The sequence below is a fragment of the Marmota monax genome, unplaced genomic scaffold (genome assembly GCF_021218885.2).
Source record: "Marmota monax isolate L192 unplaced genomic scaffold, Marmota_monax_Labrador192_F-V1.1 WCK01_AAM20220418_F8-fsc00338, whole genome shotgun sequence".
In the NCBI taxonomy this organism is placed as follows: Eukaryota; Metazoa; Chordata; class Mammalia; order Rodentia; family Sciuridae; genus Marmota; species Marmota monax.
The window spans coordinates 282555-426733 of NW_026693035.1; the positions used below are offsets into that span (position 1 = coordinate 282555).

General features: G+C 42.0%; 4 protein-coding genes and 2 pseudogenes across 7 annotated transcripts; 2 read left to right on the plus strand and 4 right to left on the minus strand.

Annotated features, from left to right (window-relative positions):
- Window positions 1–296: 296 nt before the first annotated feature.
- On the minus strand, window positions 297–1161 carry LOC124098860 (enolase-phosphatase E1-like; annotated as a pseudogene).
- A 6712-nt stretch (window positions 1162–7873) lies between these two features.
- On the minus strand, window positions 7874–27019 carry Rbak (RB associated KRAB zinc finger). Its single transcript, XM_046453798.1, has 5 exons — window positions 26738–27019; window positions 24184–24242; window positions 15143–15269; window positions 14794–14889; window positions 7874–13986 (listed from the first exon to the last, which is right to left on the minus strand). The coding sequence occupies exons 2-5, from the start codon at window positions 24196–24198 to the stop codon at window positions 12098–12100; spliced, it is 2127 nt and encodes a 708-aa protein (XP_046309754.1). The 5' UTR covers window positions 24199–24242; window positions 26738–27019; the 3' UTR covers window positions 7874–12097.
- A 42-nt stretch (window positions 27020–27061) lies between these two features.
- On the plus strand, window positions 27062–51797 carry LOC124098861 (E3 ubiquitin-protein ligase RNF4-like; annotated as a pseudogene).
- Window positions 51798–81450: 29653 nt separating this feature from the next.
- Window positions 81451–98691, minus strand: LOC124098862 (speedy protein E4-like). The gene is made up of 8 exons (XM_058582475.1): window positions 98667–98691; window positions 97849–98325; window positions 87228–87560; window positions 86337–86395; window positions 85645–85730; window positions 83671–83839; window positions 83404–83508; window positions 81451–81889 (listed from the first exon to the last, which is right to left on the minus strand). The coding sequence occupies exons 1-7, from the start codon at window positions 98689–98691 to the stop codon at window positions 83449–83451; spliced, it is 1209 nt and encodes a 402-aa protein (XP_058438458.1). The 3' UTR covers window positions 81451–81889; window positions 83404–83448.
- Window positions 97988–115327, plus strand: Znf12 (zinc finger protein 12). 3 transcript variants are annotated; one of them, XM_046453800.2, is made up of 5 exons: window positions 97988–98249; window positions 99210–99274; window positions 106954–107080; window positions 107342–107437; window positions 110917–115327. In XM_046453800.2, the coding sequence occupies exons 2-5, from the start codon at window positions 99260–99262 to the stop codon at window positions 112749–112751; spliced, it is 2073 nt and encodes a 690-aa protein (XP_046309756.1). In that variant the 5' UTR covers window positions 97988–98249; window positions 99210–99259; the 3' UTR covers window positions 112752–115327. The 3 variants fall into 3 exon arrangements, with proteins under 3 accessions (XP_046309756.1, XP_058438449.1, XP_058438450.1); XM_058582466.1 differs by lacking the exon at window positions 107342–107437; XM_058582467.1 differs by lacking the exon at window positions 97988–98249 and having other exon boundaries at window positions 99259–99274; window positions 106954–107028.
- A 6044-nt stretch (window positions 115328–121371) lies between these two features.
- On the minus strand, window positions 121372–143891 carry LOC124098833 (zinc finger protein 260). Of its 2 annotated transcripts, XM_046453792.2 has the most exons (5): window positions 143797–143891; window positions 141686–141750; window positions 134493–134643; window positions 134119–134214; window positions 121372–126776 (listed from the first exon to the last, which is right to left on the minus strand). In XM_046453792.2, exons 2-5 carry the CDS (start codon window positions 141698–141700, stop codon window positions 124042–124044), a joined length of 2997 nt encoding a protein of 998 aa, XP_046309748.1. In that variant the 5' UTR covers window positions 141701–141750; window positions 143797–143891; the 3' UTR covers window positions 121372–124041. The 2 variants fall into 2 exon arrangements, with proteins under 2 accessions (XP_046309748.1, XP_046309749.1); XM_046453793.2 differs by lacking the exon at window positions 141686–141750 and having other exon boundaries at window positions 121373–126776; window positions 143797–143845.
- Between the last annotated feature and the right edge of the window lie 288 nt (window positions 143892–144179).

A 144179-nucleotide genomic window follows, 5' to 3' on the forward strand; every position in this document is an offset into this window, starting at 1 on the left:
GGACTCTGAATAATTTTCAAAACTAAGTTCCCATTTTGGTATAGGATTTGATAGTCATAACACATTTGATCCGTATTCTTCTATCAACTACACTTTGTCCTCATTGTGGGTTAGTGTTAGGGTCTCAATCTATTTCTACATATAGAGCATCTTTAAATAAGTCTCTTCACTGAACTTAAGACTTTTTTCCCCTCACTTATGTGCCCATGAAAATTCATGAGCATACACATACATATACTTGCATACATATGTACATATAGAAGTAAGTTACTTTGCCATTAGAATAAAACTAGACATTAGGGGGACAACTCTGAGAAACAGTTTGGTCTTCTATGGAAGTCTTCCTCTATGCTGAGGTAGAGTTCGCTGAAGGATGTGATGAGGCTGTAGGAAGTTTTCTCATCATCTGTCAATCCTGCATTGCCAGGTCTAGCCACCACAGCTACATGCACACCTGCTTCCTCAGCAGCACTGGCCTCTAGAGGAACATCTGTTAGAAACAAGACGTTGTTGGTTGAGCATCCAATGCTGTTTGCAATCTCTCTGTAACTCTCACTCTCCACTGTGTCCAATTTTGGTATCAAAGTGACCATCAAAAAGCTCAAGAATATTTCTCTCTGTAGAATGCCCAAATAATAGTTTCTGAGCCTTTACACTTCCAGAAGAATAGATATACACCTTCCTTCCATCTTCTCTCCACTTCCTGACAGCTGGAACTGCATCTTCAAAGAACTCTGCTTTCATGTGTCCAGCTGTGAATGCTGCCCTCCACACGTGGCCCTGCAGTTATCTGAGTGCTGTGGTTTCTTGGTCCAGAGACATCTGCCAGCACACATTATCTATGATGGCCTGGATTACCTGTTGCAGTTCATCGACCCCATTTCCAGATGCTGCAGGGATTGGAAGAGCCCCATCCAGGTGGGCATCTTCTTCAGCCTCAAAAGATTGACATCATGCAGACATTCCTCTTCTTCCCCATGTGTCTGCAGATACTCTTTAACATTTTCTTTGATGTAAGGAAATAAAATGTCCTTCACGAAAGCAATCGGGGTTGTGGTACCTTCGATATCTAACAAGATCACAGTGATTTCAGTGGGCACCGAAAACACGACCATTTCCCTCCCAGATGTTACCATGGAACTCGGAATGCTGGTAGGGAGGGTGGAGGGCTTCCGATAGCCCCGCAGCAATCTCGGAGGTGGCCACAGTGTGGGGCCTGAAGCACGCAGGAAAGGATACCTCCGTGGACTAGTTGACAGGACTGGTGTCCAGGGGCCAGAACTCTACGAGGCAGAGAAGCAGGCCCAGACCTGCCATGTTGGTTTTTAAAATCTCAGTGTAATCAGAGTTATCCACATTTCCTTTTATGTCTTCTAGGTTCTGTGTCATTTTTTTTTGTATTTTTATTTTATTTTATTTTTGCATTAAGAAGAGTCTTGTTTTTTTATTGATTTTTTTAAAAATAAATGACAGCAGAATGTATTACAATTCTTATTACAAGTATACAGCACAATTTTTTCATATCTCTGGTTGTATATAAAGTATGTTGACATCAATTCGTGTCTTCATACATGTATTTTGGATAATGATGTCCATCACATTCCACCATCCTTGCTACCCCCCCCCCCCGCCCCGCGCCCTCCCACCCCTCTGCCCTATCTAGAATTCATCTATTCCTCCCATGCTCCCCATCCCTACCCCACTATGAGTCAGCCTCCTTATCAGAGAAAACATATAGCATTTGTTTTTTGGGATTGGCTAATTTCACTTAGCATTATCTTCTCCAATGCCATCCATTTACCTGCAAATGCCATGATTTTGTTCTTTTTCAATGCTGAGTAAAATTCCATTGTGTATATATGCCACATTTTTTTTATCCATTCACCCACTGAAGGGCATCTAGGTTGGCTCCACAGTTTAGCTATTGTGAATTGTGCTGCTATAAACATTGATGTGGCTGTGTCCCTGAAGTATGTTGTTTTTAAGTCTTTGGGGTATAGACCGACGAGAAGGTTAGCTGGGTCAAATGGTGGCTCCATTGCCAGATTTCCAAGGAATCTCCATACTGTTTTCTACATTGGATGCACCAATTTGCAGTCCCACCAGTAATGTATGAGTGTACATTTTTTCCCCACATCCTCGCCAACACTTATTGTTGTTTGTCTTCATAATAGCTGCCATTCTGACTGGAGTGAGATGATGTCTTAGAGTAGTTTTGATTTGCATTTCTCTAATTGCTAGAGATGATGAACATTTTTTCATATATTTGTTGATTGAGTATATCTCCTCTTCTGAGAAATGTCTGTTCAGGTCCTTGGCCCATTGGTTGATTGGGTTATTTGTTTTTTGTTGTTGTTGCTTAGCTTGTTGAGTTCTTTATATACCCTAGAGATTAGTGCTCTATCTGATGTGTGAGAAGTAAAAATTTACTCCCAGGATGTGGGCTCTCTGTTCACCTCACAGATTGTTTTTTTTTTCCGCTGAGAAGAACTAAATGAACATTTGCAATGAATCTCAAATTCAAACCTACCTGCAATGTGATGGCATTAAGAGGGGGTCTTTTGAGAAGATGGGGTCCTGATGAATGAGATCAGCACCTTTATAAGCACAACCCTAGAGAGCTCCCTCACCATATACTTCAATGTGAGGACACATTGGAAAGTTGGCAAAGGGCAACCTGAAGAGGGTCCTCATCAGAGTGCTGACCTCAGCCTCCCAGCCTCCGGAGTTGTGAAAAATAAATGTTTATAAAGTCAACAAGCTGATGGTACTTTGCTATAGCAGCCAGAGGGACATAGCTCTAGATGCACTGTCTCACTTCCCATCTGTGAGTATTCTCCAGCGTCCTTGGACTCCCAGTCCCCCTCCAGGCTTCCCAAAGCCTTGTCTGCATAGAGTAGGGGGCACCAGCCAACCCCACTCCCTGTCCCAGTCCATCTCTTCCAGGGGCTCTGGACCTCTCTCCAGGACAGCCCCATGTAGGGATGGCACATGAATCTCCTTGACATAGGTCCCATATCTAAAAATAATTGTCTTCAACTCTATTTGGGGGCTTGTTCATGGCATCAGTGAGCAGGGGGAGCGGGGGGGGTCTTCTTTCCCCAAGACCTTCACCTCATCTTCTGCTTTCCCCAGGCTTCCAGCTCCTAAGGGGCAGGTACTGAGGAACAGCCCTCATGGATCCTCCCCATGTGGCCTCAGGGAACCCTCTGTCCTCACTAACCACGGACTCTGCAGATGTAGGCCAGCACATTGGTGGGAGGTTGACCTAATTATGGACAGGGTTGCTGCCCTAGCCATCCCAGCATCTCCTATGGTTTTGTCCCCAAGCTTCTATCTTATTCCCATCCCTGCCTGCCAGGGAACTCATCTCTGAGCCTAACTTCAGAATCAGAGTCAAAGAGCACAGATCCCAAGACCCCTGCACCCAAGGAGAGGCAAACCTAGGCTACAGAGCACTGCCAGCCCAGAGCTCTGGGAACACACAGAGAAGCACACAGCCTGCCACTCAGCCTAGAATGAGGATCCAGGACCTCAGGAGCCCAGCTCTACAGCCTGGAGAGCCACCAAGGACAAAACCCAGCTATGTGAGCTTGGTCCCTCCAGCCAAGAAGCCACCCTTCGAATCTGTCAAATGTCTCATAGGGACTGTCCTGATTTGGGTCTTCAGGTAGTCCCTCATCATTACCTACTGCATCCCTTTGTTCTCCTCTCAGAAGTAATTGCCTTTAATAAAATGTGTGCCTGTCCTCCTTTGATTGCAAACCCACAGAGCTCTTAAATGGACTGGTTGGAGTCCTAGCCAGCTCAGAGGATGTTTCTGCAAGGAATGAACAGGTGTCAATAGTGCAGTTCTGCATGCTGCCACCAGAGGGCAGGATCACCCCACATTCATGGGACCATGGTGGGCACCCACAGGTGAAGGGAAGTCTTCTTTCCCCCTGGGTTGGTCACTTTTCTGTCCAGAGAAACTCCATTATCTGCTGAGGGTAATGTGTGAGGATATCCTTATCTCTGGCAGCTCAGCAGTGGGAGGGGCTGTTGTGGTTTCACCTTAGGATGGAACCCAGTGCCTCACATGTGCTAGGCAAGTGCTCTACCACCAAGCCACAACCCCAGCCCAGGGAAGCTACTTTCTAATGAAGTCTCTGTTTATTTTGATCCTTCAGCTGTGCTGACCCCTGCAAGTTCAGGGATTTTCCTGTAATGGGGGTAGGGAGCATCACAGGAGACAGCACCTAGACATGACGGAGTCGGGGAGGTCAGAATCTGGGGCTGGTGGGGTCAGGCCAGGAATTGGGAGGAGACAGTCTGGTTGGCCAGGCCCTGGAAGGTGATCCTAAAAGAAAACAACACTGTTAGATGGAAGAAAGAAATTTATTTCTAAATGGTGCTGGTAGTGTTCTGGTGAGGGCACATGTCTGTCCCCTGCCAGGGCATGTGTGTCCACCTCTATACCCTACAACAGCTTATGCACCCAGGAAGGGACAAGAAGTGGGTCTTGGGAGTGGATGGGGGCGCCCCAGGACCACTGCCTGGCAGGCCTTCTTAAGTAGCCTGTCCTAATGGCCTGTGGCTCTCAATACCTTTCACCCAACCACGGGTCTTCTCAGCTTCTAGGAGGCATCGTCGCATTAGCACAGAGGACAGCCAAAGTCCACGAGCAGGTTTGGGTCCACTGACATGCCTCTGTCTCCTCCAGCTTGGGCTCCTGGTGGAGAGAGGGACAAGCTGGGTTTCCTGTTGCTGACCACAAGAGATGCAGTTCTCCAGCCAGGACTCTGCATGCTCCGTGTTGTGACAGTCGGAGAGGTACCAAAGTCCAGGAAGAGAGAAATCTGTCCCTGCCCACAGCAGGTCTTCTGCCTCTATTCGTTGAGCCCACCCTGGAGACTCATCTGGAAACTCACCATGTCCTTACCCTACCCTGACCCTATTGCAACAGCTTAAATTAAACCTCCCCCAGCATTGGGCCGGCATCCCCAGTAGTCCTCTGAGTCCCTCACTCCAGTCCATTCTCCATTCTTTTTGCGTGTATGGAGTATATTTATACTAGCTGTTTGAATGTACTTGTCTTTAAAAAAACATTTTTAGTTGTAGATGAACACAATACCTCTATTTTATTTATTTTTTTTTGTGGTGCTGGAAATCGAACCCAGTGCTTCACACATGCTAGGCAAGTGCTCTACCACTAAGCCACCACCCCAGGCCCTAATGTTCTTGTCTTCTGATATCATTTTGTCATTGTTGGGTCTCTATTAATTTTTCTCCTCATTACAGGTGGTATTTTGCCTGCCTGGCAGAAATGCTTTTTTTTTTTAATTGAAAACTAGGTATTTTGAATTTTATGCTTTTAGGAGCCAGAATTTTTTTTTTTGGTATTAATTTAAATATTTTGAATTTGGAATGCATTTAGTTTTCCTTGGAAACAGTTTAATCTGGCTTGCCTTTAACTTTTTTTTTTTTTGGTAGTTGTAGATGAACGTATGCCTTTATTTTATTTATTTTTTTGTGGTGCTAAGGATCAAACCCAGTGCCTCACATGTGCTAGGTAAGCGCTCTGCTGCTGGGCTCCAGCCCAGCCTACCTTTAACTTTTTAGGCAGGGCCAGAATAGTTTTCAGAACTAATGGAACCCAATCAACATCCTTCTGAGTCTTAAAAGCTGTAACTGATGAGATTGTGTGTTCCTGATATTGGAAGATGAAGGGTTTCTAGCCTTGTGTGAGCTCCAGAGATTTCTTTCTGCCCTTTCTGGGAAGTTTCTCCATATCAGGTAAGTTATGGAATCCAGAGCAAATCTCTGAGGCTCAATGCAGCTGTCTGGTTGCATACCCTGCCCACTTCCTGAGTTCCCAACTGGAACTGAACTCGGGGAGACCACCTAGCTGTTTGGTCAGGGATCACTATTCTGTTCCTATTGTTTAATGTCTGAAAGCCAAGATTTTTGTCCAGTTTTATAGTTGCATACAGCAGGAGTATACAACTGGTTCCTGTTATTCCATAATGGCTTGAATTGAAAGACAAAATGTCCAATTTTTATCTTTTAGGCAGACTATATCTTTATAGTGGATTATACCTTAGGTATTTTAAAATTTCACTATATGATTAGGTGCGGACATGTCTCCCATTTGGAGCACCAACTCCTTTCAATCTGAGGCCTCCCCAACCCCTCCTATGAAATTACCACTATTTCCTTCACTTTACTTTTGAATTTGGAGACTTCTCCCTCTAGAGATTTCTTCGTTGAAATCATTACCTTTAACCTTTTCATGTCACATTTATTTCCGAAGCCCTCTGATAAAACTCTGATATCTACAGTATTTCCAGCTCATTAACCATAGGCTGATCTACTGAGTTTTTATTGGTTAGACATTTTACTTTTTAACCACTTATTTCTACACCACATTACCAATGTTTTTTTTTTTTTTTTTTTTTTTTGAGAATGTTTAGCCTAGGAGGTTCAGTTTGTTCTTTTATGACTAAATTCCTCAGAATTTTGGTTATTCTTGCCAGAACACATTCTTTATTGGGAGCTCTGCAATCTTGACTGGAAGAGCCCAGCCCTTTTCTTTTGCCTAGGGTGGGAGAAGGCCAATCGTGTTTCTGCCTCTTAGAATGAGTTTATGCAGGACACATATGGCTCCAAACAGCATCAGTCTGATTACCTGTTCACTGCTTCTGACAACCATCCTGCCAGAGGAAACCCCAGCCCTTCCTTCTGTTGCCTGAAAGCTTAGCTCCTGCAGTGCAGGGAAGCTGCTTCAGGCTGACCACTCTACCTGTATTTGCTTTATCCGATTCTTACTCCTGCCAGGCTCGGGTCATCCTGGAAGCCAAGCCAAGTGCTTGGATTTCTTTTCCACTGTTCATCAGGTTGGGCAACATGTGACCTAGAGGCCACATCTTCCTCTACAGAGACCATCAATGTCCCATCTGCCTCCCAGAGGACTTGTGACATTATTTTCACTCCATGCTCTTTGTTCACAAATTGGCAGTTCTAAGGGAGATTGCCAAATTGACAGAAATCACAGGAGTTTAATTTCCATAATATGAAAGGGAAATCTTTTTTGTTATGATTGCTTCTTGACCAAGAATGTGGCTACATTTGTTTTTTTTGGTGGCCTCCACAGGATTGAATTCGGGGAATATTGCAACACCATTGGGCTGCCATATACTTCCCCTTTCTGAAGAGCTTGTTTTCCCCATATATCAACATAATTTGAGATGGAATAAGGAAGAGTGGGTGAGTTTTTGGTCTCAGACATGTCATCTTCCATTCATGTCATTTGCATATTTGTAGAGACAAAACTGACTTCAACTGACCCCAAGTTAAGTGGCTGTAAAGATGGGAATGGATGGGGACAATCTCACAATGAAATGAGCAGGATTTTCGTGGTGGGGAAGGGGGAGAGCCTGGCTTGACCAGATGCTTAGTGGTTACGACCCATGGAATGAGAACAAAGTTAGCCACTGTGGGGAAGTCATACCCCCAAGATCTACTCGACCCCTTTTCTCTTCCTCTAGCAAGTAATGCATTATAATCTCACACTTCAAACTTGATCCACTATGAAAGATGCAAAATAAAAACTACATCAAATGTCATTTTGCTCGTGCTCTTCATAAGCTTAGGCAAGTGATTTTTTTAAAATGGGCACAAACTCTTAAAAATTGCTCGTTTCTTTCACTTCTGTTTGTGCTGTTAATAATATCTATTTACCAAAAAGGTTAACTGAAAACCTTTTAAACATTTCATCAAATCAAACTGACCATTATTTATATTTACCCCCCCACCCACCAAAAGCTCAACTTTTTTTGGTAATGGTTAAGATATATCTCAAATTCAGAAATTTGAAAAACAATTTGACAAAATATGAAATGGTACACATTAGCTTCTTTATTGAAGAGGCAGCTCAGACTCATATTATATATGCAAAAGTGTGGAATGACAAAATATGTAATGACCCTTTAACCTTTTCCTTAAAATATACATCAAGGTAAGCTTTAAGGACACCGTGTAGGAAATCTTAGTAGACACCTTTAAAACTACTATAGAGTATTTCCTACACAGAATTATGCAAAATCTACCATTTAATTCCTGTTATGTAGCATATTCACATACATTTAGAAAAATATCTTGAAAGAGTGTACTAGCCATTTGGTTTACAAAAAAACTTTTTATCAAAGTGTAATATACATGCAGAAAAATACACATCTTAAGTAAATAGCTCAGAACAGACATTCAGCACCCAGATTTAGAAACAATTATCAGCACCAGATAAACACCCCTATTAAACACTGGCTGAGGCTATGGATTTCTAACTGCATAGACAAATTTTGCCTGTCCTCATACTTTATGTAGCATCATGTAGTCTACTTGCATGTCTGGACTCTTTATTCAGAATTGTGAAATTCAGCAACATTGCTCTGTGGACTTAAAAGTTCACTCATTCTCAATGCTCTACAGTATCTTGCTGTGAAAAAATACCACTTTATTCAACTTAATTATGTCTTAAGATAATTCTGGGGTTTCTTGCAGTTTCATAGTATGCATATTCAAGCATATGTCCTTTGGTGGACACACATGTGCACGTCTGCCTGACCTGGGTAAGGGCTATACCCATGTTTAGCTGTTAAGTGCCAACTTTCCAAAACAGTTTTTATCAGAGAGCAATTTCACTAGTACAGTAGAGTTCCTGTTGCTTACGTGCTTACTAAACCTCGTGCTTTCTCATGCCTTCAATTTTAACCATCTCAGAGGGTGGTAGTAGTAATATTATTTAAAATTTCCATTTCCCTGATTACTAACAAAGCTAAAATCTTTTCACGGTTACTGGTCATCTCTGGATGTTGTCTTTTGAGAAGCAGACAACCAGATCTTTTGCCCATGTTCCCCTTTGTTCCTTTATATTCCAGAGAAAACACCAGAAAGCCACAGGATGCAGGGCAAATCCTGTCCCCTGTGCTTGTGAATAAAGCTTTACTGGGAAACAGCTGTGCACGTTTAATTATGAAGTATATTTGGCTGCTTTCACACTAAATAGCAACTAGCAAATAGTTGGGCAGGTATGACAAAGCCCAAAATATTTACTGATTCCTCATTTTTAAAAAAGTACCCATGCTTTTTCTACTCAATTATCACATATATGAAGACACATATATCTTGTACATTTTAGTTTCCTATTCACCTTCGTAATGGTGTCTGATAACAAGTTCTTAAAGTTAGTATATTCAAATTAACAAAACTTTTATAGTTTAATGCTTTTGGATCTTAAGAAAACTTTGCTTAATCTAAGGCTTTAAGATTCTGAGGTCTTCTTAATAAAACACACATTTCATATTTAGATCTGTAAACTATCCAAAACTGATTTCTCCGTTTTGTTAAAATTATGCAACTTGATGGGGAAAAAACCATTTATTGGAAAGAATAACCTTTTCCCCACTGCACTTCTCCATCATTTTTGCACAACTGTGTATGTATGAGTCTATTTCTAGAACCCCTATATTCTGTTCAGTTGGTTTTTCTTTGTGCCAGTATCACACTATCATAATTCAATGGCTTTATAGCAGGCATTGGTACAAGGGAATAAAAATTCTCCAGTTCTGTTTTCCAAGACAGCCTTGACTACTTGGCCCTCTTGACTGTTCATACAAACTTTCAAATTAGCTTGTTAATTTCCATTAAAGAACTTTCTAGGATTTTAAGATTGCACTGAATATGATTTAGGGAAAACTTTATCCTGAAATCCGCAAACAAAATATATCCCTCTCACTGTGCTACGATTTTTTTCCTAGATAAAAGTTCTTGAAAATGTTAAATTTTCCCTTAGGCACTTGAGGATTTTTTTAAAGTGGTATTGCTTTTAAATTTATTTTATTTTATTTGCTGGTATAGTGAAAGAGAATTTTTGCAATATGACCTCAGGTTCAGGGACCTTGCTCGTTCTTTTTTTTCCAGAGCTGGGGATCAAACTCGGGGCCTCATGCATGCTAGGCATGCAATCTGCCACTGAGCTACTTCCCCAGCCCTCAATTTATTAATTCTATCTCTCAGAATATTCTATGTGCAAAATCCCATTATCTGAAGAGGTTTTACTTCCCTTCCAATCCTTATGCCTTTGCTGTACTTGCCTTACTTTCCTGGCTAGGTAGTCCTACATAATGTTGAATAAAAATTGGTGATAGTGAATATCCTCATCTATATTTTCATCTTGGGAGAAAATTTCATTTTATCACTAAGTATGCTGTTTGTTGTATTTTAAGTTACCCTTTACCCAATTAAGGAAGTTCTAGCCAAGATCATAGTGGATATTAATTTTATCACATTAATTTCCTACATACTAGACCACTTTTCTTCATGTGATCACAGGTTTTTAAAATTTCTTCTTCTTTATTTTTTTGGTGGTGCTGGGGTTTTGAAACCAGGTCCTTATGCTTGCTAGGCAAGCAAACTACTAGTCATCTACTAGTAGATCCTCACTTTTGAATATTTAGCTACCTTGCATTCTTGGAGTATGACATTGCTAGGAATAAATTCATTTTCCAGAACAAATCCATCTCCATTTTGTTTGTCCAGGTGTGGGTCATGTGATCACTATAAACAAGTTACAGAAATTCCTCCACACCTGAGGTTTTTGGGATCAATTACAGTTCAAAAACATTAAATGAAAAATTTTAGAAACAATTCCTAAGCTTTAAGCTGTGTAACACTCAGTGATTAACTTGCTCGATCATGCCTGGGAAGTGAATCACTGCTTTGTCCAGTGAACCACACTGCATATGCTACCTGCAGCCATCATGGTAATCACATAGACTGTTAGCAGTATCAAAGTACCTATAAGGGTTTGGTAGTATTCACTGTCTCAGGCATCTGTTCAGGATCTTGGAACATGTCCCCTACTATTATACTGGCAATTAGAGTGGAATTGTCACTATTGGCTTAGAATAATCAGGATTTACTATCTATGCCATATAAAAAAAAATAGTGGGTAGCCAAACACTTCTAGCAGGAATGAGGAAAGAACACTAAGTTAATGAACCAAAAATTGACTGCTAGAAACTCAGAGATTTGTTCTGAAATACTGGGAATAAGAGTAAAAACACAAAATGATGCCATATTTTGATGAGATAAAAATGTGGACAAAATTTCTGAATTACATAATACTGGCACTTGACATACCTCAAAATCTGTGGATTAGAAAACAAGAGTGGTATATGGGAGTTGGGATACTTTGTATATACGAACAGTGCAGTTTCTCTTTCACTGAAACTTCAACTCCAAATAATGAATGCATAGTTTATCAAGTGTTTTTAAATTTTCTTTTCTTTTTTTTTTGCTCAAGTACAGTTGAAAACTACAAAAATCACTCTCCCCTGTACTGATGAGGCAGGCATTCACTAAAATCCCACTTGCAAATTCCTCTAAAGAATAGAAAATTATGTACTTTCTTATTTTGTAACTATCAAATATTATCTCACTGACAATATGTCTTAATAGTACATTTTGCCATTCTAATACTCAAGAAACACTGACTTTTCATAAAATCACGCAAATCCAAACTTGCATAAAATTGCATAGAACTACCATTAAACTGCATTTTAAAACATGATAATAAATGCCATATATTTATTTAATGCTATTGTCCTCATGATCAATTAACTCTTAATGATTTTTAAACTTCATTTTATGCAATGAATTCAAAGCTGAGAGCTTCTGGTATCTTTCCTATAAACACCTGTTTCTACATTAGAAATATGGCTTTTGGCATTACAACTTCCAAGATAATGTTTTACACATTCATCATATTGACATATTTCTCCTTAGTATGATTCCCTGATATGTAAATACACTTTAAATCCAAAATAAATATTAAATATTTGTAAAATTCCTCCTCTGTATAAATTATCTGGTGTCCCATGAGCTGTATGGTCTTGCTGAAGGATTTGCTTTTGTTGCACTTTTAGGGATTCTTCTTTGAAAATTCAGATTAAAATGGATCTAGCAACTCAGTGCATTTCCCCATTCAGGAGCATGAACACTCAGATGAACAATACTGGATTTCCCATATTTATTTTTCTAAAAATTGAGAGATTTTACTTCAGAGGTTTTCCACATCGAGTACATTCATATTCCCTCTTTTATGAATTCTCTGATGGCTATTGAAGGCTGATCTGTGGTGGAATTTTTTCCCACATTCATTACATTCATAAGGTTTCTCTCCTGAATGAGTTCTGTAATGTACAGTGAGGTATGACTTCTGAGAAAAGACTTTCCCACACTCATTACATTCATAGGGTTTCTCTCCTGAATGGCTTCTGTAGTGTACAGTGAGGTTCGACATCCGAGAGAAGACTTTCCCACATTTACTACATTCATAGGGTTTCTCTCCCGAATGAATCCGATGATGAATAGTCAGGTATGACTTCTGAGAGAAGAATTTTCCACATTCGTAACATTCGTAGGGCTTCTCGCCTGTGTGTACTCTTTGATGTCTAAAAAGGGATGAGTTATGGGAGAAGGTTTTCCCACATTCATTGCATCCAAAGGGTTTCTCTTCTGCATGACCTCTGTAATGTATGGTGTAGTATGACAAATCAGAGAATGATTTCCCACATATATTACATTCATAGGTTTTCTCCCCTTTTGGAAGTGACTGGAGCTCACTGAAGGCTGAATTTTCAAGGAAGGTTTTCCCACATTCATTACATTCATAGGGTTTCTCTTCTAAATGGGTTGTATGATGATCAGTGAGACATGGCAGTTGAGAGAACTTTCCACATTCACTACACTCGTGGAGTTTCTCTTCTGTGTGTACTTTCCGGTGCCTAATGAAGGCTGAATTTAAATTGAAAGTTTTGCCACATTCAGTGCACTCATAAGGTTTCTCTTCTAAATGACTCCTATAATGTATGGTGAGGTATGATACCCGAGAAAAGAATTTCCCACATTCACTACACTGATAGGGTTTCTCTCCTGTGTGTGTTCTCTGATGTGTAATAAGAGTAGACTTTCGGTAGTAGGATTTCCCACACTCATTACATTTATAAAGTTTTTCTCCTGTGTGCGTTCTCTGATGGTCACTGAGGGCTGACTTACGGGAAAAGGACTTCCCACATTCGTTACATGGATATGGCCTCTCCCCTGAATGGTTTCTCTGGTGTAGGGTGAGATGTGTCTTTTGACAGAAGGTTTTCCCACACTCATTACATTCATAGGGCTTCTCGCCTGAATGGGTTCTCAGATGCTGTGTGAGATGCAACTTCTGACAGAAGGTTTTCCCACATTCAGTACACTTATAGGGCTTCTCCTCTAAGTGTGATCTCCTATGTACAGTGAGGGTTCCCTTTTGACTAAAGGACTTCCCGCATACATTACATTCGTAGGGCTTCTCTCCTGTATGAGCCCTCTGATGAATGATAAATTTTGACTTTTTGCAGAAGGACTTTCCACATTCTGTGCATTCAAAGGGCTTCATTTCTATCTGTGACCTCTGATAGGCATTAAAATTTGACATCTGGATGAAATCTGGTCCAGAATCATCCCATTCATAGGGCTTCTCCCCCATATAAGCTCTCTCGTGAGCAATGAAAACAGCTTCCCTGTCTAAGGCTTCCATGCACTCGTATTCAAAGGGTTTCTGCAGAATGCTTTCTTCACTTTGAGAACAGGTGTCCCCATTTTGACTGAACTCATAGGATTTTTCTCCATGACAACTTTTCCCACATTCATTACACTCATCAATTTTCTTTCTGGCATAGCTTCCATCACTACTAATTAATTCTGAAATAGATTCTAAATTCTCCCCACAGGAAACACAACTGTGAGCATTTATGTCTGAAAGAACACAATGTGTATCCACATAAGTTTCATCAAATGCATCTCTTCTGTCATCCATCAGGGTTTGGCTGTGCACATCACCAGCTTGCCTTGAATGTTGGTCTTCATCTTCTTGGATTCTCTCTACTATGTCATCAACTTCCCAGACTTCTGAAAAGGAACAAGATTAAACAAACCATGTGAATCTGAACAAACAACCAACAAAATGGGAGCTGATTCTGGTTTTAGGGTCAATCTCCACAAATAAAAATAACCGAGTGTATATGTCTCTTTTTCTTTGATTTGTGATAGAAAATGCACATACACATAGGGGTGGGGTAGAAGGACATGGGGAAGGAAAAGGACAGGATAGGACTCAGTGCATTTAAAAATAAAAGGAATTAATTCACATTAAATACAAGTACTTTATTACTATGTAGTATAATGTTTAAAACTTCAGTAATAAAGATGAAAGAAACTCAAGACATGATGAGCGAGAACAAAATCATTGAAAAAGTGCTAGAGTTAGGCAGAAATGAAAGGCCTTAGAGCAAAAGAGGTCAATGGAAGACAAGAACAATGCGAAGAATATATTCAAGTCTGGATTATGTTAAGAAGAAACAGATTATAATTTATGTTAAATTGCAAGCTGTCACTTCATTCCAATACTACAACTTACCTAGACCCTTCCCAAATCTTTGTCTTTCTACACTGCACATAAATCCATACAAACACTCTAAAAGCACCAGTTTCCTCATGTTTGGAGATAGTCCCATAACCAGGGATTAGAACAGTCTATGACACAAAACAAATGCTCATTAAGTTTAACCATTAACATTATTTGAATTTACTGGCATAAACTCCTCAAACCAATCATGTCCCTACCATAATACTTCCTTAATTATCAAATTCCTAAGCTGCACCTAGGACATTAACAGGGATGACCGTTTTAAAAAACTGGATACTCTATTTACTGACCTGAATGACTTTGAGAGGGGAAGTCATCTTCTATTGTCCATGGCTCTTCTCCCTGCTCCAATTTAATGATCACATTTGGTTTGGTTACATCATACCCTGTTAATAAGAAGTGAAGAAGGACTCAGACTAGCTGGCTGTCTTTAGAATCTATGCAGTGTATGATGACTTGCCTCACAAGCTGCATAACAAAATGCCCCATCTTTTTTACCTTATAAAAATTCTTTACCTCTCAATGGAGAAATAAAGTTACAAACATTCAATTTAGGCCCAAAAGGAATTAAAAGATCTTATTCAAATTCAAAGACAAAATCCTTAAATTGAAAGTGTTGAGAACATAAGCTGTCCTCACCCACAGAGACAAGGTTGCTGTAGTTCTCCAACATCACATCCCTGTATGTCATCTTCTCTTCAGGATCCAGCTGCTGCCACTCCTCTTGAGTGAAGTCCACAGCCACATCTTTGAATGACACTGGCCCCTGCAGCAGCACCAAATCAAAACTGGGTGATGTGGAACAGAAACACAGAGACAAGATCTTCCCAAGCTCACTGGTAAAGTTAACTACAAACACTGTATACCTTATTTTATATTTTGAACTGTGAAAGAAATACAAACTTACTGGAAACACATTGCCTTTGAGTTCTTTAATATATAAGAAACAAAAAAAGCAAAATTAAAAACCAAGGTACAACCGAGTTCCCATTTTACCACTGAACTATCTGAGTTTTCAACAATACCATTCCTGCTCTCAAAAGGATGACAGCCTAATGAGGAGATGACGTGTACACAAACATGCATTTTGCTCCTTCTCACTTCCTTCTGTTTCCTTTGCTGGCTTGTCCTTCCCTTCTCCTGGACCCCTTCACGGAATAGCAACCGTGACACAGGCCCTGTCTCTTTCCTTCCCATCACTATTCTGCTGCTCTTGCCCAGTTCCACTCTTTGATCTTTTGCCTCTTTCATCTGCACAGCCAGCTACTTTTGGCCATCTGCAAAATGAAGTTGTTTACCTCTTTCACCTTATTTCAAAATCTCATTCTTGCAGCAATATGTACTTTTTGTTTGAATGAATAACCAAAGGTATTATAGAGTGATGTGTGCAAGTGGTGTAACAAAAGGAAATCAAACTATTTTAAGTTTATGCTCTCAGATTAGGCTTTACAGATTTGGTTAATTTGAAGCCCCTAAGTATGAACCATGTACCTAAATTGAGATGAAAAGATGACGATGAAGTCTTAAATACCAATGGCAAAAACTGAAGCAGCATCACTGTTTAAAAGGTTGGTGTAGAACAGGCCAAAAGACACCAAGAAGGTCCTTTCCTAAGGACAGCTTTTGAGACAATAAGGGTCGACTGTAATTCAAGAGGGTAAAGTGAATGTACACAATTACTTTCCTGCCTCAAAAAGAAACAAAAAAGCCCAAGTCAAACAGAAAAAGAGATTCATTCTCCTAAATGCAGTGGAACACAGAGGCTAGGAAATTAGGAATTTCTCCGAGGACATCTTTGAGGTCCAGAGAAAAGTAAAAGACAAAAAGAGCCTGGAGCCATGAGACACAACTTTATACAGAGGCTAATGGGCTGCAGCCAAAGCAAACAGCAGGTTCTCCAGTAGAGCCCTTGAGAATCTCCAAATCCATGGCAGGCCTAGGGCTCCTGTGGGTAGCATAGTGATTGGCTGAGTAGTTCACATGGTGATCTGATTTAAGCACACTTAACAGCTAGATGAATGGTAGATCTGATAAGAACCCTCTGGATATGGCAGTACAGAGACATGGCAGGGTATATAATAACAGACGTCTATCACTAGGACAACCATAAATGCACTGTCCAAAGAGAAAACTTCTGTCTGGGACAAATGATAAACATAGGACACTTGGAATATAAGTGCAATCCAAGATTGTTCCAGGTAAACCAGTACATACATATTCAACTCTATCCATATTGGATATGGATTCTTTTTCCCTAAAGGCAGACTCTAAAAATATATTCTCAAAGCAACAAGGCTCAAAGTTCTCAAAGCAACTTGAGCAAATTACTTAGTACATAAAGACTGGATTGTTGAATTGCTTTAAAAACTATCTTGTAAGAAACTTGATTAACAAATGGGACACAAAATATATAATTTACAACACAAAACTGAGATCCAACAGGTTCAACATTTTCATAAATAAAGAACAAAGAGGATAAACAAAAGAAAAAGACAAAATTGAAAATGACACCCAGGCTGAGGAAACATGTAAGCCTTCTCATCAAAAGGGACCTCTAATTTACAAACAAGAATACTGGGGAGGAAAATACAGAGATCCAGAAATTTCCTGATAAAATATCTTAAAATAGAGGTCTGGGGATGTAGCTCAGTGGAAGAGCACTTGCCTTACATGGGTAAAGTCCTGAATTTGATCACTAGCACTTCTAAAACAAAATGAAAAACCTAAAGTTTAAAAGTCCTAAAAGCCAAGTATGGTGGTGCACACTTGAAATCCTAGTGACTTGGGAGGTTGAGGCAAGAGAACTGCAAGTTCAAAGCTAGCCTCAGCAACTTAGTGAGACCCTGTCTCAAATAAAACATAAAAGGGGCTGAGGTAAAGCATCCTGGGTTCAAATCCTAGTATGAAAAAATTCCTAAAATGTTATCAGGAAAAAAATACACTATTAATTCTGGTAACTGACATTCTACTTCTCATCTGATAGAATACAATGAAGAACTGCCCACAAATTTAAAAGAAAAATGTAAGATTTGGAACCTAGAACTGTACAGCAAGCCAAACTATTATTTAAGCCTGTGGGCACTTTAAAAGATACTTTCAGAAAAGCAAGACAATTTATTACCTAAGAACATAATTTCTTTAAAACACTCAAACCTTAGTGAAACATCAGCAAGCAAGGGTTTTCAGTGTTGTTGTAAGAAGCAGATCTGGGGGGCTGGGGATGTGGCTCAAGCAGTAGCGTGCTCGCCTGGCATGCATGCGGCCCGGGTTCGATCCTCAGCACCACATACAAACAAAGATGTTGTGTCCACTGAAAAAACTAAAAAATAAATATTGAAATTCTCTCTCTCTCTAAAAAAAAAAAAAAAAAAAAAAGCAGCAGATCTGGGGACTGCAAACATATAAAAAGGCAAGTACTCAGTGAATATGTTACATTCTATTATAAAAGATGCATTAACCCCAAGTGGATGTCCACCAGTGCAGCCACAACTATACAGGACCCCAGAATGACCCCCTAAGACAGCAAAGGTAGAGCTGCTACCTCAAGCAGAACATCCAAGTTATCCACAGGTAAGAAATTAGCTGACAAATTCCCTCATAGAGAATAGATTCTTATGGAGTAAGTTATTCCAGAAGGCAGTGGTGCTGTGGGGGTTACAATAGACATCAACAGATAACATAAAATTATATACCAGTATCATTTGTTAATATAGCTAAAATAAAATGCTAACAAACAAAAATCCAATACCAGGTTTAAAAAATATTATAATTACCAAAGAGGACTTATTTTAAGACTATAGGTTAGATAAGCATATAAAAAAACTATGAATATGGATTATAATACAACTAAGAAAACTTTTATATCTCCTGAAAAAGCCTGATAATACTTAAAATGCACACCTGATTTAAAAACTCAAGAAAATAGAAATCAATGGATACTTCACTAAAATCAACATTTATACACATACATTAAAGCCAAGCATACTCTTACACCCTAATATGCACAGTATATACACATACACACATGTATCAAACACAAGCACATGTATATACTACTAAGTTCACGCACATATATATAAATACACATACACATTTATGCTTCAGAGTCCTATCAGTACCAAAGTAAGGCTCATTTAATGGGAAAATATATACACACTCCCAGTAAAACCAGGAACAAGGTTAAATGCTCATTATCTCTAATTAGAGAAGAGAAAATAATTAGAGGAATACAACTGATTAAAACAAAAACTAATTCTATTTGCAGATGACATAAAAACTCAGAGAATCACTGATGAAAACTTTAAAATACTCCTGAAAGACAGTGAAGTAGACATGAACAAATGAAATGTTTCTTGCTTTGGTGTAAGTAAATTTAATAATACAAAATTTCAGTTACCCTGTTATTTTATAAATATGAGATCTCAACAAAAATATCAAAAAGCCTTTTCTTAAAAAGAAATAGCTTATGAATAAAAAAAATATGGATATCTAAAAAAAAAAAGCCTTTTCTTGGAACTAGACAAGCAGATACTAAGGTTCACATAAAGAAGGAAAAAAACTGAGAATAACTATGAAAATATTTTAAAAAGTTACAAAGGGGGCCTAACACTACTGGATTTCTGGATTTAAAACAATGCCTCTATGATTAAAATAGTTTGGTAGGGCTGGGGTGTAGCACAGTGGCAGAGTGTGTGCTCAACACATGTGAGGCCCTGGGTTCAATCACCAGCACCAAAAAAAGTATGGTACTGGTATATGAGATAGATCAATAAAAAAAAAATAAAAATAAAAAAATCATGGTTACGTGATAATGAGAACATCTCAAACCACTGAAGCAGAACTGATTTATAATAAATGATGCTATGGCTGGGTGTGGCCTGGGTCCCCCAAAAGTCCATTTTGATTATAATCTTGGTCCTATTATTGTGACACTATTGGGAAGTAGTTGAATTTTGGGAGGTGGGACCTAGTGAGTTCTTAGGTCACTGGAGATCAGAAGACACAGTGGGACTCCAGTCTCTCACATTTCCCATTTGGTGGCATAAGCTCTTACACACAAGCACCTATACCATGATGTGATGTAGCCAAAAACGAGCTAGTGTCAGCATCACACCTTGGTCCTGCAAAACTGTGAGCTAAATAATAAATGACTTTTCTCTTTATAAGTTGGTTACCTCCAGTATTTCTAAGGTTGACAATAAAATGAAAGACAAGTGATAACCATTTTGACATGGATTAAACTGCACTCATACCTTATACCAACCAGGCGAGTGATCTAAGTGTTAAAAAAAAAAAAATCAAACCATACAAAAAAAAAAGTGAATTTACTAAAGGAGAAAAATGGAAGTATCCTATTGTAAGCTTCTTATATTTTTAAGTAAAATGGTGTATTTCTATAAGATAAACTATTGATAAAGTTGCACACCATAAATTCTAAAGCACTTACTAAAGTAACAAAGCAGTATTATAGTTAGTACCCAACAAAAGAAATAAAATGGAATCGTAAAATATAATCAAGGGGCTGGGAGTGTAACTCAGTTGCATATCACTTGCCCAGCACCCATAAGGCCTTGGGTTCAACCCCTCGCACTGCAAACAAAACAAAACCCCAGTCAAAAGGAAGATTAAGAAGAAAAAGGAAACAATACACGGCAAATAGAAAACAGACAATAGACTATAACTTAACCAGACACAGCAATAATCATATTACATGTAAATGGTCTAAACGCCCCCAATTAAGAATTGTCAAATTGGATAAAAAGAAATAAGGTCCAACTCTAGGTTACCTATAAGAAATACATTTTAAATATAAAGACAAACAGGTTAAAAGTAAAACAATAGATAAGATATACCATGCCAACATTACTATAAAGAAAGCCGAAGTGGAGCTGGGGCTCGGGCTCAGTGGCAGAGAACTTGCCTTGCAAATGTGAGGCACTGGGTTTGATCCTCAGCACCACATAAAAATAAATGAATAAAGATATTGTGTCCATCTACAACTACAAAAATATTTTAAAAAAGAAAGAAAGCCAGCCAAAGTGGCTTTATAAATAACAGATAACGAACATTTCACAGCACAAAACATTGCCAGAGGTAAGGAAGGCCATTTCACAATATCAAAGAGGTTAATTAATCAAGGACATAAAAATCTTGAAGGTGTATATATCTAATAAAATACATTAAGTGAAAACTGATAGAACTGCAAAGAGAAATAGACAAACCACAGTTGCAGGAGGAGATATCATGTCCCCTTGCACAATCAGTTAGGATAAAAATGCCCCATTCAAAATAGCCTCAAAAAACATAAAATACCTGGGAATCAATCTAACAAAAGAGGTGAAAGACCTCTACAGTGAAAACTACAGAACACTACAGAAAGAAATTGAAGAAAACCTCAGAAGATGGAAAGATCTCCCATGCTCCTGGATAGGCAGAATTAATATTGTCAAAATGGCTATATTACCAAAAGCGTTATACAGATTTAGTGCAATTCCTATTAAAATCCCAATGACATTCTTCATAGAAACAGAAAAAAACAATCATAAAATTTATTTGGAAAAAGAAGAGACCCAGAATAGCCAAAGCATTTCTTAGCAAGAAAAGTGAAGCAGGAGGCAGTCACAATACCAGACTTTAAACTATACTACAGAGCTATAGTAAAAATAATGGCATGGTATTGGCACCAAAATAGACATGTAGATCAATGGTACAGATTAGAGGACCAGAAATAAACCCACATAAATACGGTTCTGTTATACTAGACAAAGGTACCTAAAACATTCACTGGAGAAAAGATAGCCTATTCAACAAATGGTGCTGGCAAAGCTGGAAATATATATATAGCAAAATGAAATTAAACCTCTCTCTCTCTCACCCTGCACAAAAATCAACTCAAAGTGGATCAAAGACTTAGGCACTAGAACACAGACTCTGCACCTAACAGAAGACAAAGTAGACCCAAATCTTCACCATGTCAGCCTAGGATCTGACTTCCTTAATAAGACTTCTAAAGCGCAAGAAGTAAAATCAAAAACCAATAAATGGGATGGATTCAAATTAAAAAGCTTCTTCTCAGCAAAGGAAATAATAATATGAGAAGAGAGCCTACAGAAAATCTTTACCACATGCACCAACTGATAAAGCATTAATCTCTAGGATATATAAAGATCTCAAAAAACTTAACATCAAAACCCCCCAAATAACCCAATCAATAAATGGGCTAAGGAACTGAACAAACACTTCACAGAAGAATAAATACAATTGATCAACAAATACATAAAAGTGTTCACTATGTCTAGCAATTAGAGAAATGCAAATCAAAACTACACTAAGATTTCATCTCATTCCTGTCAGAAGGGCAATCATCAAGAATATAGGCAACAATAAATGTTGGCAATGCTGTGGGGAAAAAAGTATACTCATACATTGCTGGTGGGACTGCAAGTTGGTACAAACACTATAGAAAGCAGTATGGAGATTCCTCAGAAAACTTGGAATGGAACCACCATTTGACCCAGCTACCCTACTCCTCGGTTTATACCCAAAGGACTTAAAAATCAGCATACTACAGTAATGCAGCCACATCAATGTTTATAGCAGCTCAATTCACAATAGATAGACTATGGAACCAACCTAGGTGTCCTTCAATAGATGAATGGATAAAGAAAATGTGGTATATAGAGTCAATGGAATATTACTCAGCTTTAAAGGAAAAATAAAACTATGGCATTTGCCAGAAAATGGATGGAATTGAAGAATATCATGCTAAGTGAAATAAGTTAATCCCCAAAAATCCAAGGCCGAATATTTTCTCTAATATTTCTTTTCTAGTGCACCCTGCTAATTCACAATAAGGCAGAGCACATTAGAAAAGAATAGCATTACCTTAGATTAGGTGGAGGAAATTGAAGGGACGCAAGGGGAGGGGATGTGGGGATAGGAAGGATAGAAGAACGAAACAGACATTGTTATTTTATATATATATATATATATATATATATATATATATATATATATATATATATATATATATATCTGCATGACCAATGTGATTCTACAACATGTACACTCGGAAAAATGAGGAATTATATCCCATCTATGTTTGATATATCAAAGTGCATAAATGCATTCTACTGTCATGTATAACTAATTAAAACAAATAAAAAATTTTAAAAAAAAGAACACACTGGTTCATGATAACCAAACAAAAAAGCATGCTGCTCAGGAGCCTACCCAATATACTGAAAACGTTTTTTTCTATATCAACCACTTAACTAAAATGGAGAAACGTTTACTTTCAGAAAATTATTCTAGTGGATAAATGAAGAAATGGTAGAATTAATGGAATACCATCCTGCCTTCTCTAGTGAATTACTGGATCATGACAATCAACATCAATCAGTAGATGCTAAACTTACAAAAAGGATAGAAGGACAGGATGTGCCTCTAGAGGGACACAAATGCTGAAAGAACTAAACATAAATCTGATTGAACTTCCAGATCAAACCAACACTTTTACAAGGCATACAAAGAATTTTAAAAATGTGTTAAAGGTAAAATGATGGCAACACATTCCCAACTGGGAAACTGAGGATAAACAACCCACTTTCTAAGAAAAACAAATGGCAAACGATAACACAAGAAACATATTAAGGAAGCTACTATTGAGAGACTTAAAAGACTTATCAATCAATCAGCATGGAATCTACCTATATTCTGAAAAGAACGAGCAAATCAAAAATATTGTTGGGAAAACTGAAATTCTGAACACTGGATATTATATACTAAAAAAGAATGGCATTGTAGGTAGTCTCTAACCCTTGTTAAAAAGACTCCTTATAATTTAAAGAAATACTTACAGATGATTTTTTCAAGCCCAAAGAAGGGAAACACCATTAAAAAAGTATCAATCAGTTTGGAAGTAACAAATATCAAAGCAGATTAAGAGTCATAGTGGATAAGAACTGGAAAGGCTGCTGGATTTGACCATAATTAAATCTTCAGCATTCCTTTCTCACAGATTCAGGAAAGTGGTGAGGATGCAACCAAAACACTCAAAAGGGAAATGTGAATGGGAAGTGAAAAAAAATCTTTATAAGATAATTATTTTTATATTGTTTGCTATGCAACCCAAATGGACTTACAGAAATATTTCAAGAATGATCAGCTCATTCCCCATGATTTAGGTTCATCTGTAGTTTAAAGGAGTAAAAGCAGAAATGTGTCTACTTAGTTCAATACGTTGGTCCCTGGGAAGTTATATGAACCAAGTTCTCCGTGGGCAGCTGGCCATCTGCTGACACAGCCAACAAGTAAGTCAGCATTGCAATGATTTAATGGTTGTTATTAGGAAAGCTATCCACAATCATATCAACTTTAGCAATGAAATTTTTTTCTGAGCCATAAGAAATCGTTAAAAGCCACAAGTAACAAAAATGGATTCTTATACTGATGCAAATGCTGCAATGGATATTGTCCCTATGGCTGTCAAGAACATCTGAGCCACGTTTGTGGCTTCATTACCTTCATTAAAGTATCACATTACTTACACATTAAGTCCCTGACAGAAGAGTCTCAGTGCTGATCTGCCGACTTTTATTGATTTCTATATTTCCATTTAAAGTACAAACCTAAGATGCATTACAAAGGAAAGTGAAAGAAAATATACACAGAAAACTCACCTGCAATTTGTTCATTTTCTGCTGCTCTTGGAAAAGTGTAGAGATTGTTGATGGTGGACCTAAGGGAGGAGAAGCAGGTCATTGAAGACAGCAGTTACCTGGCCTGCACAGGTAGGAATTACCTGTATGAGAACCTTGAAATTAAGCTCAATGAAATCCGATCCTTCAACTCTCAGAAGAGAAAAAATGGGTGAGAGGGAGGAAGCATACACTTGTACCTTTCGAATTCCAATGTGATCCAGTGGTAATTAGACGACCTAAGATTCTCAATGATGACGGGGCTGGGGTTGTGGCTTGGTGGTAGAGTGTTTGCTTAGTACATGCAAGGCCCTGGGTTCGATCCTTAGCACCACACATAAATAAAAAAAAATAAAGGTATTGTGTACAACTAAAAAATAAATATTTAAAACAAAGATTCTCGGACTGGGGATGTGGCTCAAGCAGTAGCGTGCTCGCCTGGCATGCGTGCGGCCCGGGTTCGATCCTCAGCATCACATACAAACAAAGATGTTGTGTCCGCCGAGAACTAAAAAATAAATATTAAAAAAAAAATTCTCTCTCTCTCCCCTCTCTCTTTAAAAAATAAAAATAAAAAAATAAAAAAAAAGATTCTCAATGGTGAACATAAACATTGACTCCTTTGTCAGCCTGACACAGGTGGGGAAAAAAAAATTCCCCTTAGAGTACTCATGTGTCTTATTGTCTCTTTAATTTTTTAAAAAGCAAACAAGCCACAGGTATTGAGAATCTGACCTTTCCTCATAAATGGAAGCTACAGAGAAATAAGGAATCTTAAATAATAATAAAAAAAGGTGGGGGGGAATCTCATGAAAACAGAAGGGAGAACACTGGAGTAAAGGAAGGGAATCAAGTGGGAGGGAGGAAGGAGAGGAGAGGGAAGGAATTGTAGAATGAAACAAACTACATTATTTCACGTGGCCAGGGAGAAGACATGTCTTGCAAAAAGGGTGCAAGGGATTCCCAGAATGAAGGGAGAATTTGACTCAGGACCAATGGGATTCTTCGCATACAGCATGCAGTCATAGGAATAAACAGAAGTTCATTTAGGAAAGTGGATACATATTTAAGGGAGAATGGGGGCAAAATCAAGAGTCGCCTTTGGGATAAAGCAAGGAATATACATGCAAGGGAGGATGCAGGTTATCTCCAGAGAAGGAGACAGCAACTTGTTGATACGGGCTGTTATATTTATAAAGGAATAGTTGCTAGAGTCTGGACTAGAAGTAAGATCGAGCTACATAATTTCATGAAGGTTTTCCCTGCATTAGTAGCATGGGCTAAGAGGATGTTGTTCAGGAGTTGCAATTATTTATGGATGCTTTCTGCATTTCGATGGTTTACCGGCACTTCCTTTGAGACTCAGTATCTCTCCCTTTATTCATGAATTCCTATCTCATGAGTATGCACATAACACAATGAATTCCACTTTTATGTACATCTCTAATGCACCAATTAAAAAAAAAAAGCAGAAGGAAGACCAATAGAGTAGAGGAAGTGGGGGAGGATGGGGGAGTGGGAATAGAGTAGTACTTGGGATTGAAATGGAGCAAACTATGTTATATTCATTTACTTATAGGTCAGAGTAAACTCCGCAATGATATATATGATGCACTATTTCTTTTGGGGGGGGGTACCAGGGATTGAACTCAGGGGCACTTGACCACTGAGCCACATCCCCAGCCCTATTTTGTATTTTATTCAGAGACAGGATCTCACTGAGTTGCTTAGCGCCTTGCTATTGCTGAGCCTGGCTTTGAACTTGCAATCCTCCTGCCTCAGCCTCCCAAGGCCTTGGGATCACAGGCATGTGCCACCATGCCTGGCTTCGTGCACTAACTTAAAAAAAAAAAAAGAAAGAAAAGAAAACTAGGATACAGTAGACAGAACGTTGGCTTGAAAGTTTGACTACTATTAAATGCAATCCTATCAACAAACCCCATGACCTTGATCAAGTCATCCACCATGTCAGGCACAAAGCCTTCCTCTACCAACCAAGGAAGTAAGAGATTTTTCCTTTGCTGCATTATGATTCTACAAGGGCGAGGGGGAACTCAACACAGAACTGAGGTGCCCATGGAGGTTTACTGACACACTGAGACAGAAGCGTTGAGAGGAGGAAGGGGAAAATGGGGTGCAGATATAAATCGCAGTTGAGGCCGGTGTCCATGTGTCCTTCTAGATCTTCCCACCGAGCGCTGAAGACCGTGCAACCCGCCTTGGCCCCAAACTGAGAAACCGCTAAACCCTTCCGTGCCCCCGGCGCTAATGTCCACCACGTAGTGGCTGCACCTAAGGTCCGCTCATGGTGGCGAGCAAAACCACGACTGCCTCTTCTGAGGTTGTACAGCTTCGGTCCCGCGACTCCCCGAGGGCAACAGAGAGCCGGGAGGTTCCAGCTGGCCGCTGCTACGCCCCGCCCGTCGCGCTGCCCCTTGCCAGGCCCTTCGGTTTCTGAAAGGCCAGAGCTGGGCCTACAGCACAAGTTGAGGCCGCGCCTCCCTGCGGGGCCCAGACCCGCCCCCTCAGGACTCACCGTCCCGCGAGCACCGGCCTGGCTGCCAAGGAAGCCACCGCCCGCCCGGGTTCCGCTGCCCCTTCGCCGCTGCCCGCCCAACAATCGGGCCCCGCACCGCGGGCTCGACAGTCGCGCTCAAGCCTCGGCCCGGACACTAGATCACACAGGCACGCACACTTGACGCCAGCCCGTCCGGTCGACGTGCACCCCACAGGTTCCCAAATCCTCGCCCACCCGAGGGCACAGCCTGGGAACCCGGGCGGCGGTCACCTGGACGGACAGGAAGCCAGGCGAGGCCGCGGCGAGGCGCATGCGTGAGCACGCACACAGGGAGAAGCGCACATGCGCAGGACGCCGCCCGAAGCCCGCGGGACCCCTACTCGGACTCTATTTCCCAAAAGTCTGCGCGCCGCCGGACTTAGGGAACGATGCAAAGGTCTCTGCCTCGTCCTGCGGTTAAGAGTTGCTGTGCTAAGAGCCCTGGCCGCCGCGAACCTCAAGCTCGGTTTCGCATTTGTCTCCGGTCCCTTTCTGCTTCTAGCAGCGGGTTGAGTGGTTGGTCCCAGGAGCCCAGGTTCTCTCCTTCCTCAGAGCCTTAGGTAGGGACCCAAGTTCTGACAAACCGAAGAAGGGTGTGTCCTGCAGAAGTTTCTCAAAGGCTAGGCTACAGCAGATGTCCAGCGATGCTGTCCACGGAAGGGAAAGAAGACAGAAACCGTAGCTTTTCCAGATCGCACAAGTAATGTGCCCAAACTGCAAAAAGACAGCGCACACCAACTGAAAGGAACCACCTGTGACTGTGCCTGTCCGAGAAGATCACGTTTAGAGTTAGGGACAAATGTCCATCCTCGAAAAGGAGACCATAAGCACAATGGGTTCTCACTATTTTGGGCTGAAATAATGCAACAGTTCTCTGGCCCAATTAGTTTTTAAAAGCTGGTGGGGGAAATAGTAAAAATAAAATATGCCAACCCAGAAACTCCTCTGCACAAATGCAGAAAGTGAAGACAACCGTTTTTATCCCGAGGAAGCACTGAGCCAGACTGTGATGCGCATCCTAGGCGAACCACTAAGGAGACTGCAGGAGGACGCCTCGCCTTTCTAATACCAAGCAGGGACCCTCCAGCCCGCGCACCCGGGCTCAGGATAAACTGCAGCACTTGACGCACCGTGGGCTCGCCATTCTCACAGGACTCATCCTGAGTTCATCTGGTAATCGAGGTGGTCGTCGGAGCTCTTGCCTTTATCCCAACGAAAAGCAAAACTTCTCACATCTTTGTGACAAGCAGGTAGATACAGCTCAGAGTAGGGTGCCTGCACCAAACTCCCAAGGTGACAGGGACATAGGGACGCTGTCTTCCTCAAGGTTTACATCTTAGAGAGATGACTCAGGCCTAGAAATGCATTCCTGGCTGGAATGCTGGCAAGCAGTTTATACCACTTTTTAAAAGATTTAGATGTGAATCAAAGGGAGACAGGAAATATTTCTAGGACCAGTTCTCTAAAGGAGAACCTCTGCAAAAGGGAGAAGAGAGACAGTCTCTACCTTTTGTCAACAAGCAAAATGTAATCTTTTATTTAATATTTATTAAGTTCTCAATTTACAATGCTGAGGATGGAACCCAGCTCAGCCAGCACTCTTCCACTGAGCCACACACCCAGTCCCATCTTAAAAACAAAACAAAAACCTATAAGATGCAAATAACAATGTCCAAGAATATGGTAAAAGTAAAGGCTAAAAATAATATATTCAGGATAATGAACACAATGTATTTTAACATAAAGATGCACTTTCACAAGAATATTTTAAATAATAAATCCATGTGTGTGATAATTACAAAGTACTCCAGAATTCTTTTAACCTTTAAAAAAAATTTTTTAAGTTGGAGTTGGATACACAATATCTTTATTTATTTGTATGGTACTGAGGATCGAACTCAGTGCCTTATACATGCTTGGAAGGGGTGCGCTACCCCTGAGCTAGCCCCGCCCCCTTTAAAAACTTTTATTTATTTTCATGCAGTGCTGGCCTAACACGTGTTAGGCAAGCGCTCTACCTTTGAGCTACACTCCCAGCCCCATCCAAAAAGTTTTTTTAAAGGAAAATTACAATATAAAAAATATGATGTGCACTTAAGATAGGGCAAAAATCAAATCCCACATTCTCCAGCAGGTTTTTGTCTCTGTGGTGTTGGGTAAGTCAGGTAAGCTTTCCTTCTTGACCTGTAGTTGTAGGTCATTAAGTAGGTGATGACTGGTGTCAACCACTTCAGTCTCAGCACCTGCCACCAGCCACCTGGATGAATAAGGCAAACATTTGACCCCACTCCAGTGCCTCCTTGAGCCCACAAAGCACCCCTGCACTCTGCACACCAATGCAGGTGTGTCAGATGGTTGTAGAAACATAGGTCCTTGTCCAGGAGCTAGATAGAATAAGGATCCACATGGGATGAGGCAGCTGGGAACCAAGATGGGGAAGCAGGTCAGAGTGAGCAATGGGAATGAAACCCAAGCTCTGGAATGAGGGTTTCCAGATGTTTGCTTGCAGCAGAGAGGAGATGGAGAGGGGCCACCTTTGTAAAAAAGCTTCAGAGCAGGTGAATTTGGGGGCCCCAGCAAGCAGACCCAAGCTTCAGCTCCAGCTGTCACTTATGCTATGTGACTAGGGCAACTTTCTGAGCCCAGTTCTCTTATCTAACAAAAGAGGGACAAAGAATGAATCAAACAACTTATCTCTCCCAGCATTCTTTCCAGACAGGGTTTAACATTATTGTGGCTGACAAAGAGAGATTTGCGAGGACCAGCTCCATGATCACAGAATAATCAAAAGGGTGAATTTACAACTAAGGGACAATGAAAGCATAATGGATGTATATTTACGTCTATACGTCAGCACATCCAGCCCTTCATTTTGTCTTTAGAATGAAAATATTCTTTCATATGGATGAAACACGTTTTTTTTACCCATTCATCCACTGGAGGACATTGGTGTGGTTTTCCTTCTTTGGCTTCCATGAATCATACCGCTGTGAACATATGTGTACAGATCCTTTGGGTACCTGTCTTCATTTCTTTGGGGATATATATGCAGGAGTAGAATTGCTGGATCACAGTGGGAGTCTATGTTTAACTTGTAGGGGAGCCACCAAACTGTTTCCACCATTTATAATTCCATGGGAAATGTTAAAGGAGTTTTAGTTTCTCTCTTTGCCAACATTTGTTATTTTCCATTTTGGTTATCATAGCCATCCTTACAGCTGTGAAGTGGTTTCTCTTGGTGGTTTTGGTTTGTATTCCTAAATCAATCTTGGTTATTGCTTGCAAAGGATTTGCCCCATCAGAGATAGCAACTTAATTCATTATTTTTAGTGAAATAGTGAATTAACTTCTATTAAATTTTAAGTTTTTCTAGTATATAATCTATTTTACAAACAAATTAGCAAATAGTCTCTTTTATTCATAGACTTGTGACACAACATATATCCCCACATGCAGTTTTGTTGGTAAGATATTAATGGAATTGTACCTATGATTATAATTCTTCATGATACTTGGTTTTATTTAATTTGTTACCTGGCATTAAATATCACCAAAAATCTCTGACAATTTCTCTATTTTTTAGGGTTAGCATTTGTATTTCAGATAACCTTTGCCAAATTGTATACAAAGGAACCCACTGGTAAGACCATAAAGCTATAGTTAGTATCTGTTGAACAATGTTTGTTTAGCTGATTTTGCATGGAGTTGTGAAATGGATCCAAATTTCGAAGCTTCTGTTATTCAGCCTCCTAAACTCAGATTCAAACCTTCCCTGGACTTGCCTCATGGAGCAAAGATGATGGATTTAACCAGGTTCAATTAAAGATCAAACAATTGGGAATTAGACTGTCTATAATCTATTACTTCTGGAGAAACTCTTATTTCCTATAGTCATCTGCTTTGCAACCAACCTCACCACTTTGCAGAGAAGCAGCCGAGGTAAGTCCAACACTCTACCTATATGCTTTGCAAAGCAGGAATCAAGAAAAATGACATACGCTTATTGGACAGAAAAATGTTTCAATAGCTAGAAAAAAACATTCTGAAGGAGACTGCACACACTCACAGCTGCAGATGTAGTTCCAGCAGCTCACACCACTAGTAATACCAGATGGAATTGAACCACTGCTGATACACCTCATTTTGGCTACTTGCATTATACAGTACTGTTTTGCAGGTATTTGACCTGGAGAGCAGATATCTTTAGCCAATCTTAATAAGACAATTTAGGCTGATTGACAGGTAACACTTCTAAAATTAGCAACTTTTAATCTAAAAATCTTCAGTTAATTTTGGGTAAAGATTTTAAATGAGGATGCACTAGGTGTAGTAGTATGGATCAGGAGTGTCCCTAAAGGCCCATGCATTGAATGTTTTGTCTACATCCTGGGGTGCTATTAGGAGTTGGTAAAGCTGAGAGTAGTGATGCACACCTGTAATCCCAGTGGCTTGGGAGGCTGAGGCAGGAGAATCGTGATTTCAAAGCTGGCCTCAGCAAAAAGCAAGGTTCTAAGCAACTCAGGGAGACCCTGTCTCCAAATAAAATACAAAATGGTGCTGGGGATGTGGCTCAGTGGCTGAATGCCCCTGAGTTCAATCCCTGCTATAAAAAAAAGATGGTGGAAGTTTTAGGGTGGGCCTAGCTTTCAGGGCATGTCCTTGAGGGGATATGGAACCTTGGCCCCTTTCTGTTTCTCTCTTTGCTTCCTGTCTGCCATGAGATGAACAGACTTCCTGTGCCATATGCTTTACCATGATATACTGGGTACTGAGAAGCCCAAAATAAAAGAGCCAACTGACCTGGGGCTGAAACCTGTAAGCATGAGTCAAAATAACCTTTCCTCCTTTTAAGTTGGTTATCTCAGGTATTTTGCCACATTTAACAGAAAACAGACCAATATACTAGTCAGTTTGCTATAGAAACAACTCAGAAATCTCAGTGGCTTTGAACAACAAAGGTATAGTCTTGCACCACTGTATGTCTTCAGTGGCTGTTCAGGCTGTGCCTGTCTTTGGGTCCTTGAGAAACACAGGTCTTTGAAATGGCTGCATCTCCAACCCTGGTGGTGGCTATGCCGGACAGGGAGGCTTTCCCCAACTTGGTACTGGAAATACATCACTCTACCCTAAAAGCTAAACTCATGATTTGTATTACCAACACATTGGCAGGAATTATTCACTTAGTTTCACCAAACCACAAAGGATTCATGCAATGAAGACCTTCCCAAGGAAGTGGATTAAAAATTTTTGGTAAAACCCACCACAAATAAGAAAATTGCCGGCAGGGATCTAATTGTCTCTAGGTAGTTTTCTTATGCTTTAAATGCAGTAACCCACTTGCTACTTACAGAAGTTCTTTTTTTTCATAAGAATCTTTGAAAATCATGTTTTAATATAAGGAAAATGCTTAAAATAGTACATGTCACATGGTAAAATTTTTTTTTTAATTTTTATTGTTGGTTGTTCAAAGCATTACATAGTTCTTAACATATCATATTTCACACTTTGATTCAAGTGGGTTATGAACTCCCATTTTTACCCCGTATACAGATTGTAGAATCACATCGGTTACACATCCACTGATTTACATATTGCCATACTAGTGTCTGTTGTATTCTGCTGCCTTTTCTATCCTCTACTATCCCCCCTCCCCTCCCATCTTCTCTCTCTACCCCATCTACTGTAATTCATTTCTCCCCCTTTTTTTCCCTTTCCCCTCACTTCCTCTTGTATGTAATTTTGTATAACCATGAGGGTCTCCTTCCATTTCCATGCAATTTTCCTTCTCTCTCCCACCTCTCGTCCCTGTTTAATGTTAGTTTTCTTCTCATGCTCTTCCTCCCTACTCTGTTCTTAGTTACTCTCCTTATATCAAAGAAGACATTTGGCATTTGTTTTTTAGGGATTGGCTAGCTTCACTTAGCATAATCTGCTCTAGTGCCATCCATTTCCCTGCAAATTCCATGATTTTGTTATTTTTTAATGCAGAGTAATACTCCATTGTGTATAAATGCCACATTTTTTAATCCATTCATCTATTGAAGGGCATCTAGGTTGGTTCCACAGTCTTGCTATTGTGAATTGTGCTGCTATGAACATCGATGTAGCAGTGTCCCTGTAGTATACTCTTTTTAGGTCTTTAGGGAATAGACTGAGAAGGGGAATAGCTGGGTCAAATGGTGGTTCCATTCTCAGCTTTCCAAGAAATCTCCATACTGCTTTCCAAATTGGCCGCACCAATTTGCAGTCCCACCAGCAATGTACAAGTGTACCCTTTTCCCCACATCCTCACCAGCACTTGTTGTTGTTTGACTTCATAATGGCTGCCAATCTTACTGGAGTGAGATGGTATCTTAGGGTGGTTTTGATTTGCATTTCTCTAACTGCTGGAGATGGTGAGCATTTTTTCATGTACTTGTTGATTGATTGTATGTCCTCCTCTGAGAAGTGTCTGTTCAGGTCCTTGGCCCATTTGTTGATTGGGTTATTTGTTTTCTTATTGTTTAATTTTTTGAGTTCTTTGTATACTCTGGATATTAGGGCTCTATCTGAAGTGTGAGGAGTAAAGATTTGTTCCCAGGATTTGGGCTCCCTATTTACCTCTCTTATTGTTTCTCTTGCTGAGAAAAAACTTTTTAGTTTGAGTAAGGCCCATTTGTTGATTCTAGTTATTAACTCTTGTGCTATGGGTGTCCTATTGAGGAATTTGGAGCCTGACCCCACAGTATGTAGATCGTAGCCAACTTTTTCTTCTATCAGACGCAGTGTCTCTGATTTGATATCAAGCTCCTTGATCCATTTTGAGTTAACTTTTGTGCATGGCGAGAGAAAGGGATTCAGTTTCATTTTGTTGCATATGGATTTCCAGTTTTCCCAGCACCATTTGTTGAAGATGCTATCCTTCCTCCATTGCATGCTTTTAGCCCCTTTATCAAATATAAGATAGTTGTAATTTTGTGGATTGGTCTCTGTGTCCTCTATTCTGTACCATTGGTCCACCCGCCTGTTTTGGTACCAGTACCATGCTGTTTTTGTTACTATTGCTCTGTAGTATAGTTTGAAGTCTGGTATCGCTTTACCGCCTGATTCACACTTCCTGCTTAGAGTTGTTTTTGCTATTCTGGGTCTTTTATTTTTCCATATGAATTTCATGATTGCTTTATCTATTTCTACAAGAAATGCCGTTGGGATTTTTATTGGCATTGCATTAAACCTATAGAGAACTTTTGGTAATATAGCCATTTTGATGATGTTAGTTCTGCCTATCCATGAACAGGGTATATTTTTCCATCTTCTAAGATCTTCTTCTATTTCTCTCTTTAGGGTTCTGTAGTTTTCATTGTGTAAGTCTTTCACCTCTTTTGTTAGGTTGATTCCTAAGTATTTTATTTTTTTTGAGGATATTGTGAATGGAGTGGTTGTCCTCATTTCCATTTCAGAAGATTTGTCGCTGATATACAGGAATGCCTTGGATTTATGTGTGTTGATTTTATATCCTGCCACTTTGCTGAATTTATTTATTAGCTTTAATAGTTTCTTTGTAGATCCTTTTGGGTCTGCTAGGTATAGAATCATGTCAACTGCAAATACTGATAATTTAAGTTCTTCTTTTCCTATTTTTATGCCTTTAATTTCTTTCATCTGTCTAATTGCTCTGGCCAGTGTTTCGAGAACTATGTTGAACAGAAGTGGTGAGAGAGGGCATCCCTGTCTTGTTCCAGATTTTAGAGGGAATGCCTTCAATTTTTCTCTGTTCAGAATGATGCTAGCCTGAGGCTTATCATAGATGGCTTTTACAATATTGAGGTATGTTCCTGTTATCCCTAGTTTTTCTAGAGTTTTGAACATAAAGGGATGCTGTACTTTGTCGAATGCTTTTTCTGCATCTATCGAGATGATCATATGGTTCTTATCTTTAAGTCTATTGATGTGGTGAATAACATTTATTGATTTCCGTATATTGAACCAGCCTTGCATCCCAGGGATGAAACCTACTTGATCATGGTGCACAATTTTTTTGATATGTTTTTGTATCCGAGTCGCCAGAATTTTATTGAGGATTTTTGCATCTAGGTTCATTAGAGATATTGGTCTGTAGTTTTCTTTCTTTGAAGTGTCTTTGTCTGGTTTAGGAATCAGGGTGATGTTGGCCTCGTAGAATGAATTTGGAAGTTCTCCCTCTTTTTCTATTTCCTGAAATAGCTTGAAAAGTATTGGTATTAGTTCTTCTTTAAAGGTTTTGTAAAACTGTGCTGTATACCCATCAGGTCCTGGGCTTTTCTTAGTTGGTAGTCTTTTGATGGCTTCTTCTATTTCCTCAATTGATATTGGTCTGTTTAGGTTGTCTATATCCTCCTGACTCAATCTGGGCAGATCATATGACTTAAGAAATTTATCGATGCCTTCACTATCTTCTATTTTATTGGAGTATAAGGATTCAAGATAATTTCTAATTATCATCTGTATTTCTGAAGTGTCTGTTGTGATATTGCCTTTTTCATCCCGTATGCTAGTAATTTGAGTTCTCGCTCTTCTTCTCTTCGTTAGCATGGCTAAGGGTCTGTCGATCTTATTTATTTTTTCAAAGAACCAACTTTTAGTTTTTTCAATTGTTTCTTTTGTTTCGATTTCATTAATTTCAGCTCTGATTTTAATTATTTCTTGCCTTCTACTTCTTTTGCTGTTGTTTTGCTCTTCTTTTTCTAGGATTTTGAGATGAAGTGTGAGATCATTTATTTGTTGGTTTTTTCTTTTTTTAAGGAATGAACTCCAAGCAATGAATTTTCCTCTTAGAACTGCTTTCATTGTGTCCCATAGATTCCGATATATTGTGTCTGTGTTTTCATTTATCTCTAAGAATTTTTTAATTTCCTCCTTGATGTCTTCTATAACCCATTGATCATTCAGTAACCTATTGTTCATTCTCCAAGTGATGCATGATTTTTCCTTCCTTCTTTTATCGTTGATTTCCAGTTTCATTCCATTATGATCAGATAAGATGCATGGTATTATCTCTACTCCTTTATAATGTCTAAGAGTTGCCCTGTGACATAATATATGATCTATTTTTGAGAAGGATCCATGTGCTGCTGAGAAAAAAAGTGTAACTGCTTGATGTTGGGTGGTATATTCTATATATGTCAATTAAGTCTAGGTTATTAATTGTATTATTGAGTTCTATAGTTTCGTTATTCAACTTTTGTTTGGAAGATCTGTCCAGTGGTGAGAGAGGTGTGTTGAAGTCTCCCATAATTATTGTATGGTGGTCTATTAGACTCTTGAACTTGAGAAGAGTTTGTTTGATGAACATAGCTGCACCATTGTTTGGGGCATATATATTTATGATTGTTATGTCTTGTTGGTGTATTGTACCCTTGAGCAGTATGTAGTGTCCCTCTTTATCCCTTTTGATTAACTTTGGCTTGAAATCTATTTTATTTGATATGAGTATGGACACTCCTGCTTGTTTCCGAAGTCCATATGAGTGATATGATTTTTCCCAAACTTTCACCTTCAGTCTATGTATGTCTTTTCCTATCAAATGCGTCTCCTGTAGGCAGCATATTGTTGGATCTTTTTTTTTTTTTTGATCCATTCTACTAGCCTGTGTCTCTTAATTGGTGAGTTTAATCCATTAACATTTAGGGTTATTATTGAGATATGGATTGTTCTTCCAGCCATATTTGTTTATTTATGTTACTTAACATGGTTTGTTTTTCCTCTTTGATTATTTTTTCCCTTTACTGTACTACCTCCCACTGTTGGTTTTCATTGTTATTTTCCATTTCCTCTTCCTGTAATGTTTTGCCAAGGATGTTTTGAAGAGATGGTTTTCTAGCTGCAAATTCTTTTAACTTTTGTTTATCGTGGAAGGTTTTAATTTCATCTTCCATCCTGAAACTTAATTTCGCTGGATACACAATTCTTGGTTGGAACCCATTTTCTTTCAGCATTTGAAATATGTTGTTCCAGGATCTTCTAGCTTTCAGAGTCTGTGTTGAAAGATCAGCTGTTATCCTGATTGGTTTACCCCTAAATGTAATCTGCTTCCTTTCTCTTGTAGCTTTTAAAATTCTCTCCTTATTCTGTATGTTGGGCATCTTCATTATAATGTGTCTAGGTGTGGATCTCTTATAATTTTGCACATTCGGCATCCTGTAGGCTTCTAGGATTTGGGATTCTGTCTCATTCTTCAAGTCTGGGAAGTTTTCTCGTATTATTTCGTTGAACAGATTGCTCATTCCTTTGGTTTGGACCTCTATACCTTCCTGTATCCCAATGACTCTTAAGTTTGGTCTCTTTATGTTATCCCATATTTCTTGGATGTTCTGCTCATGATTTCTTAACAGTCTCGCTGAGCTGTCTATGTTCTTTTCAAGTTGAAATACTTTGTCTTCATTGTCTGATATTCTATCTTCTAAGTGTTCTACTCTGCTGGTAGTATTCTCATTTGAGTTTTTAATTTGGTTTAGTGCTTCCTGCATTTCTAGGATTTCTGTTTGTTTGTTTTTTATAACCTCTATCTCCCTGTATAGTTGATCTTTTGCTTCTTGGATTTGTTTATGTAATTCCTTGTCGAAGTGATCTTTCATTGTCTGATTTTGCTGTCTAATGTCTTCCTTGAGACTCCAGATCATCTGAAGCATGTATATCCTGAATTCTTTATCTGACATTCCATCTGCTGCAGATATTACCTCTTCTAAAGTTGATTTGACCTGCATTGCTTGTGGTCCTTTCTTTCCTTGTCTTTTCATACTGCTCGCGTTTCTTTCTGCTTGGTGAAACTGTTGTGTTATTGAATTTTCCCCCTATATATTTATATTGCTCTTGTATAGTTGCAACGTCTCCCTTTTGTGGAGAAAGACAATGTTAACAGTTCTCAGTATCAACAGTACATCATCTAAGCACACGTTTTCCTTATTACTACATTTATAGCTAGATTCTATGTCTACAAATGTTGGTTACAATTATCGTTTACAAATATAGTCATTAGTTTCATGAAAGGCATACCATTTCTGGTAACTTGAAGAAAACTGGATTTCAGGTGTAGGATGTTATGTTTATGGGGATAGGAGTCAGGGTATGGGGTTAATCTAACTTAGTAACTTTGGAGAGCTCTAACCAATAGATGGGTAATTTATGGAAGAATGTATAGATTCAAATTCCTATCTGTATTTATAAGATTACCCTACTTATGAATAGTAGAATTTAGGGGGTTGTAAGTGGGATAGAGGGAGTAGGAGGGAGGAAAACAGATAGCAAGGCAAGGGAGAGAAAAAAGAGAGCGGGAAAAGGAAAATATGAGAAAAAAGAAAAGGAATAAAAAGGGGGAAGGGAGGTGGGGCATATGCAATTCCTCTATAGTATATTATTCTGGTGATTCAGTTGTTAAAGACCTTTTTCATGTACAATTTTTGGTTTCACATATGTTGAGGTTGCGAAGACCCGAGGGGGAAGGGTAGAGGAGACTGGGTGAATGGCTGGAAAGAGAGAGAGAAGAGAGAAAAAGAAAGAAAAAAAGAAAAAAATGTCTCTCAGAACTCTGTTTTCATTTCTTCCAGTTGGTGGCGTTGTCTATTCCTATAACCCATCATCTGGGTTCAGGATGGTGGTGGTAGTCAGTGTGAGAGGACTTGAGCTTCCACCTGTGGCCTCTCTACTCTTATTCTCTGAGATGTAAACCAGGTGCCTGAGCTGCTGCAGAACCACACTGGTAGCCACGCCAGTCAACCGGTTGGTGGGTTTTAAGGGTTGGTGGGATTTTCCAAGATGAGTTCCATCAGTTTTCTCATAAGGTGTTTGATGAGGTGGGGGTGTTGGGGAAACCTTATGTTTGTCAAGAGCTTGGTCAGGTGACCGCATGGGCGGGCGGCAGGGCCCCTCCTCCAGTTGGAGTGGTCTGTCTACCTCACCGGTGGGAGGCTGGGCTCCTCTAACTGGGGAGGTCTGTCTACCGCTCAGGCAAGTCGCTGGGCCTGTTCTCCAGGTCGCAGGTCTGCCTACCGTGCAGGTGCAGGCGGCGGCTGTGCCCCTCCTCCAATTGGGGTGCTCTGTCTACCACGCCGGTGGGCCGCTGGGCCCCTTCTCCTGGACACACAGCCTGCCTACCTTGCAGGCAGCCACTGGGACCCTCCTCTAATAGGGGTGATCTGTCTACCATGCCAGCGGGCCGCTGGGCCTGTCCTCCAGTTCGCAGGTCTGCCTACCGAGCAGGCACGGGCGGTGGCTGGGCCCTTCCTCCAATTGGGGTGATGTGTCTACCATGCTGGCGGGCCGCTGGGCCTGTTCTCCCAGTCGGTCGCAGGTCTGCCTACCTTGCAGGCGCGGGCGGCGGCTCTGCCCCTCCTCCAATTGGGGTGATGTGTCTCCAGAAGTTCTTGAAGTAGAATACACTGTCACATTTTTTTTTTTTATTTCGATGGAAGCATCCTGTGCCCTATTTATTTTTTATTTTTTTTTTTATTTTATTTTTTTTTATTGTTGGTTGTTCAAAACATTACATAGTTCTTGATATATCATCTTTCACACTTTGCTTCAAGTGAGTTATGAACTCCCATTTTTAGCCCATATACAGATTGCAGAATCACATCAATTACACATCCATTGATTTACATATTGCCATACTTGTGACTGTCATGTTCTGCTACCTTTCCTATCCTCTACTATCCCCCCTCCCCTCCCCTCCCCACCCTTCTTCTCTCTCTACCCCCCCTATTGACCTTCATTTCTCCCCCTTGTATTATTTTTCCCTTTCCCCTCATTTCCTCTTGTATGTTCTTTTGTATAACCCTGAGGGTCTCCTTCCATTTCCATGCAATTTCCCTTTTCTCTCCCTTTCCCTCCCACCTCTCATCTCTGTTTAATGTTAATCTTCTTCTCATGCTCTTCGTCCCTACTCTGTTCTTAGTTACTCTCCTTATATCAAAGGAGACATTTGGCATTTGCTTTTTAGGGATTGGCTAGCTTCACTTAGCATAATCTGCTCTAGTGCCATCCATTTCCCTGCAAATTCTATGATTTTGTCATTTTTTAATGCAGAGTAATACTCCATTGTGTATAAATGCCACATTTTTTTAATCCATTCGTCTATTGAAGGGCATCTGGGTTGGTTCCAAAGTCTTGCTATTGTGAATTGAGCTGCTATGAACATCGATGCAGCAGTGTCCCTGTAGCATGCTCTTTTTAGGTCTTTAGGGAATAGACCAAGAAGGGGAATAGCTGGGTCAAATGGTGGCTCCATTCCCAGCTTTCCAAGAAATCTCCATACTGCTTTCCAAATTGGCTGCACCAATTTGCAGTCCCACCAGCAATGTACAAGTGTACCCTTTTCCCCACATCCTCGCCAGCACTTGTTGTTGTTTGACTTCATGATGGCTGCCAATCTTACTGGAGTGAGATGGTATCTTAGGGTGGTTTTGATTTGCATTTCTCTGACTGCTAGAGATGGTGAGCATTTTTTCATGTACTTGTTGATTGATTGTATGTCCTCCTCTGAGAAGTGTCTGTTCAGGTCCTTGGCCCATTTGTTGATTGGGTTGTTAGTTATCTTATTGTCTAATTTTTGGAGTTCTTTGTATACTCTGGATATTAGGGCTCTGTCTGAAGTGTGAGGAGTAAAGATTTGTTCCCAGGATGTAGGCTCTCTATTTACCTCTCTTATTGTTTCTTTAGCTGAGAAAAAACTTTTTAGTTTGAGTAAGTCCCATTTGTTGATTCTAGTTATTAACTTTTGTGCTATGGGTGTCCTATTGAGGAATTTGGAGCCCGACCCCACAGTATGTAGATCGTAGCCAACTTTTTCTTCTATCAGACGGCGTGTCTCTGATTTGATATCAAGCTCCTTGATCCATTTTGAATTAACTTTTGTGCATGGCGAGAGAAAGGGATTCAGTTTCATTTGGTTGCATATGGATTTCCAGTTTTCCCAGCACCATTTGTTGAAGATGCTATCCTTCCTCCATTGCATGCTTTTAGCCCCTTTATCAAATATAAGATAGTTGTAGTTTTGTGGATTGGTTTCTGTGTCCTCTATTCTGTACCATTGGTCCACCCGCCTGTTTTGGTACCAGTACCATGCTGTTTTTGTTACTATTGCTCTGTAGTATAGTTTGAAGTCTGGTATCGCTATACCGCCTGATTCACACTTCCTGCTTAGCATTGTTTTTGCTATTCTAGGTCTTTTATTTTTCCATATGAATTTCATGATTGCTTTCTCTATTTCTACAAGAAATGCCTTTGGGATTTTGATTGGCATTGCATTAAACCTATAGAGAACTTTTGGTAATATCGCCATTTTGATGATGTTAGTTCTGCCTATCCATGAACAGGGTATATTTTTCCATCTTCTAAGATCTTCTTCTATTTCTCTCTTTAGGGTTCTGTAGTTTTCATTGTATAAGTCTTTCACCTCTTTTGTTAGGTTGATTCCCAAGTATTTTATTTTTTTTGAAGATATTTTGAATGGAGTGGTTGTCCTCATTTCCATTTCAGAGGATTTGTCGCTGATATACAGGAATGCCTTTGATTTATGCGTGTTGATTTTATATCCTGCCACTTTGCTGAATTCATTTATTAGCTCTAATAGTTTCTTTGTAGAGCCTTTTGGGTCTGCTAGGTATAGAATCATATCATCTGCAAATAGTGATAATTTAAGTTCTTCTTTTCCTATTTTTATGCCTTTAATTTCTTTCTTCTGTCTAATTGCTCTGGCCAGTGTTTCGAGAACTATGTTGAACAGAAGTGGTGAGAGAGGGCATCCCTGTCTTGTTCCAGATTTTAGAGGGAATGCCTTCAATTTTTCTCCATTCAGAATGATGCTAGCCTGAGGCTTAGCATAGATTGCTTTTACAATATTGAGGTATGTTCCTGTTATCCCTAGTTTTTCTAGAGTTTTGAACATAAAGGGATGCTGTACTTTGTCGAATGCTTTTTCCGCATCTATCGAGATGATCATATGGTTCTTATTCTTAAGTCTATTGATGTGGTGAATAACATTTATTGATTTCCGTATATTGAACCAGCCTTGCATCCCAGGGATGAATCCTACTTGATCATGGTGCACAATTTTTTTGATATGTTTTTGTATCCGATTCGCCAGAATTTTATTGAGGATTTTTGCATCTAGGTTCATTAGAGATATTGGTCTGAAGTTTTCTTTCTTTGAAGTGTCTTTGTCTGGTTTAGGTATCAGGGTGATGTTGGCCTCGTAGAATGAATTTGGAAGTTCTCCCTCTTTTTCTATTTCCTGAAGTAGCTTGAAAAGTATTGGTATTAGTTCCTCTTTAAAGGTTTTGTAAAATTCTGCTGTATACCCATCGGGTCCTGGGCTTTTCTTAGTTGGTAGTCTTTTGATGGTTTCTTCTATTTCCTCAATTGATATTGGTCTGTTTAGGTTGTCTATATCCTCCTGACTCAATCTGGGCAGACCATATGACTTCAGAAATTTATCTATGCCTTCACTATCTTCTAATTTATTGGAGTATAAGGATTCAAAATAATTTTTGATTATCTTCTGTATTTCTGAAGTGTCTGTTGTGATATTGCCTTTTTCATCCCGTATGCTAGTAATTTGAGTTCTCTCTCTTCTTCTCTTCGCTAGCATCGCTAAGGGTCTGTCGATTTTGTTTATTTTTTCAAAGAACCAACTTTTAGTTTTGTCAATTTTTTCAATTGTTTCTTTTGTTTCGATTTCATTAATTTCAGCTCTGATTTTAATTATTTCTTGCCTTCTACTTCTTTTGCTGTTGTTTTGCTCTTCTTTTTCTAGGATTTTGAGATGAAGCATGAGATCATTTATTTGTTGGTTTTTTCTTTTTTTAAGGAATGAACTCCAAGCAATGAATTTTCCTCTTAGAACTGCTTTCAATGTGTCCCACAGATTCCGATATGTTGTGTCTGTGTTTTCATTAATCTCTAAGAATTTTTTAATTTCCTCCTTGATGTCTTCTATAACCCATTGATCATTCAGTAACCTATTGTTCATTCTCCAAGTGATGTATGCTTTTTCCTTCCTTCTTTTATCGTTGATTTTCAGTTTCATTCCATTATGGTCAGATAAGATGCATGGTATTATCTCTACTCCTTTATATTGTCTAAGCGTTGCCCTGTGACATAATATATGATCTATTTTTGAGAAGGATCCATGTGCTGCTGAGAAAAAAGTGTAACTGCTTGATGTTGGGTGGTATATTCTATATATGTCAATTAAGTCTAGGTTATTAATAGTGTTATTGAGTTCTATAGTTTCCTTATTCAACTTTTGTTTGGAAGATCTGTCCAGTGGCGAGAGAGGTGTGTTGAAGTCTCCCATGATTATTGTATGGTGGTCTATTAGACTCTTGAACTTGAGAAGAGTTTGTTTGATGAACATAGCTGCGCCATTGTTTGGGGCATATATATTTATGATTGTTATGTCTAGTTGGTGTATGGTTCCCTTAAGCAGTATGTAGTGTCCCTCTTTATCCCTTTTGATTAACTTTGGCTTGAAATCTATTTTATTTGATATGAGTATGGACACTCCTGCTTTTTTCCGAAGTCCATATGAGTGATATGATTTTTCCCAACCTTTCACCTTCAGCCTATGTATGTCTTTTCCTATCAAATGCGTCTCCTGTAGGCAGCATATTGTTGGGTCTTGTTTTGAGATCCATTCTACTAGCCTGTGTCTCTTAATTGGTGAGTTTAAGCCATTAACATTTAGGGTTATTATTGAGATATGGGTTGTTGTTCCAGCCATATTTGTTTATTTATGTTACTAAACATGGTTTGTTTTCCTCTTTGATTATTCCCCCCCCTTTACTGTCCTACCTCCCACTGTTGGTTTTCATTGTTATTTTCCATTTCCTCTTCCTGTAATGTTTTGCTGAGGATGTTTTGAAGAGATGGTTTTCTAGCTGCATATTCTTTTAACTTTTGTTTGTCGTGGAAGGTTTTAATTTCATCTTCCATCCTGAAGCTTAATTTCGCTGGATACACAATTCTTGGTTGGAACCCATTTTCTTTCAGTGTTTGAAATATGTTATTCCAGGATCTTCTAGCTTTCAGAGTCTGTGTTGAAAGATCAGCTGTTATCCTGATTGGCTTGCCCCTAAATGTAATCTGCTTCCTTTCTCTTGTAGCTTTTAAAATTCTCTCCTTATTCTGTATGTTGGGCATCTTCATTATAATGTGTCTAGGTGTGGATCTCTTATAATTTTGCACATTCGGCGTCCTGTAGGCTTCTAGAATTTGGGATTCTGTCTCATTCTTCAAGTCTGGGAAGTTTTCTCGTATTATTTCATTAAATAAATTGCCCATTCCTTTGGTATGGAGTTCTATACCTTCCTGTATCCCAATGACTCTTAAGTTTGGTCTCTTAATGTTATCCCATATTTCTTGGATGTTCTGCTCATGGTTTCTTAACAGTCTTGCTGAGCTGTCTATGTTCTTTTCAAGTTGAAATACTTTGTCTTCATTGTCTGATGTTCTATCTTCTAAGTGTTCTACTCTGCTGGTAGTACTCTCAATTGAGTTTTTAAGTTGGTTTATTGCTTCCTGCATTTCTAGGATTTCTGTTTGTTTGTTTTTTATAACCTCTATCTCCCTGTATAGTTGATCCTTTGCTTCCTGGATTTGTTTGTGTAATTCCTTGTCGAAGTGATCTTTCATTGTCTGATTTTGCTGTCTAATTTCTTCCTTGATACTCCAGATCATCTGAAGCATATATATCCTGAATTCTTTATCTGACATTCCATCTGCTGCAGCTGTTACCTCTTCTAAAGTTGAGCTGACCTGCATTGCTTGTAGTCCTTTCTTTCCTTGTCTTTTCATACTGCTTGCGTTTCTTTCTTCTTGGTGAAACTGTTGTGTTTTTGAAATTTTTCCCCCCCCTATATATTTATGTTGCTCTTGTATAGTTGAAAATTCTCCCTTGCAGGTGTGGGCAGGGGCTCTGCTCTGCCCCTCCTCCAATTGGTGTGAGGTGTCTACCACGCCCGCGGACCCCTGGGCCTGATCCGCTGTTCTGTCGCAGGTCTGCCTACCTTGCAGGTGGGGGCGAAGGCTCTGCCCTGCCCCTCCTACCACGCCCGGGGACCGCTAGGCCTGATCTGCAGGTTGGTCGCAGGTCTGCCCACCTTGTGGGCAAGGGTGTCAGTTCCGCTCCGCCCCCACTCCAATTGGGGTCACTTGACCACCACACAGGCGAGCCACTGGGCCTGATCTGGGCGCGGGCTAAGGCTCTGCTCTGCCCCTACTCCAGTTGGGGTGAAGTGTGTACCACGCTGGCAGGCCGCTGGGCCTGATCCACAGGTCTGTCGCAGGTCTGCTTACCTTGCCAGCGCGGGCGGTGGCTCTGCCCTGCCCCTCTTACCACGCCTGCAGACCGCTGGGCCTGATCTGCAGGTTGGTCGCAGGTCTTCCTACCTTGCGGGCGTGGGCGGCGGCCCCTCTCCTCGCCTCTGGCTCGACGACAAAGCGAGAGAGACTCGGGTATCTGTGACTCACCCTCCCTACCAGGGGACCAACTGTTTCCGTCGCCGCTGGCACCAATGAAGTTTTCTCCTCGGCCGCTCTCCGATGACATCAGATCTCTGCCATGCTGGCATCCCCTGTTCTATGGCTGAATCCCATTTTCTTCTCTTCCAATAGGCGGAGCTGTGCCCTCTGAGCTGAGCTTCTGCCCTCTATGTGCTGACAGAAATCCCTGTACGGTGGCTCCTGGGAGTCTCTCAATCCTGTTAGTCCAGAGCCCTTTCACTTATCCGGCCCCTCCCCCTGTTCCTCCTCCCAGCCAGCCAGCCAGGTCCTGTTCACCAGAGGCGGTTCCCCAAGGATCTGATTACACTTGCAGCCCCACCGCGTGTCCTATATCCCGAACGATGAACACCCTCTCTGTCATTCAATTAAGCCCCAGTGCTGTGGTGGGGTGATCTGGGAACCAACAGTTAAATTTTTCAGGACCCCTTTGGTGGGCACGCCCCCAGAAACTGGCGGCTAAGATCTTGGGTGTCGCCGCTGGTGTTAAGGGGAGGTGGGGATCTGGAGTCCCCTCTGCTTCCCTACAGACACGCCCCCGGTGGTTTCCTGGCTGCTTGTATCTGGGGGGGGTGGGAGTCACACACCTGCTAATGTGGATTCCGCTGGGAAGGAATTCTGTCGGCGGAACTCTGGTGATGTCACCACTCTGCTATGGCAGGCCCCAGGCTCCTTGCCAGAGTGTCCGAAGGGAGGGGTGGGACTGGTCCGTCTCTGGTTGGTTTCAGCTCCCAGTTTGCTATTTCATGAAGGCTTGGCGAGAGACCTCTTCCTAGAGTCCCTACACCGCTCCTGCTGCGCTGCGCCTCGGAGGCTATCCGCCCTGACGCGGGCCGCGTGCAGGCAGCCGACAGTCGCCGAGTCGCGCGGGCAGCGGCTGGCGAGTCTGGACCTCTGCGCTGCGTGGCGGAGATTCACTCGTCTAGCGCAGACTGTCACCTCCAAAAATCCTTCCAATTCCCGGCCGGTCTCTCTTTAGTGGAATTTTGCTAGGAGTTTCTCAGCAGGTCATATCTAAGCGTATCCATGCGTCTCTCTGACCCCTTTGTTGAGGAGGTACTGAAAGTGCTGCCTCCCCTCTCGCCGCCATGTTGCTCTCCCCCACTGTCACATTTTAAAGATGAAGGAACTAAAGTCTGAAAAAAATCAAAGATTTTCACCATGAACACATGAAATTCAGAACAGTGAGTCTTTCAACAAAGGCCAAGGCACTGCTTGGCAGCTCAGTATAATTGCATCTCTCTCTTCTCTGCTCCAACTTTGACTCAATCAGCGAAACATGGTAAGAACCCCTTTACTAAGCTGAGTAACAAAAGCTTAGGAAGCAGCATTTTATATTCAGATTCTGAGTCAAGCATCCCATATTCATATATGTGCTCTCATTTAAAGTTGAGTTTTCCCTTCTTAGTCAAATGTCTGCTGAATCTATGTAGATGCCCTGAAAAAAAACTCCAATTTTTTAATTACTGAGTCAATAAATGTATTAGTCAGCATTCTGTTACTGGAATAAAATATGTTCAATAATCAATGTAAGAAGAGGACAGGTTGCCTGTCCTGGTGGTGCACACCTGTAAAATTGGGAGACCCTACAACTTGGGAGCTTGAGGTAGGAGGTTCCCAAGTTCAAAGCCAGCCTAGGCAACTTAGAACTTTTCACAAAATAAAAAATAAGAAATAAATAACTAGGGATATAGCTCAGTGGAAAAGCATTCCAAGATTCAAACTAAAAAAAAATGTACAGATTGCACAATTGTTCTGGGGCTTGGTGAGGAGAAGGGCCTGATGGCCAGCATATAGAGGAGCAAAGCTCCTTATCTTAGGCAGCTGGGAAGCAAGGGAGAAAGAGGCATGGATGTGACTCAGTGCTAGAGTGCCTGCCAAGCATGCATGAGGCCCTGGGTTCAGTTCCCAGGACAGCAGGGGTGGGGGAAGAGGCTGAGATCATACTACCTACTTCTAGAGCTCAGCCCAATGAACAACTTCCTTCAATTAAGGAAGGAACTACTAAATGTCCCATCACTTCATTCATTGAAGCATCATGCTGGGGACCAAGCCTTCCAGATTCAAACTATATCAAAGAAGATCTGGAGGTCTCCAGTTCCTTCCATGGGTAAACTCTCTCTTTCTAGAATAACTGAATACTTAACTCCTTCACTCTCTCCTCCTGAATCCACACTGGGATCTGATGGGTTACCTTTTGTAGAGGATAGAGTGTAGATGATAGTTCAGGGCAAATAAGCCTCAGGACTGCAGGTATGAAACCTGACAGTAGGGCCAGCTCAATCAGAAACAAAGGCCAGAGGCTGGTGTACCTGGCTTGTAGTAGTCAATACACATGTTTGTTTGCTGGGTACCAAAGGTCCTATGACATTCTCAACATATCCCTTTTGATTACCATGATAACTCTGGATATTAATAAATATATCAAATTGTGTACAGATTCTCACCAAGTTTCAGCTTAATAGAGTATGATATTGACAGCTCATCCTGTCAATTTGTTCATATCTACAAGTGGAAAAATATATTATTATATACAAAGAATTGTAGAGCCTGCTTGGGTTGAGAATTTAGGGATTTTCCACTATATTTATGCCTTTAAAGGACACTATCAAGTCTTCCCATAACTTTCAGCAAAGTCTTGAATTAAACAGCCATCCTTTTGCAGGCCTCCACAATAATAATTAGGCTGTGCCATCTGCCACTGTGTGCAATGCCATCTAAATCCTATTTCCTCAGTACTAAGTACTAGTTCATCCCCAGTGAGTGAGTGCATAACCCATGTTGATATCTTGGTGTCCCCAGCCCATCTGTGGAATTCAGCTCATCCTGCACAAGTGTGAGCTTGTCCAGCGCTGCTACCTGGAGGCAGTTGTGGGGGAGGTCTGGAACCTCTTGACCAGCCCTTGCTGTTGTTGAGCATGGCCTGGTCTAAGTCCTTATTGAGGGATTAAAAGTGACAATGGTGACAGAGAGACCACATGTCCAACTTCCAGGGTCATTTCTCTATGTACTTTTCTGCATCAAGGAGAGGACAGAAGCCATGCTTGGATGTCTAGGAAGCCATATGTTAAAGAAGGGTCGAGCCTGAATCTGCCTGGACCCTAGTTCTCACCTCTTACTGTGCTCCCACCTCATGCAACCCAAGACTGAGAGTCTCTTCACCTTGCTCCTTTTTAGTTCTGTGTGACCTCTGGCCACCATATCTCCTTAGATACTCTCTCCTTTCTGTTCAGGGACACTGCTGGCCCCATGTACACTCCTGCTCTGTAGATTGGAGACTCCCTATCTGGCCAGTGAGCTGGGCTCTCTCTGGGCTTGCCTCTTCTCTCAGAAATCTAAATTCCTGAGAAATTACATTCCATATATTTTGCCTGTTTTTTAAACTTGTTTCATTTGGGGCAGTAAACTGGACCCCTTGAATTCATATTGGGCAAAAGCATCAAAAGTCTACCTTTGGCACTCATTCTCTTTTTCCAAAGGGTTTCACTGGTTCTCTGCGTCACAGAGGGGAAATTCTCTTTGAAGTCCAGAGACCTTGACTCGCTAGATGACAGAAAGGTGAGAGAAACAGACTCAGCAAGGCATGGAGAACCTTCTGGGGAGGAGGTGGTTGGAGCTTCCTTGTAAGTCTCCTGTTCATATAGACCCCAAAGCTGAGTCAGGGACTGTCAACTCCAAGAGGACTGCAGCCTGGTTCAGAGGGTCCCCCTCAGTGGAAGAGTTAAGGCATGTCAGAGTTCTAAACTGTCAGGTCCTCATTATACCTTGTCTACCTACAAAAATATTTCCTATTTATTTCCTTCTATAGTGATTTTAATTTCTTTAGGATCTTCGTTGCCTTCCTCAATCAGAGATTTCCAAATTTGAAAATACATCCATGAAAACATTGTCAGTCTCATTCATTTAGAGTCTATGAAGCTAGGACCAGGCACCTGTAGTGTGGTGATTCTCCATGTGACCTTATGCTGAAAGGCTGGTATTTGCAAAGAATTTCTGTTCATGCTGATATCACTCTGGTATGACTCTCATCATTATTGCTTCAGACTGCATCCATAGGAGGAAAAGAGAAGTGGAGAGGTGAAGAAACCTGGGAGTTTACTCCATTTTTGGACAAAGTACCAATATATGGGCACTGCTGAGCTGGGTGCGAGTGGTGGTGCATGCCTGTAATCCCAGCAGCTCGGGAGGCTGAATCAGGAGGATCTTCAGTTCAAAGCCCACCTCAGAAAAAAGTGAGACACTAAGCAACTCAGTGAGACCCCGTCTCTAAATAAAATACAAAATAGGGCTGGGGATGTGGCTCAGTGGCTGAGTGCCCCTGAGTTCAACCCCTGGTATGCAAAAAAAAAGAATAATAATAATAAAATAAAGGATGGGTACTGCTGAATTGTAGCATGTTTAGACCAGATGGACAGAAGAGATAGGAATATGCCAAAAAGGACTTGAATTGTGGCTGAAATAAGTGAGGCTTTTCATGGTCCAGAAGATAAACTTTAGTGGGACCAGAATATTGATACTACATAGTCATTCAGCACCTAAGAGATAAGATCTAATAAACATGCCATTAGGAAATTTCATCATCGTGGGAAATCAGAATGCACTTACACAAACTAATATGGCTCCAATTTCCTTAAGCAATGTAATCCTATTGGGCATATGCATATGTAGTGCATCATTGACTGAAACAGTCATTGGCACATGAGTGCATTAGAAAACTGTCCATTAAGCTGGGCATGGTGGCACACACCTGTAATCCCAGTGATTTGGTTGGCTGAATCAGGTGGATTGTGAGTTCAAAGCCAGCCTCAGCAAAAGTGAAGTGCTAAGCAACTCAATGAGAACCTGTCTCTAAATAAAATACAAAATAGGGCTGGGGATGTGGCTCAGTGGTAGAGTATCCCTGAGATCAATCCCTGATACCACCCCCCCCCCCAAAAAAAAAAGAAAAGAAAAGAAAGAAAGAAAGTTGTCCACCAGAGAGAGTATGTGAACTTCTGAGTTGCTGTGAGTGGACCTAACCAGTTCTGATGGTTGAAGGTGTTATGAATGAAAATTGGATAATCAGAGCATACTGGCAATTGGTCTTCTGCAGCAATAGTACCTACTTCTTTTTTTTTATTACAATGACTTTATTTTTATGTGATGCTGAGGATGGAACCCAGGTCCCACCCGTGCTAGGTGAACGCTCTACCACTGAGCCACAGTCCCAGCCCCTAGTACCTACTTCTTGACATTCCTGTCCCATCAGGGAGAGACTCAGTGGGAAGCTCAGGCTTATGAGGATGATGCAGAGGAACTCACAGTTCTCTTGTAAGGTCTTTGGGACCGCATTCAACTGTGAACCTATGACTTCCTAACCTGGTGGATGCTCACTCCCAGCTTGTGGCATGAACCAACTTGACTTCACTCCTGTTTAGCATGGTATCATTAGAATCATGGAAGACATTCACATACAAAGTAAACCTCAGGCACAACATGAATAACAGATGTGCTTCTTATCAATAAGGTCCAACAGTGGATTAAAAAAAAAAAGACTTGGAGCCCAAATGTGGAAGCAACCCAATGCCTGCAGATAGATGGATAGATGGACAAAAGGTGTAGGCTATCTACAAATTGGACTATCACCTTTAAGAAAGAAGGAAAAGTGTTGGCGGTGGCGCCTGCCAGAACAGCCAAACCCTGGGACAGGACTCGAAGATACTGAAATCTGCCTGGCTCCAAATTCTTTTAAGCCAGAGGATGAGTAACCAGTGGGCATGAGAGGTTGAATATTCTGCTTTGCTGCAAACCTGGGTAGAGATCTCTTCCCTTTCTGTAGGTTGGAGCCAAGGATCATAATGAGTACAATACCCTCAGAGAAAGCATCGTGGTGGAACTGTAAGTTCTAGACAAGCCCAGAAGCGAACTCGGGAGGCAGCCTCCACCCCTGAGATTTCCTTGGAAGCAGAACCCATAGAACTCGTGGAAACTGCTGGAGATGAAATCGTGGACCTCACTTGAGAATCTTTAGAGCCTGTGGTGGTGGACCTGACTCACAATGACTCTATTGAAATTGTTGACGAAAGGAGGAGGCCAAGGAGGAACGCAAGGAGGCTACGCCAAGACCATGCCAACAGCTGCGTGGTGAGCAGTGATGACAAGGAGTTGTCCAGAGACAGAGATGTGTATGGGACCACCCACACTCCCAGAAACGCCAGGGACGAGGGGGCCACAGGACTCAGGCCCTCTGGTACCGTCGGTTGTCCCATCTGCATGGACAGATACTCAGAGATGGTGCAGAATGGACGTGTCATTGTCTCTACAGAGTGTGGCCACGTCTTCTGTCGCCAGTGCCTCCGTGATTCCCTAAAGAATGCTAATACTTGCCCAACTTGTAGGAAAAAGATCAACCACAAACGGTGCCACCCCATTTATATATGAAGTTTCAGAGCTGCTCAGGAGAGACGGATGGACAGACAGCCTGGCTGGGCTCTTCACATGGTATCTGCCTTCAATTTCCTGAGCTCAAAAAGACTGTTTAAAACCAACATCTGATATGTAAACTTCTCTTTTATTTCTAACCCACCCTCCTTAGATCCTTTTGTAATCTCATCTGATGCTCTGGAGCTGGACCAGGGGCCCTCCCCATCTGGCTCCTTATCTTTGCTCCTCTGAGGTAGTTTCATCCCAGAGTAGGAGAAAGAGTCAGGACACTGGAGTTGAAAATTGTGGTTCCAGCTTTTCTGGGCCTACGTTTGCCAAGAACTTTCCCTGTTTGGAAAGCTTGCCCTATCTCTCCCAGGCACACAACCTTCCTGGGCACCTGTCAGTTGACCATTCTGTCTACCACACAGTAACCAAGCCAGACACAGTCCACTCAGCCCAAGGGTTCTAGGTGCAGCAGTGGCCTGTGGAGCAGTGCCCATCCCATCCTGTCTCTGCTCACCAACTGTTCTCAGGAACCTCACCCGTGCTCCAAAGTTCTCCACCTGGCACAGGACATTCGAGGCCAATAGGGCAGGCATGTATTTGGGTGTCCTCTCTTTTTCTGATAAAATCTGTCTTGTGTTGGCCACCTGCTCTCCAGTCCTCAGTTCCTCAGTTCCTACTGCCTATGTCTGCCCAGTGTAGATACCAGGAGGTGGGGGCAGTAACTGGGGCCTTATCAGATGCTCACTGCCATGCTTTTGCCCACGTCGCTGGCACCCCTATTTCAAAGACATTGGCCCACTGGACCTGGCCCTGACTTGGCTTCTCACCTTCCCCCATAGTCAACATTTCAGAAGCTCTTCTTCTGGCCAGCTAGGCTGTGACCCTTTGGGCTTTTGACAGCTCTAAAGGTTGTTGGCAGAGCATGGTGGTGGCTCTTTCTCTGCAAGGGCCTGATGACAACCTCTGCTCCATAGGTGTATGGGAGCCTTGGCAACAAGGCGATCCAGACTGCCCCTGAGATGCTGGGGGTGGCTAGTAGGGGAGAGGCCTCCCGTGCAGTATGGGCCAGCCTCTGCTGCCACACCCTCCTTCAGAGGGCTTCAAGCCAAACCAACAGCCTTTCCATGTGAAACACCTTTCTGGTGGGAAAGGAGCTTTTCTGGCTTTGCTAGCAATAACTGACCTTCAGTGCACTCTCCTGAAAGAAAGGTTTCATTCTTCACTGACTTCTCTGCCGCCTGGCTCACTTCCAGTTAATTTGAATGAGAGTCAGGATTTTCCTTATGGAGTTGAAAGAGGATGGTAGCTTCCGTGCTCATTATCATGCTGCATGCCTGCCTCCCGCTGGACATCATGGCCATGAAGTCCCCTCTGGGCCTCATGGAAGTGCTCTTGTTAAATTGTAATGACACCAGACAAGGTGACTGCGAAGCTGTCAACCCATAGAGGTGGTGACACACATTTAAAATTTTCTTAGTATTCTATCCTTACAAGACAACTTACGTGATGAATTATAAAAGTTGCATTACTTCATCCTAAATTAAACTGCGAAAAAAAGTGTCTTTAGTTTCTACTAATGAGAAACTGCTAATTAGGAAAAGACTGGTGTGGGGGAAAAGTCCCTTTCCTCACTGTACATAGTTTAGCTCTTTGTTACATTGAAACTGTATCAATGGACATCAGTCTGTTTTGGACTCCTCTGCTAGTGTTAAAGATGTAAATAAAACCATTAATTTGGACCAAAAAAAAGAAAAAGAAAGAAGGAAAAGCTGACACATCCTCAACAATATAGGACCTTGAGGACAATGCACAAACTAAATAAGCCAGACACACAAAAATAAGTACTTGTGTGAGTCCACAAGACAGATAAGGCACCAAGAGTTGTTAAATTCATAGAGACAGAAAGTAGAATGGTGGTCAGTGGGTGCTGTGGGAGGAAAAGTGGGGAGTTACTGTTTTATGGGTGCAGAGTCTCTGGTTAGAGTGATTAAAAAGCTCTGGAGATGAATCATGATTGTTGCACAAGGAAAATGTATAGTCAGGCTTCACATGATGACATTTTGGCAAATAATGGACCAATCAATGCACCACATCTATGAATTGGTTCCAAAATTTGATATCCTATTATAATGATGCCATAGCCATCTCAGTTTGGCCTAAGAGCACTGTACAATGTTTGCACAGCAATGAAACCGACTAACAACACATTTCTGGGAATGTACCTTCTTCTCTGAGTGACACATGGTTGTACTTAATGCCACTGAACTCTACACTTTACAAAGGTTAAAATATTAAGTTTTGTGTATTTTTAACAATAACTTTTATTGAGAAAGACTCAGCTACTTAGCTGAGTAGACTAAGTAGCTACTTAGCTGAGTAGACTCAGCTACTTAGGTGGACAGCAGAGGCCTAAGAAAGTTTGGAATGAGATCCCCATTTCCATTGAGTGCTGTGTCACATGCCACATGCTTTCCACCTTCTTAGAAAAAAAAATCATCTCTATAGAATGGTGGATATTTCCATTTGTTCTTTTTGTACATGCGACATTTTCCTTAGGGTACTTAAGTGGTACTGAACTATCTAGGTCAAGAGCAGTAGCTGTGCTCCCAAATTGCTAAGTAGGTTAGAGATTAATTGGAGTATAGAGGCAGGCTTGAGGTGTTCCATCTACTCCCTGAAATTTTAGACACTGTTTGAAGAGTGTGTGAGCATATGTAGAGATTTCAATGATTTAGGTCCTCAAAATATCTCCGGAACTTAAAGATGCTTTAGGATGTATCACGAGTGCAGATTCCTAAATTGAATGAAGGTCAGTGATACTTAGAATAACTTGAAAATCAAGTTATTTTATTTAACTTTTTCAGCAGAAAATTCAGTGTACCTGAGATATTTCTTACATAGTTATTTTTCTCTTGGGATGTCTTGTCATTTCCTCTTTCCCTACATTTCCTTGCCATTCTCTCCCTTCTCACACCAGACTGAATTCTGAAATGGGAGTGCACGGGAGAATGAGAATACAGCATGTTTTGAGTGGAGAGTTGAGAGAAGGAGGCATGTTTTGGGGAGAAGTGAAAGAGGGAGCTGAAGACCTGGAGGACAGTTAGACATGATGGACAGACTTAGGGTCAGTGGCATAGATACCTCCTACCCTGGAACTCCAGGACAGGTGCACATACCAGTCTGTCAGTTACAGGTGTTTTCCTTCAAACTGGGTACCAGGTTGGAATGAGCAATGACAACAGAGGCTTCCAACCTTCCTGATTGAAAGGGTCCGACTCCATGGGTCCTTGGTAGCACAGTGGTCAACAGTTTCTTCTCAGGGTTGTTCTCCACCATTGATTTCTCCCCTGTTTGGAGAAGCACAAATGGGTTTGAGTTCAACCAGATTCTGGAAAAAGTGTTTGGGCAGATCAGAGTATACTTTGTTTGGAAAGGAAGAGAGTGTATGAGAAATCATAGCCACTTGTCAATCATTCTCCCAGTCTGAGGACCAGAGTTCCCAGCTTAGCACCTCAAGGTACAGCCTGAAAGTGGTGGTGGATGATAAAGTCCCAGGACCATCAGGCAAAGGAGCCGGAGCAACAAGAGATTTGAGATGACTAGAAAAAAAAGAAAGAAAAGGGTAGAAAAATCAGAAAGATGGACTCAGGAAACTTGGTTTTGGAGGAGCAACAGGACATGGGATAAGGAAGTCCACATGGATGGAAAACCTACAAAGAAAGGAATTAGGTTGGGAGATGTGAACCACACAGAAGAAAGGGGGTTAAGGGGATGTAAGTAGGGTCACTCCCCCCATGAGAGTGAGTGTGCATAATGAGCAAAAGTTTTGAGGAACAGGGAAATGGAACAAACCCCAAATTGGGGTTTGGGAGGTGAATTGAGCTTAGATGGTTCTACTCAAGTTTCTTTACTGAGTCCCATGGGTAGACCCCAGCCTCCTACCTCAATTCTCCAGGCAGAAAAAGAAGAGAGAGTTGTCATCAGGTTCAAAGGAGGAGCTGGAGGAAGTCTGTTTTTTTGGACTTAGTCCCCAGACTAAGTCCTCTGGCCAAAAGAGGAAGAGGGAGTGCTCATCTGTTTCAGAAGAGGAGCTGGAGGAGCTGGACCCTGAGCCTAAGCACCCTGGGATGTGGAGACACTGTGTGGGCTCAGATGAAGCAGAAGAGATGGTACCTACTTGTTGTGACCAGAGCACCATGAGGTCTTCCTCGGGCTACCAGGTAGGGAGAGACCCTGGTTAATGCCCTCCAATCCTGTGTTTTACACAAAGAAGAAACTTCCAATTCCTGCACTTTTCCAATGGCAAAGATGCCCTGCTAGCTCCGAGCTCCCGTGCCTGGAGAACTCAGGACCCAGCTTCCCTCAGAGACTCTTAGATGTCAGAGGCTTACACAATACTTTAAAAAGGTCCCAACTTGGGATCAGAGAACTTGGTTCCAACTGTCCCTCTGTAAAACTGAGCTTTTGCAGATACTCAAAATGTCCTCATCCTGGACATATTCACACACTGATGTGACTATCAAGTGAGAAAACGACCTGAGTAAGTCTCTGATTCTGATCTGGTGCGTTCGGACATAATGCTGTGCACTCGTGGGTTATTCAAAGTTCATAATAACAGAGATCTCCAGCTGCCACCCAACTTTTCATTCATTTCAGTCACATCTCTGTCAAGTCTCAGGTCAAAGAGTAGAGTCTTGCCCAGTGAATGTTTCTGTCCTCTTTCCATCTGCCTTACCCTGGACTCCTATCCAGAACCTTCTCCAAGGGAGATCTGGCTCTCTACCCTGCTATTTAGTTCCCATTGAAGCTTACTCTGGTACACAACCTAATGCCAGGGCCCTGTACATAGAGGATCCTGTTGTCAAAAGTTTCCTGGCCTGGGACAAAAATCTGAGGCTGTTGGACAAGATGAGGTCATTCTCCACTTAGCTGCGTTCCTGCTCCAGCCCAGCCTGGAGTAGCGAGGGCTTTCTAACCCCACAGTTCTTCTCTTTGCCTCCGCTTAGCTCCAATGGGATGTTCTCAAGGTCCTGGCCTCTTAGTGACCTGTAAACACCACCCTTCAGGCAAAGGAGAAGAACATTGCCTCTGCTCGGGGTGCTTTGGGCTCCAAGCCCAAGACCACAGTCTTACATGCCCATCGTCTCTTTGCTTGTTACCACCCGAAGTTCTGGGCTCCTCTTCTCTCAGCTCTCTCTCTCTCTCTCTCTCTGGAACCCCCTTTGCTCCAACTTATCAAGGACCCTCCTGACACAGCTGATCTAAATACCCTCCCTCAGAAGGGTGTGAGCACGTGGAAGAAGCTGAAGGGAAAGGGGTGAGGATGGAGATTGGGAAACGGTGATGTCAACTGCAGTGGGAGAGGGTGGCAGGAGGCAGCCTTAGGCATTCCAAAGATATTTGTCTTCAGCATCAGGTTGTGTCTGTTCATCAGGGGCCTCTGGACAAAGGGATGGTCCTCCATAACACTTAATAGGGCTGGTGAAGTCCTCCTTGAAGATGTTTCATCTGGCCTTTTTTTTTTTTCTACTGGGGATTGAACCCAGGGGCACTTTATCACTGAGCCACATCCCCAGCCCTTTTTAATATTCTATTGAGAGACAGGGTCTTGCTAAGTTGCTGAGGCTGGCTTCGAACATGTGATTCTCCTGCCTCAGCCTCCCGAGCTGCTGGGATTACAGGCATGTGCCACCATACCCAGCTATGGCCTCCTTTTGGGGAAGCTGACTCCAGGGGGGAGGTTCTTCCCATTGTGCCCCTGTGGAGCAACCTGATTTATTTCCCCACCTACCTGGCTAATGACATGGAGGAGGACAACCAGGCTCCTAAACAAGGCATCTTTAGTTTCCTCTACAGGAAGAGTCCTTTGTTCTACAAACTGCGATACCAATTCGTCTGTTCCCTGGGCTGGAACACTCGGGTTTCCAGGGAGGAGTGTGGGGAGGTGGGTGGGACCGTGTGTGCTTGTGGGGGGGAGAGGGATGGGCTGATTGGAGAGACATGGGGAAGTTCATGGTTACTGGTGGGACTGGGGAGGCTGGAGCTGCACAAGGGGGGAGGGTCTTCCTGGGCAGCCATTAGCTTTTGCAAGAGCTCCTTTTCTCTCCAGATTCAAGTTTACAATTTGGAGCTCTGGGTGTGGAGTCAAGATCAAACCTTCATTCCCTGGAAGTCCTGTGACCAATGGAGGCCCGAGGTCATGGACTGAGGGGAGATACACAATTCTGCAGACAGGGTCATTTGTTGTTTATTTAGGAGAATTAAAGGACCCAACTGGTGAACCCACTCCTGTCCACCTCTCACCCACAGTCTCCCTCTGAACAGTATGAAATATAGCCATGCACACACAGCCTGAATCTCCCAGTCAGCTTCACAGCCTCAAAACCACACAGATGACCTCTTAGAAATGTACTGGTACTATGAGTCTGTTCATTCAGATATTAGAAAAAGAGTTTGACATGCAGACACAAAGGTGCTAAAAATCCTTAACCCAAAGCAATTGGGTCCAAATATCAGCTTTCATGAAAGGTTGATCTCTGTCCAAAGTGACTATCCTTTAGCCATGAATTTCCTTCTCCCCCTATGAATTAATTGCCCTTTTACCCTCTCCTTTTAATTCATTTTGGGCCATGCATCCCTTAATGGTACCAAGTATCAAGATCTATTTAAACCAAAGTAAATGTGTCACAATAGGATGTTCCATGAAACAGTTCACATATTCAACAATAAAAGATTATTATCCTTAACTCAATTTTCATCTCGTTTTGCTCTAAAACAAATGGCTTATGGCCAGAACTCACTTGTGAATATTTGCTGCCCACTGACTTATCACTTTTGCATGAAGCTCTCCTCTCTAACAAAGATATCATTCCCCTTCAGTTTCATGGTCAAGGAAATTTGTCAGCACAATAACAGTTTAAAAAATACTAACTTCAGGCCGGGCATGGTGGCACACATCCTAGTGACTTAGGAGGCCGAGACAGGAGGATCACAAGTTCAAGGCCAGCCTCAGCAACTTTTCGAGACCCTGTCTCACTAATAAGAAAACATAAAAAGGGATGATGTGGCTCTGTGGTACAGGGTTCAATTCCTCATACCAAATAACAACAACAAAACTAGCTTCAGGGTAGCTTCTTTAAATTGTCTCATTGGAGTTATGGATTGTGGCAGAGGATGAAACAAGAATTTGTTTAAAATGTGTATAAGTAGCCAAGTTAAGAACAGGCATTATGGGGAAATGTTATGGGTTAGGTAGAGATTGGGTACCTGGTCTCCTGGTTCATGGTGTTGATATGTTAATGATGTTTAGTTCAAATGTGAAGTAATTGGCAAGGACCATAGTGTGAGTTAAGTCCAAATCCCATTTGCCATCGGGTGCTCTGCTCCACCAGCACAAGTCCTAACTATAAAGTAGATCTCTGGGCCTGACCTTGTGTATTAAATTACTTTTGTGAGGGTGGGTAGTACCAGGGATTGACCTCAGGGGCACTCGACCACTGAGCTACACCCCCAGCCCTATTTTTTGTATTTTATTTAGAGACAGGGTCTCACCGAGTTGCTTAATACCTTGCTTTTGCTGAGGCTGGCTTTGAACTCACGATCCTCCTGATTCAGCCTCCTGAGCTTCTGGAATTATAGGCATGTGCCACCACACCTGGCTCAAATTATTATTTTTTTTAAGATTTCATGGGTTTTTTTTTTTCTTTTCAAATTACTTTTAAAGTCAGAGTCAGAAAGTCTGAGGACCAACCTTAAAAATAATACATCAGGGTAGGTGTCAAGAATGATGGATCAGAGACAAGGTTGGGTTTGTAAGTTGGTCTAAGCTCTAATTATGACAGAGTCAGAGTGTAACTCATCTTCACATCTAGTAAACTGTATCAGTGAAGTCTAACAACCTTTGTTCTTCCTTCCACACCACTGGGAAAGAGGGAGGGACATATTTTCAACAGGTTGTTTATGGGGACATAGGCAACATGAGGAAGGGAGAGAGGAACCTTTCATATAGATAATCCAGAAGAACCCAGATTCTTCTAGAAGGATCTGCATAGTTACCACAGTGGACTCTTGGGAACTGGGATGTATGTACTATCCATTTGAGGACAACGAGGAGCCGAGGTCCTTTCTGGGTACATTCTTTCTCTATATTCATGCTCTAAATTCTACAGTGCCGAATACAAGTTTTTCCTGAGGTAGAAGATCAAACTCTGGTTTTCAGATATTTCTTGTCACAGCCTAGAACCATTTGAAGGTGCATGTAGGGGCTCTGATTAGGAGGAAATTACTTTTAAACATGAAATTAGAATGATAGTATTGTCATAGTGAGGTTTACTATTGATCACTAATTTTATTGGCTTATTTTGAACATATTGGCCACAGAATTCTTCTTATATTTAAATAGTTTGAGATAGCTGTTGTTTTTGAAAACACATGGTTCCTAATTAGTTTTATCATGATTGTTATAATTGGTTTACTTACATGAATATTTTTTTCATTTTAAGAGTTTTGAAAATCTTTTTATCCATTTTACTTTTGTAACTCTAGTTATAGCTCAGTAGTAGGATCCCTGAATCTAAATATAAATTTTAATTTGATGTTTAGTCTTTTTTAAAAAAAATTTTGTTGATTTTTTTTAAATAAATGACAGCGGAATGCATTATCTTGAGCAGCTGTGAACATTGAGCTGCTGTTCTTCCACTTGCCTTGAGAGGTTTGTTATTTTAAAGTGGGTGTATATTTTAGGCAACAGCTGATGTGTTACATGCTTTTGAAGAGCAGAGAACAGCACATTCTTGAAGAAACAATACAGATGAACCATCTTCTCACCTTCATGGTGTGTGTGTCTGGACTGATCGTTTGCTGTCAAATGACATTCTTCTTTTAAACAGGGTTTATGTTAATTGACCAAATTTCTTATCTCTGAAAAAGAATCCTTAATTACTTTTCACACAGGAAAACAACAGAAAAGGTGACAGATCCTAATCTAGACACTGGAACCAGGAAACCCAGGGAGGACATTGAGGGGGGCAACCCAGGAAGAGTAGAAAGAAGAAAGAAGATTCTAAGGGAGCGTGTATGATAATCTTACATCCTCAGTCAAGGAGAGGGGTCTAAACAGGAGATGCCTTTCTGGTAATGTCCACGGATATGGGGACACACGGTGGAAGGAAGTGTTTCTAGTTGAGTCGTTATTCGAGTTGTTTCCAAAACCTGTAATTCCAGTTTTATATAACAGAAGAAAAATCCAGAGGGTTGTGATGAAACAGAAAAACATGAAGGGAAGTGAAGGTACTGGAGAGGATTCTGAGGAGAATGAGATGAGAGGAAGAGCTCAAGCTACTAAACAGATAGGCACAGAGAGGAGCGAGCCGCGAGTGCAGCCCTTCAACAACTGCAGAAAGGCACCTTGGGAGATGGGAGCATCTGAGACTAGGGGAGCAGCTGCAGTCAAGTATCAGCTGGAACAAAATCAAAGCCCAAGGGAGGTGGCAACAGAGCAACAGGCTTCTGAAGAAAAAGAGTCACCAGTGACCTGTGAATGGGGTTAGAGGGGGAAAGTGGCATTAATGTTATGGGACTGGGAAGGACCAACATGACATGAGGTTAAGGTTGGGTGGTTGTGTGAAGAGGGGGATGGAGGTTGCGTGAGTGGAACAAATGAAGAGGTGACAGATCCATCAAGGAAGAAGCCACTACAGATGAGCACTGTGCAAAGCAATTCTGATGCCCATGATCTGCATCAAAGTGAAAGGCTGCAGGCTGAGGCCACAGGCCCCTACACACGGCCTTCCTTCAGACACCAGCTCCCAGCTCTGGGCTTCCAACGCCACTTGCAGTTCTCTCCAGCTGGCTGCAAATCGGGGGTTCCCATGACCCTGTCTATTTGATACTTCTCTATAACATCTCACTGAACTCAGGGGAACACGCATCTAGCCATTACTGTTTTGTCATGTCAAAAAGGACACAAGTTGGGACCAGCCAAAAGAAAAGACACAAACCCACGTTCAGGTTGGGTGTCAAACTGGAAGTTTTCATGTCAGGATGCATCATCTTCCCAAGACATCCATGTGTGTCACCACCCAGGGAAGCTCCGCTGGGTTTTCATGTCTTAAGTTTTTATTGCAATTCAATGGAACTCAATCTCTTCCTGGAGCACTGGCTGATATGCTGGTCAAAGTTGCCCCCACCACCACATGGTGACCTTTCTGGTGTGGCTGTCTTTCCCCCATGGGATTTAGCTTGTTATCATAAACTCTGTTGGTCCTAGAGGCCCACCATGAGTAACAGAATCTCCTGTTACCCAGCAATTGTCAGGTTCTAGGTAACACAGCAAAGCTGTTAAAGCCAAGGAGTTTCAGGGAGCAGAAGAGGAGATGAAGACACATTACTGTGATTGAATTTGTGCCTCTCAAGTGTTCAAGTACCTGAAGCTTGGTCCCCAGTGTGGCAGTGTTGAGGTGTTAGAACCTTTAATACGTGGCACCAAATGGAATGTAATTAGATCATGGGGACACGTCCCTCAGAAGGTATTAATGCTGCTCTCACACGCTGAGTTATGAGAACAGGTTATTTAGGGAGCCTACCCCATGTGTTTGGCCCACTTTGCACTTGGCCTTCTCCCCCTTTCTACTTCCCCACCACATTGTGATGTAGCTGGGGAGTTGGAGGGCTGCCAGCATTCTATTTTGCTCTTGCACTTCCAGAGCTATGAGTTCAATAAAATTTGGGGTGGAGTGGGGGGACTGGTGGTATAGCTCAGTTGTACAAGACTTGCCTAGCACGCATGCAGCCCTGAGTTCAATCCCTGGCAATTCAAACATAAGTAAATATATGTCTTTTCTTAATAAAGTATCCAGCCTCAGGTATTTCTTTATTGCAACACATAATGCAGTAAGACAGAGCTCCAGGAGATTTGCAGCAATCAGAAGCAGGATCAAGGTGATAGTTGGAGAGCAGCAATGAGTGTAGGCTCATCAGACATTGAAATAGGCAGAAAACAAAGAAGAGAGATGGTCTGGTGAAGGAAGCTTGGAAATGGATCTAGTTTATGAGATGTACTGGAATCAAAGGTACTGAAGTAGCCCTAGGTCCACACAGGATGGGACATATGAGCAGCTAAGATGAGAAAAAAGCTGTATGAAAAAGAGTAACTCAGGAAACCAATGATGTATGTGAACAATCTATCAGTTACAGATCGGGTGAGAAGGTCAGGTGGCCAGGCTACAGGGTCAGGGTGGGAGCATTTGGAAAGAAGGCTGTGGTATAAGCCCAGGGGCAGAGAGAAGCCTCAGTGAGTCCAGCTGAAGAGAGGGGAGGTCACTGGGAAGGGGGAAAGCTCAAACCACTCCCAGGATGAAGATACGGACCAGCTGAGAAAGTGAGAGGGCTGGAGGCCACGGAAAGCTGGGAAGGAAAATGAATCAAGGGAGTTGCTTTGGAAATGCATTGTGATGGCAGAAGGAATGTGACTCTCAGAGAATGCAGGAGCAATGAGAAGGAGAAGTGTGGGGAGTATTTGAAATGGTGCTATGAATGGTTAAAAGTAGAAAGGTAAGAGGCAACCAGAAACAAGGGTTTGATGTGATAATAACTTATACAGAATGGATCAGATGAGAAAGTTGAAACCACAGCACAAACTTAGGCAAGCAGAATTTTATGTGAGGAGAAAATGCGTCTTTAGGACTTCAGAAGATGAGTAGGATGCCCAGAAAATTGTGGCTGTAACAGAAGGGGCTGTAGTGAGGGAGCGGGGGTCGGGGATAGTTTAAAAGCAAGGAATAAAACAAGGGGAAGCAGCTTTTTTAAAAAAATTTATTTTTAGTGGTAGATGGACACAATACCTTTATTTTATTTTCATGTGGTGCTGAGGATCAAGCCCAGTGCCTTCCACATATGAGGCAAGCGCTTTGCCACTGAGCCCCAGCCCCAGCCCAGGAAGCAGCTTTATGAGGACAAAATGTGGAAAAAACTAGAAAGAAGCAATAGGTGTGACACCAGAGAGCCCAGCAGGCCACCCACGGACACCTGTCACTGCAGCTAATCCCATCCTCTCAGTTTCTCACCTATGGATTACTCAGATTCTTTGCTTTCGTATATCTTTTGCCTGAACTAATCATATCCACATCACCTGTAGGGCGAGAAAAATAAAAATAGCGGTGGCATTAATAAAAAGAAAGAGGGGAGAATGAATTTTAAAAAGATTCCCTGTCATTTCTATCTGTCAAACTCTCTATAAAATGTTCAAAAACCAGGAAGGATCCTTTTTAATTTTTTTTTTAGTTGTAGATGGACACAATATCTTTGTTTATTTATTTTTAAATGTGGTGCTGAGGATCAAACCCAGTGCTTCACTGGTGCAAGGCAGGCGCTTTAACACTGAGCCCCAGCCCCAGCCCAGGAAGGATTATTTTTTGTTGATTTGAAAATCAGTGTAAGTTATATTTACTATGTACAACAAAAGCACTCATTTTAGGTGTATCTATTGTCAGTTTGGGAGAAATGTAATGAACCATCATTCCCACCACAATAATGACATAGATATTCAAAAGCCTAACAGAGCTTAGACCCCTGTCTTTCCCACAGTTTCATAAAATGAGAATCATACAACACTCTCCAGGCTCTGAAAGTTTCAGTCAATGTAAGTGCTTGTTTGGAATTTTTTGCTTTTTCTTTCAAAGTACCTATACATTCCAAGAAACTTGTGAAGACAATGCACACAGGTTCAACGTACCTTCATCCAATGTCCCCCACTGCTGACATACGACAAGACTAAAGGATAGTATTCACATTAGGAAATTGTCATCTATGCAAGAGTCATTTTATTACGTGTATAGATTTTTGTAACCCTCACTGAATCCATACGCAATCAGGAAAAACACCATATGAAGGAGAGACATTCTAGACATTTCCTTAAACAGTCCTTTGAACTAAGGAGAAACCTCACTGGAATTTGGGAGGCTGGTAGGCCTATGGGCAGCCAATGCTCACAGACAGTCTCCTCTGAACTGTTAGACGAGGCACGTTTCACAGGGTCCCTAAATGGGGTGCATAGACTCTTGGGAAAGAGAGTCCTACTACTTGCCTTGGAACCTGCCGTGGACTCTGGATCACGGATTTCCAGTGAGTTCTGCCAATTTCGGTGGGCCCAGAAAGACAAATTTCCCGTGGGCCCAAAAGTCGGAGTCCGGTGCCTACATACCCAGCATTGGCCAAGACAGGCCTTTCCTTGAGAGGGCTTTGCTGGTCAGGGACTTCTGAAGGGTGCCTCTCACATGGTGGTCAGGAAGAAAAACCCAGTCTGGAGACCCAGACACTTCCTGGTGCCACCCTCACACTATGTAGTTGACGTTGTGATTCTTCCATCTCTATCCACACCCCCTTCCCTTGTCTTCTTTCCTGGACACTCACCTGTCTCCCCCACTCTCTGTGACGTAACCACAGGGCAGGACCCGAGCCTGGTTTCACTCTCTGCTCATCCACTCCTACCAATTGCTTTCTGAAATTCCAATCAAAACTCAGGACACTGAACCAAGGGGAGCTTCCCTGGTTGGTGATACACATGGATGTCCTGGGAAGATGACCCATCCTGAGGACATGAAAGCTGTCATTGGGACCCTCCCAGACCTCAAGCCATGTGTCAGCTTCTTTTGGCTGGTCTCACTTGGTGTCCGACAGTAATGGCAAGATTCATGCTCTTCTGGGTTCAGTGAGTTGTTCCAGAGAATTATTAAGTAAAATGTGAGAACCACCAACTTTGCAGCATCTTTTCTGGCTTCTCCTTGATGAATCTGTCACCTCTTCATTTGTTCCACTCACTCAACCACCATCCCCCTCTCCACACAACCACCCAACCTTAACCTCGTGTCACATTGGTCCTTTCCGGTCTCTTTAACATTGATGCCACTTTTCTCTCTAACCCCATTCACAGGTCGCTAGTGACTCTTTTTTCTCAGAAGCCTATTGCTCTGTTGTCACCTCCCTTGGGCTCTGTTCTGGCTTTGATACTTGACTCCAGCGGCTCCCATAGTCTCAGATGCTCCCATCTCCCAAGATGCCTTTCTTCTAACACTCGGTGCCCACACCATTAGCTCTTTCCTCTCTGCACCTGTTTGGCAGCTTCAGCTCCTCGGATCACCTTATTTTTTCTCAGATCCTTGTCCATTACCTTTTTGTTGTTGTTGTTGTTCGTGTGTTTGTATTTCATCACAACCCTCTGGATTTTCTTCATTATATAAAACTGGAATTAGAGTGGTGGAAAAGAGTCCCATTAGGACTCACCTGGTAAACACGACCTTTCCTTGTGCTTCCCCCTGCCTTGGACCATTGCCAGAGGGCACCTCCTGTTTAGATGCCTCTCTCTGATTTCAGATTTGGGATTATTTGACGGCTCCCTGGAATTTTCTTTCTTCTTTCTGCTCTTCCTGGTTGTGTCCTACAATGTCCTCCCTGTGTTTCCTGGTTCCAGTCTCTAGATCAGGATCTGTTAGCTTTTCTGCCCTTATTTACATGAAAAGTAATTGAGGATTTTTTCCCCCACAGGTAAGAAATTTGGTGAAACAACCAGAACCCTGTTAAACAGCGGTGTTACTTGACAGAAAATAAGCGGTTCAGATTGTTAGGATCACACACATCACGAAGGTGAGAAGATGGTTCCTCTTCATTATTATTTCCCCAAGAAATAATAATGAAGCATGTAACACATTAGCTCTCTCTCATACTTTATTTTTTGACTGTCCATCAGAATTTAATTAGTCTCAGTTTAAAATTACTAGATGCTCATTAGAGGTGCTGAATATATGCCTAATATGTATATTCATGAATGTCAATCATTTACAATACTTTCTTTTTTTGTTCTTTGTAGTTATACATGAGTATATTAATATATTTTGATAGATTATAGAAGAATGCTATATATATTATTCTAATTAGGACTCTATTCTTATGGATGTACATAATGGTGGCATTCACTGTGGTATATTCATATATGTACTTGGGAAAATTATGTCAGATTTGTTCCACTGTCTTTCCTTTTCCTACCACCCCTCCCTTCCCTTCATTCTCCTTTGTTCAATCTACTGAATTTCTAGTTTCCACCCCTCCTTATTGTGGGTTAGCTTCCTCATATCAGTGAAAGCACTTGACCTTTGGCTTTTCGGAACTGGCTTCTTTCATTTAGCCTGATAATCTCCGCATCCATCCATTTACTGGCAAAAGTCACAGTCATTCTTTATTGCTGAGTAATACTCCATTGTGTATATATACCACATTTTCTTTATCCATTCGTCTTTCAAAAGGCACCTAGTTCTATCCATAGCTTATCTATTGTGAATTGAGGCACTATCAACAGTGATGTGGCTATGCCACTGCAGTATGCTGATTTAAAATCCTTTGGATATATACTGAGGAGTGGGGATAACTGGGTCAAATGCTGTTTTCATTACTAGTTTTTTTGGAATATCTATACTGCTTTCCAAAGCAGTTTCACCAATTGTAGCCCCACCAGTAATTTATGAGTGTACCTTTTTTGCCACATCCTCACCAACAATTGTTGTTAATTGTATTCTTGATAATTGCCATTCTGACTGGAGATGAAACCTCAGTGTAGGCTTACTTTGCGTTTCTCTAATTGCTAGAGATATTGAACATTTTTTCTCATATATTTGTTGACCATTTGTACTCCTTCTTTTGAAGGTTTCTGTTCAGTTCCTTTGCCCATTGATTGATTGGTTTATTTTATTTGGTGTTACATTTTTGTGTTCTTTATATATCCTGGAAAGTAATGTCCTATCTCAGGTGCAGGTGATAAAGATTTTCTCCCATTCTGTAGGCTCTCTCCTCACGCTCTTGATTGTTTCCTTTTCTGTGAAGAAGCATTTTATTTTGATGCCATCCCATTTGTTGATTACTTATTTTACTTTTTTCACTTTAGGAATCTTTTAAAGGAAGTCAGCTCTGCCAATCTGTTGGAGTGTTGGGTCTATATTTTCTTCTAGTATGTGCAGAGTTTCTGGTCTAATTTCTAGGTCTACAATCCACTTTGAGTTTTGTGCAAAGTGAGCAATAGGGGTTAAATTTCATTGTACTCCATGTGGATTTCCAGTTTCCCCAGCACCGTTTGTTGAAAAAGCTCTCTTGTCTCCAATGTATGTTTTTGGTAACTTTATCTAGTATGAGGGACCTATTTATGTGTAAATCCACTTTAAAAATGACAAACATGTCAAGATAATTTGAAGAACAATGTTCACAACTCAACTATGCTTAAACATCAAATGAATATTTATATTTACAAGACATAGGAATACCACCACAGAGCTATAAATATAATAGATACATAAATAGATAAAACATCAAAAACCTTTCTTAAGGGGAAAAATATTTAGGTACATAAGCCAATTATAACACTCAACTGAAAACTAATTAGGAACAGCATGTTTTCAAAAAACTATCTTAATATTGTTTAAAATAAATACAGTAATAATTCAATGACCAACACATTCAAAATCAACCAATAAAATGTATGATATGTAGTAAACTTCTCGAGAACAATCCTATGGTTTTAATTTCATGCTTACAAGTAGTTCCTTCTCACTCTGAGTCCCTATATGCCACCTTCGTAGATTATAGCATTAAATATATAAAACACAGGACCTTGATCTTCTACCTCAGGGCAGATTTGAATTCAGTGCTTTAACATTTGGGGATGACTGAGGAAAGAAGAGAACCAGAAAGAACCCAGGTTTATCATCTTCTCCATGTGGATAGTGTATCTACTCCTGGCTCCCAGAATTACAATATGGTGTCTATGCATCTCCTAAAAGAGTTGGGGTTCTTCTGGATTATTTGTACAAAAGGCTTCTCTCTTCCTTCCTCATTGTTAGAGTCTGTAAACAAGTCAGGACGGTGCCTGGCAAATGTTAGAGTCTGTAAACAAGTCTGGATGGCGCCTGGCATTTTGCCAGAGGGAGTGGTTTGTGAAGTAACTCCAGCGAGCCATTAAGTGTGGAGATTCCTTATTGGTTGACTGCTGTATCTAGTTTATGTTAATGCCATTAAGTGTGGAGATTCCTTATTGGTTGACTGCTGTATCTAGTTTATGTTAATTAGATAAGCTGTGTGGAATGTATAAATACCGCTCCTGTCCTACAATAAACGGCTCCTACTCCTGCTGTATCAATATACACAAGTTGTTCGTCACCCCCCGGTTATTCTACTGCAGCCGGACTTCGGCACTCGTGATTCTCTGGGTCCCCATAGACATCTTGCTGAAAATGTCTCTCCCCGTTACCCAGTGCTCTGGAAGGAAGAAGAAAGATGGTAGACTTCATGGACACAGTTCTGTAGATGTGAAGATGAGTTACACCCTGAGTCATCCTAACTAGAGCTTAGACCAACTTACAATCCCAACTTTATCTGACCCTTTATTCCTTTTATTTTTATTTGTTCTTTTTAATCATACTCTCCATATAGTCTATTTTGATGTATTTATACAAACATGGAGTATATCTTATTCTAATTAGAACCCCAGTTTTGTGAATGGACACAATGTTGAGATTCACTGTGGTGTATTCATATATGTATGTAAGAAGTTATGTCAGAATCATTCCATTGTCTTTCCTATTCCTCAACCTAAAGCGCAAGAAGTAAAATCAAGACTCAATAAATGGGATGGTATCAAACTAAAAACTTCTTCACAGAAAAGGAAACAATCAAGAGCGTGAAGAGAGAGCCTACAGAATGGGAGAAAATCTTTGCCACCTGAACCTCAGATAAGGCATTGATTTCCAGGATATACAAAGAACTCAAAAAGCTTCACACACACACACACACACACAAATTAAGTTGTGAACATTGAGCTGCTGTTCTTCAACTTACCTTGACATGCATACTTTGCTAACCCTGACTTCAAAAATAATTTCACAAGCCTATGGTCAGGCCCAGAGTTTGGGTTTAAAGCAAGAACTTGAGGTGATACTGCTAGTAGAGCATATGGAGAATGGGACCTTGGACTTAATACGCACTATAGTCCTTGTCATTTACTTCACATCTGAACTAATGTGACAAACATCACTACCATATCACCATAATGAACCAGGAGACAAGATGCCTGATACTTACCCTGTCCCCTCATATTTCCCATAATGCCTGCTCCTAACTTGGCTGCTTCCCCAAGGTTTAAACCAAATCTTGGCTTCATCCTCTGCCCAAGTCCATAAGTCTAACGTGAGCCTTGTAAGAAGCTGCCATGAAGCTAGTATTTCTTAACCTCCTATGGTTCTGACAAATCTCTTTGACCATGAACCTGAGGGGGAAAGTGTCATTGTACAAGAAGAGAGCTTCATTCACCAGCAGGGAGTCAGTGGACAGAGGACACGCAGGAGTGAGTTCTGGTTGTGAACCATTTGTTTGAGAGCAAACTGGGAGGAAAATACAGTTAAGGATAATCATCTTTGTTGTTAAATATGTGAACCATTGCACGGGATATCCTACTGTACCTTCACTTTGTTATAAACAAATCTCCATACTTGGTATCCTTAAGGGATGAATGGCCCAAAATGAATTAAAAGGAGAGGATAAAAAGACAGTGTACAGGGGGAGACATATTCATAACTAAAGGATGTTCCCTTTGGACAGAGATCAACTTTTCTTCCCTGCTGATATTGGGCCTTGTTGCTTTGGGTTAAGCCTTTCTAGCACATCTGTACCTCTGTGACAGCTGTTTTTCCTGAGGTCTGGCTGAGTGACTTCGTGGCACTCAGCACATCTCTGGGAAGTCTTGTCTGTGGTTATGGTTTTGAGGCTGTGAAGCTCACTGGGAGAGTTCAGCAGTGTGTGCGTGGCTGTGCTCTTTCGTGGTGTGCGAAGGCAGGCTGTGGGTGGGAGATGGATGGGGATGGTTCAAGCAGTTGGGCCCCAAATCATCCTGCCTGCAGGTCAGAGATGCAGAATTTCATACCCTACCTCGAGCCGATGATCTCAGGCCTCCATGATCCCCAGGACTTCTAGGGAATGGGGGTGCAATCTCGGCCCCCCACCCACAGCTCCAGATCATAAGCTTGTGTAAGGAAAGAAAAGGAGTCCCTTCAAAAGCTGAAGGCTACCCAGGAAGACTCTCCCCACCTGTGCAACCTCCAGAGCTTTCTCATTCTCCTCCCCACATCCCATCTACAACCACCCACCTTCCTATTCAGCCCATCCCCCTCTTTCTCCAAGCCCCCTCCTCAGGCTCCTCCTGGAAATCCCAGTGTTCCAGCCCATTGAGCAGATGTATTAGTAGCGCAGTTTGTGGAACAAGAGATGCTGGGCATAGCTCTTGCCAAAGAGGAAAATAAAGATGTCTTGTTTAGGAGCTTGGGTGTCCTCTTCCATGTTATTGGCCAGGTAGCTGGGGAAAGAAATCAGGTTGCTCCTCAGGGACACTACCAAGAAGGCTCTTCCGCTAGGGTCAGATTCCCAAGAAGGAGGTTAGATGGACCATCTTCAGAGAGGACTGAACCACCCTATCCAAAGTTGCAGAGGACCAGCCCTTGGTCTGGAGGCTTCTGCTGGAGAGACACCCTGATGCTGAAGAAAAATCCCTCTGGAATGCCACCCTTACCCTGTGCAGTTGACATAACTGTTTCCCATCTCCGTTCTTACCCCTTTCTTCTCAACTTCTTCTGTGTGCTCACACCTATGTCCCCCACCACATGGTCAATATCCAGAGGGTAGGGCCTGACCCTGACCTGAGAAAGGCAGAGAGGAGGGCATTTTGGAGGAGTAGTGGAGAAAGGACAAAATGGTAGAATATAAAGGAGTTTAGCGGTGGGCAGATGGTAGGAGGGCTGAATTTCACCTGAAAACTTCAGCCATGGTCTAGACATCAATGAACAACACAGTTGCTGAGGAGGCCTGAGGGGTGTTGTATGGGTTTGGGAGGATTTTCAGAGAACACATAGAAAGACACGGGCTTGGGGAGACACCTATAAGAAAGACCAGCAGGGAGCATTTTACAGCAGACCTGTGCCATGTAGGGAGCACCTGATTGAGCATCTGTCTTGGAAATCCAGTGACAGAAGGCAAAATGAGGTTTGTATAGATCAGAAAGAAAGAGACTGAGCAGATCAGTGCAGCTGCACCTCCAGTCTCTACCAGAGATAAGATGTGCCCCTGCTTTCCCTCTCTCCTTTCAAATGGGATTTCTGTTTCCATTTGTTGTCTCTATTTAAAGAAACAAAACTGGCCTTAAAGAATCTTGTGTGTGAGTTTTTACTAGGAGATATGTGAAAAAAACTACACTGTAATTCTATGGTTTCTTCTGCCCAGAGTAATCAAGACAAAGAAGTTAAAAGGCAGAGGTCAGCCAGGCGCAGTGGTACATGCCTGTAATCCCAGCAACTGGGGAGGCTGAGGCAGGAGGATCTCATGTTCAAAGTCAGCCTCAGCAAAAGTGAGGTGCTAAGCACTTCAGTGAGACCCTGTCTCTAAATAAAATACAAAATAGGGCTGGGGATGTGGTTCAGTATTTGAGTGACCCTGAGTTCAATCCCCAGTACCTCCTCCCAAAAAATAAAAGGTAAAGGACAGATTAGAGCCGCATGGGTCCATTCAGACCCTTCCAGGATGAAGCCAAATTCTCACAGAGCCAGAAAAAAAGTGGATCTGTTCGTACTGAGAAGACAGCCTGGCTAAAATAAGCTATGACCATAGACAGGAGGTACTGATGCTGAGAGAAGAAAAAGTACCCAGAGAGGTCAGACCCAGGAAAGAGCAGACAGAGGAACGGGAGGCTGGGCCTGAGAGTGAAACTTAGGCAGCCATGCAGATCTAATTATTTGGGGAAGGACAGGGCAATCTGAGGTCAATAGTCCAGGAGAGGGGTGGCCTAGATGTGCACAGGATGACCAGCTCTGTGGGGCTGTTTTGAGGAGGACATTTAGGTCAGCTGGGTGAGGAGAATCTTTGGTAAGCTGGAGAAAGGGAGGTCCCAAGAGAGGGTTGAGAGGGGAGGGTCCAGCACTCTCAAATAGCAACAGGCAAAGAGGGGACAGCCATGCAAGCCTCTGGCCTCGGGCTCGGAACACACAGCACCCTAGGCAGAGTCAAGGTCCACCTGTCCTCTCTCTGAGAAGCTGCTAGGCCCTAAGGGAGATGGTGACAGTCACCAAGGGGCCAGGACCTGGGGATCAGCACATTGGAGTAGGTGGAAGTACAGAGAAGGACTGTGGAGGTGAGCAAGCCCCTCCTTCCCCACTCCATCCTGCTGGAACAGTGCCCAGTGGAGAACAACCTCGCTTTGTCAGACCCCCTCAGATGCTTGTCCCAGGCCAGGGGTCTTTTGAACAGAGCACAGGCATTATGTTGGAACCATCCCAGGCTTTGATGGGACCAAGGTAGCAGGGTGGAAAACCATGGCCTCTCTTGGAGAAGATTCAGGGTTGGAGCCCAGGGTTAGGTGGATGGGAAGATGACAGGAACATTCACTAGACAAGGGACAGTGACTTTGAGCTGAGACTCCACAGAGAAGCGACAGAGGGAGGGGTTGGGAAAATAATCAAATCTCTCCTCTCTCTCTCTCTCTCTCTCTCTGGTGCCAGGGATCGAACCCAAGGCCTTGTGTATGCAAGACAAGCACTCTACCAACCAAGCTATATCCCCAGCCCTAAATATCTCTCTTTTTAAAAACTTTCAATAACCCACGAGAGCCCAGCATTATTCATGAATGCACCAACTCAGAATCAAGAGAGTTACTCAGGTCATTTTCTCATTTGATAGTCACACTGGAGTGTAAACTGGGCTCCATTACCCATCCCTCTGGGAGGAGGACATTTGGAGCCAGTGTCTTCAAAAGCTTAGTTTTCAAGGGAATGGTTAGAACCAAGCTTGGGTGATCTCAAGTTGGGATTTTGTTCAAGTATAGCATAAGTCTCTATCATCTAAGAATCTCTGCGGGGAGATGGGTCCTGAGTCCTCCAGAAACAGGGAGCTTTAGGCTAGAAGGGGCATCTTTTCTATTGGAAAGGTGCGGTGACTAGGAGTTTCTTCTCTGGGTAAGTAATGTGACCGGAGGGCACTAACTGGGGTGTCTCCCTACTGAGCAGCCTGGCAAAGACCTCACTGTGCACTGTTGCCCAGGTACACACACTGTCTCTTCCGTTTCATCTCGAGCCCACACCGTGTCTCCACATCTCACAGGTGCTTAGGCTCAGGGTCTAGATCCTTCAGCTCCTCTTCAGAGTCAAATGAGCCTTCCCTCTTCTGACTGGAGCATTGAGATGGGAGGATGGATTCTACCCACATGGTTGAGTAAAGAAACTGGAGTAATGCTTCTATTTTGGGGATTCAGCCTTTCAATATCTAAGCCCAATCACTTCCCACACCCCAAACCTTCAACCATTGCCTTCTTCTGAGCTAGTGTTTCATCTCTCCCATTCGCAGATATCCGTCTGCCCCTGACTCTCTTTAACATTGTCCCATCTTCCTGTTCCCCCCAAACCCTTCCTCATTATGGACACTTTCTCCCGTGAGGGGAGTGACCCTCCTGGTATCCCTTCCACCCCTCTCCTCTGTTTGGATTACATTTTCTAACCTAATTCCTTTCTCTGAAGGTTTTTCTATCCACGTGGACTTCCTTGTCCCATGTCCTTTTCTCTCCTTCTCCAAGATCAGTTTCCTGAGTTCATCTTTCCTGACTTTCCTACTTCTTCCTCCTCCTTACCAATCACTGTCTCAAATCACTTCTCACTCCAGAGCTCCCTCCCCTGATGGTCCTAGAACTTCATCATCCGCCTCCACCTCCAGGCAGCACTCTGACATGCTAAGGGGAGAATTCTGGTCCTCAGACTGGGAGAACGATTGACAAATGGGCATAGTTCTGCCGATCTCTGTAGGCGACAGGAATCCTAAAGAAATTGAAGTCACAGGCAAATGGATGGAGTTAGAGAAGATAATGCTAAGTGAAGTTAGCCAATCCCCAAAAAACAAAAGCTGAATGTTTTCTCTGATATAAGGAGGCTGAAGAACATGATGGCATCAGTCATTCCAACCTGGCAACCAGTTTGAAGGAAAACACCTGTAACTGCCAGGCTGTTTTATGTACATATTGCATTCTCCTCCCTCTGAACATTCCCATTTCAGAGCTCAGTGTGGTGGGAGAGGAAGGAGAATGGCAAGGAAGAGTAGGGAGGGCAGAAATGACAAGACCTCCAAGAGAGAACTAAGGACGTACCAAAGATCTCATGTACACTGAAAAATACATGATGGCATTGTCTAGTGACATAGGTAACGTCATATCTACTGTAAGTACATCCTATGACTTCTTACAACGACAGATTTCCTAATGGCACTTTTTTTCAGACCTCATCATTGTCATTAAGGGCTGCATGATTATGTGAGAGATCATTATTTTGTCCCAACTAAAATTTTTCTGCTGGACCATGAAAATTATTTTGGCTTGAATTCAGGTCTAGTTTGCATATTCCTGTCTCTTGGTAGACTGTCTCTAGTGCCACCTGCTCAAGACAGGCTACAATTACACAGTGCCTTAAGATCTGTGGGTACCTTGCCCAAAAATGGAGTAACAAGCCCAGGGTTTTGTGCTATGTACTTCACCTCTCCACTTCTCTTTTCCCCCTATGGATGCAGTCGGATGCAATAATGATGAGAGTCATACCGGAGTGATATCAGCGTGGAACAGAAATGTTTTCCAAATACCAGCCTTTCAGCATAAGGTCACATGGAGGAACACTACAGAACAGGTTCTTGGGTCTAGCCTTATCAATTCTGTTTAAATGGGAATGAGAACATTTTCACTTTTGTATTTTCAGATTGGATATTTCTGTTTGGAGAAGGCGACCGGAATCCTAAAGAAATTGAAGTTGCAGGTAAATGAATAGGCTATGAATCAGCCTCCTTATATCAGAGAAAACATTCAGCGTTTATTTTGGGGGGGGATTAGCTAACTTCACTTAGCATTATCTTCTCCAACTCCATCCATTTACCTGCGACTTCAATTTCTTTAGGATTCCTGTCTCCTACAGTGGGGTAGAAAGGGGGAGCAGGGGGGAACAGATGAACTCTAGATAGGGCAGAGGGGTGGGAGGGGAAGAGAGGGGACAGGGGGTTAGAAATGATGGTGGAATGTGATGAACATCATTATTCAAAGTACATGTATGAAGACACGAATTGGTGTGAATATACTTTATATACAACTAGAGATATAAAAAATTGTGCTCTATATGTATAATATGAATTGTAATGCATTTCACTGTTATATATTAAAAAATCAATAAAAAGAAAAAAGACATTGAAGTCACCTTGGGAGGAAATAAAGAGGAAACATTTTGGTAGGAGGCAAGGTATGATTAGGGCTTGACAGGGCAGCATTGTCACATGCCATGAGTTCTCCATTGAGTGGGACCCTCTGAACCAGGCTTTAGTCCTCCTGGAAGGTGACAGACCCTCATTCAGCCCTGGGATCCATGTGAATAGGAGCCTTTACAGGAAGTTCTGCCTGCCTCCTTCCCAGCAGATTCTCCACACCTTCCTGAGCAGATTCTCCACACCTTCCCTTTTCCTCTGATAAGTCAATGTCTCTGGACCTTGAAGAGAACTACCCCTTCTGTGACCCATAGAACCAGTAATCCTGGAGGAAACAGAGAATGAGTGCCAAAGGTAGACTTTTGTCACTTACGCTCAACATGGATGCACAAAGTCCAGATTCACTGTCCCAGATGAAACAAGTTTAAAAAGAGGACAAAATATTTGACACATCTGTCTTTAGATATTTAGATCATTGAGAAAGAGGCCAGCCCAGCTCATTTCCCAGATGGGGAGTTTCCAATCTACAGAGCTGGTGGGGACATGGGGGATCCAGCATTGTCCCAGTGTAGAAAGGACAGAGTCAGATATATAAGGAGACATGGCAGCTTGAGGTCATCGTGCAGAGAACTAGAGAGTGGCAATGTGCAGAGCCCCCCCCCCCGTCTTGGGCTGAGAAGGGTGGGTGCACAGTAGGAAGTGAGAACTGGGGTTCAGGCAAATTCTGACTCTGCCCCTCTTCATCACATGGCTTCCTAGACATCCAAGAATGCTTCTATCATCCACCTGATGCAGAGAAACACATAGAGAAATGTTTCCTGGAGGTTGGACGTGTGGTCTCTCAGTCACCAATTGTCACTTTCACTCCCTCAACAAGGATTCAGATCATTCAGATGGTGATGGCACACAGTGTCAGAGTGCACAGCTGAATTATCCGTGTGGTTGTCTACAAAGGGCAGCTGTTAAATCCAAGGCTTTGGTACTGGATTTTTAAAATATATATATATTTATTTATTTGTAGATGGACACAATCCCTTTATTTTATTTATTTATTTTTATGTGGTGCCAAGGATCGAGCCCAGTACCTCATACATGCTAGGGAAGCGCTCTACCACTGAGCCACAACCGCAGCCCCTGATTTTTAGTATAGGGAGGAGTTCGTGGGAGAATTCAAGGACTGACATAACAGCATATATAAAGACATGGGGTGGTATATGGAAGAAAATACTTAAATTCTCCACCCAAGCATGCTCTATGCCTCTGCTAAAACAGCGTATATTTTCCAGCTGTAGATATGAATACATTAATAGCCAATATCACCTTCATGAACTTTAACACAGAATAATCCATTTCCAGTGTGAGATGTGGAGAAAGCCCTCTTCTCTCTCTGGTGCAACAACCACCTAGGTTGGAGATGGTGGCCATTTCATTAGCCCGTGTTTCTCAAGGACCCAATGACAAACTGTCTGCACGTCTACTGAGGACATAGGGTACACACAGTATACTTTTCTTGTTTGAAGGCATTAAGATTTCTGAGATGTTGTCATTGCACAATCTAGTGCATTGTTACATGTGACAAAATACCTGAAATAATCCACTTTAAAAAAGGAAAAGTTTATTTTGATTCAAGGTCTTGGAGGTTTCAATCCACCCTTGCTCAGTCCTGTTGCTTAGGGCATCATGGCTGCAGCATGTGGCATAGAGGTTCTATTTACCTCATGGCAGCCAGGGAGGAAAGAGAGAGAAACAGGAAGGGACCAGTGTCCCAATATGCCCTCAACAGCATGCTAACTCTTAAATAAATTAGGCCCCATGTCCTACAGTTCCCACCACCTCCTACTAGCATGACAAGTTGGAGACCAAGCCTTCAATGATGGGCCTTTTAGGGACACTGCAGATCCAAACCACTATACCTAGTGCATCATGATTTTAGATCTCTATCAGAAATTCAAAAGGTTTTTATATGCAAAATTTCTGGGTTTTAATTTAAAGTGTTGACTGTCATTCAGCACAAATTAATTTTCTGAGATTGGCTAGAACATATCTGTTCTTGAGGAGGGATTCATGAAAAACAATACTGTACTATGCAGATGGCCAAAATGAGCCATGTTAGAAATGGTTCTGTTTTCACCTTGTATTCTTAGTGGGGTGAGTTGCTAGGACCTCGTGTCTACGACTGTGCCTGTGTGTTGTCTCTCTCATTCAGGATGAGTTTTTCCAGGTGTGGAAATATTTTGTTTAATCTAACAAGTGACTTGTCACTTCTCTTGAGTCCAGCTTTTTAAAAAGCTTATAGATGGAGTGGTAGAATTATATCTTCTGTTCCTCTTTGGAAAGTGGTGAGAGAGCTATGGTTAGGAAAAGCAGATGACTTCAGGAAAATAAATTCTGCAGAGGTAATAGATTATAACCCATCCAATTCCCCCTTGTTTGATCTTTACTTAAACCTCAATAAATATTGTCTTTTCCCCCCATGAGGCAATTCCAATCAAGTTTTGAATTCAGGTTTAAGAGTCTGAATAACAGAAACTTGGATACATTTCACAAATTCATGTGAAGTCATTTGGATAAATACTAGTTTTGATCAAGAGGTACAGACTTATGATACACCATTATGATCTTATTAGTGGTTTCCTTTGAAGGGAATTTGGCAAAGTATGAAAGATTATCTGAAATATAAATACTAACAGTATTTATCTTTAAATGTGGAGGCATATCAAAGATGGATGCTGACAGATATTAGGTGATAGAAATAAATTTTAAAAAGCTATGAAGAACCATAAATAAAGGTGCTAGTCCATTAATCTCTCACCAACAGAACTGTGCATGTTTATGTCACAAGATAGAGTTCAAGTCTGTGAACTGAAAGAGACTATTTACCAACTTGCTTGGAAAAATAGATTTTATGTTAGAAAAAAAATTAAAATTAATAAAAGTTAGTGTAAAAACAATAGGGAATTGATTCAGTATCTCAGAGTGGACAACTTCTTTGCGAGGAAGGGACAAAATCAATGCAGGATACAAACTAAAAGCACCATGAGAAGCCACATCACACATACAAGATGGCTAAAACAAAAGAGATGATATCAAATGCTGACAAGGATGTGGAGAAACCGGAACTCCCTTAACACTGTGGTGAGAATGTAAAATAGTAGGAAATAGTTTCCTGGCTCCTGGACACAACTCTCCCTGTGATCCAGCAATTCCACTCCTGCATACATACCCCAGGGTACTCCAACAAGGATCTGTACACACACGGTCATAGCCGCATGATTCACCACAGCCAAAGAGGGGAGATTACACCAATTTCCATCAGTGGGTGAATGTGTAAACAAAATATGTTTTATTCATATGAAGGAATATTTTTGGTCTAAAGAAGAAATGAAGTTCTGGATGTGCTGATGCATAGATATACATTCCTTATGCTTTTATTGCCTCTCACTTGCCAATTCACTCTCTTTGCTTGCTCTGTGAGAGTTGGTGCTTATAAGTTTTCTCTGCTTTGTCAATCCTAGCTCTGTTAAATCTTGGGTTGAAGGGATACTGGGAGAGATATGGAGTTTGGTTTCAAACTTAGTTCCCCTCTTTTTAGACAAGGGAACTGGGCTCAGAATGTTGCCCAAGTCACACACACACAGCAATAAGTCACGGCTGGAGCTGAAGCTTGGGTATGCTGCTGGGGTCCCCAAATTCATCTGCTAAGCAGCTCCCTTCCATGTGGCCCCTCCCCACTTCCTCTTAGGTGAGAGCACACATCTGGAAACCATCATTCCAGAGCTTGGTTTTCTTTTCTGGTTCCTCACCCTGATCTCTCGCTCCATCTTGGTTCCCAACTGGCTTATCCCATCCAGGTCCTTTTTCCAGCTCCTGGCAAGGATTTTTGTTTCCATGGCATCTGACACACCTGCATTGGTGTGCAGAGGGCAGGTGAGCTCTCTTGGCTCAAGCAGGCACTGGAGTGGGGTCAGAGGTTTGACCCACCCATCCAGCTACTGAGCCTGGAGAGGTTGACACCAGTCATAACCTACCAACAACCTACAACTGTGAGTCTCTAATGTCAAACAAGGAAAGTAAATCACAGAAAAAAGCCTCCCTGGTTTGCCCAACACCATACAGACAAAAAACTTGCTGTTCTTGGGGTGGGGGGGTATTTTTTGTCCTATCTTAAGAGCATGTCCCTTTCAGTGTGCTTGCTAATATTATTTCACATTTTAATTTTCTTCTAAAACCCCTTTGGAGCAGAAGTGATTATCATATAAATTCTTCTCTTCTCTAGGTTTTTCATGAGAATGTATTTTTATATTAAAATATAGTGTGGCATTATCCTGTGTGCGTTATTGTTGGTTAGTTCAGTTACTTGACCATTTTCTTGGATATTGTTAATTTCTTATTTATATATATTTTAGATATAGATTAACACAATACCTTTATTTTATTTTACTTATTTTTAAGTGGTGCTGAGGATCGAACCCAGTGCCTCATACATGCGAGGCAAGTGCTCTACCACTGAGCTACAGCCCCAGCCCAGATATTGTTAATTTCATTGAATTAAAAAAAAATGATTGGGCTGGGGGCGTGTGCTCACTGGTGGAGTGCTGGTCCAGCTGGGTTTCATCTGAAGCACTAAAAATCAGGAAATTATTTACTAAATAATGAATAAAAGATTAAATATAGCATGTTGCCAATAGGTAGAGACCTTTTCTTCTCTCCATTTTTTTACAGCATTTCCTTGAGAAAACCAGTGATTGAAATATTTCTTTGTCCCTGAAAAGCGAAATAAGCTTCTTGCCTGCATTCCAGCTGGTAATGTGCTTCTGAAAGCCCTGAGGGTCATCTCTCTGAAATGGGTTGTCTCCCTCAAAGTCCTCCCTGTTTCTGCTTCTAGTTTCTAGTTTAGGGTTTGCCACCTTATCTGTTGTTTTCCTGTATGAAAAGCAACTGAGGATTCATTTTCAGAGTTAAGAAATTTGGTTAATTAACAAGAACCCCGTTAATCAACAGTGTCATTTGACAGCAAAGAAGCAGTCCAGACTGACATGATCACATGCATCACGAAGGTGAGAAGGTGTTTATCTTATGTTAAGTTTCCCCAAGAACGTGCTGTGCTGTGCTCTTCAAAATCATGAAGCACATGTGTTCTCCTAAAATACACACCCTCTTTAAAATGAAGGACAAGTGTGTCAAGGCATGTTGAAAAAGGACAGTTCATTGTTCACAACTAAATAATGAAGACTAAACATCAAATGAAACTTTATATGTACAGCAATTCCGGGTACTACAACTGAACTAAAATATAATAGATATATAAATGAAAAAGATAACAAGAGGAAAATCTCTATTAAAAAGTGAAAATACTTGGGTACATATAACAGATAAAACACCCATCATATAACTGATTAGGAACAATATGTTTTCAAAGCAATAACTATCTTAAAATTATTTAAAATCAATAGAGTAATAATTCAGTAGCCAACGTATTCAAAATAAACCAATAAAATGCGAAATATGTAGCAAAAGTATAACAATACTATGGTTCTAATTTCTTGTTTAAAAGTAATTCCCTCTCCACCAGAACCCCTGCATGCCATCTTCAAATGGTCCTAGACTGTAGTAACTGTATATAAAAAGTAGGACTCTGACATTTTACCTCAAGGATGATTTGTATTCAACACTCTAAAATGTAGGGAGTGATTCAGGAAACCATGGAACCAGAAGAAACCAGTTTCTCATCATTCCCAGGGGAAGTATCCCCCCTACCCCCAGCTCCCAGGATTACAATTCTAGCAAACATGCAGCTGTTCTAGAAGAGTCTTGGTTCTTCTGGACTATCTATACAGAGGTTCTTCTCTTCCTTTCTCATGACTCCCTGTGTCCCCATAGACATTCTGCTGAAAATGTGTCTCCCCCAGTGATCTGGAAGGAAGAAGGAGTTGTTAGACTTCATGGACCCAGTTCTCTAGACATGAAGGTGAGTTACACACTGAGCCAGCCCTAACTAGAGCTTAGACCAACTTACAAACCTTTATCTCTGATCCTCCATTCTTGACACCAGCTCTGAACCATCTTTTTAATTTTGGTTCTCATACTTTACTGACCCCAACTCTAAAAGGTGTTTCATATGTTTCATATGGTCAGGCCCAGAGTTCTGCTTCATTGCAAAGACTTGAGTTGATTCTGCTGGTGGATTAGAGCACACTAACGGAGACTTGGCCATAAGTCACATCCTGGTCCTTGCCAATGACTTCACATCTGAACTGAAAATCAATAACATATCAACATTGAGGACCAGGGTACCAGTTGACTGATCCCTATCTAATCCCTAACAATTCCAGATAATGTCTGCTCCTAACTTGACTGCTTGCACATGATTTAAACCAAATCTTTGCTTTATGCTTTACCCAAATTTGTAACTCTGATGTATTGCTTGTAAGAAGATGCCCTGATATTTCTTAACCTGATGTGGTTCTGACAAACTTCCTTGACCATGAACTTGAGGGGGAATGATATCTTTGTGGGAGAGGAGAGTTTCATCCCCTAAGCAGTGAATCAGTGGACAGAATACCTTCAGGAGTTAGTTCTGTCTGTAAGCCATTTGTTTGAAAGCAAACTGGGATGAAAATAGAGTTAATGAAAATTATCTTCATTGTTGAATATGTGAATAGTTGCATGGAATATCCTAACGGGGCACATTCACATTGTTCTAAATTAATCTTCATACTTGGGGGCTGGGGTTGTGGCTCAGCGGTAGAGCACTCACCTCGCACGTGCGGGATCCTGGTTCGATCCTCAGCACCACATAAAAATAAATAAATAAAGTAAAGATATTGTGTCTAACTACAACTAAAAAAAAACTCCATACTTGGTATCCTTAAGGGATGAATGGTCCAAAATGAATTAAAAAGAGAGGGTAAAAAGGCAATTAATTTAGGGCTAGGAATATAATATAGATAGCTCAATTGGTAGAGTGCTTGCCTTGCATGCACAAGGCCCTGGGTTTGATCCCCAGCACACACATACACACAAAAAGGCAATTAATTTATAGGGGGAGAGGGGAACTCGTGGCTATTTCATGGGATATTATTCACTTTAGACAGAGACATTTCATCAAAGCTGGCATTTGGGCCCAACTGGTTTGGGTTAAGGATTGTTAGCACATGTGTGCCTCTGTAACAATTGTTTTTTCCTGAGGTCTGGCTGAGCAGCCTTATAGCACCCAGTAGTACATCTGTAGTTTGTGGCTTTGAGGCTGTGAAGCTGACTGGGAGATTCAGATTGTGTGTGCATGTTTGTGCTGTTGCATGGTGTGTAGAGGGTGGCTGTGGGTGGGAGGTGACAGGAGTAGGTCAGCAGTTGGGTTCCTTGGATCTTACTCTTATCATAGACAATAAATGTCCCCGTCATCGGGCCATGGAAACAGAATTTCATACCTCCTCTCAGGCCAATGACCTCAGGCCTCCATGGACCTATGACTTCTAGGGATTGAGGGTACGATCTCGGCCCCACACCCAGAGTTCCGGATTGTAAGTTTGAATCTGGAAAGAAAAAGAACCCCAACAAAAACTGAAGGCTGCCCACTCCTTCCCTGTGCAGCCTGCAGAGTTTTCTCTGCAGATCCCACCTGCAAACCCCACCTTTCCGTGTCTCTCCTATCAGCCCATCCCTCTCCCCCCACAAGCACACACAGCACCACCCACCTCCTCACACTCCTCCCTGGAAACCCAAGTGTTCCAGCCCATGGAACGGATGAACTGATAGCGCAGCTTGTGGAACAAGGGACGCTGGGCGTGGCTCTTCCCATAGAGGAAATGAAAGATGTCTTGTTTAGGAGCCTGGTTGTCCTCTTCCATATCATTGGCCAGGTAGCTGGGGAAAAAAAATCAGGTTGCTCCTCAGGGATACAACCAGGAAGGACCTCCTCCTGAGGTCAGATTCCCCCAAAGGAGGCCAGGCTGACCATCTTTAGACAAGACCGCGCCATCCCTATCCAGTGTTATGGATGATCATCCCTTGGTCCAGAGGCCCCTGATAGAAGCCTTCTGAAGGGGGGGCCTCTCTCACACCCTGAGGCTGAAGATAAACCTGATGCTGGAGCACCTGAGGCTCCTTCCTGCCACTCACACCCAGTGCAGTTGACACCAGTTTGCACATCTCTGTCTTCATCCCCCTCCCTTCAGTTTCTTCCATGTGCTCACATCTATGTCCCCTACCACAGCGGGGTGCCCCTCTGCTTTCCTCCCACCATCCCTGATAATGAATCCTGACTGGCTAAGAAGCTAGGAGTGTGAGTGAGCACACCATACCCAGGTAGTATCCAGGCTTGTTCCTGACTCTGGATAATTTCTCTAGTCATTCCTTTCCTACCAATTAGCTAGCAGAGGGTCTGGTTCATATGTTTTTTTAATTCAACAAGACATAATATTATCTCTCTCTTACCAAGGTCCCTCTTCCTGGCCACAGAGAATACACTTCATAATGTTCTGTTGAACAGACGAATGAATGAAATCTTTATCTATAATAAATGCCATAATGACCACTTCATAGACTCAATGCTATAAAATAAATTCTTGCAAGATCAAGATCAAGATAATTGAGCCGAGTGTCTTAACAATGTATGAATACTTTGATAGGACCCTGCCTTCCTAAGGTGTTCCATCCAATGGCATTAGGGCAAGGAACAGGGGAGATAAGAAAGTGTAAACTGAAATAAAATATTATGGCCTTAATCACTTCCAGGGTGCAGTAGCTTACTGATCAGGAAGCACAGCACAGACTGTGATGTTTTCTTTTGTTTTTTTTTTCAGACAGGATCTCTCTCTGTTGTCAGGCTGCTGTCCTAGGCTCCAGTTTCCTCCCACCTGTGCTTTCTAAGAAGCTAGGAGTGTGAGTGAGCAAGACCATACCCAGGTAGGTTTCAGTGTTTTAGTTGATTTGAAGGATAGTTCATTTTCTTTAGGTACAAATGTGTGGAGTCAGCTCGACAGGAAACACAAGGTGATGGGAGAGAAGAGGGAATTTGGAAGGAACAGTGAAAGAAAGTCAGAAGGAATTTAATGGTAAAAGTATTTAATGATGGAGAGATTATAGAGAAGGCTAAATGCCACACGAGGACTCCAGTTTTGTTCTAGAAAGCCATGAGCAACACAGTTGCTGAGGAGGACTAAGAGGGGGTTGCACCCAGGTTTGGAAAGATTTTCAGGGAATACATAGAAAACTATGAGCTGAGGGATATCCACAGGGAGAATTTTACAGTGGACCAGTGCTGTGCAGACAAGACCTAAATTTGGCATCTTTCTTGGAAATTCAGAGGCAGAAGATAAATGTTGGTGTAGATGTAGGAAGAAAGACAGAGAGTAGTCAGATCACCGTCCCTCCCGACTCTCTACAGGATGTGCTGTCCTTTTCACCTCCTCCCAGGTGAGCTTTATGTTTCCCTTGATTTCATTTACTCTTTTAAACCTGCCTTAAGGTGGTTTGAGTGTTTGTTTTTAGTTGGAGAATTGTAAGAAAACTATATTATTATAATGCTATTTTTTTTTACCCAGAGCAAAAACAATAGAGGTTAAAAGGTTCAGGTCAGGTTAGAGCCCCTCTGCTTTCCTGCCCCTCTGCTTTCCTCCCACCATCCCTGAAAATGAATCCTGACTGACAGGATGAGGCCAAATACTCACAGAGCCAGAAAGAAGTGGATTCGTTGGTACTGCCAGGAGAAGAGGCCAGCGCGGCTAAAATAAGCTATGACCATAGACAGGAGGTACTGATGCAGAGAGAGAAAAAAAAACATATGTAGAGATCACACCCTGTAAGGGAAGGAATGTGGGGACAGAGGAATGGGAGGCTGGGGAAGACAGTGCCACTATTCAGAGAATGGTGCCTTGTAGGGTGACCAGCTTATCCAGGGAATGGTACGGGGAGACAAAGTCAGTCGATGGCAAGTCAGAGAAGTCAGGAGGAGGGGTGGCCTAGATGTGCACTGGATGGCCATCTCTGAGGGGCCCTTCTGAGGTAGGACATTTAGGTCAGCTGTGTCAGGGGGGTCTTTGGTAAGCTGGAGAAAAGAGGGTCCCAGAGAGAGCTGAGAGGAGAGGATCCAGGAACCTCAGGTTGCAAGCAAAGAAGGGTCAGCCATGCAAGACTCTGGCCTCAGGCTCAGAACACAAAGCACCCAAGCAGAGGCAAGGTCCACCTGTCCTCTCTTCAAGAAGCTTCTAGGCTTTGAAGGGAGATGTTGATAAGTCACAAAGGGGCCAGGACCTGGGAGCATAGGAACTACGAGAAAGCATAGAGGACCAAGGGGTTAGAAAGCCCTCCCCATCCAGGCTGTGCTGGAGCAGGATCACTGCCCAGTGGAGAACAACCTCACCTTGTCAGACACCCTCAGCTTCTTGTCCCAGGCCAGGAATCTTTTGACAACAGGATCCTCTGTGAACAGAGCTCATGTGTTAGTCTGGAAACCAGAATGGGCTTGAGTGGGAGTGAGATAGAGGGGAGGGAATCAGGCCTTCTTGGAGAATATATATTTAGGGTTGGGGCCCATGTTTAAGATGGATGAGAAGAGGACAGGAACATTCACCTGCAAGGGACCGTGGCTTAGACCTGAGACTCCACAGAGAAGCAACTTAGTGAGGGTTTGGGTAACAGCCAGGTATCAGTATGATTAAGAACTTAAACCTTGAGGGCCCAGGATTACCTCTGACTGCACCACCTCCGAATTAGAGACTTATTCAGGTCATTTTCCCATTTGATAGTCACATCAGAGTGGGAACTTGGCTTCATTTCCCACCTCTCAGGGATGAGGATATTTGGGGCCAGAATGTCAGCAAAAGTTCACTTTCAGGGGGACAATTGGAATCAAACTCTGTGATTCCAAGCAGGGACCTTTTTCAAAGATAGAATAACCTCTGTCATCTAAGGATCTCTGAGGGAAGATGGGTCCTGAGTCCTCCAGGCATGGGGAGTTCAGGGCTAGCATGACATCTTTTCCACTGGAATAGTGCAGTGACTATGTGTCATCTTGGCAACTCAGGAGGCTGAGGCAGGAGGATCACAAGTTCAAAGCCAGCCTCAGAAATGCAATGAGGCCCAAAGCAGAGACTCTCTCTCAAAATAAAAAATAAAAAGGGCTGGGGATGTGACTTAGTGGTTACATGCCCCTGAGTTCAATATTTAGTACAAAAAAAAAGTACAGTGAGTGGAAGTTTCCTTCTTGTGTAAAGAACTGGACCGGAGGGTACTAATTGGGGTATCTCCCTACCTAGCAGCCTGGCAAAGACTTCATGGTGCTCTGGTTGCACCAGGTACACACGCTGTCTCTTTAACGTCATCTCGAGCCCACACAGTGTCTCCACATCCCAGGGGTGCTTAGGCTCAGGATCCAGATCCTCTAGTTCCTCCTGTGAATCAGATGAGCACTCCCTCTTCCTCTTTTGGCCAGAGAACCCACTCTGGAGGCCAGGTTCTACCCTGGGGTTTGAGTCCAAAAAGCCAGGCAGATCCTCCTCCAGCTCTTCCCCAGAATCTGATGACCATTCTGTCTTCCTCTTCTGGCTGGAGGACTGAGGTAGGAGGCTGGGTTCTACTGTTGGGGCTGAGCAAAGAAAGCCAAGTAAAGCTTCTGTTTTGGGAATTCAGCCTTTTATCATGTACATCCAATCCACCTCCCATCAGAAACCCTAACCTCTTCAACTATTGTTTTCTCCTTTGCTCATGACCATCTGCCCCTGATTCTCCTTGCCATCATCCCATCTCCCTGTTCCTCAAAAACTCTTGCTCATTATGGACACTTTCTCCCATAAAGAGGAGTGATCCTTCCTATGTTCCCTCCACCAGCTTCCTCTGCTTGAATCTCATCTCCTAACCCAGGTTGGATTTTCCTCCCCTTTGAGAGTTCCTTTTCAGAGCTCAGTCTGGCAGGAAAGGAAGAAGAATATCAAGGAAATCTGGGGAGAGAAGAAATGATAAGACCTCCCAAGAGGGAGCTAAATAGGTACAAAAGATCACAGGTACACTGAAGAGTGGGCTGGATATGAAGACTAGGTTAGGCAAAGTTCTTCTGCTGAATGTTTATTGGCCTTCACTGTGTTCAGTAATCTGTGCTGGGAGCACATCCTGTACCCTTAGGCATCCTTGATACCTGGAGACATGTTGAGGATCTAAAATCATAGAATACTCTATACCTGCTCACCCTCTCTTCAAATAGTATTTACAATGTCATGGTGCCTGTGGATCACCTGTAGTCTGCTTCTCAATTCCAATTATTCTCTAATCTACCTTGCTAATTTTGGTATACCAGTATTGCTCTTGACCTAGAAATTTTACTACCACTTATTTGCCCTAAAGAACACATCACATGTATAAAGAGACTAATGGAAAAATCTCCCATGAAAGACAGTATTTTTTTCCTGAAAAGCCAGGGAGAGTGCATGGGATGTGACACAGCATCCAATGGGACTGGGGAACTCTTTCTGAACTTCCTACTCAGTCTTCTGCTTTCCTGCTGGATAGTCGAATCATGCTTTATGCTTCTGACCAAAACAGTGTAGTTAAATATATACAAAATGTACTATTTTAACCACTGTAAAGTGTAGAGTTCAGTGGCATTAGGTATAGCCATGTATTGCTCAATGATTGGGGTATGTTCTGAGAAATGTGCTGTTAGTTGATTTCATAGTTATGCAAACATGATAGAATACTCAACTGAGATGGCTGTGACATCACTGTGGGATATCATGTAATGGAACCAGTTTGTGTAACTCCCCACTTCTGCTCCCACAGCTCCTGCTGACCACCATTCAACTTTCTGTCTCTGTAAATTTGACAACTCTCTGTACCACATCTGTCTTGCATACTGTGGACTCATACAGTATTTGCCCCTGTGTAATTATCCCCTGATTATTTAACTTTGTGCACTATTCTAAGACCCTACGTTGCTGGAGGGTGGGTCAGAATTCTTTCTTAAGGTTGAATAATAGTCCCACGCATGCTAGACTACATCTTTTGTACATCTATTTATCCCTCAGTGGACGTCGGGTTGTTTCCACATTTGGATTCTAAGTCTTTCTTTTGCCAGTGTTGGACCATATTGACAAGAAGCACATCTGTTATTCGTGCTGTGCTGGAAGTTTCATTTTGTATTTTAATGTCTTCCATGATGCTAATGAACCCAGGCCAAACAGGAGTAAAGTCAAGTTAGTTCATGGAACGTGCTGGGAATGAGCATCCACCTTGTTTGGCTGTCATGGATGTTTGGCGTTGGATGAGGTCCCAGAGATCTTCCACATGACATGCAAGTTCCCTGGCAGCTCCCTCACAGGCCTGTGCTGCCCACTGAATTTCTCCCTGATGGGAAAAATACTGTGCGTCAGGAAGCAGGTCCTTCTACTGTAGAAGACAAATTGTCTGGCTGCTCTGTTTATACAATTTCCATTCATGATGCCTTCAACCCTCAGAACTGATTGGGTCCTCCCATAGCAAATTAGAAGTTCACACACTCCTTTTTTACTAGAAAGTTTTCAAGTACAGTCATGTGCCACGTGACAATGTTTTGGTCAATGATGGACCACATATATAATGATGGTCCCACAATATAAGATATTGCCTAGCAACTTAGGAGACATCATAGCCTCTGTAAGTACATTCTGTGACTTCCCACGTGATATATGGACTCATGGCACATTTTCACTCTTTATCCTCCTCGTTAAGTGATGAATGACTATTGGATCAATATTCTGTTATCACTAAAATTTCTTTTCTGGACCATGAAGATCCTGATTATTTTTACCAGGATTCCAGTTGTAGTTTGCATATTCCTGTCTCTGCTGGCCACCTGGTCTAGACATGCTACAATTAAGCAGTTCCCATTCTTAAAAAATGTGGGTACTTTGGCCAAAAATTAAGTAAACTGCCCAGATACTGTTGGATATGGACCATTGCCGCTCCACTTCTGTTTTCCTCCTATGGATGCAGTCTGATACAACAATGACTATCATTGCACTGGAGAGATAAGAGCATAAGGTAACAGGGAGGAATACTACACTACAGAGGCTGCTGGCACCTAGCCTTAAATATTCTTATTGATGGACTGAGACACCACCCAACTTAACATTTTCACTGTTATAATTTCAGATTTCAAATCTCTGGTTTGAGAAGGCCACAGAACTCCTCTAAAGAAATCAAAATCAATACAGAAGGAAATGACCAGGAAACATTTTTGTGGGTAGGTGAGGTATGAACAGGGCTCTTCAGGGTAAGACTCTGACAGGCCTTGGATCCTCCCCTGATTGGACCCTCTGAACCAGCCTGCAGTCTTCTTATTGGGTGACAGCCCCCTTGCTTGACCCTGGAGTCCATGTGAATAGGAAAATTTCAGGGAAACTTTGCCCACCTCCTCCCCAGCAGGTTCTCCAAGCCTTGCTGAGTCTGCCTCTCTCACCTTCCCTTAACCTTTGATGACTCAAGGTCTCTGGACTTTGAGGAGAACTACCCCTTCTGTCCTAAAACTAGTGAAATCCTTGGGAAAAAAGAGAATGAATGCCAAAGGCAGACTTTTGCTTCTTCTGCTCAACATGGATTCGCAGGATCACAGCTAAAACAAATTTTAAAAGAGGGAAAATATATGGAATAGCAGTCTTTAGGAAGTTAGATCCCTGAGAGGTAATTCCCTCTCATTATTTAGATAAACAGTTTCCAATCCACAGAGCAGGAGGGGCTGTGGGGGAGCCAGCATTTTCCCCGAGCAGAAAGGACAATGGGTAGAGTTGGGTATCTAGGGAGACATGGCATCTGGAGGTCACAGTGCAGAGAATCAGAGAAGTATGGTTCAGAGGCTCCCATGCTTGAGATTTGTAAAGTGGGCACACGGTTTGAGGTAAGAACTGAGGCCTTGGCTGATTCCAGTTACAGTTCTCTTCCCCGTGTGGTTTCCTAGATGTAAAAGTGTGGCTTCCATTCTCTACATGATGCCAAGAAGCATCCAGAAAAATGTCCCCTGGAAGTTGGACTTACAGTCTCTGTGTCAGCATTGTCAACTTCATTCCTTAGTTAGGACTTAGACCCAGGTCATGCTCAGCAGCAGCAAAGGCTGGCCAAGAGGCTCCCAGCACCCCCAATCCCTTCTAGACTGCAGAACTGGACAAGCTCACATTTGTGCAGGGTGAGTTGAATGCTATAGAAGAGCTGCGGGCACGAAGATATCAAGATGGGTTATGTGCCCACTCATTTGGATGAGCCAGTACTTACTATTGAGGTAGTAGGATTTAGATGGCATGACACACAATGGCAGACTGCACAGCCTAATGATCGATGTGGTTACCTGCAAAGGGATGGCTATTTAATACAAGGTTTTGTCACTAAAGCATAGGAAAGTCATGGGGAATTCAATGACTGACATGATAACACTCTATAAAGGCATGGGATAGCATATGGAGGAAAATGCCCAAATTCTTAACCTGAGCATGCTCTATGACTTTGTGTGCTGCTATAATAATATATAGTTTCCTGCTGTGGATATGGACAAGTTGAGAGCAAATGTCAAGTTGTATAAAGCATAAACTTGATGAGGATTTTTATACACTTTGGACCATTGATTATTAATAGAATAATCTTAATAATCAGAAGGGGATACATGGAGTAGTCACAGGAACTTTTATAACAAGCAAACATTAAGTTTATTGGCCATTCCATACCAGATACACCAGCCTCTGGTCTGTTTTCTCCTTGGGCTGAAATGGTCCTGCTGACAGTTTTCATAAGGTCCTGAGGCTCACCTCCCCTGAACCGTCTCTATCCTCCACTCTTTAGCATAAGTAGTAATCCATCAGATCCCAGCATGGAGGTGGGAAAGGAGGATGGAGAATTAAATTTTTCAGCTAATAATCTTTTTTGAGAGAGAGAGAGAGAGAGAGAGAGAGAGAATTTTAATATTTATTTTTTAGTTTTCGGTGGACACAACATCTTTGTTTGTATGTGGTGCTGAGGATCGAACCCGGGCCGCATGCACGCCAGGCGAGCGGGCTACCGCTTGAGCCACATCCCCAGCCCAATTTTTCAGCTAATTTTGAATGAGAATATTTATACATGGAAGGACCTAGGGACCTTTATTGATTAAGTTTGTATCTGGAAGATCATCTGAAGACTCACGTGTTAAAGCCTTGTTCCCCACCATGGTACTTGTATGAAGTCGTGGGACCTCTATAAGGTAGAGCCTAGTGGAAGGAAATAAGTCACTGGGCTGAGCTGAGCCCTAGCATGGGATTGCTGGATCCCAACTCTTTCTTTTCTTTGCTCTTCTACACAATGCCCACCATGCTGTGCTCCTCACAGCCCCAAAAGCAATGAGTCAACCTATCCTTTTTTAAAGTTGATTATTTGAGGTATTTTGTACCATGAACAGAAAGATGACTAAATAATTAAAAATTATTTTTTCAGGGAACCTGTACAGAGACAGAATTCACAGATATTTGACCAAGAAGAGAAGAACTCAATTGTGTGTGTGTGTGTGTGTGTGTGTGTGTAGTGCTGGGGATTGAACCCGTGCTATATCCCGAGCCCCAGAGAAGAACTCAATTTTAAGGAAGACTCCATTATAAATGTTGGATGTTTAACTCAGATTCTGAATGAAAATTGCTATTTCCTTCATGAGAGTGATTCTCACCATATTTGATTGATTGTGTCAAAGCTAGAGCAGAGAAAGGAAGGATTAAATTACATTGAACTGCCAAATGTGACTTGGCAAATACCAAGTTTTTGAAAGACTCACTGTTCAGAATTTTGCATGTCCATGGTCAGAGCTTTGATTTTTTTTCAGACCTTGATTTTTTCCATCTTTAAAATAGGGACCACAACAGTATCTACCCCAAGGACTTCTGTGAGGAGCCAGTGGGTTACAACATTTAAGGCATAAGAAGACCACCTAGAGACTATGTGGTTCCTATTGGGGATTTTCTATTTGTGGTGGGGGTATTGCCAAAATTTTTAATTCACTTCCTTTCTAATTTTAGGGTAGAGCTTCACTTCATGGATCCCTTGTACTTGGGTGAAACTAAGTGACTAATTCCTGCCAGAGAGTTGAGAATTCAAATCATGAGCTTAGCTTTCAGGGGAGAGTAATCCATTTCTGTTACTACAGGTGGAAAAAGCCCTGTTCTCTCTCTCTGGCACACCAGGATTTGAGATGGTGGCCATTTCATCAGGCTGTGTCCCTCAAGCATCCAAAGACTGACTGCCTGAACATCCACTATTGACACACAGCGTGCCCAAGGACTACACATTTGTTGTTAGAAGCCACACATTTATTCAAACACATGAACATGCTCACATGCATACACCAAATCACTTACATACAAACATGAACACATTCCCATATAAACACAACCTGCTCCTAAGCTCACAAGCATACTCAAATTAACATACTCACACATGAATACATCATTCATACTTAACATTATTTTCATAACCTAGTGTGGTTAGTCCATTTTTGCTACATATGACAAAATACCTGAGATAATTATCTTAAAAGAAGGAAAGGGTTTTTTGTTGTTTGTTTGGTTCATGGTCTAAGAGGTTTCAGTCCATGTCACTTGATCCTGTTGCTTTGGGCCTGTGGGTGTCCAGTATATATATTATGGCAGGTGGCATAGGAAGTCTGTTTACCTCTTGGCAACCAGGAAGCAAAGAAACAGGAAGGGGCCAGGGTCCAAATATCCCTTCAAAGGCATCCATAAACTTAAGTATCTCCAAAAGCAAGGCCTTATCTCCAAATATAGCTACTACATCCCAATAGCACCTCAGGTTGGGGAGGAAGGTCCTGCAGGGGCTCAGACCCTAGGACACAGATTCAGGATCCTGGCAGTGGAAGAAGATGTGAGATGCAGTTGGGACAGTACACATGTTTTATCCAGAGATGGAAGCATCCTCGCCCCAAGTCTTTCCATAGACCTTTTTTATATGCAGGCCAAAGAAGGCGCAGTGCCAACAGGTTACATAGGTGAATGCATACAGCAGATATTTATGACCTTGAGTCCATATGCTGAATCAGGGTCATAAAAGATACTCATGACCTTGACTACATACTAAAACAGCTGGCTGAAAGTCTCTGTGAGGGAGCCTAATTATAGCCACCTTAGGTCTTCCATACACAAGCCTTCAATACGTGGGCCGTTGAGGAACACTCCAGATAGAAACCATTGCACTTTGTCCATTCTGATTTTAAATCATTACAGAAACTCAAAGTTTTTCAAATTGAGAACTGCTGGATTTTTCAGGTGATATCTGTCAATCAGCCCAAGTTACCTTATGGAGATTGGCTAGAAGACATCTGCTCTAAAAGGGGATTACAGGGAAAACAGTATTGTATGACACAAGTGCCATCAATAGTAAGTTCCACTGGCTCTTAGCAAGGTGAGCTTCTGGAGCCGCAAGTCTGCGACTGTGCGTGTATGGTGTCTCTCTCATTCAGCATGAGTTTTTCCATGTGTGGAAATGTTTTTCAGCCTAGAAAATCAAATGTCGTTTCTCTTGATTCCTCCTTTACCAAGAATATAGATGGAGTGTTGGACTTCTGTTTGCTGTTTCTCTTTGGAAAGTGTTGAGAGTGTTGTGGTTAAGAGAAGCAGATGAGTAAAGAGAAATAAAACAAAATTCAGAAGTAATAGATTATAATCAGTCTCATTTTCAATTGTTTGATCTTTACTTAAACCTAACTACATCTCATCTTTTTTCTCCACAAAGCAAATCTAGTCAGGTTTTGAATCCAGGTTTGGGAGGTTTGATAGCAGAAGCTCAGAAACTTGGATCCATTTCACAAATCTCTGTGAAATCAGGTGAACAAAGACAATCATTGTTCAACAGATACAGAATGCAGCATTACGATCTTATCCGTGGAATCGTTTGGAGGGAATTTGGCAAAAAATATGAAATATTATCTGAAATATAAAAACTAACAGTGAAAAAGGAGAAATTATCAGAGACTTATGCTGACATATTATTTGGGTGACATATAAAACTAAGAATTATGAACAAACATAAACATAAGTGGCAGTGAATTAATAGAACAAGCGCAACAAACAAAGAGATGTATGTTATGTCATAAGATAAAGTTCAAGAATGTGAGTAAAAGAAACTTTACCAACTTGTTTGGGAAATGGGTTATGTTAGAAAGTATGAAAAGTTAATAATAGTTAATATAAAAATAATAATGATTGATTTGTATCCCAGAGTGGATCCAAACAGGGATCCAAACCAAAACCACCATAAGAAATCATTTCACTGAGGATGGCTATGTTAACATTACTCAAAATGGAAAATAACACATTTTGGAAGTGATGCGGAGAAACTGAAACTCCCTTAACATTGCTGGTGGAAATTCGAATAGAACAGTTTGGTGGTTATTCAACAAGAACCACCATGTGATCCAGAAATTCCACTCCTGTGTATATACCCCAAAGAATTGAAAACAGGTACTTAAAACAAAGATCTGTACACATATGTTCACAGCAGCATGATTCACCATAGCTAAAGAGAGGAAACTAAACAAATATCCATCAGCAGATGAATGCAGAAACAAAATGAGTGTTATCTACATGACAGAATATTGTCAGCCTCAAGATGCTGGTATGCACTGATGTACAGAAATAGAAATAAAGATAGATATCGTATGTATTTATTGTCTCTACAAATTCACCTTCTTTGCTTGCTCTGTGATCATGGAGTTGGTCCTTGTAAATCTCTCTCCTTTTACAACAACAATGCTAAACCTTGTCTGGAGGGAATGCTGGGGGAAATAAGGAATCTGATTCATTATCAGAATTTATTTCCTTTTGTTAGGCAAGGAAACTGCACTCAGAAAGTTGTGTGAGTCCCACAGCAATAAGTGACAACTGGAGCTGAATTGTGTGTCTATTGCTGGGCTTTCCCTCTTCACCTGCTCTGCATCTTCCTTCCAAGGTGGCCCCTCTCTACTCTCTCCCAGATGAGAGCACACATCTGGAAATCCTCATTTCAGAGCCTGGTTTTCTTTCCCATTCCTCACCCTGACCTGTTGCCCCATCTTGGTTCCCTGCTGGCTCATCCCAAGTGGATCTCTATTCCAGCTCCTGAACAAGGACTTATGTTTCTATAGCATCTGACACACCTGCATTGGCGTGCTGAGTGTAGGTGTGCTCTCTTGGCTCAAGAAGGCACTGGAGTGGGGTCAAAGGTTTAACCCACTTATCCAGATGGCCAGTGGCAACTCTGAGTATGGAGAATGTGACACCAATCATCGCCTACTTAATAACCTACAACTGTAAGTTTCTAAGGTAAAAAAGGAAAGCAAATCACAGAAAGGTTCCTGACTTATCCAACACCATAAAGACATTCTCTAATAAAAACCTAGTGGGGTATGTGGGATTTGATTTTTTTGCCCCATCTAAAGAACATGTAATATTACTTTATGTTGTAATTTTTTTTAAAACCTCTTCTGGAGTAGTTTGTAATTATGACATAAATGGATTTATTATTTAGATATTCTTGTGAAAGTGCATCTTTATATTAAAATATATTGTGTTGGTTATCCTGAGTATGTTATTATTTTTATTAACACCTTTAATTTTACCATATTCTTGGACATTGTTATTAGCATCTTATGGGTTTTTTTGGGTTTTTTTTTAAGATGGGACTGGGGGCGTGGCTCAGTGGTAGAGTGCTGGCTGAGCTGGGTTCCATCCTCAGCATTGTAAATAAAGAACTTAATAAATAAGAAATAAAAGATTACATTGTGCTTGTTGACAAAAAGTAGAGATTGTCTCTCTCCTCCCTTTGCAGAGGTTCTCCTTTAGAGAACTAGTCCTAGAAATATTTCCTGTCTCCCTTTGATTCACATCTAAATCTTTAAAAAAGTGGTATAAGCTGCTTGCCAGCATTCCAGCCAGGAATGCATTTCTAAGCCTGAGTCATCTCTCTAAGATGTAAACCTTGAGGAAGACAGCGTCCCTATGTCCCTGTCACCTTGGGAGTCTGGCGCAGGCACCCTACTCTGAGCTATATCTACCTGCTTGTCATAGAGATGTGAGAAGTTTTGCTTTTCGTTGGGATAAAGGCAAGAGCTCGGACGACCACCTCGATTACCAGATGAACTCAGGATGAGTCCTGTGAGAATGGCGAGCCCACGGTGCGTCAAGTGCTTTCACCCAGGACCAGCTGCAGTTTATCCTGAGTCCGGGTGCGCGGGCTGGAGGGTCCCTGCTTGGTATTAGAAAGGCGAGGCGTCCTCCTGCAGTCTCCTTAGTGGTTCGCCTAGGATGCGCATCACAGTCTGGCTCAATGCTTCCTCGGGATTAAAACGGTTGTCTTCACTTCCTGCATTTGTGCAGAGGAGTTTCTGGGTTGGCAGATTTTGTTTTTACTATTTTCCCCACCAGCTTTTAAGAACCAATTAGGCCAGAGAACTGTTGCATTATTTCAGCCCAAAATAGTGAGAACCCATTGTGCTTATGGTCTCCTTTTCGAGGATGGACATTTGTCCCTAACTCTAAACGTGATCTTCTCGGACAGGCACAGTCACAGGTGGTTCCTTTCAGTTGGTGTGCGCTGTCTTTTTGCAGTTTGGGCACATTACTTGTGCGATCTGGAAAAGCTACGGTTTCTGTCTTCTTTCCCTTCCTTGGAGAGCATCGCTGGACAACTGCTGTAGCCTAGCCTTTGAGAAACTTCTGCAGGACACACCCTTCTTCGGTTTGTCAGAACATTGGTCCCAACCGAAGGCTCTGAGGAAGAGAGAACCTGGGCTCCCGGGACCAACCACACAACCGGCTGCTAGAAGCCGAAAGGGACCGGAGACAAATGCGAAACCGAGCGCGGGGTTTGCAGCGGCCAGGGCTCTTAGCACAGCAACTCTTAACCGCAGGACGAGGCAGAGACCTTTGCATCATTCCCTAAGTCCGGCGGCGCGCAGACTTTTGGGAAATAGAGTCCGAGCAGGGATCCCGCAGGCTTCCGGCAGCGTCCTGCGCATGTGCAGTTCTCCCTGCGTGCGTGTTCACGCATGCGCCTCGCCGCGGCATCGCCCTGGCTTCCTGTCCGTCCAGGTGACCGCCGCCCTGGTTTTCTGTCTGGGGCCTCTGGTGACCAGGACCGCGGAGTCTGTGGGGTGATCGCCGAAGGGCGCAGGCTGTGTGTCCCGGAGTCCCCCCTGGATTGACCGCTACCTCGAGGACCGAGCTCGCGGCGGAGGGCCCGAGGATCAAGCAGCAGCAGTGGCGGCAGAGGGGCTGCGCGACCCGGGCCGGCGCTCCGCGGCACGGTGAGTCCTAAGGGGCGGATCTGGGTCCCGGAGGGAGGCGCGGCCCGAGGTTGTGCGTTAGGTCCAGCCCCGACTCCTTAGTAGCAGAAAGGCCTGGCGAGGGCGAGGGCGGACATCCCGGAGCTGCAGAGACCCACGGGAACCGCCCGCGCCCGGGGTCGATGCTGTGCAGCTCTAGGAGGGACAAGACGCTCGGTGGGTGGGTCTTTGAGGACAGTGTACCTGAGGAGGAGTGGACACCGGCCTCATCTGGGATTTCTGGCTGCACTCCTTTCTCCACCCCGACTCCCTTTCCTCCTCCTCCTCGTAGTGCTCCAGATGTCTCTAAAGGTCCATCAGCAACGCTGTTCCTTACCGTTTGCCTCTTAGTTCTGCCTTTGTCGAGTCATGCAGTGTGGATCCAGGAAAGCCTTTTACTGCCTCGTTTGATAGAGGAGGACATGGTGGATGATTTGACAAAGGTTACCCAGGTGTTTTTAGGCACTTCTAGGCCTGGTTCCTTCTACTGTATTACATATAAGTTACTACATTTCTTAATAGGATATCTTTTTGAGCAGGCCACTCACATTTGTATGATTAAAGTCCCAACCATGGTGACTGTAAGTCAGAGAATTTCATGAATTTTCTGATCTTCAGTAGTTTGAAAAGTAAGAAAGTAAATGAGTTTTCTGTAGCAGAATTCCTTTTTTTTTTAGCTTACATTTAAGGATAACACATTATTTCAATTAAATTTGACGTTAATTCACACTTATTCACCTCTAATTATGTGTGGGTTGCGAACATATAGGTAGGCACCATCCTGAGTATTTTCCAATTTTCCAATCCCTTCTGAAAAGGCCTAATGAGACAGTCTTCCATATTGTGTCCTCAGAACTTTCTGGGTAGGTTTTTATGCAGGAGATTCCTGCTGTGACAGGTCAGATAACTTATAATGACGCTGCTTGCATTTTTCTTTCCCAGATCCGCCTCTGCTTTCACAATTCTCCATATTTTTCCAAGAGCAGCAGAACATGAGTAAATCCCTGGTGAGTTTTTCTGTTCATGTGTTTATTCTGTCCTGAGGCAATAAGAGTTCCAACTTCAAAACATGAAAATAGAAAGAGTCAAGATATAATCAAAATGGTAGCAATCAGCACTCAGCAGATTTTCTATATTCATATGTATAAATAGCATGATCCCTAAAGAGTTCTTAAAACCATAGTACATGTATGTCTCCGATTTTTGGCAAAAAAGTATAAATATCGTACATTCCTTGACTTACATTGACCATAAATGATATGTTTCCTTTCTCGTGGATTTTAAAAATTTCTTTGATGTAATTGTGAATAGCCTTCCCAAATAATAACCTGTAAGCTGCTGCCACTGATACCTTACTTTTCTGTCATGTGAGCAGACAGCATAGTGCCCAGGAAGGACTCAGCACACACGATCTTTCTGGTGACTAAAACTTTGCCATATGGACATTTTGCTCCATGCAGGGATAAAGCCTGGATTAGCTGGAGGAATGGCTTCACCCTTAAGTGAGTCTAAGCAGTTCTTTCTGCAGGTTGGTCTGGGTTGCACAGCAGACAATGCAGTAGAAATCCCTGGCAGAGGTGTCCTCGTTTCCCATTCCCATTTTATCCTGCCTCCCACTGTCTCCATTCTGTGCCTGACACTTCCCTCATCCTGTTCTGGTGAAGGTTGCCAGTGACCTAATGTACACTGGGTATTTCTAACATGCACACCCAGGGCTAATAGCCCATCGTTGTCTTAGACACTCTGCAGTCTCCCCTGTCATTTTTTATTCCATTTCTTTTGTTGCCCTCTTTTTGAATCTGAGGAGTTCTCCTGCTCTCTTCACATATTTTTCTTTTGCCTATAGCTCATGACTCTCCTTACTCCTGTCTAATCTCACCGTCCAGTGCTTTAACCTTGAGTCCATGTTGCTTCCCCAAAGGGATCAGATGCCTCTGTCCAGTTGCCTTTAGAGAATCTCCAAGGGGTGTGTCCAGAGGGTACCTCAAGCTTATAGATGCAGTGGATCCCCAAATCATCAATTTTGCCCCCTGCCCACCTATGTCTCCTATTCTTGCCCCTACTTGTTCATTGAGGCATTGTCCAATCTGTGACCCTGTCCAGAAAAAAATGGGATCCTTTAAATTTCTCCATCTCTGTTGCCATGTGCAGTTGTTCCAGCATGTTAATTTCGTATTCTAAGATTTTTATCCTTTCCCCTTACTCTCTCCCTGCCACCGTTGTTATCACATTTTGCGGGAGGATGTTTTTGTACTCTTGGAGAAACTCCCTTTCTCTGCTTCTACTTCTTTCCTTCACTAGCTCAAATGCACTTTCTGCCTTGAGAATTTCTCCTGAAACTTTAATTTGATCAGGCTGTGTGCATGTGGAAAGCTCTTCAGAGGCTCCCTGAGTGACTAGGAAAACAAGGTTTCTGTTAAATTGGAAATGGAGAGATGGTGGGAAAATCAGGTTTGAGAAAATTAGGTTTTAGCCATTTTTAGTTGGTTCTGTTAACATGAGGTAAAGTGGTGATAGCAAGAGTGCAGGACATGTGTTGGGACTTCAGGAGACAGACTAGACTGGGAATCAGCATGGAAAACTGTGTTGGGAGGTAGACAAGGGGGTGAGTCCAGGACTCTCCCACATGCAAAGTCTGCTACCAAAGGAGGGACTGGGTGGGGCAAGAGTGAGAACTGGGAGCACGAGGTTTCAGAAACCAAGGAAATGAAAGGTTTGAGTGTGGAGGAGCAACTATGTCAAATGCTATTCATAGTTAAGCCTAAAGACAGAACTGGCCATGGGATTCAATTCTGGGGAGATCCTCGGACTCCTTGAGGATTTGTTTAGCTAGATCTGATTTGATTTAAGAGAGAGTGGTAGATTTGGTATATTCCTGGTTTTTTTTTGTTTGTTTGTTTTTTGTTTTGTTTTGTTTTTTGAGTGGGGAATTTGGACCCAAAATTTTGGGGGGAAAAGAGAAATTGGCCAGTAACTAGAGTAGGAGTTGAGGTCAAAATAGGATTTTTGTTTTGTTTTGATGGGAGGAATAAAAAAGGGTATGATCCACTAAAAAAGGAAAACCTTTGATGCATGTAGGAGAGGGGTGCACGGCTGGATGGTGGGGGGTCCTTGAGTCAGTGAGAGGGGACACGTTGCAGGCTTGGGCTGCAGATGTTCTGGGTGTTGTTCAGTGGTGGGGGTAGGATGTGACATTCCTGTGTGCTTCTTTCTGTCTTCTAGGAATTAGCTCATGAGGCTAAGGTTTAGGGGGAGAGCAGTCCCAGACTGAGGGAGCACACAGGGTCAGCCATCTGACTTCCTGGTATCTTCCTTTGCCGGAAAAGTCATTTCATTTCTTACAGTGTGGATGTAGTGTGGTCTTTGGGTGCTCCTGTCATTGCCTGATGCTTCTCAGCTGGATGCTGTGGAGACCAGTCCTGCCCCCACAGACACTTTTCTCTCCTCTGTTTCCTGAAGGATTTCCAAAGGCAGCTTCCTGCTTACTTAGGCTTGCTTTTCTGGCCCTTTTCCTCATCTAGTATTTTGTCTCTTGACTTCAGCTTTGGGGATGGGGTAATAAGAGGCACTTCTTAGCCTTGAGGAGCCCAGATGCTCCTTTGAGGAACAATCCATAGAGTAACTGGTAGCAGTAAAAGGGGTCTGTACTCAATGCCTGGGAAACTGAAGTGATGGCAAAGCAGAAGTCATGTTTATTGTGTTGTCAAGGTGCCATTTCTGTTATTCACTGAGGGGAAAGGCTCGGGATGAGGAGGAATTTCTGTGGTGGTAGTGTGATCGGGCTTTGAGGAGTCATAGAGGTCAGTCAAGGGGTTTAGGAGACTGCATGGGTGCCCTGAGCAAGGCTTCCAGAGGACCAGTAACAAGTTTCACTTCCAGAGCCAAGAATGAAGGTAAATACTGAGACTGATGAAAGACCTAACAGTGCTGTACCAGGTTTGGGTTTCATCCTTCATAGAATTTGAAACCTTTTAATTGGGAAAGTGAGTCGTCTGATAAAAGGATGTAACAAATAGGCTGAGATGTGTAAAGGATGCCATGAGGGGGTTCTGGGGGCGCTGCACAAGGGGGCTCGGGTTTCCAACTAAAGTGCCAGATGGGGAATGTGACGGTGTTTCCATGACCCGGACCCAGGTATGTCAGTCTGCTGATGTTTTTCTTAATCATGAATGGGGTTATACATTTGTTATAGCTGATGATTTAGTATCAATACTTTATTATTTCCTAAAATGAGCCAGCTGCAGTGCTGTGGTGCAGGCCTGTAGTCCCAGTTATCCCAGAGGCTTCTGGTTCAGATTTTGACAAAATGTATAATGTGGTATCCACTGACTACCGTCAGGTTCATGCAGAGCAGTTACAGTGTCCTAAAATCCTATGCCCCATGTTGTCTCTTGCTTAGTCCTACCGTCAACTCCTGTTAACCACTAATCTTTTTACTGTTTCTATGTTGTTGTCCCTTCTGGACTGTCAAATCATGGAACTATACAGGAGCCTTTTCACACTTGCCCATTTATGTAAAATGCCTACTCATAACATCCATGCAGATCTTTCTATTATGAAATTACTTTATTTTGCTTTTTTCTTGTTTACTGAGTACTCTTGAGCATTTTTAAATTTTTCTAGTTTGGTCATGTTGGTAAACATTTTCTTCCAAGTTGATCATCTTTATATTTCATTTTCCAGCATTACCATATATTCTGAAATATTTTCATTTTGAGAAATGGAGTATTTCACCTTTTTTAACATTTCTCAGAATGAGAAAGCTTGCATGGATGGGCTTCCCAGATCCAGAGCATCCTATCCTTCAGTGTTCCAGTGCAGGATCTTAAACAGGTGACATTAGTGGTGGGAGTGGGAGGGGTTTGTCCTCTGGTTCTCATTTCTGGGAATCTTGACCTTCCCTCCCTTTCAGTGCTGCATGTGACATGTTCCTTGGTTGGGGTGTAGGTGCATACTGATGGACTCACTCTTGAGTCTGTAAAACTGAGAATGTTTGGCATGATGTACAAGAGCACTCTTGTTGGTTGGGCAGACCCCAGTTTGCAGTCCTTTGGCCTTGGGAGGGTTTAGCTGTTCTCTCCTCATCTGGTTCCCAGTGATGCACATGAGATCACTGACCTTTAGAGGCAACCAAGCTAACAGGCCATTTGTTGAATTCCTCTTGGTCTTTTTCATTTTATGGTCTTGAGGAATATGCATTTTCTCTCATTGTTTACTTAATGGAGTTCCAGTGCTTTACCTTGAACTCCTATCCTCCCCAGCCACTCCCAGAAAGAGTCTCAGAGAGGTAAGAAGAAGGCTCCTTCCCCGCAGCAGTGGAGGACAGCATTGCCTGCACCGAAATCCAACTCTGAGGAAGTTGTCCATTGAGAAGTTCACAAAATTATCCTCACCCTCAGGCCCATTGCTTTGGCTTTGGTGAAAACATAATTCGGTCCTGAGTTTTATTATTACAAAACTATTTCTGGAATAATATATCTAATAAGCACTTTTTCTTTGAGATGGGGTCTCATGGTCTTTCCTAGGCTGATGAAGAGTTCCTAGACTCAAGGGAGCCTCCTGCTCAGCCTCCCAAGTGGCTGGACAACAGGCATTCCTACCTGGCTAAGCAGACATTACATTGTACCCTTGTCCTATAAAACTGACCTAAAGCCCTTAAATGCTACAGTTCTGATTGTTTCTAACAATAGTTTATCTAGGTTTATTGAAACCCATTTATCAAAGTTATTCATTGTAAAACTTCTTGTTTTATGCCAGAGTAGGAACAGTGAAATTTTTTCTTTTGTGGATAAAATTTCTCCTTTTGTGGATAAAAGTGAACTCAGGCAAATGATTGAAAGCCATCATCAAATAAAAAACTCAGTTTGGAACATTCATGAGAATGCTGTTTCCCAGCAGCATGTTGTGGGCATTAAAAACAACAAACTCTAATTTTTTCATCATATACTGTTTATTTCCCTCATAAGGCAAAGTTATAAGCAATTTTTTAAAAAAGCAAATTGAGAGTTAAAATAAGGTGCATTAACATTTGACTGTTTCTTCATGCCCTGTTCCCTCAGTCTCTTGCATTTGGTGATGACTTTTAATATACAAGGCCCATTTAACTTTTTTGACCCCAGAATAGCCTTCCTTACCTCAGTTAGTATTCCTTATTAATTAAGTAATCACTAATTTATTCATTCATAAATGTAAGTACTCTCCTAAATACTGGGCTTCTGAAAATAATGAAATATTCCTTCTTAAACTCACTTTAAGACTCCCTTAGTGGGAAAGACTCAAATAAGCTCTATAGAGGAGACGTGTAAATGAAATGGTGTGTTTGTTTATTTACTGGGGATTGACCCTAGTGGTGCTTTACCATTGAGCTATATCCCAGTCCTTTTTAGTTTTTATTTTGAGATGGAGTCTTATTAAGTTGCTAAGGCTGGCCTCGGACTTGAGATCCTCTTGCTGCAATCTCCCTAGTTGCTAGCGTTACAGGCATTACCACCACATCCAGTTTAGTATGTTTATTTTAAGTGTGTTTTTGATAAAGTGCATGTCCCTAGGACATTTTTACCACAAGAACTGTTCTGGTTTAGAAAAGAGATTCTATGAGTTCACTTCGTTATAGTCATAGGTACGTATGGTCTTATTACATGTACTTTGTATTTATAAGACTCTTTCCTTACCTGAATTTTCCTGAATTGATGACTTCTCCACATTGCCCCCTCTTCTCCTTAAGAGTGATTTGAAGGCATTGTGCTGGTGATATGCCTATTGTTATCCAATCCACATGACTGTATTGGTAAATATCAGGTGGATAATTAAACATGGACCCATCACCAGAGTAAATGAAACCAGTCTTATTTTTCTAAAAAATAAGTAAGTTATCATTGCTAGGTCCACTTAGTGAGGCAAAGTGATGCAGTGTACAAACTATGGGCCCTGTGGGTCCTCACCATGGTAGCCCCAGGTCAAGTCTTGAGATGCCTGCATGGAGTATGGGCAGAGCTTCTGGAAGCCATGCTTTACTTTCTATCACCTGCTGGGCAGGCATGTTATAGGTCATTCTGGCTGAGGGAGGTCCATTTCTGTCTCCATGTGTCCCATCTGCAGTTGGGCTTTCTCTGCCCTGACCACCTTTAGCCCTTCCAGACCCCTGAGCCTGGTCCCTGGACACCTAGCAAATAGAACTGAAAGACAACACAGTATTTCCTACCAGCAGGACCCTTCCTGTCCTTGTGGATGGTTTCACATGGAGAAGCCAAAACATTCAGAAATTTATCAGTGTCCCACATGGCCCCTGAACATGATGGAGTCTTTCTTTTCCCATTTAGATGAAATCAACTGGAACTATTGTTTTTACCTGTTTCATAATCCTTTCTTGGCAAGTGTATAAAACTTAATAGCCACCTAAAAGTGGTAAGATAGGCAGTAGACATCATTGCTAGGTCCACATCATGTCCACAAAGCTGCATCAAGTATATTCTATGGAGTTCCTGTTTCCTGCTGATGTTTCAGTATGTGATCGGGACCATATTATATTATCTTATCGAAGAGGTGATGATTCTAAAGGAAACCATTTTAGTGCTGGTGTGTTTTTGTGAGTGGGACAGTTTTTTCAAAGGATGCACATTTAAATTTCTTGGTAGGCTGTTTGTCCATTCTCAGAAATGTGCTTCTCCTCTCCTAGAATGTGTAAATAGAAAGAAAGGAAATTCTCGGTTCCCAGCTGGGAATTAGAGAAACCAAGTCATGCTATTACTGATACTTCTGTAGCAGGCTGTGGACTTTCCTATAGTGAAAGAGAAAACTAGAACATAAGCCAGAGTATTTGGTGATTGTGGCAAATACTGGCTTGCTTATTGCTTTGGTGATTGTGGCAAATACTGCAGAGTGGTTCAGAAGGTTAGAGAAGGTACAGGCTTGATCAGGAATAGCAATTGAATTTCAGGTGTGGTGAGTATATATTTCAGGTATGGGACATATGTATCTGTGTGGAGTTTAGAATAGAGGCCTGAACTGGTCATGTAAGTTTGAGAAGTGTCATTGTATAGATGGCAATTAAATTAGCCAAGAAGCTAGGCAGACTCACCATCAAAGCAGCAAGCACAGATAAAAAGAGTAAAAGACCAAAGACTGAGCCCTGGGGCCCTCCAACTTTATGATTACTTGAAGGAGAGAGGAACCAGCAGAAGAGATTGAAAAGGAAAATGGCCAGAAAGGTTAAGGGAGAACTAACGTTTTGTTCTGGAGGCAAAATGAAGAGTATTCAGTTGAGTAGCACAGTGCGTCCTGGGATTTTTCAGACCTGTGTCCCTGGGGACAAGAGTTGTGCCTGCTAGTTTTAGTTTCCCCAACAGCCAGGATTATGCCTGGCTCCCAGTGCAAGTCCAGCATTTTCATTTTCTTAATGTATATGAATAAGCCCCCTGCCACTATATTTATGATATATGTGTTTTTCTTCCACGGCCTGTAATGTAAAATAAGGTATACAGTGTTGTGTTTTGTTTTGTTCTGTTTTGTGGTGCTGGGGATTGAACCCAGGGCCTTGTGCAATCAAGGCAAGAACTGTACCAATTGAGCTATAGCCTCAGGCCAAGGTATACAATGTTCATGGTTAACTTTACCAGTGAGCTTGAAAAGATCTTGTCTCTGTGTACCTTTTCCATGTCACCCAATTCCAATTGTGGTGCCACTGCAGGGGCCGGTGTCATTCAAGGATGTGGCTGTGGACTTCACCCAGGAGGAATGGCAGCAGCTGGACCCTGATGAGAAGGTGACGTACAGGGATGTGATGCTGGAGAACTACAGCAACCTCGTTTCTGTGGGTGAGGAAAGCTTGCTTTCTCAGTTGTTAAAATACATGGGATTTCTCTGATTTAACTTTGAATTGGATGGGACAAATGTGAATAGTGTTTTTGGCACCAGGTAGGGCATTGTGGTCTTGACCTTCCCAGTGAAAGGCTCTGATTTTAATAAAGCACCAGGGCACTTTGTTGTGCAGCTGGCACAGCAGCACTTGCCCCGCATGACAGAGGCCCTGCAGCCAAGCAGCCAGGTTCAAGTTCTCTTTCATTTCTCATTAACAGGGTATCACATTATCAAACCGGATGTTATCATCAAGTTGGAGCAAGGAGAAGAGCCATGGATAGTAGAAGGAGAATTTCCACCTCAAAGCTATCCAGGTGTGTTAGTGGAGGCAGAGAGGAGATTGGTAATGGGGAGTTTCTCTCCCAGGGACTTTTCTAATGGTCCCAAACCTTTAGAAATACTAGTTACTTTTACACTGTAGGTACCTGACTCTCGTTCCCCAAGACTCCTTCCTTTCTAATGAAAATGTATGTCTGCAGAGCTTTGCCCTACTTAACCATTGCCCAGAATCAAAAGTCAGCCCCTTCCTTCTTCCTCTTAAACCTTGGGTCTTTGCTCAATCTTCTAGCATTTCAGTAATCCATTATCATAGGTTCCTTTTGTTTTTAGATATTCTTAAGGCTGTTACCAAAAATAACATGTGACTCTTATGTTCTAATTACCTTCCTGTTTTAAGTGTTTTTATTTTCTTTGCTGTGAAATGCCTCAGACTTACTATTATCCTCAGTTCCACTTTTTACTCCTCTTTCCTTGAGGTCAGATGCCAAAATCCCTACCTGTGCCTAAACAGTAGATTTCATCCACCTTCATTGGTATATACATTAAGCTTTGTTGGATGGTGCTGATCATTCCTGAAATTTAGCCCTCCTGGAGTTTGGTAATAGTAGTAACTCCCTAGTGACTCCCTCTTTTCCTAAACGCTCATTTTTATCTTGACTCTAATTTACTGTTGTTCCTAATGCCTTGAGTAACATTGCTGTTGTAGCAGCTGCTTAATAGGTTTTACATACATAAATTATATTTATTTGTCCTTCCACCTTCTCCAGAAATGTCTCTGAAGGATCTGTTTCCACCTGCTGTGATTTCCCTGTTTCACGAGGTCCTCAAAAGGGTTTCTCCGGTCTCAAGTCTGTCAGGTTTTTGTTTGTTTGTATGTTTTTATACTGCTCACACTAAGGTTGAAATCTTTGCTACTGTTCTGTAGAACACTGTTCTACAGACCAAGTGTTTTCTGTTCATAGCAGTACAGAGCTTCTCTCATTCTACATGTCTGAAAATGATCATGATCTTTTTAAAATTATAATTACTAAGAACCTTTCCCCCTTCCCTTATTTACTAAATTACACTATTCTTCTCTTTCCCTATAGTGCCCCTGTGGACTCACTAAAAATGCCCATTTGTCACCAGCTATTACTGATCTGGCCAGGATGAGTGACTGGGTTTTATTCCTTGTGAGATGTATTAATTTATCCTTTGAATTTTGTCAGTTTCCTTTGCCTTATGTAAACAAGAACTGTACTCTCTCATAGCTATATTACTGTGAATCATAATTGGATTTCAAGACATCTTCATCTGACGTCTCCAGTTAGGTTATCACTAGCCTTACAAGACAAACCTGCTCTATCCATTACGACTTCTTTGTCTTTCAGGGATCACCACAGTATTGCCCTGTATTGCCTAGAGGAATTAATTTCCCCACTCACTAAACTCATTCTGCCCATGCTCCTGACATCTTCTCTTCATGAGATTTTCATTCCTGCAGCTTCACACTTCACTAGGGTGGCTCTCCTTACCCAAGTAACATGTTCTTAGTGTCTGGGCTTGAATTTTCTACCTATTTGAAGTTTGTTTCCTTCCTGCCTCTTACCATTCCAATTTCTTCCTTCTTTCAACTTCATTTCAACCAAAAAAAGAAAAAGAAAAGTAGTCTGTAATCCAACAGGATATATATTTTGCTTAAGCTTTTTTGGTCTCCTGGATTATAATCCTATAAAGAAAATGTTATGTTCTCCCTCAATATAGTATGTAACATAGAGTAGACATTTGTTTCTTGATTTTTCTGTGGAGCCATTCAGATCAAAGAACTTTCTTGTCCATCCATTCAAAAATAATTTATAGGCAGTTATTTCTAAATATGCATGCCTGAGTCACATCCCCATATTTTCTTACATACTAGAAAAATACCTCTGTGATTCCAGTTAAGAATATCTGATTCTGTTCAAGGATAGAAAAGCCTTTACAGATAGGCTTTGAGTGGATGAAGCCAGGTAAAGAGGGAAGCAATAAGATCAGAGACCTGTGTCTACAAATGCACTGGGGGTGTGTTGGGCACCACAATAGTCTTAACATAAGTCGAGGCTCTGAGATCATGATCAGTCTCTGACAACCCTCTTCATCTAACAAATAAGCTTGGCTTTCCTGGGACAGAGTATTTTTAGTAACAACTCATCCTAGCCATTGTGAATCCAGATGGTAAAAAGTATTATCAGATTTTTTTAAAAACCATTTTATCTGTTGATGAGCAGTGGATTCAGGGAAGCTCTTGGTTTGAGAGAATAAAATTGATATGGCTTCATTTGATATGGATGACAGCAGGTACATTAGTTAGGTTCATCCCAGAATTTGTAAGATAAGTTAAAAAAAAAAGTTTAAAACCCATTATTAAAAAAGCAGGCTGAGGGATCTGATGCTTAAGGTTTATACACTAACTTAAACTGAGGGGTGGGGAAGCATTCACACTCAATTAGGTAAGAGCAAAATGTCAGGAGCAGGACTGGTTTAAGGAAATTATCAGGAGATTGAAAATAAGAAAAATAATTGCTCAAATCATTGAGCATGTGTTTTGGGCCTGTTCTGAGCGCATCATTAACTTCAGTAATCCCATAACAACCCTATGAGGTAGGGGCCATCATCTCCACTTGACAGGTGGGGATACTAACTATGGAGGCTATTAACTAGCTCACCTAGGCTGCCTCGTCAGAGTTCATGTGAGACTGTCCAAATAGGAAGAAAAGGAATTTCATGGCCAGAATAAATTTAGTATTAAATCAGTGTTGTTAGAATATTTAGAATCTAAACTTTCAGAAGGGTGGTGTCCTGTGGACCATTTTATACTTCCTGTGGACATGGATGTTCCAGAACTCTCCTTCCAGGTGAAGCTGAGTTAGGGAAAATGCTGGTTATAGGTTCTAGACATGAGAAAGTTTAGATGTAAATTTATTCAGCACTACTGTGGGGGATGGAGGTGAAAAGGCATAGTAGTATGTAAGGATGTAGAGCAGTGAGAGTGCTGCCACAGACATCTTAGAATAATGCCTTAGACCGTAATCCACCTCTCCCAGCTGATAGGAAGTGATATGGAGTAAAGTGCTCATCCACCTCCAAAATGAATCCCTGCCTGGATATGGCATGTGACCCTCCTTGTTCAGCAGAGCTCCTTGTCATTCATCCTGTTTGTTCCCAGTCCTTTCATGTTTGTCAGCCATTCATCCATCATCCTTTTTCTGCCAGTCATTGCTGTGTCTGTATTTTACCTTGTGTACCCTTGAACAAAATACAAAGTAGCAAAGATCAGAGGTGCCATGTTTTTGTCAAGTTTACTTTGTTTCTCCACCACTTTCTAGTGTGTTTGTCTGTTATTCCAAACAAAAGAATGAGGGAGAAAAGCATTTGGAATTTTATCCATCTGTCCATTAACCTAGCACCTACCCACAGTAAGGTGCTGTGTGCCAGTCTCATTCCATATCTCTTGTAGGAAGATGTACAAAAGTTGGTTCATTTTGCCTCTTTTTAGATGAGGTCTGGCAAGTGGAAGACCCAATGGAGAAGCTCCAAGAAGATGAAGATATGTTCTTCATCAACAAAACCCTGGGTGAAGAGAGAGGTAATGTTTCTGGTAAAGCTTTTAATGTAGAAATAAACCCTGTTCCTTCAAGAAAAGTGGCCTCTAAATGTGACTTATGTGAAAAGAGTTTAACATCTGTCTCGGAGTATATCAGTAGTGATGGAAGTTATGCAAGGATGAAACCCAATGAATGTAGTGGATGTGGGAAATCACTTCTCCACATTAAACTTGAGAAACCTCATCCAGGAGATGAATCTTATGAATTTAATCAAAATGGAGAAGCTTATGCTTTAAGTGAACAAAATATTTATCAGAAAATTCATATTTTGGAGAAACCCTTTGAATACATCGAATGCCAGAAAGCCTTCCAAAAGGACACAGTTTTTGTTAATCACATGGAGGAGAAACCATATAATTGGAATGAATCTGAAATAGCCTTTCTCCAGATGTCAGATCTCAGTGTTCATCAGAGATCTCACATGGAAATGAAACCCTATGAATGCCGAGAGTGTGGAAAATCTTTCTGTAAAAAATCCAAATTCATTATACACCAGAGGACTCACACAGGGGAGAAACCTTATAAATGTAACCAGTGTGGGAAGTCTTTCTGCCAGAAAGGAACTCTCACTGTACACCAGAGAACCCACACAGGGGAGAAGCCTTATGAATGTAATGAATGTGGGAAAAACTTCTACCAGAAGTTACACCTCATTCAACACCAGAGAACTCACTCAGGAGAGAAGCCCTATGAATGTAGTTATTGTGGAAAATCCTTTTGCCAGAAGACACACCTCACACAACACCAGAGAACACATTCAGGAGAGAGGCCCTATGTTTGCCATGACTGTGGAAAGACCTTCTCCCAGAAATCAGCACTTAATGATCACCAGAAAATTCACACAGGTGTGAAACTCTACAAGTGCAGTGAATGTGGGAAATGCTTCTGCCGCAAGTCTACTCTCACAACGCACCTGAGGACACACACAGGAGAGAAACCTTATGAATGCAATGAGTGTGGGAAATTCTTCTCTCGGTTATCCTATCTAACTGTACATTACAGAACTCATTCAGGAGAGAAGCCCTATGAATGTACTGAATGTGGGAAAACCTTCTATCTGAATTCAGCCCTCATGAGACATCAGAGAGTACACACAGGAGAGAAACCTTATGAATGTAATGAGTGTGGAAAACTGTTCTCCCAGCTGTCGTACCTGACTATACATCATAGAACTCATTCAGGAGTGAAACCCTATGAATGTAGTGAATGTGGAAAAACCTTCTACCAGAATTCAGCCCTTTGTAGACATCGGAGAATACACAGAGGAGAGAAGCCCTATGAATGTTACATATGTGGAAAGTTCTTCTCTCAGATGTCATACCTCACTATACATCATAGAATTCATTCAGGAGAAAAACCTTATGAATGTAGTGAATGTGGGAAAACCTTCTGTCAGAATTCAGCCCTTAATAGACATCAGAGAACACATACAGGAGAGAAAGCTTATGAATGTTTTGAATGTGGGAAATGCTTCTCTCAAATGTCATATCTCACCATACATCATCGAATCCATTCTGGAGAGAAACCATTTGAATGTAACGAATGTGGGAAAGCCTTCTCTCGGATGTCATACCTCACTGTGCATTACAGAACCCATTCAGGAGAGAAGCCCTATGAATGTACTGAATGTGGGAAAAAATTCTACCACAAATCAGCATTCAATAGCCATCAAAGAATTCATAGGAGAGGGAATATGAACGTAGTTGATGTGGGAAGGCTTCTCTAAAGTTGTGCCTCAGAAACCTTTTAATATAATAGACAAAAACTCTACATGAAGTCAAACACTATTGTACACTGGGCCCTCTGTATCCATCGGTTCCATGTCTACGTATTTGACCAACTGAAAATATTTGGTGAAGAAATTGCATCTGTTCTGAACACTGACTTTTTTTTCTTGTCATTATTCCCTAAACTATACAGTGTAACAACTATTTACATAACATGTATGTTATGTATTGTAAGTATTCTGGAAATGATTTCAAGTATATGGAGAGGATTATGTTAGTTATATGCAAATACTATACCGTTTTACATAAAGACTTGAGCATCTGCACATTTGGGTATCTGAGGGGTCATGGAAATAATAACTAGCCCTCCCTTCATCCAGCCCTGGATACCAAGGCACCATTGTTTATCACAGTTCGTGCAGGTGAGTGTGGACAGGCCCTTGCGTATAGGTCAGATTCATCATCTGAACATTCACGAGGTAGAACAACAACTGTTAACAAGACCATGCAACTCACTAAATACTAGACTATACAGAAATAAAAATGTCAATATTTAGAATGTGTATGTCTCACCATGGATTTGAACTGCTTTACATATCAGGGAATTTTAACAGATTAAGGAATGTGGTAAACGTACTCCTTTGGAAAATGTTAATACGTAAAGACGTGTTTCTCATATAACAAACTTTTTGTAAACAGTTTGAACAAAAACAGAACATATCTGCTGTGAATAAACATACTCTTTTTGTAAATAGAAAATGTAAAATTATTGGGATAGCTAGCCAACTCTACTAGATTAAGCTCATGTAAATGGTTCCTGAGGAACAATAGGATTTAAGGGGGTTTTGTTTGTTTTTTACTATGATACATTATAGTAATTGTTATTCAGTTTGAATCTTGTTTGAAAAACCTTGTTTCCTTATTAGTTTATAACACCTAGGGTAAGATTGCCCACTCTAAATAGCATCACAATGTTAATATCTTAATATGTATTTTCAGTGAGATAATATTTGTCATTTACAAACACATTTGATCATTGTTAATGAACTATGTCATCCATTAAGAAGCCATTTTTTATAATATTTTCACCTATAGATAAAGGAGATAGATCAGCAAAGGAGATAGATCTAGATGTATAAAATAGAAAACTCTGCATAGATAATTTTAAATTATTAAGCCAGAAGTCTCCAAGAGTGACAAAGAGCTTTAGAACTTACTGCATTCTATACAAATAAAAAGCGGGAGAGGGTTACTTAAAATATTCCCATTCTGTTTTTCACCTATTTTTTATTTGGATGCTTACATAAATGTGTGTAGAGCACAAATACTGTGTAACATAGAAATTAGATTTCTTTTTATGATAGAGTTTGTGAATGTTGTGCTCTGCTCCTTTCCACTACTGAAGGAATTGAGAACACATTAATTGGGCAGACATCGTTGAGTGACTCCCCCAGTCCTCCCTCCATACTCTTTGCAGGCAGAGTCTGGGTATCCATTTGTCCTCACAGGATAGGAGATAAATCCTGATTAGTTTCAATCAGTAATGATCACCTTTCTCATTGCCAGCAGTTGGTTTAGAGTGGTCCTGGGATCAGTCTAGATAAAGAGGTACCTGACAGGTGTTTTCTGGAAAAGATTTCCTCAAAGGTTCAAGGACTCAAGCAAGGTGAAATGGAGTCTTTGGTCAATGTCGCCTTTCCTGGATCTGGTGCCTGGCATCGCCTTTCAACAGTGATTATAGTTTAATCCTGACCAGAAAGATTGGAAGAACTTGGGACCTGGATGATGTCACTGAGCCTGGGAACCAGCCAGCCTTGTGGCCATTCCATGTCTGGACTGTTTGTTTTGTGATAGACTAAATTTATTTTTTAAGCCAGTTGACTCAGAATGCTCTGTTGCTAATAATTGAAGACATTGTAACTGATAACAGAGTTACACTTTTATAGGAGTTATGCAATTCAGAAGTGGACTTTAAGCACTTATTTTGAGGTGTTGATAAAAAAATGTATTTCCTGTAAATTTTGATGTAAATAGTTTGAGCATTGGATATCAACTTGAAACAAATGTGTATGCTTCTTTGAACTCTCATAACCCAGACTTGGAGAATTAACCTTTGGAACCTGTCATACCTCAGGTGCACCTCCATTTTTCTAATATGTGAAATAAATTTTGAGGTAATTTAATTTTATTATTCATGGATCACTGCTATATTAGTTGGCAATATATGGTGTGAGGTAAGGATCTAATTTTGCTTTCAAATGATTACTTGCCAGGTAGCCTGTCTCATTTTACTAATTTACCCCTTTACACCACTGAACTGAAATGCCATATTTTTCATGTGTGAAACACACATCACTCCTGTTTTATTGCTTAGCACTTTTTCTGCGTATTTTTCTAGATGATTGTATGCTATGTAACAGGAATTAAAAGTCTGGTAGATTGTATAGTTTAGGGTAGGAACCAAAAGTTGATAGCATATTTGTTGAAATTTTATCTACAAAGGTTTCCACCCTGGAATGTCATTATAGCTTATTACACAATGTACATTTTGACAAAAATAAAGACATGATGTTAATACCAGAGCTACATTCTATTTGAGACCAAGATTCAGCCTCCCTTCCCTGTCTTTATTCCATCTCACTATGTTCAGCTGTGCTGTCCAATCAGGATCCTCAGAACTATATAATAAGCAACGTGACTGCAGCCTAAATAATGACCAGCTTTCTAGAACACCTCTAGTTAAATAAAATGAAGCCACAAGGATATCCATATTTTAAATTATGTTGCTTTTTTCTTATGACAAAGAAAAACTATATCAAAAGCAAATTGGTTTTCCTTGATTAAATTTTAAAGTCTGTGCCTTCTGCCAAAGTGATGACTAGTGTGAGCTCCTGGCTTGTTTCCATGGCCCATTACTGGAGATGCCATAGCAAGTAAAGCTATGTGTGGATCCAGAGAACTAAAGACCAGTCTTGTAAGGGCCGAGAGACAGATGCTGAGGAAAACCTGAACTGTAATCTTTACACAGACTTTGCTTTTTCTCCTGTACTTATTATCTCCCATCTCCCCTGGGCCACATATTAGCATGGAATTGTACATGAGATGACAGTCTCTGTCTCGGCTAAGCCACCTTCCTCGGCAGCCAACTTAATAGACAGAATTAGGAAAAATTGAAAGATAGTCATTTCTTCTAAAATGCAATATATGCATTTCTCCAAAACCTAGTAAGAGTATTAGCAGAATCGGTAACAATCCTAGTACAAGAACTAGTTTAATTCCTAAAGGAATATGCCGTAATTTTATCTTTAGAAAAACACGTGTTCAGACCTTGGTTTCTAGTTATCATCTCCCACTAAGTGGAACCATTAGTAGAATCACAGAATCAGATTATTCCAAGGCCAAACAGGCTGGAGAGTGGGGAGCTGAGGCAGGAGGATCACAAGTTCAAAGCTAGCCTCAGCAAAAGTGAGGTGTTAAGCAACTCAATGAGACTCTGTTTCTAAATACAAAATAGAACTGGGGATGTGGCTCAGTGATTCAATCCCTCTTACCACCCCCCCAAAGGGGGGGGGGTTGAAGGGAAGTGACATTATAATGGATGGCAGAGCAAGGAAATCCCCAACAGGAATAACTGTTGAACTGACAAAACTGATAGGATTATCCTCTGCAGAATTATAGAATCTAAACCTTCCAGCCACCAGATGAAGGCTTGGTAAAGAAGCGGGTCAGGGTCAGGGTTGTGGCAGCACCTTTGTAGTCAGAAGATGCTGTGGCTGTTTAAAGTACCCATCTGCCATGGCCTGCACCCCACCCAGAGCATCAGCCTAAAGGATGAGCCAGTGTTCCAGGTTCAGGTTGCATGAGGGGGAGGAACTGTGGCTGTGGGTTCGCCTGTTTGCTGCTGTCTATGAAACTGTCACCAGAGCTTCTCTTAGTTTTACTAAACTCTGAATGGTCAGTGTCTTCCTAGGTAGTTTGCACCTAAAGCATTTAGGTGCCTACAGATACTGGCTGCAGCAGCTTGGGGCAAGGAACTCTTGTGATGGGCAAGAGACAAAGGAAGACATGAAGAGGAAGAGGGTGAAGGGAGATATGTGGAGGAAGGCAGCTTTTAACAACTTTCATGGGTACAGGAAAGGTACACATTGCCAGAGAGGGACACATCTCAAAATGACCCAAGGAAGAAGGCCCTGTGTTCTCACCTTGAACTCACCTTCAGGATCTAAGCTGGAAGTGAAGGCCAAGCTCTGAAGGGGCCCCCAGCAGAAAACCAACCTGCAAAAGCTAAGAGTATTTTCCCCCCTTTTCCTACCCTACTTCCACACACAATGGGCTAAATGATTATGTCCTCCCCGTTTCATATGTTAAAATCCAAACCCCAAAATGATAGTATTAGTTAAGATCTTCGGGAAGTGATAGGGTCAAGGGGATGGCACCGTCATGAATGGGACTAGTGGCCTTATAAAAGAGACCTCAGAGTTACTCTTACTGCTAAGTGAGGACACAGAAAGAAGTTGGTCGTCTCTAACCCAGAAGAGGCCCTCACCTGAACTTGACCATGCTGCACCCTGATCTCAGACTTCAGTCTCCAGAGCTGTAAGAAAATAAATGTCAGTTGTTTATACACAACCAGGCTGATGCTGTCACAGCCACCCAAGGCAGATGGCTTCCACTGTCCTACAACTGCAGCATGTCTACTCTGCGGACATTCCCATACGTGTGTATCACAGGTGTGTTTCTCTAGAGCAGTGTTTTCCAATTTTTTTTTCCACTTTAAGCCTTAGAAAGTAATGAATCTCACTTTGCCACCCAAGACAGTGTACACGTGCACTCACTCATTCAGCAAGTTTTGATGAGTGCTTACTGCACACCACGCTGTGTTCCAGGTGCCACTATGGCAGTGAGCAGAGCAAACCAAGGTCTCTGCCCTCTCATGGGGAAGAAGACAAGCAACAGAACACGGGGCATGGTGGAGGGTAATAAAAGGGTTCTGCAAAAAAGGAAAAGGAGAAGCGGACAGTTGAAGAGGCGGGAGCTTCGTTTGAAGCAGGTTTATTAAGGTGACTGAAAAAACAGAAGTGGAGATGGTGCGGGGGAGAGGCACCGAGGGACCTGAAGGAAAGTGTATCCCAGGAAGAAGGGACAGAGAGAGAATTTCACAGAACAACATGTCTTATTATCATGCTGCTTCCTCATGTTTTCTGAACTATTTATTTTAAAAAGCACACCAGTCCACTAAGTTGATTCCACAGCCCAGAATCATGGGTCACCATGTCCCACAGTTTGAAAGCAATGTTGTTGGAAAGGGGGCAGCATCCTCAGGAGAGCTGGCTGCCATCTGTAGCACCTTCCAAAGGCTCTACCTATTCACTAGGGACACCTTACCGTGAGGATTCCCAAGGACTCCCAGGAGCCTTGGACCTGCACTGTGCACACACCCTGACTGCCTTGGGCCAGGGAGGAGTGAGCTCTCTCTGGTCTATTTTATAAGGGCACCAATCCCACTCAGTCACCTCCCAAAAGCCCAACCTAACACTTGCACAGGCAGATTAGGGTTTCAACAAATGAATTCTGAGGGGACAAACATTTAAGAGAATCAAAATCAAATTATTACACATTAATGAATACACAAACATAATAAACTAGGGTTGGATATTTTAATATCAATAAGCCTCAAAGCCGTAGTTTAAGATGAAAATTAAGTATAAAATAATACTACCAGTGATAGAAAAATATGCACAACTGTGGATACATGCTGAGAGCACCACGTAGGACACACTGGACCTTGATAACACCAAAATTTGAAAGGGACTGTAGCCAGGAGGAGGTGTGTGGGATTAAGGGAGACTCAGAGGTCTTTCCTCCACTGGAGTGGCGACAGTACACTGGAATTTATGGAAATATCTCATACAAAGTCTCCACAGTGGCCAGTGGCTGGGCAGGATCTCAGACCAGAACATGACAAGAGCTCAGACATAAGGCAAAAAAAAAAAAAAAAAAAAAAGGAAATAAAAGGCATCCAAGTCAGAAAGGAAGAAGTAACATCATTTCTATTTGCAAATGACATGATCCCCCAAAGAGTGTACCCAAAAAGTCCTGTTAGAATTCACAAATGAATTCAATAAAGTTGCAGGATACAAAATCAATATACAAAAGATCAATAGTACCTCTATATACAGATCACAGCCTAGTTAAAAATATGTCAAGAAAACAATCTTGTTTATGATAACATAAAAAAATACTTAGGAATAAACTTCACCCCAAGGGGAAAATGTTTTTACACTAAAAACTATAAAACAATGAACAAAACTGAAGATGACACAAAAAGGCTGTGTGGATCAGATATTCTGTGTGGATCAGAATAATTGCTATTGTTAATATTCCATATAACCAAATCAATATACCTATTTAACACAATCCCTACCAAAACGCCAATGGTATTCTCCCCAAAAGAAAAAAAAAATCTATATAAAAAATTTTATATAGAACCACATACACACACCAACCTTAATAGCAAAGCAATACTTGGGAAGAAAAACAGGTATCATACTTCCTGATTTTAAGTGATATCACAATGTTGTAATAGCTAAAGCAGTATAGTACTGGCATAAAAACCCAAACAGACCAATGAACAGGACAGAGAGTCCAGAAATGAACCCACACATAGGTAGTCAACTAATTTTTAAGAAGTGCACCAAAAGGACACAATAGGAAAGGGACAGTATCATCAACTAAGGGTGTCTGACCAAATGGAAAAGAATTCAGCTGGACCTTTACCTCACACCATATACAAAATCCAACTCAAAATTGGTAAAAAAAAAAAAAAATTATATATATGTATATTCCAAAAGTTCATGCTGTAAACATTAAAAATATGTGAGACTGTATCAGACTAAAAAGCTTCTGCATAGTAATGGAACAATCAACAAAATGAAAAGGCAACTTACAGACTAGGAAAAGATATTTGCAAATGGCATGTCTGATAAGGGATTAATATCCAAAATATATAAAGAACCCTTACAACTCAACAGCTGAAAAAAAATCCCAACTTAAAAATGGGCAAAAGGGGCTGGGGTTGTAGCTCAGTGGAAGAGCGCTTGCCTAGCACGCATGAGGCATTGAGTTGGATCCTAAGCACCATATTAAAAAATATAAAGTTATTTTTTAAAAAAAAATCACTTAAAAGGGGGTATGGAAGGCAAAGGACCTAAACAGGCATTTCTTCAAAGAAGATATTAAAATGGGCAACAAATATAAGTATCCAACATCACTGGTCATCAGGGAAATGCAAATTAAAGTCTCTATGAGATACCACCTCACACCCACAAGAATAATGATAATAAAAAAGACAAGAAGCTGGATGCAGTGACCAACAGTGGCTCAGGAGGCTGAGGCAGGAGGTTTACGAGTTCAACCTCAGCCTCAGCAACTTAGTGAGGCCCTAAGTAACTTAGTGAGATCCTGTCTCTTAATAAAGTATGGGAAAAAAGGGCTGGTGGGTGCTGGGATTGTGGCTCAGTGGTAGAGAGCCCCTGTCTTTTCTCACCATGATCCCAGCACCCTACCTGGTTCCTAGGACAAATGACAAGAGTAGTGGCGTGGAGCTGGGAGGTGGGCCAGGACTTGAAGAATTCCTATGATCTTAGCTGAGCACTGGTGCTTGACCTTGGGGGTGTGATGAACCCTCTTTTGGGAAACATGATATACTCCCACATAGGTGACTCAGCAAAGTGGCTCAGCAGCTTCAGGGACTCCTGGGTCTCCTCAGCAGGTCCTCAGTGAGGAGGGTGCCTCTCAGTTGGGAGAGACCATTTGCTCAGGAAGTTTGAGATTATGATCCAGAGAGAAAGGTTGGGGCTCCAGGACCCAAGAGGGAAGAGAAGAAGGAGGCACTTGCCTGACTCCTGCCCTCTGTACCTCCAGGGACATGGAGAAAAAGTCAAGTAATTCTTGAAAAATAGAGCAGAGGGATTTGCTCTTCAATACGTCCAAATCCACTGTAAAGCAGAGGCAATAAAAACACAGCCCTCTTGAGCATAATTAAGAATCATCCCAGTAAAAAAGAACAAAAATCAGTCAAGCAGCCACACAAATGCATTGAGACTGCAGGCTGCAGGGTGTGGTGGCATACACCTGCAATCCCAGCCACTCAGCAGGCTGGGGCAGGAAGATCGTAAGTTGGAGGCCAGCCTCTGCAACTTAGAGACCTTGTCAAAAGTAAAAAATAAGGCAACCCTGGGTTTCATCCCCAGTATACACACACACACACACACACACACACACACACACACAACTGAAGAGAAAGCCAATGCAACTCCAGGGTCAAAGCAAAGAAAATACAGCTCTGTTATGACCTCTCATCACAAACCCCTCATGAGAACCCACACTGGCTCTCCCTGAAAAACCAAGCTGGACGACATGGTGGGATGGTGACTGGTCTCCAGGGCACACAGGCCAGCCCTGGGGCTCAGCAGCTTAGTACAAGATAAAGATAGTATCATTAAATGGCATGAGGACAACTACCAATTCATTGGGAAAAGACCAGATCCTTAAATCAAACCACGGTTTATTTTAAAAATGGAAAAAGGAAGCTGGGCCTGGTGCACACAACTACTGTGCCCAGCTACTGGAAAGACTGAGGCAGGAGGATGGCTGAGTTTGGGAGTTTGAGACCAGCCTGGGCAGCACAGTGAGACTCTCAGAAAAAGGTCAATGAGTAATGTGTTTGTTTTTTTAAAGGACTGTTTTGTATAAAGAGAAATAAGGATACTTATACACAACTAGGTCCCCAAAGGAAATTCCCTGCACTATCTTTCTTTCAAACAAGAAATAATATCTCAGGGCTGGGGTTGTGGCTCAGTGGTAGAGTACTTGCCTAGCACATGTGAGGCACTGGGTTCCATCCTCAGCACCACATAAAGATAAATAAAGGTATTGTATCCATCTACAACTAACAATATTTTTTTTTTAAAAAAATAATATCTCTTCATGACATGGACATTTACAGAACAGGAAACAAATGCTGAAATAATTTTCTCCTCAGACAGCCACAGAGTGTTCTTGTAAATTACATAATTGGAGGAATGGTAACTGGAGACTGAACCCAGGCCTCATGCTTGCTAAGCACACCCTCTACCACTGAGTTAGAGTTCAGAACCTGAATTACATTTTTAAAAAGGTATCCCTCTTCAAAGTGAGGATGTCTTATAGCTCCAAATAACCAAAGAATCTTAACTCCAACAGGCTTGGATTCTCTCAGTGGCAGAGCTGATTCACTGAGCCCTGCCCAGCAGAGTGAGGTCTTCCATCAGCTCACAGCCTCCACCCACCCAGCCCTGAGTCACAGGATGCAACCGTGTTCACACCCATGTGCTCTGTGATCTGTATCTAGATGCACTAGGGGATGCTACCAAGCAGGTTCTAAAATTCTACCATTCCTTCTGCCTGTATTAGCTCATAGATTATTTTGGCCCTTCTTATGTGTGGAGATTACTGCAGTCTCAGATTTTTGTTTATTAAAACTGTTCAATCAGTTACAGTCATCCTTCTTGATCGCCAAATTACTTCTAATTTGGCCACTGGAGCCCCTCCAAACTAGCTGCTGTGTTCTTTCATTGCCCTTCAATCTGAGCATTTCCTTGGTTTCCTACCCAGGAGGCCCTAGGTTCACTGTGGATGCCTCAGGACCCCAAATCACCAGCTATTCCTCCACAGAGTTCCCTTTCCCTTGGTGGCAATGCTAGGCACAGAATCTACTGATCACTATACTGGTAACACTGTTTTTTAATATTTATCTTTCAATTTTCGGTGGGCACAACATCCTTATTTTATGTGGTGCTGAGGATCGAACCCAGCGCCCCGCGCATGCCAGGCGAGCACGTTACCGCTTGAGCCACATCCCCAGCCCTGGTAACACTTTTTAAAGGCCCTGTCAATGAACAGATGTGGAAATAATTTTTTAAGTTTCCAACTCATATTTATCACTACGGGGAGTTTTCCCTGAAGAATTTGATTCTTGTCACCTCTTAAACTGGAAATTTTTGCTTCATCCTAAAATATACACAAAATAGGTTAAAATAGCATCAATATTACTAACATGGAAATTAATGAGTGACATTACCATTTTCTTTGACCCTTCTTGTTCCTGAAAAATGTTTCAACTAAGGATGCATAGTTATGATACTGGGTTCAAAAGTCTCTGATAATTTCTGTGTGGTTGATTTACCAATGTGAAATAACCTTGAGTATTCTCTTCATTTTCAATTTTAAAACCTGCTTTTATTTCCTTTTGCATATATAAATAATCATTTTCAAAAGTCAAAACTTCATAAAAAGGTATACATATATATACACATGTCCCCTCAACTCTTACATAAAAGATAACACGCTACATATAGTTTCTTATATTTTGCTTTCCTCAGTATAATAATATGCTGTGGTACAGTACTCAAATTTGTCAAATGTCACTCAATGTATACTGTACTGTTAAGCTACAAAGAAGCATTGGTGGCATCAGTGTGGGAAGTCTGTCCTAACAGTTATTAAGCTGTGGGGCAACATTTTTCACTGGCAACTGCACTGAGTTTCACCATGAAAACCAAAGGTACACAACATAAGCATGCTACCTACTCACATTCAGAAGCCCTACTCACCTCAAGTCCTCTTCAAATAACTAAAGTGACAGCTTGCTGCAGCAACTTGTGTTTTTTCAAAAACCTTTATCATCCAAAGATTAGACACATCTCACATCATATTTTCAAAATTTGGAATCAAGTCTGAAACATGACTTCAGCATTACATTTCTAGAAGCATCAGGAGTGCCCCATCACCTAAATTAATAATGTTCCCTTAGTGTTTTTCTATTTACTTTTTCAATTTAGTTTGATTATTTTGGAGCTTACGTGCACATGAAATGCCCACACAATTTCACACCCATATCAGTTACCTGATGTGCAGTAAGCTGTGACCATAAATGGCTTTACACTTTCACTGTTCACTTTTCCCCGTGCTTTCTCTGCAATGTGCACTTGATATGTTGGTGGATACTAATGTACACAGGATGTCTCAGGGCGCTCTCCCATTTGAGTCCTCTGACATGTAGTTAAGACATGACACAAAGTCTTCCCATATTCATTTTGTAGAGAGTCATCTAGCCCGTCTCCCTTGTGTTGAAGACTGAAGTTATACATGAGGGCTGCCACGTGATTACATTCACGTCACCTCCTGCAAATCCTCCTGGTGCAACAAAGTCTGACTCCACACAGGAGGAAGCAGTACATTTATTATAATTCAGGGTGTCATTCTCCTGTGAATCACCTGATGACTAGTGAGAGCTGCCTTCTTGCAGAAGGCTTTCCCACATTTATTACATGCATAGGGCTTCTCCCCTGTGTGTCCCTGTTGATGAACTGTGAGGGCCGACTTCATACCGAAGGATTTCCCACATGTACTACATATATAAGGCTTCTCCCCAGTGTGAGTCCGCTGGTGGTTGATGAGGTTTGACTTCACATAAAAAGCCTTTCCACATTCATAACATTCAAAGGGGTGTTTCCCTGAGTGAGTTCTCTGATGTACAGTGAGGTGTGATTTCATACAGAAAGACTTGTCACATTCACTACATTTGTAGGGTTTTTCATCTGAGTGAATTCTCTGATGTATGGTTAAGGCTGACTTATAGCAGAAGGATTTCCCACATTCATTGCACTCATGGGGTTTCTCCCCAGTGTGTGTTCGCTGGTGTTCAATGAGGTGTGACTTCTGGAAGAAGGTTTTCCCACATTCCTTACATTCATAGGGCTTCTCTCCTGTGTGTGTCCGATGGTGTTTAGTGAGGTGTGACTTCTGGAAGAAGGCTTTCCCACACTGTTTACAATCATAGGGCTTCTCGCCTGTGTGTATTCTCTGATGTTGACTGAGGGCTGACTTCATATAGAAGGATTTCCCACAGTCATTACATTTGTAAGGTTTCTCCCCTGTATGAGTTCTCTTATGTACAGTTAGGGTTGACTTGTGGCGAAAGGCTTTCTGACACTCATTACATTTGTAAGGTCTCTCCTCTGAGTGCGTCCTCTGATGATCGGTGAGGTTTGACTTCATGGTAAAGGCTTTCCCACATTCACCACATACATGGGGTTTCTTTCCTGTGTGATTCCTCTGATGGATATTAAGATGAGACTTCACGTAGAATGACTTTTCACATTCATTACATTTGTAAGGTTTCTCTCCAGTGTGAGTTCTCTGGTGTATAATGAGGGTAGATTTCATATGAAAAGACTTCCCACATTCAGAACATTCATGTGGTTTATCCCCGCTGTGAGTTCTCTGATGTTTAGTAAGAGCTGACTTTTTGTAAAAGGATTTCTCACACTCGTTGCAGTTGTAAGGTTTCTCCCCTGTGTGGGTCCGATGGTGTACAACAAGGATTGAATTCATAGAGAAAGATTTGCCACACTCATTACATGTATAGGGTTTCTCTCCTGTGTGAATTTTCTGGTGTTTAGTGAGATTTGACTTCACACAAAAGGTTTTCCCACACTCATTACAGTCGTAGGGTTTCTTCCCTGTGTGAGTTACCTGATGGATAATCAGGGCTGACTTATAGCAGAAGGATTTCTCACACTCAGTACATTTGTAAGGCTTCTCTTCTCTGTGCTTCCCCTGATGGACATGTAGGGCTGACTTATAGTAAAAAGATTTCCCACACTCAGTACATGTATAGGGTTTTTCCCCTGTGTGGGTTCTCTGATGGTCAGCAAATTGTGACTTCTGGAAGAAGGTTTTCTCACATTCGCTACACTTGAAAGGCTTCTCCCCTGTGTGTGTCTTCTGGTGTTTGGTGAGGTTTGACTTCACAGAGAAGGACTTCCCACATTCCTGACATTCAAAGGGCTTCTCTCCTGTATGGATTCTTTGATGATGAGTGAAGTTGGACTTGGCATAGAAGGATTTCCCACACTCATGGCACTTATAGGGCTTCTCTCCCGTATGGATCCGCTGATGGACTTTGAGGGCTGAGTGATAGCGGAAAGGTTTCCCACAGTCATCACATACATACAGCTTCTTTCCTGGCTGTGTCCTCTGCTGGTCCCCGAGAGGGGACTTCACAAGGGCTTTTCCACGTGCCTTATGTTCACGGCGTTTCTGTCTTCGGTTAGTTCTCTTTGAGTCAGTGAGCTGTGATTTCTGGAAGGTTTTCCCACGTTTACTACTTTTATGAGGTTTCTCTTGTGTATGGGTCCTCTGATGGTTAGTAAGTTGGGACTCCTGGCGAAAAGATTTCTTGCAATGACTGCATTCAAAGGTGTTCTCCCCTGTGCAAGTTCCAGGAGCTTGAGTGAGATGGGGCTTCTTGCTGGCACCCTCATTTTCACTGGCTTCCTGGGTTTTCTCCTCCATGTTAACTTGCTGGTCCTCACAAACCACTGATTTCTCACACCCATTAACTTCAGAGCAATCTGTCCTCATCTGACATTCTTGAGGGATGTCAGGGACTGACATGGCACTGGTACTTCCTGTGGGTTCCTCGTGGTCACAGGGCTTCTCTCCTGCCTCTGCCGTCTGGGGTGAGGTGGTGGCTGCCTGTTCAGGGGCGGCTTCTCCACCATCATTATCTTCCAAAGGTGGTCCCACAGCTTGAACTTCCTGTTGCTCAGTAAGACCCTCATTACCACCCAGAGATTCCTCACCGTGGTTACACGCATCAGACTTCTGCTCAGTCTGACTGTTTCCTTGCTCACAGTCAAGAGGCAACTTCCCATGTTCAGTGAGTGCACTGGAGTTCCTACTTGAATCCTTTTTATCAGTAACACTTGATTCTGAAATACATTTCTCACTCACTCCACGTGAGTCATTTTCACAGGGTGTTTTTCCTGAAGAAACAGGGTTTGTGTCCAGATTAAGTGTGTTTCCAGAAATGTTCTCTCTCTTCTTACTCAGTGTGTTGTGTAGGAGGGACGCACAGCACAAGTGTTCATCTGGGTTCTCCTGGCTTCTCTTTACCAGATCACTTAGCTTCTGGGCTTCTAGAAATGAGAAAAATTAAGTGTACATTAAAAACATTAACACATATCCACAATAGTGACTTGTTATATCACTGAATCCCTATTTTCAGGCCCAGGCTCCTGGGATGAAATCCCATGGCTTACATTTCTCCTTGGTTTAGAAAAATATAAGACACACCTGCTAGAGTAGAAGTGGACGAGTAAAACTAGCAATGAATACACATATATTTGCAATTTGAAAAAATATGACCTGCACAGCAGAAAAGAGAAGGGGAAATGAAATAGTGAGCTGAGGGCTGAGCACATCTGAGAAACCCACAAAAAAGGATAAGCACAAGAGGTGCAGTGAGAAGGGCGTCCTGGAGAAGGACCTCAGGGCGGCTTAGCTGAGGGGTAAGACATACCCATAGAGCCTGCTGTCCAGGTGCCAACAGATGAATACATTTATGTAAGCAAGGTACCCTTACAAAAATCCACAATCAATACCTCCTAAATAATCAATCACTCCCAAACACAAGTCACAAGTCTGACACATAATTTTACCCCCAGGGCTTACTGTTCTGGCTTTTGCTCCACTAAAACTTACATACCCTCCAGAAAATGCATTTCCGTCTCTCTCTCTCACCTTTTTAAAATCAGGCCTCTTAGCCTGCATTTTCTTAAAAAATTGGAAGCAGTCACTATGTACACTTTTCATTAACACAACTTTGGAAAGTATAAACTTTATCCCAATAGCACTTGATAAACAGTAAACTTCAAAATATTTCATACCATTTGTTTACTTGTCAGGATTATAACATATGCTCCTAGCAGGTGTTACTGTGCTCTCTCTAGTTGCCTTTGAATGGCTCTGAGTAGACACCTGGCCAGTGGTCCTCAACAAGCAATGTGCAATAGGGTTACTGGAAACTTTTATTCAAAACCTAGGGTATACTGTTATGGATGATATCAACCTATATTTTTATGACTTGGAATCTATGGGAATGTGATGTAGGCCTATGTACTCAAGAAATGCTTTCTACATAAACATATCTATTAATGCAACAGAAGAACATATCAATTATATATTACACATAAAAAGAATAATAAAAGGAGACCCTTCAAATGGTGATTAAAGCCTCAGGTAATAAACATATGGATGTCATACGGATGTCATGGGATATGATTAAGTCTGAGTCTCCTGAAGCTCAGTAACCAAAAAAAAAAGGGGGGGGGGACTTTATGAAGGGGAGATTAATTTTTTTTGTTTTAAAATTTTTTTAGTTGTAGTTGGACACAACAACTTTATTCTATTTATTTATTTTTATGTGGTGCTAAGGATCAAACCCAGGGCCTCGCACATGCTAGGCGAGCGCTCTACTGCTGAGCCACACAACCCCAGCCCAGAGATTAACGTTGACCAGAGTAATTAAGAAGCACTTCAAAACAAAGGTAAAGCTGGGTGCAGTGACGCACACCTGTAATCCCAGTGGGGGGCAGGAGGATCACGAGTTCTAAGCCAGTCTCAGCAACTTAATGAGGCCCTAAGTGATTCAGCAAGACCCTGTCTCTAAATAAAATACAAAAAAGGGCTGGGGATGTGGCTCAGTGGTTAAGCACCCTGGTTTCAATCCTTGGTACCAAAAAAAAAAAAAAACCAAATAAATAAAAAAGGTAAAAACTTTAGCACAAACAAGTCATGTGTAAAATAACACCTGGAACATCAACCACATGCCAGGCTCAGTACGAGCCCTTTCTCACAGATCCTGACTGGCAAACCTCAAGAAGAAGAGGCGAGGATGTTGTAATAATTAGTAATACTGGGCTGGGGATGTGGCTTAAGTGGTAGCGCGCTCACCTGGCATGCGCGGGGCTCTGGGTTCCATCCTCAACACCACATAAAAATAAAAAATAAAGATATTGTGTCCACCTAAAACTAAAAAAATAAATATTTCTTTAAAAAAATTAGTAATACTTAGGAGGTCAGGTCATATGGAACTTATAAGTTTTTGAGCAGTAACAACAACAACAAAATGAACACAGACTGGTGTGGTGTTTGTGTTACGAGGAGGTGTCTTGAACTGGGCATGGTGGTGCACACCTGTAATCCCAGCAACTTGGGAGGCTGAGACAGGAGAATTGAAAGTTCAAAACCAGCCTCAGCAACTTAGCAAGACCTTGTCAAAAAATAAAAAAGGGCTGGGGAGGTGGCTCTGTGGTTAAATGTCCTTGGGTTAAGTCTCCAGTACCTAAAAAAAACAAACAAAAAAAAAAAAAAAAACAAGAGGTGTCTTTAAAGAGGGCAACACTAGGTTTATAGTAGCCCAATGACAACACAAAATGGATTGATTTGCACTTAATATATATAGTTGTCCCTCAATATTAGAGAGGGGTTAGTTCCAGGACTCCTGGCACATGCCAGAATCTGATGCTCAAGTCCCTCATGTAACATGGCATAGTGTTTGACATAACCTACACACATCCTCCATCTCTAGATTTCTTAAACCATCTCTAGATTTCTTATAGTAACTAACACAATGCACATACTACATAAATAGTTGTTATACTATATTGTTTAGGGAATATTAAACAAAAATGTCTATGTATGTTCAGTACAAACACATTTTTTTTCATGGCAGGGGTACCGGGCATTGAACTCAGGGGTACTCAGCCACATTCCCCAGCCCTATTTTGTATTTTATTTAGAGACAGGGTCTCACTGAGTTGCTTAGTGCCTCACTTTTTGCTGAGGCTGGCTTTGAACTCGAGATCCTCAGCCTCAGCCTCCTGAGCCCCTGGGATTACAGGCATGCGACACTATGCCTAGCTCACATATTTTTGCTCCACAGTTGGTTCAATCTGTATCCAATGGGACCTGTGGATACAGAGGATCAATTGTGCTTACAGTTAGGAACTAAATGACCAAAGCACAAGAGAATAGGTTCTGGTTTTGAGTAAGGTCACCAGAAAATAAAAATAGTAGCTATAGAAGAATTTTCAAAGGAAAATTAAAACATATGAGGAACTACAGAAATCAGTATGATGGCCGGATGATTTTCATAGTTGTCAAGACAGAGCAGGAGATAAAAGGGTGCTGTCTCATTATGTGGAAATAAGGAATGTGAAAAGACAACATGGAGATGATGTGAAGGCTAGTCTTTGCCATTTTGATGATGAAGGACTGAAACAGCTCAGATAAAACTGAGAAAAAAGTACAGATGAGACCAGGAGGTAAAGGAGGCAGTTCTCAAAGCACCTGGTAAAGCAGAAAGCTGAAAGCTCAGGGACAGGTGAGGCCCTGGGAAAATGTTCTAAAGAGACAGCAGAAGACCTCTTCCCAGAGGAGTGATCATGTGATCAAGACTGCTTGAAAATGTGTCTAAATTTTTTTGCACTATTTAAATGTATAAAATACTTAATTGCATGAAAAGTAAAACACACACACACACACAACTGCTTTTTTGCCTGCTGTTTGGGAAATCCTTTCTTGCTTCAAGGTCACAGATATATTCCCCAGTATTTATAGTTATGACCATTGCTTTTGTCTGAGAGGAACAGGTTGGGCAAGTGAGAGGGGTATGGCTACCCCCAGGGGGCCTAGTTCTTCTGAGCCTTCAGAAATGCTTTGGTTATTTTGGACTTTGTTCTTCTTTACAAATTTTAATATTTCATATCTAATAATTCTAAAATCTGCAGTGCTTCGCATTTTGATTCTCTGCATTCTACTGGTTCCCACAAATGACTTGTTTCTTCCTCGGGGCCCACTAGCTTTCTGTTGTGAGCTTCCTTCTGGTACCTTTCACTTGGGAGTCCTGGGGGCTGAAGAGAGATCCATTCCTTGAGAGAACATGTGTTCTCAGCTGCTGGAGGCCAGGGAAAGCCATAACAGGAGCACGGATGGATCAGTCCAAGCTCCGGTGCCCTATCCTCATCTCCAAGACTCGCTGACCTGGGCCCCAGATGATGAGAACCTGCCCATGCCTTCCGACACCTCGATGGCATATCCATATCCATTTTCTGCTAAGTAAGCACTTCTTTGGCTTCATCTCACTTCTAGATTTCTGTTTTCTCTTGGGCATTACAGATTTCCCTTACATTTTAAACAGTCCAACCACGTGCTATCATAATTTACTAAGTTTCTAGTCCTATTGCACTGACAAGGCCCTACAGAGGGTCTGGTTTACTGTTTTGCTGGGAGTGGAGATCCTAGTCTTGCATGAACTCACACACAGCAAGATTTCACCAACCATCCCTTAGGGACTTCTCTTAAGAACAGTACACCACATTCAGCATTTAATTCTCAGTTTTCATCCTAATCTCTCCATATCAAGTAACACAGCTGAACTCCTCCTTTACTTTTTAAAAAAATTAAAATAATACATTCATACAGCTCAAACTTAAAGAGATAGAAACAAAACAAAACAACCCAGGAAGAATGCCATATGCAGTGGCACATGCCTGTCATTCCAGCAGCTTGTGAGGCCAAGGCAGGAGGATGGCAAGTTCAAAGCCAGGCCAGGACCCCAGAGCTCAGACTGATCCATCCATGCTCCTGTTATTGACTTTCCCTAGGCTCAGAAACTTAGCAAGATCCTGTCTCAAAATTAAGAATTAAAAAACAGGCAGGGGATGTGGTTCCATGGTTGAGCCAATGACCCTGGATTCAACCCCTGATATTAAAAAAACAACAACAACAACAAAGAATTCCCTCTTTCTAGTGCTGATCACCCACTAACTGCCTTCACAGGGCACTGGATGACTTTGGTTCCCTGAGCACCTATCAACAAGTCTGGTGAGTTACTGGTGTGCATGTAGATTACCCTAAGAGAACTGACATCTTTAGTACCCAAGTCTGCCTACCTTCCCGAGTGGCTTCCTAGCCAAGAATACAACATAATTGGAGTCTATTATATTCACAAGTAGTATTTTAATATTTATATATGTCTTTATACATTCATATCTGTATCGATAATTATATATATATATATAAAATTTCTTAATACGTTTGTTCCTAGCCTTTTTTCCCCTCTTTTTGTTGCTATTTTAAATAAAATCATTTCTTTTTTCTTATCTTCTGACTGGATGCTTTTCATCCAGGTGGAGCATACACATGGTAACAATTTTGTTTCTCCCTTTTAAATTTTTATGCCAATAACTTGCTTTATGGGCTTATTTTCTAATTCATTCAAAATAATATTAAATAATGGTAGTTATCAGAGACATCTTCATTGCTATGATTTAATAAGTCTATAATTCCTCATTAGGTATTAATGAGTTTGGATCGACATTTTTTTTTTTCATCTAGCCCAATTTTACTGTTTTTTTTTTTCAATTAAAAAAGGATGTTAAGTTGGTCACAGTGGCACAAGCCTAATCCCAGAGACTCAGGAGACTGAGGCAGGAGGATCACAAATTCAAAGCTAAATGAAAAATAAGTAAAAATAAAAGGGCTGGGGATGTGGGGATGTGAGAATGTGTCTCAGTGGTTAAGCACCCCTGGGTTCAATCCCTAATTTTTAAAAAGGGGGAAAAATAGTTAAATTTTATTTTAATGCCTTTTGAGCAGCCACAGAGAAATTTTTTCTTCCAGAATATTTTAATACATAGCACATTATCATTTAATTTGCTACTAACTGTATGTGCTAATGTTCTATTTGTGATTCTGACACTCGTATGTAAATAAAAATGACACAGACCAGGGGACCACATGCCAAACACTTCAAAGTTCATGGGCAACACAGGGTTTCTGTCCCACCTCCTCTACTACAAACTTTTTAAAATGTAAAAGCCATCCTGAGCTCCTGTTTCTGCTGGGTTTACTGAACATTTCTTAGTGTTCCATTTTAATTGATCTATTGGCTTGGGCTATCATTTCTTTGTATTTATTAAAAGGCTATTGTAGGGATGACAACACACACCCAACCACTTAGTCTACTCTGAGTTAACATTTCACCACAGCAAGTAAAGTGCAGAAACCTTACAACATACAGATCCTGTGTACACCACTCTGTTGTGGCCAGATACATCACCTCTGCAGACGTAGACATTGACGAACTCATTGCACAGTGATATGGTTTTCATTGTCAAGTCCTAAACTTTCCTTTTTTTTTTTTTTTTTTTGTGTGTGTAGCTAGGGATTGAATCCAGGACCTGGCACATACTAGGCAAGCACTCTACCACTAAGCCACATCCCCAGCCCAACAGCCATAAATATTCTAAAGAACTTATAAGAACAACTGCCATTTATATTTACACAGCTATTTATCATTACTGTTGCTTTTCCTTCATTTCAGGTTTCCCTCTAGTATAAATTACCTTCATCCTGAAATTTTAGGATTTTTAGAATGACTAGGGAGAATTTTTCTTAGTTTTCCTTCATTTCCATCATTCTTGAAATATATTTCACTGGATCTAGATCCTGAGTTGATGGTTCTTTTTGTTTTGCATATAAAGATGTTATTTCATTGTCCTCTGTCTATGGCTTCTGATGAAAAATCTACAGCCATTCAAACCATTCTTTTCCTGCCTGTAAAGTGCTGGTTTTCTCTGGCACCTTCAAGGTGTCTGACTTGTCTTTGGTTTGGGTGTTCTGACTATGGTGCTGCACCTGGGCCTTTTTGGCCACCTCTCTGTTACCCCCACCACTGCTCTCTGGTGCTTCCCTGCCACACATGTGCTGTCTCCCTGCTGCATTCACACACGTCAAGCACACTCTCATCCCAGAGCCTGGGGCCAGCTGTTCCCTCTGCCTGCTGCCCCCAGAGTCTGGGGACTTGCTTCCTGACTTCCCCCAACTGTCTGCTCAACTGCTGGTCTCTGTAATGGCATTCTCCAGCCACCGTCTCCTGTCATTGCTTCAAGAGCCTTCATTGTCTTGTCGCTGCTCAACACATACATCTGTTTAGTCATGTCCTCCTGCTAGCTTGTGTGGTCGACAAGTTCAGGGATACTGTACTCACCACCATGTCCCCAATGCCAAAAACGTGAGGGGCACATAGTGGGTCTTCAATGAATATCTGCAGAATGAATGCTTTAATTAGTTAATGCCTGGAGGTGGGAATCACATAGAAAAGCATTCATGAAAATGGAGGGAAAATGAATTCTAGAGAAGCTAAGAAAGAAGGTGTCAGATGCGGCAGGTGGGGTTTAGATTCTAGGTGTCAGAATAGTTAATGCCCCTAAAAGTTATGCACCAAGGGAAAGCGTCTATATTTACGAGTGGCAGATGGAAGAGTGCCCCAGGTTAACCAGGCCATTGTGGCCTGCGGTTCACTTACTTCCAAACGCCTGAGGTCTTTATCTAGAAGTTTCTGAGACACAGTCCAAAGGTTCCAACCCTAGAACTGACTCCCACTGGTTTCTTTTCTTGCCTGGTAACACTCACTTGGATAAGCCTGGCCTGGATGCTCTCCCTCTAATGTCCATGGATTTTCTCCTTGCTCCAACCTGAGGATCACGTCTGGTTTGGTGAGGCAATATCCTGTAATGAGACAGAGGTAGGACGTCTGAGGGCTGCCTGGACACGGTGGCCCTGCAAGACAGGAAGGTGCAACTTCGGAAGTCCTACAAAAAGGTGCCTATTTGAAGCTTTCACTGGGGAGGTAAGGACACAACGGTTCTGGCCATGACCATCTTTGACCCCAGAAACACACACAAAAATATCACCAAGCCCCACCAAGGGCTCTGACATTTTGGCAGAGCCACAAACTAAAGGAACAAATATACACTTTTGGGCATTGCACGGGGAAAACTCCTCACCCACGAAGACCAGGTGGCTGTAGTTCTCCAGTGTCACATCCCGGTACAGGATCCTCTGAGTACTGCTCAGGCATAGCCACTCGTCCCGGCTGAAATTCACAGTCACATCATCGAATGACACAGATCCCTGGACGGCACCTTCCTGGTCAATCTGGTGTGATCAGTATTGGGTCACATGAAAGAGATATGTGGAAAATAATCCTTAGCACATTTACTTTGAGAGTCTACCTTGAAACATTATGTAGGTTGCTAATTCCATATCTTATTCTGTTTATCTCTTTATTGGGGAATAAAGAGATAGCATGATAGAAATACCCAGTCAGTATACTTATTAACTCAAAAATTAAGATCCCACCATGTGTCTGAAACTCTTCTAGCTTCACAAGAATATTAAGTTAAATAAATCGTTTTTCCCTCCTGCCTTTAAGGAGCTTAAATTTTAGCAAGGAGTCATATCATAAGTATGAACATTTAACTTGTTCCAAGGAATTACAAGAGCTATGCTAGAATCATTTACTACCAGTGTGGATGCTGGGCACAGTGGCACATGCCTATAATCCCAGATACTTGGGAGGCTGAGGCAGGAGGATCACTAGTTGAAGGCCAATCTGGGCAACTCAAGAAGATTGTCTCAAAATAAAGTGTGGAGTGGGGTTTGGAGGTACGAGATATATAGCTCAGAGGTAGAACACCAATACAAAATAATCAGTGTCAAATAGCAGCAGAAAATATGGTCCTGTTTTACATAATCAGGCTGGGTTTCAGTGCATGGGACATCATTGCTAATGTGGCACAATTATGAACAAAGATGGAAGCAAAAAACACAGAGCAGATTGAAGCACAGAGCAGGATAAAGGAGAGCAGCCGAGGCTGGGAGAGGCTGAGAGCCATGAGGATCCTCAGGGTACACAGAGAGTAATCTTGATGTAGCCACTAGGTGCCCACACCAAAGAGACCCCCACCATAACTGTAACACATAAGCCTCTCTCCTACCAACAAGAGGTTGGCAAAGAATGTCAGCAGGATTTCTGCAGAGAACTCATGGTGGTTGGCAGCTTCCTCTGTCCTATAAAAGCCAGGTTTGCAACTAGATGGTGTCATAGACTCTGCCTCAGGAAAGGGTGCGATGCAAAGGTCAGAGAGCTTGTTGTTGTGCAAAGTTCCTGTTTCTATCTTCCTTAATAAAAACTTGTGAAACCTCTGTCTGACCTAAGAATACCAGATGTACCCGCCCACCATCATGCAGTCACCACACTGAGTATAAATCTAAAAGAATTTCCAAACCTGGGAGCCAGAGATTTTTAGGTATTAGCCCCTCTGGACCACTGCGGCTTAAATAAGCCTGCCTCCTAAAAATTACTGAGTGTCCAGCCTCATCTGTCCTGCATCAATCTGGACCCATCAGCACAGCTTAGCACACTCCAAAATCCTTGGCCACCCAAGCAATAAAATGTTGAGCAGCCCCAATTTATTTATATTTAAGTAAACAGTACGCATCCTGCCCATGCACACAATAATAAGCCCGATTTGCCTCTTTTTCTAGTTAATTGTTCATTGTAGCAATCTACTGTTTTCTTCCCATATGTCAGTGGTGTGTCCTGCCTAGGAGACAGGTGTGACTGCTGAGGACAGTGAGAAGCCAGCTGACCACAAAAGCAATGACAGGCCCCAGGAGAAGCTTCACATTTTACAAGAAATGATACTGCTGCAGTAACGTCCAGCAGGACTGTCTGCTATGGGGAAATGTCCTTCACCGGCACCTACAGGAAGCCAACCAGCTATGGGTGGTGACTGAGCACTTGAATGTGGGAAACATGGCTGAGGAAGTGAATCATTAATTTTACATTTTTCTTTTCTTGTAATTAGTTTAAATAAAATGTAAGTAGCCACATCTAGCTGGTGTCCACCACCCGGTCAACAATACAGAGAGAAATATGAAGAGTAGGAGGAGAAAAATAAGAGGAATAAGAGACCCACACGAAATTTCTAGACACACACACAAATATTGAAACAAAAAACGGATCAAAAAATCAGATATCAAAAAGATCAACGAAACCAAAAGTCACAGCAATAGAAACTTAAACAAAAAGAAGCACCTAAGAAAAACGAAAATGAAAATCAAATGACAGAGCACGACAGCCCCGTGGGACCTCATCAGACAGGCCACAGGGGTCACTGGAGATCCAGAAGTTGGGGTGGTGGGGGGGGGGACAGAAAATGTATTTAAAGAAATTAAAGCCAAAACTTTTCCAAATTAAACAAAACTATAAATCCATAGGTACAAGAAGTTCAAAGAACCCTGAAGAGAACAAATACAACTAAAAATACTCTAAGGTGTAGCACAATGAAACTGTTGAAAATCAGGGATGGAAAACTTAGACGTGGGAAGAGAAAGTGCTGCTTTCTCTTTCCTGTCTTTTTTTTAAAGACAGGAACGACAGCAGACCTCCCTCCAGAAACAGGAAACTGCACAAGACTAGAGAAGGACATTTAAAGTACTAATGAAGAAGAAGGAGAAAAAATATAACACTGACCTAGAATTCAGTATCAAGCAAAAAATATCTTGCCAAAAAAGAAGACAAAATAAACACTTTTACATAAAAGCAAAAGCGAGAGCATCTGTCACCACCAGACCTGTAACACAGGAAATGTTGAAGGAATTCAGAAGGAAAAGGGTGCCAGAGGAAAATTCAGATCTTCACAAACAGATGAAGCAAACCAAAAGACTACATGTTGGGTGCAGAGCAGGCTGAACTGTGTTGTCTGCAGGGCAGGCTGAGCAGATGTTGGCTGCAAGATAGCCCACGCACTCAAACCCCCCTCTATCTGGTCCTTTATCACCTGTTTGCCTCAAGTCTGAACATTCAACCCTGCTCAAGGCTGAACACTTAACCCCCCCTTGGGCCAACAAGGCAAATTGGAGACCCAGAGGCCCCATTAGATTTGGGCTATAAAAACTCCCTCCTGCCGGGCCCCTCTCTCTCTTGCTATCTCTCTTGCTTTCTCTGTCTCTCTCCTGCGTGCGCTTCCCCCCGCCCCCTCTCTCTCTTTCCTTCTTTCTTTTCTCTTTGTTGCACTGCTGCAATAAAGATGTTTTGGTTGCTCCGAGTGTTGTGGTCACTTTCCTTTCACTACACATATGTGTAAATATAAAAGACATGCCCCTACGATTTTTGGATTTTCAAGAAGATATTTAGCAACACAAGCAAATAATAATAATGCTAATAAACTCTAGGAATTAAGGACATGACAACAATACAAAGGCAAGAAAGAGGAAATTAAAGTATATGTATTGCTTAAAGGGAAAGTGAGGAATCAAATATGTATATGGTACACCCTGGAGCAACTACCAAATAAAAAAAAGAGGTATCCCTAAAATGCCTAAGGGAGTGAGAAAAGAAAACCCTAAGGGTACTGAAGACAATGAGGAATAAATTTAAAAAAGGAAATGGAGAGTAAAACAGACTGTAAGATGCTAACTATAAACCCACAGTGCCAAGAACACTAACTGTAAAAGTTAGGCTTCTGTTAAGGACGGGGATCATTAGAATAATAAAAACACAGGTGCCAACTACAGACTATCCCCAAGAAACTCACTTTACATATGAAAACAAAGAAAAAAACTTAAAAGATTGGGGAAATACACAAAAGGAAAACACAAATCAAAAGAAAGCTGCAGGGGATATAGCTTTGCCTCCCAGGCACAAGTCCGTGGGTTCAACCCCCAGCGCCACACACCCCTAGCGGTTCAGGAGTCTGAGGCAGGACGATCACAAGTTCAAAGCCAGCCTCAGCAACAGCAAGGCACTAGGCAACTCAGGGAAACCCTGTCTCTAAATAAAATACAAAATAGGGCTTGGGATGTGGCTCAGTAGTCAGTGCCCCTGAGTTCAACTCTGGTGCCCAAAAAAGAAAAGAAAAAAGAAAGCTGCAGTAACATATTCTCATCAGCCTAAAGAGAAGTCAATGTGAGAAACTCTCCAGGTGTAAGAGGGTCATAGAGGTCAATTCAGCATGTGATGTAATAATGCTACATGTGTTTGGACCTAAAAACAAAGAAAGGCTGTGCCCAACAACCCAGGGACCTGTCATAGGCCTTACCTCCAGAAAATTCCACAACTTCCCAAACACTGTGGAATCTTCTGGAGTTGAGACCAAGCCTTTAACACCTGGATGATCGACATCCAAGCTAAAGCACCATATTATTTTCTCAATGTAGAAAAAGAATCTGACAAAACCCAACATTGATTCCTAATTAAAAAACAAAAACAGCAACAACAACAAAAAAAAAACTGTCAGCAAACAGTATAAGGAAAAAAAAATGGGAACTTCCTCAAAGTGATAAAAAGGCATCTATGAAAAGTCTGTATCTGCCATCACAGAAAAAAATTAAATACTCAGTCCTGTACCCTTAAGATTAAAAATAAAAGCAAAAGGCCAGGCAATGGTGGCACACACCTATAATCCCAGCCACCTGGGTGGCTGAGGCAGGAAGATCACAAATTCAATGCCAGCCTGGACAACTTAGCAAAAACCTGTCTCTAAAAAGCGAAAAAGTCTGGGGAGCACAAATCTTAACACAAAAATAAAGACCATAAAACTGCTAGAAGAAAACATGAGAGAAAATTCAATGGCCTTGGCTCTGGCAAAGATTTCTTAAATATAGTGATGGAGGGGGGTATTAACTATCAATAATCAAAACAATGTATCAAACTGTATACCATCAAAATGAAAATCTTTTGCTGTTTAAAAAATACTGATTGGGGCTGGGGATGTGGCTCAAGTGGTAGCGCGCTCGCCTGGCATGCGTGCGGCCCGGGTTCGATCCTCAGCACCACATACAAACAAAGATGTTGTGCCCGCCGATAACTAAAAAATAAAAATATTAAAAATTAAAAAAAAATAAAATAAAAAAAAATTAAAAATACTGATTGTTAGATATGGAAAATGACAAACCCCAAAATATTATAGTCTGGGAAAGGGGAATGCAAAGAAAAGCAGCACATTGATGGCACTGATTCTTTCCCAGTGACAGAACAATCCCTAGAGAGGAAGCCAGAGCTTTATCCTTCCCCAAATAAATCCTTTCCCAGTGACAAAGGGACCCTGAAGGGAAAGAAAGAAGCTCTGAATGCTGACCCCAGGCACCCCCCCATTCTTCTCTAAGTAAAAATGTTGCCCAGTAAAAACAAATTTTCAAATTCTCATAATCCTGTTTCCTGAGCTCCCAAAACTGACCACTGACCCCAGACTCCCTCCCATTTCACCCAGTAAAACAGACCCCAAATTCCTAAGTGTCCCAAACTGACAAGCTTGTTCAGTCATATCTCAGTATAGGAGCCCAGTCCCTTTCCTTGTCCAGTGGCTCATTTTCCTCCAGGAGACTGAGTCCACCGGCGTCAACCTGTTCCTGCATGAAACCTTGTCCCTGAATAAACAGCATCCGTCCCAGTCCTTTTGTGCTAACACTGATAAGATAAAAAGGCAAGGCACAAACAAGGAGAAATATTTTCAAAAATGGTATCTAGTTGGGTATGGTGGTGCACCACCCCTGTAATTCCAGCGACTTGGGAGGCTGACACAGGAGAATCACAAATTCAAGGCCAGCCTCAGAAACTTAGCAAGACCCTAGGTAACTTAGTGAGATCCTGTCTCAAAATAAAAAAGGGCTGAGGATGTGGCTCAGTAGTTTAGCACTTCTGGGTTCAATTCCCATACCCTCCAAGTGTGTGTGTGTGTGTGTGTGTGTAACATATACATGAAATATGATGACCAAATTAGATTGATTCCAAGAATGCAAGATTGGGTTAATATTTGAAATGTGATCAATGAAATTAAGCTTAGAGAATAAAGGAAAAAGCACATAATCTACAAGGGAGCACTAGATAAAATTGAACACCCATTCATGATAAAACCTTAACAAATTAAGAAAAAAACTGCCTTAATCTGATTAAACAACCAATATACTTAATGATGAAAAATGGAAAAATCTTCCACAGACACTAAGAAGGAGACAACAATTTCAGCTTTAATTTGTAAGGTAAAACAATAAGGATTCCAGAAGAAACAAATACTTTTAGAACCTTGGGATAGGAAGCTACTTTATAAACGGGATGCAAAAAAGACCTATTCCTAAAGGAAAAGAAAGCCACACCCCATTAAAATTAGGAATTTCTGTTAATCAAGTCAACATTAAGAAAGTAAAGAGTCACAGATTTTCTCTAGTACTGTGTGTCTTAGTCTGTATCCTGCTGTGAGAATCCCTGGACTGGTAACTGTGAAGAACAGAGATTTATTCAGCTAGTGATTCTGCAGTCTGGTGAGGGCCTCCTAATACCTCTTAACACTGTTATAATGGCAATTAAATTTCAGCCCACATTCTGGAGGGAACATTCAAACCACATATAAATGACAAAGCACACCTCTTAGGATTACATAGAGAGTTCCCATTAATTTATACACACTGTCAGGAAAAATGGGCAAAAGATATGAACAGGAGCCTCACAAATAAGGGTATTCAAATGACTCAGACTGAGGGAAGGATGCTGAACACACTAATGAAAACTGCACCCTGGAAGACCAAAACAGCACTCAGAGATGGGAATGGAGAGCCCAAATCTCCTGGGTGGCCACTCAGCTCAGATAGGGCATCCATTCAGTAAGAGTCTGCTTCCAAACAAGATCAAGCTGACCACATGTTTAGTCCACCCACAAGTGTGTAATGAGCAAGAGGACGCAACCCAGGGAGAGGACCTTCAGAACGCTCTCTACTGAGTCCGGGATGCTTTGGCCCCCAATATGATCTGAGTTCTACCCTCCACTTAGAACAAAGAACAATCACAGGCAACAGACAGGTTTATTACAGGGTTCTCCACTCCATGAAGTCCTTTAAGCACTTCAAAGCAGGAAGTCCTGCCCAGGAAGTCCTGTCCCAGGAGTAACTGTTTGGTCTCTGCTGACTACCATATGCAGATTAGGATGATGCTGAACTTCCATGACTGTGGGATCATGACCTACAAAGATCTACTAGAGCCTTGCCTGTTCATCACTGGCCACTCACTCACCTGACCCTGAAGTGGCTTTTTAAAATGTTCATCTTAATATACAAACACTTATAAAATATCATACCAAAAACACTTATAAAAGCCATGAAATCTCATAGCAGCTAAATAGGAAGAAAAGAAACAATTCACCTGAGATTTGTTCATTTTCTGATATTCCTCTAAGAGCTCAGAAACCTGTTCTTCAAAGAGCAAACCTGGAAGAGGAGGAAAGAGGAAAAGAATGAGATCTATCAGGGCTGCACTTGCTAAGTTCTCCCTAAAACCCCTACACACCAGCGTGTGACCTTTGATTCTGCACAAGGACAGCAGGGAAACATCCTGACGTCCCTTTGCCACTCCAATCTGATTTCATGAAGCTTAATTAAGCCTATAATGCTTATCAGTGCATGTCCCCTCTTACTAATACATATTTGAACAGAACTGATTGCAAAAAGGCCAGCATCTCAGGAGATGACCTACCACGCCTACATGAAAACTGAGATACAGTTTGGGGGTGGGCAGCTTCAAGGCTGTTCTTTTACTATGAATAATGTTAATACTTGAATATGAGAATCCACATAAAGTTTTGGGGGAAAGGCTAGGTGTTATAAGCATAGATCTTTCATAAAAACTGTCAGTTCTAATTTAACTGTAGGTGGCTAGGGACATAGCTCAGTTGGTAGAGTACCTGCCTCCCATACATAAGGCCCTGGGTTCAATCCCTAGCACCACACACACACACACACACTCACACACACACACAAAGTAAATTTAATTTGACTGTAGTTTCCCAAAAGGATCTTTTAATTGCAACATATTTCAATTTTACTCTGTGGATAGCATTGGAGGACTCAGACTTCTATTCTGGAGCTACTAATCTGAAACAAGCCATTTCCCATTTTTTTTTTAAGAGAGAGAGAGAGAGGGAGAGGGAGAGGGAGGGAGGGAGGGAGAGAGAGAGAGAGAGAGAGAGAGAGAGAGAGAGAGAGAGAGAGAATTTTAATATTTATTTTTTTTAGTTATCAGCGGACACAACATCTTTGTTTGTATGTTTGTATGTGGTGCTGAGGATCCAACCCGGGCGGGCCGCACGCATGCCAGGCGAGCGCGCTACCACTTGAGCCAGCCCAAGTCATTTCCCATTTGAGGTCTCACCCTACCCACACACACATTTTTTTTTTCTTTCCTTCTTTCAAAATAGAGAAAATTTGATAGCCTGGCAAATCTTCCCTGGGCTACTCCTCCTCTGACCCCATAAGGTCAAGAAAGACTAAATCCACCACATCTCTGGTGCCAGACACGGTGATGGTGGTTAACAGCTGCCTGGCTTCTGTAAAGAATTAGAGGCGAATAAAGGCGGGGGGCGGGGGCATGCTGTTTAGGGTAAGCTAAAGATAGAAGCTTCCCCTGAGCATCCTGCCAAAGAGTGAGGTGGCCTTTCTCGCACTGTCCGGCCCTGGCCACCACTCAGTCCTGGCTCCCTTCTGTCTGCCAAATGACTCACAGTCTTTAATGGCTTCCGAACGTGGTGAAATCACTCAAGCCTCATCCCTTTTCTAGGTCTCTTCGGCCCCTTCTCAGAAACTCTTGACAGATCTCGAATCAGAGGTTTGGGGGGACGGGGGTGCCTGTCATACCTGTCCCTGAAGCCCCCTCCTCATCACAGTAATTGCTTTGTTCCAGCAGGGTCCAGGGCGCAAACTCACTTTGGCTGGAACTTTCCCGGGAGCCCCAGATGTGTTTAAGAATACAGTTCCAGAAACCTGAGGCCGTAGCCTCCACAGACACAAAGCAGGACCGTTAGGGACAAAGCCAGGCTGGCCACGTCCCAGGCAGACGCTTCTACCGAACAGCGCCGGGAAGGCGCAGGACTAGTGCAGAGCAGCCCGGAGACCCAGGAAGCCCGAGCGCCGCAGATGCAACAGCCGAGACGCGGCCGCCAGCGCTGTACAGGGACGCGGGCTGCCCGAGCGCGGGCTCCGCCAGCCTGCCAACTCCTGCCCCGCAGCGCGCGGCGCGGACACCTGTTCCACCTCACCTGCCCGCCGCCGGCCGGAATCCGCAGCTGCTGGCCGCCGGCTCCAAGCGCGCGGACTTGGAGCGCGTCGCCTCCGCAGCGGCCGCGGACTGAGACCCCCACCGCGAGAGCCCCTCCGCGCGCGCCGGGCCTCCTGCGACCCTACGCGGGGCCCACGGCCCGGCTAGGGAAGGCTGACATCCCGCGCTCCCCGCGTGCCCTCCCCACAGCCTCAGAGGCTCACCCGTTGCCCCGCGCGCGACCACGTCCCACCAGGCCGAGACTGTGAGGAGCGAGCGCCTGCGCACAGAACCCGACCCGCTCCCGCCGGGCCCGGTACGGAAGGCTCCGCCCATGGGCGGGACCAGTGCAGGCCCGCCCCTCTTTACCAGTCTGGGCGGGGTCTCTGCACACCCCCTGCTCCCGCTCTTCACCCCTTTTCATCGCTGCTCTCACATCTACGACATTACCTCATCCCTCACACCCCAGTTCACCCCAGCCCTCTCCACATCCTGTCACCCCCCACATCCCCTCCCTGCTCTCCCTTCACCCCACATCCTCTCCACCCTCTCCCATTCCCTCAGGTCCCTTCCCTCCTCTCCCTTGCCCCACATCACCTCCACCCCG

What these genes read in the sequence shown, in the direction of transcription:
- Rbak (XM_046453798.1), bottom strand. An exon ending in CAGCAACCTTGTCTCTGTGG is followed by an intron (nt 14,890 to 15,142) that starts GTGAGGACAGCT and finishes TCTTATTAACAG; the next exon opens with GGTATGATGTAACCAAACCA. An exon ending in CCCCTCTCAAAGTCATTCAG is followed by an intron (nt 13,987 to 14,793) that starts GTCAGTAAATAG and finishes GTTCCTTTTCAG; the next exon opens with AAGTCTGGGAAGTTGATGAC.
- LOC124098862 (XM_058582475.1), bottom strand. Translation starts at nt 98,691, where the DNA reads ATGTCCTCCTCTATCAAACGAGGCA. An exon ending in AGTCTTTGCCAGGCTGCTAG is followed by an intron (nt 86,396 to 87,227) that starts GTAGGGAGATAC and finishes CTCTGTTCACAG; the next exon opens with AGGATCCTGTTGTCAAAAGA. An exon ending in CCAGGGAGGAGTGTGAGGAG is followed by an intron (nt 83,509 to 83,670) that starts GTGGGTGGTGCT and finishes TTTTCTTTCCAG; the next exon opens with ATTCAAACTTACAATCCGGA.
- Znf12 (XM_046453800.2), top strand. An exon ending in CAGCAACCTCGTTTCTGTGG is followed by an intron (nt 107,081 to 107,341) that starts GTGAGGAAAGCT and finishes TCTCATTAACAG; the next exon opens with GGTATCACATTATCAAACCG. An exon ending in TCCACCTCAAAGCTATCCAG is followed by an intron (nt 107,438 to 110,916) that starts GTGTGTTAGTGG and finishes GCCTCTTTTTAG; the next exon opens with ATGAGGTCTGGCAAGTGGAA.
- LOC124098833 (XM_046453792.2), bottom strand. An exon ending in CAGCCACCTGGTCTTCGTGG is followed by an intron (nt 134,215 to 134,492) that starts GTGAGGAGTTTT and finishes GTCTCATTACAG; the next exon opens with GATATTGCCTCACCAAACCA. An exon ending in TCCAGGCCAGGCTTATCCAA is followed by an intron (nt 126,777 to 134,118) that starts GTGAGTGTTACC and finishes TCTCATTTCTAG; the next exon opens with AAGCCCAGAAGCTAAGTGAT.